General features: G+C 41.3%; 2 protein-coding genes across 2 annotated transcripts; one reads left to right on the top strand and one right to left on the bottom strand.

Moving 5' to 3' along the window:
* Nucleotides 1–33,516: 33,516 nt before the first annotated feature.
* APIP (APAF1 interacting protein) lies at nucleotides 33,517–56,498 on the bottom strand. The gene is made up of 7 exons (XM_033149854.1): nucleotides 56,432–56,498; nucleotides 47,784–47,884; nucleotides 44,469–44,517; nucleotides 41,145–41,262; nucleotides 37,969–38,104; nucleotides 34,428–34,595; nucleotides 33,517–33,919 (listed from the first exon to the last, which is right to left on the bottom strand). The coding sequence occupies exons 1-7, from the start codon at nucleotides 56,495–56,497 to the stop codon at nucleotides 33,820–33,822; spliced, it is 738 nt and encodes a 245-aa protein (XP_033005745.1). The 5' UTR covers nucleotide 56,498; the 3' UTR covers nucleotides 33,517–33,819.
* A 1,516-nt stretch (nucleotides 56,499–58,014) lies between these two features.
* PDHX (pyruvate dehydrogenase complex component X) lies at nucleotides 58,015–102,538 on the top strand. The gene is made up of 11 exons (XM_033149844.1): nucleotides 58,015–58,175; nucleotides 63,780–63,863; nucleotides 68,685–68,785; nucleotides 71,240–71,430; nucleotides 72,814–72,912; nucleotides 82,693–82,864; nucleotides 83,942–84,089; nucleotides 92,628–92,686; nucleotides 94,961–95,119; nucleotides 98,211–98,275; nucleotides 101,574–102,538. Exons 1-11 carry the CDS (start codon nucleotides 58,034–58,036, stop codon nucleotides 101,836–101,838), a joined length of 1,485 nt encoding a protein of 494 aa, XP_033005735.1. The 5' UTR covers nucleotides 58,015–58,033; the 3' UTR covers nucleotides 101,839–102,538.
* Nucleotides 102,539–144,179: the final 41,641 nt, after the last annotated feature.

Genomic DNA, 144,179 nt, shown 5'->3' with positions numbered 1-144,179 from the left:
CCTGACATAATGCAAAATTAACTTTCCCCCATAGTGGTGATCAGCATTTCTGACTAGTGGACCAAGAATTTAGCTGAGAGGAAAAGTACAATTGCTAGGTGTATTTATTGGGAAAGGAAGACATATTGTACCCTATATTTCTGTTCTGAATTGTCTTTATCAGGTTGAAATCTGAAGGGTCTGATATATTTGCAAGAGCCCTGTGTGCATTGTTATGCTGCTTGGTTTTGATAAAATGTAGTATTGTAGTTTGTGTTCTTTAGCTACGTCAAACCTTGCTTCACAGCTAATACATGGCATTGGTCCATACCACAAGTTGTGCAACTTTCTCCAGCAAAAATATTGCTGCTTTTTGAGGATTAAGATCATTATTTCAATATGAGCTTTGTGAAAAAGAGAAGGGCAGAGGTAAAAGGAGTTTCTCTCTCACACACTGCAGATTCAGAATCACAATGAGCACAATAATATAGAAGAAAAGATCCTCCATAGATCCAAAACTTTTTCTTTCTCTTGCTGCTTTGCTTAACCCTTTTTCCTTCATTCTTTCCTTCCCTTCTATACTGGATGCAAAAACGTAAAGGAAAAGGAAAGAGAAGCAAAATTATTATCCAATGCAGCTATTTTCAGTCTACTTTAAAACAACGTCATTTCAAAACCTTGAGGTTTTGGCAGTTCAGATCAACTCTAACCCCTACAATTAGAAATATTAAATGACTGAAAACATAGGAATATTTTCCAGCTCTTGATAAAAAAAAAGAATCAAGTTTCTTGGCATCCCTGTATAGAGTCAGTTTCACCAGATTTCTTGCCCTGGCAACAAGAATGTGTAAATCTGGCCTGCTGCACATCCCAAAACTGATTTGGTCATATCCAGCCTATTAGTAACTGCTGGGACAGGCATAGTCCTAGAAACATCTGTATTGCCATCTGTATTGCCAAGTAAAAAAATAACAATCCATTTAGAATCTGTGTGGATGGAGCAGCATGAGAGATGAATGGGTCCACCAGCCAATGGCTTAGCATAGGGTTCCCACAACAACTGAACAGTGTATTGTGTTTGAGAACCAAATAAATGCACTTAGATCTAACATGCCTACTGAGAGGGATATTCAGAGCTGCTCTTTTATCATGTAAGCATATTGGTTAAGACTGCATGGCTTTAATATTCAGATGACTGCAGTAGCTACTGGGGGACAGTATGGAGTTGTCTCTTGCCCTTACTGCTGAAATTATCAATTAAATTTGCTATCCCACCCATGCCTACCTGGAAGCTTGGTCCATTGCAATCAGTGGGACTAACTGCTGAGTAAATATGCATAGGCACAGGCTGTAAATCTCGATTCATAAAAAAAGATTTTACTTTTGAATCATTGTTTATTCTATAAAAGTTTGTTTGCTTCAGAATGAAACCAAACCCCGGGCATATTGACTTAATATGAAAGTTGCAAAGTTTGCATTTGGTGTTTGGGTTTATACAATTCCTGACTCAAATGATCATTATTTGTACAAAGTGTGGCCTATTTTTATGTTACAGAAACTTTGTAAAATAAAATATTTGCGCCCCTTAAAAAAAAATCCACATGAAAATTAGCAACTACCAACTAATAAGTAAAAGGTGTGTTATTTTGGGGGGAGGGTGAACAACAGAACTGAATAAAAAAATTCCTTGCAGTAGCACCTTAGAGACCAACTAAGTTTGTTCAGAACTGAAGTACACCTTCATTCTTTCCCATATTGTGGGGAGTGTGTGCAAAATAAAGAGGTGACTGTCACTACCAATTACAAGCTCAAAAGCAGAATTTTCATCTCGTCTCACATGGCACACTACTTCTCAGGGGAGGCAGTTCACATCTTCAGATAAGACGAGTGATACGCATGCATGTGTGAACCAGTCTTTAGCAACTCTAGTTCTGAAAGTTAATTTGACATCCTAGCAGTCGTTCCTAGGGTATCCTCAGGCAGATTGGGTTTATTCCATTTTCCCATCATAAAGCTCAATGGGACAAAAGGGGCTATTGTCAAAGTGCTGGTTTGGGAACATCTGACAAGCCTAACAACGTGTTTATTTTAGCAGTATGAATAGGGTTGGCTGTCATAGCAAAAATAAAAGAAGTTATCACTCTGCCACGGGGGGGGGGGGAATGACAGAGAAATTGTTCTCTTGGTAACAAACAAGTACCTTCACAGGAGCTGAGGGCTTGAGTCTTCCCTGCCCCATATGGCAAAGCGTGGGACACCCTTTCTGTACAGTTAAACTTGCAAATATGTATTTGCTTTCCGTCTCTGAACTCTGTTCTATGGTTTTTATGATGTTCATTGTAGCTCACACTGGTAATACAACTGAATTATTTTGGCCTATTGTTAGTCAACTCCCTGGTCAATTTCTTTCCTTGATGTTTCTATCCAGATATTATAAGTGTAAAAATGACAGAAGTTTAAAACACCTTTAATAATAATAATAGATATCTTCACATATTGAATGAATGGATGAATGAATGAAGCATATTTATTTATTTATTTATTTATTTATTTATTTATTTATTTATTATTTCTTAGCTAACTTTCATCATAACAATCCTCAGGAGTCAAAGGTCAGGGCAAAGATGTCCATCTTCAGCATATGATGAAAGTGCACCTCTGTGGGGAGAAAATTCCACAGCTTAGGGCTTGTCGAAGAGAGAGACAGACAGACAGACAGACAGACAGACAGACTGAGTGTAGCACCACTGAGGCTGAGAGTTGCCAAGAAAACATATCCTTCATATTCCTTTGTAACAACCCAGCAGCTGCATTTCAAGCTACAGTGCAACATTAGTTCAGACAAATTCATCCTACTCCAAGTTCTATGAGGCTCTGTGCCTGCACTTGTATTCACTCAGCCCATTCACTTCACTTGCTATTCAAAGTAATGTGAGTTCTGGCAGGGTCTACCTTGCTATGCTTTTCATCATGTACCTCGTGTGCACCAACACTGGGTGTTGTCTCCAAAACAAATAACAGTGCTTCTTTTCTTTTCCTGGCATATTTGAGAAGATCTTTGTTTCCCCTTTAATCCTTTGAGCTAGAATTAACTCATCCTGCATATTTGCAAAGTTTTCCCAGCAAAACGTAATTTGCTTGTCATTCTTGTTTGGTTGCTATTCTGTTTCTGCACAAGAGGTTATTAAAATCAGTTTTTAGGACCAGGTGCAAACATCTGAGCAGGTCTTCTTTTTGTACCCAGAGAAGATGTCCTGCTCCTGTATTTTAAATATTTGGTGAGATTATTTGTTAAAATGTATGTCATTCAATTGTACTAATAGTGAAAGGTCGATTCATAGAATCGTAAAATTTTAGAGTTGGGATGGACCTTGAGGGTTATTTGTCCAACCTCCTGCATTGCAGGAATCTCAACTAAAGCATCCATGACAGAAGGCCATCCAACCTCTGCTTAAAGACCTCCAATGAATGAGAGTCCACTACCTCCTGAAAGACTCCGTTCCACTATTGAACAGCTCTTACTGTCAGAAAGTTCTTCCTGATCTTTAGTTGGACTCTCCTTCTTGTAACTTGAATCCACAGGTTTGGGTCCTAGCCTCCAGATAAGGACAATTCATTTTCTTTTCTTATTAATTAAAAATACAAAATAAAGAAAATCAGTATGCAATAAACAGAAAAGGTTATCCATCCCTTCCAATATAGAGTCTTCAACAATCACACTTGATCACAAACATTCTATGTGGAAAATACTCAGGCTATTTGTACATCCATTTAAATTCCTATACATTAGCCCCAGAAATAAAACTATTGTTATGCCTGCAAAAAGCCAATGGTCCCAATTTATGTGGGACCATTGGCTTTTTGCAGGCATAACAATATGTAAACCAAGCATGTTTACATGTATGTATCCTAAAATATGGGGCATCATGAGCCCCCAAAAGTGCTGTGTGTACAATTTCCCAGATCAACCCAAATGACAAAGCCCTTTTCAAAAAGCTGAAATCTCACCAATCAGCTGCTCAAGAAAGGGAGTTGCATGTGGGCTTCCCAGAGGCATCTGGTTGGTCACTGTGGGATGCAGGACCAGATAGGTGTTTTGTTCAACCCAGCAGGCGCTTCTTAAACTCCATGTACCATCTGTTGGACTGGCTCCAATATAATTTAGCCTACCTTCCATGTATCAGCTTCAGCATTCTTAACATTGTCTAAGTTTTACATTTTTCTGTGTGTGCAAGTGGGAGCAATTTATTCGTCTATTACTTTGCCATGACCATATTTTATATATATAAATAAAATAAAATAAAATAAAATAAAATAGAACACCCTTGTTACCCAAGGCTACGGAAATTAGTTTTACATGGAATGCTACTTTCCTATGGAACTGTGGGCTGCTCTGTATGTAACAATTTCCTCTAAAGGTATTGATGTTCATGTAGGAAAACATATGTGGATTGTAATGTATCAAGTGTGCTGTGAGTGATTTTACTGCTACAATATTTGCTGTGGTTAAACCCATGCACCATACATATCAATGCACACAGGCAGACATAACTCAATGTAAAAATAGTGGGGGGAAATGAAATGTGCTTATTAAAAATACTATAATGAAGGAAGTGGTGGTTAGTGGTGATGGGTTAGAGTCACAAATGCTAGCATAATTACCTGCTAACAGACAAAAAAATGAAAAAGGAATTGAAAAAGCAGAACTTGAGTTTTCTGTTTGACAAAATACATCTTTCCTTGATGAACAGCTATGTCTGGAAATCCCTTTGTGGTTTGGAGCCACAAAATCAGATTACGTTTCAAGGTGCAACTCACTTTCCATGTGTATTTTAAGCTGATCTTGGATAAGTCAGTGTCAGGAAATGATTCTATGCTATATCATTCAACCAAGAAGATAAAACCAGCACACTTTCATTGACAGAGTAATCAATCACTCTGCTTTACAGTGCAGTCCTACACATGTTTTTCAGAAGGATACTCCATTAAGTTCAGTGCCCACTTCTCTGGGAGTAAGCCCTAGTAAATTTTTTAGAAGACAAATACAAGATTGTGCTGTTAGTTGGCTATTTGGTGGAAGCCAATTTTAATTAATAAATAGAAGTTTTCATTGGTGGTGGATTTGATTGTCAAGAAGACACTTGAGATTATTTACTTTCTGGTGTGTAGTTTTAATCCTTTTACTGTATATCAACAGCTGTCCATGGAGGCACAGGTCAATTCTGTGTCCAGGGCAGCTGTCTACCAGCTGCATCTGGTACTCAGGCTGAGACCCTATTTGCCTGTGGACTGTCTCGCCAGAGTGGTGCATGCTCTGGTTATCTCTTGCTTGGACTACTGCAATGCACTGTATATGGGGCTACCTTTGAAGGTGACCCGGAAACTACAAATAATCCAGAATGCGGCAGCTAGACTAGTGACTGGGAGTGGCCGCCGAGACCACATAACACCAGTCTTGAAAGACCTACATTGGCTCCCAGTACATTTCCGAGCACAATTCAAGGTGTTGGTGCTGACCTTTAAAGCCCTAAACGGCCTCGGTCCAGTATACCTGAAGGGGCGTCTCCACCCCCATCATTCTACCTGGACACTGAGGTCCAGCAGCGAGGGCCTTCTGGAGGTTCCCTCACTGCAAGAAGCCAAGTTACAGGGAACCAGGCAGAGGGCCTTCTTGGTAGTGGCACCCACCCTGTGGAATGCCTTCACACCAGATGTCAAAGAGAACAACAACTATCAGACTTTTAGAAGACATCTGAAGGCAGCTCTGTTGGAAGCCGCCCAGAGTGGCTGGGAAACCCAGCCAGATGGGCAGGCTATAAATAATAAATTATTATTATTATTATTATTATTATTATTATTATTATTATTCTCAAATACAATTGCTGAAAAAATGTAAACTATCTCAGCTTTCCATATTACTATTGAAATTTCAATAATATAGTCATGAACTGAACAGATGAATTGTTTAATCAATTTATAATGCTTAAATTAACATGTTTATTACCAAAACCTCAATATAACTGCATTTTTTTTAATGGGAGGAAGTGTGAAATTAACTAGTAATTTCTTAGCTACCATTGACTGGAATAAGAAAAGGGCAAGTGGAGCCATTTTTACAAACTTGAAGAGCAACAGTAGCTTCACTTTGCTTGGGCCATTTAGCACAATGGTTCATCCGGCTCTGAGGGATTCTGAGACTTGGAGGACTTCAGATTCCTAGCGTGACTCATATTGATGCAACTGCTTGGGCAAAAGGTTGCTTTTTTCCTGGACATTCCAACCTGTTTAGTGTAATATGTCACTCACCAATATTGCCGTCACCAAGAAGCAACGCCCCTCTGTTCTGTAACAACAAACAACAACATACTGCTGATAACTCAACACGCCTGTTTGCATGCCCAAATACTGACTTGCAAGCAAGATTTGGTGGTTTGTTGGCACATATCGTTGGGATGAGTTGGTGTGTGTTTGTTTGTGACTTCAGCAAAATGTTGCAATGGAGTAGTCCTGTTCAGAATTCTCCCACCCCCCCTAATCCTAATCACTTTTGTTTTTATTATTTGCCCTCAAGTCAGCATTTCATGACAAGTGAGCATGTTCAGTCATCACTGTGCATTTCCCCTAAATATCATTTGTAGTTCAGATAAACTTAGGCAATGAGTGCATGGTGGTGGCTGCAGTTTGGGTCAGGAAGATGTATGGGTGATTCTTCGGCCCATACCATTTTTCATATGTGAAATATACTCGAACAATATGAAAACCACCATGTCTTAGAATGGAAAAATTACATATAGTGTAAGCAACCACAGCAATTATAAGATGGGCATTGCAGCTCTTCTAAATATCAGTCCCTAAAGGATTCCGTTGTTTCCATTTGTTTGTACTCACACAGGGAAACTCTGTTTAATTGCCATGCTTATTAATTGTTTATTTTAGTCTATGTAGTTTAGTTAAGGATGTTTTGGTGCCCTAGTGGAATTGTTATTGTGGATTCTAATTATGTGTTGTAAACTGCTTAGAAGCCATTTTGGCATGACAGTGACATGTACATTGATATAATTAATAAATAGTTAGCAAAGAGAGCCAGTGTAATGTAGTGGTTAGGATGTCGGGGTAGAACCTGTGCGACCAGGGTCTATATCTCCACTCGGCCATGAAGCTTGCTGGGCGAACTTGGACAAGTCATAGTCTCTCAGTCTAACCTGTAATAAATGTAGAATAAATGTAAGAAATGCAATAAATAAATAAATAAATACTTGGGAGCCCCTCTAGTCCATGTACTGTAGCACTGAGTCAGCCAGATCAATGTTCTGACTCTGTAGAAGGCTGTTTACTATTGGTATCTGAGATGAGCAGCATGCTGGTGAGGCAATGGAGTATGCAAGACAGGTTCACAAGTGAATGGAATGAGGTTAGCAGGCACAAAGGACAAGTGGGAAGAGCTAGGTGAGAAAGCAAGCAAAAGAGATGTCTACTCAGGCACTCCATGATGCTGTGCCATCAAGATAAACACAGTGGTGAGGATGCAAAGGGTAACAACCACCAAAAGACACAGCCCAAAACAAGCACTGTGGGTGATGGGAGAAATAAATTAAAGTTTTGGGCTTTCAGGCGCGTTATCATTTCTCTCTCCAAGACAGGATCATACTAAATGGGTGGAGGATTTTCATATAATTGTCAATTAACACCTGTCAGGCAATTATATCTCCCTTCCTAATCTTTTGCTTGTTTGTCAGCATGTCTGACCTATTTAGTTCAAGGAGCAGCTGTTGCAACAAAATGAGATAGATAGGAGAACAGCTTGACCCACAGAATGATGAAAAAATATATCTATACAGCCACAGTTTCAGTTATCAAAAACAGAAAGACCACGTAGCCATGGTTCTTGTTATTACGGAATCAGAAATGAAGTTTAGAAACAGTCATTATAAACTAATCAATTCTTATCCAAAGAAAGCTCAATAGCTTTCGTGTCTAGATTTTTGAAATATGGCAACCCTATTTAAAAGCCTGCCCATGGGAGATTGGCCTCAGAGGCTGATATTGGGTCCACCACTGAGATCTGAGATCTATTAGATTATGGAAATCACAAGTGGGTAGAGCGCTGTTGTACTCAGCTCCTGCTTCTGGCTTCCTGTGCATATCTTGTTGGTCACTCTAAGAACAGGCATATGTTCTGGGCTGTCATTTTGTTTCTTTGAGCCATCCCAGATACTCTTTAAACAGGTGGCTGTCCTTGAGACTTCCATGAAGGGCTAGAGTTAAATAAGAGGAGGCTCCCAGCACATACTGTTTTAGACAGATACATACATAGCTGGCTCAGGAAAAAGGATAGGAAAAGGAACAGAAGAAGTATGACTGATTCCTAAGAGATTCAAGTAAATTGGGTACAGATGGAGGAAGCGAATCACATCACACGTACTTTTTGATATCACAATGGTCTTCTGAGTATTTGCAGGTTCTAAAAGGCACAGGGCACCTTTATGTATACAGGTGGTTCCTTGTGTCAAACTATCTCCCTCCAGTTCAAGGATGGCAATGGAAACAGTGACTTGGGATTCAAGCTAGCAGCGCTTGTCTCCACAGTCCATCATATATGTTATGCTAACCCTAACATGTCATACCCGAATAGTTCTGTTGTCTTTCTGATATGACTTCCTTTTTCATTGTTTGCCATTTTTCTGGATTTAAATTGCTTTTAGGTGTTGTATTTTACCATGTCACGCTGCTTTAAGACTTTTCATTGTATCAAGTGAGTGACTAATAAATGTCGAAGTAAATGTTAATATTACTAATAATATCAACAGCTATTAACCATGATGACTGTGGAAAAACTTCATCTTCAGAGGCAATGCTACTGAATATCAGCTGCATCAGTGATGCTTTCATGCCTTTCTTGTGACGTTGGAAGCATCTGGTTAAACATTGCAAGAATCAGGATGCTGAATGTTTGTTCTTATATAGGAAGCATATTTATATCCATGCAGGGCAACTAACCAAAATCACCTACTTGAAGGCCAAATGTCCAAAACTTTCATAAACTAATTGGGGAAAAATATATTTCCCTTTAAATTGAAAAATAAATTTTCATACTGTTTGGTTGTTAGATCCTAAATAATTTGAGAAATAAATACCTTTCAGAGCTCAGGTAGTTTGGCAACATTCAATAGGAGTGTAAGCTAACACATACAAGTGTAATGAGATATAAAACAGTGTTTTCTGGATTTTACCAGCTATATCTGCTAATCCCTAGCCAAAATAATATACCATTCAGCACAATCAGGTGCATCTTGACTTATTTAATTAGACGTTACTCAATCACTTAGACTTACAGTGTGTGAGACTGAAGTCTTATTGTATCATTTGAATTGCATAGCTTCAAAAATCAGATATTTTTGTACTGTACAGTGCTTTTTATTTAAATAGAAAAGCAGCTTTAAATTCAATCTGAGTCTTAAATTACTATGATTCAGGATTCAGGTAGGTTGCCGTGTTGGTCTGACACAGTCAAAATAAATAAAAAATTGTCCAGTAGCACCTTAGAAACCAACTAAGTTTGTTCTGGTTATACCGGTAAGCTTTCATGTGAATTCTGAAGAATTGTGCATGCACAAGAAAGCTTATAACCAGAACAAACTTAGTTGGTCTCTAAGGTGCTACTGGACAATTTTTAATTGTATTTATTTATTACGAGTCAGTTACAGTGGCATGTGATTAAATGTAACCCTACAGGTAGTGTAGTAACAGTGTGAAATTGGGGAAAGAGACAGGATGTTGGTCTTTCTATCAACAGATGGGGGATATTTCCACTCAGAGCCTCCCTGATTTGCACTTCCTAAAACAATACACAAACCCAAATGCTGCTATTCTTCAAAATTCACACTTTTCTGTTTTTTTTTACAATATAGTTCTTCAATCAAAAACTGTGCAGAAGCATTTAGATTAGGGGGAATTGTGCATAAAAATACATTTTGAGTTAAAACAGCATACAATATGCTTTTTTGGCAACAATTGATTACAGAAATATATATATATATATATATATATATATATATATATATATATATATATAAGGCAAAATTGCACACAAAAATATTTCACAAGAAATGTGCATTCAAATGCTGATGATTTTTTGAGAATTTTTTTTAAGGTTCACACAATGTAATGAACTGGATTTAGGACTGGCAAAAATGGAAAACAAGGAGAAACCAAAGCCAACAGATTCATACATCTCTGTTTTCTATGGATTTATTCACATGTGCACATTGAAAGAGCCTTTATGTCGCTTTTGGTTTTACAGGTGTTATAGCATGGCTTGCAAATATACTGTTCTTTTCACAAATGGAGAACAGGATATGAATGTACAGCTTGGGATGCAAACAGGGTGGCTGTTCCTTTGGCCTTCATTTTGTCCTAAAGCAAGGATGGCTCTACAGATGTTATTGGCCTGCAGCTTCCGTCATCCCTGACCATTGGCCAAGCTGACTGGGGTTGATAGGAGATGGAGTGCAGCAACATCTGGAGACTCACAGGTTCCTGGCCCTTGCAAAATGCTCTCCAGAGCTTCCTCCCCCACCCCATCATTTTTTAATGTATTGAAGATCCAAATATATAATAGCCCCCGCAGATTAAAAAGTTGTGTGAGCTGGCTGGGACTGATAGGAACTAGAACAACATTCGTCACAAAATCTGGAGCGTCACGGAATCCCCATCCCTACTCTAAAGCTTTGCCCACAGGAACCTCCAAGCAGACGCATAATAATAATAATAATAATAATAATAATAATAATAATAATTTACTATTTATACCCCGCCCATCTGGCTGGTTTTCCCCACCCACTCTGGGCGGCTTCCAACAAAATATAAAAAATACAATAAAACATCAGACATTAAAAACTTCCCTAAACAGGGCTCCCTTCAGATGTCTTCTCAAAGTCAGGTAGTTGTTTATTTCCTTGACATCTGATGAGAGGGCGTTCCACAGGGCGGGCACCACCACCGAGAAGGCCCTCTGCCTGGGTAGTTGCACTGGATGCGGAAGTTTCCAGTGTGTTTACATGTGTGCTCCCTAGCCTAGATCTTGCAATTCTTTTATCTGTACCAGAGTTTGTAGCTCCCTACTGAATACTGGACTTACCACCAATTTGTTTGCACTGGGTGCAAAACCTTGGGGGCAATGCAACTATTATGTAGAATGGAAGGCAAGAAGCAGGGGGTGCCAAATTTAGGCGCTGCACAGGGTGCCACTGAAATTTGAGACCCCAAGGATTTCTGGGAAATAATTTTCTAGTGTTCTTACATACATTTTGCAATTTATAAGGGACTGTCAGGCTATCATTTCATGTGCTGCCGTGCAGTTTGGCCCTCAGCTGCTATATACTAGTATTCTAAGTAGTTCCTAATACATGTTTGCCAGCCGCTTCCAGGATTGTGCATGCATGCATGATGAACCTCTTGGTTTAATGAGTCCTAACAATCAAGCAATTAGAAATTAATGAGCTCTGATACTAAGAGTTACGCTTTAGAAAGGTACTGTTTAGCCACAACTCAAAGGTCAGTTCCGAGTCATAATTAAGGTCAGACTGACTTCCTGCTGTTTATTTAGCATTGTATGACTAGCCTTTTTGCGCAGTCACTAGATAAAAGCAAGGCTGGTTTGGTATTGCATTGGCAGCATCTCATTAATATATATGTGAGCACTTGTTCACTCGTGAGCAAAAATTAAAGTATCCTGAAACTGTGCAGTGCTGTATTAATCAGAAGCCCCGTTTAGCCCCATAGGATCTGGTCCCAAGTAATCACTTACTGTACAGGATTGCATCCCTAATGACATACTTTATGCACACATTGTGTTTAACTCATAGAAAAAGCTAACATACAGGTGAAACTCGAAAAAATTGGAATATCATGGAAAAGTCCATTTATGTAAGCAATTGTTTTCATTAGCTACTGGAGTTTAATATATGAGATAGACTCATGACATGCAAAGCGAGATATGTCAAGCCTTTCTTTGTTATAATTGTGATGATTATGGTGCACAGCTGATGAAAACCCCAAAGTTGAAATTGTTAATTTGGGGCTCTCGTCAGCTGTACGCCATAATCATCACAATTATAACAAAGAAAGGCTTGACATATCTCACTTTGCATGTCATGAGTCTATCTCATATATTAGTTTCACCTTTTAAGTTGAATTACTGAAAGAAATGAACCTTTCCACGATATTCTAATTTTTCGAGTTTCACCTGTAGCTTCATTATATAGAGACTGTATAATGGGTTGTTCCATGTTGGCAGGTAGATTAACTTGAAGGTAGACAAGGGTAAGTCAGAGGCTCCGGCACCCGGAGCGGCACACATGCCGCCTGCAGGGGCGAGCGTCCCAGGGGGGCGGGGGCGATGTCACCCCCCTCAGGAATGACACCCGGGGCAGACCGCACCTACCACACCCACTTTCTCCGCCAATGGGGTAAGTTCCCCCCCCCACGCAGGACTGAGGCCTGCCACAACACGCATCAGCTGATGTCACCCAGTAATGCTGATTGACAGGTGGAAAAGGTTTGCAGGGCAAATTGGGGCCACCTAGCAGATGAAAACTGGCCCCCATACCAGAGGTTCCCACATAACCTAGTTTCTAGGACTTTTTCAGTCCCGCCTGGCAATCCTGGGAAGGACTGTCCGGATTCACAGCATGTTCTCTGCTCCTCCTCCTCCTCCTTTCTCATGGCCAAACCATTTCATCAGGCTAGCATTCCATTTCAAATGAAATCAGTTCTTTTCTTTCTGTTAGAGACCAAGCTGGAAAAGCTGTGGCGGTGGCTATAACGCTGATCGGTTGCAGCAAATGCACATGTCACCTGTCACAGACCTTAATCAAATCAAATCAAAATTACAAACAAGCAATGCATTTTTAACAAAACTAAGATCAGTGGCCTATTCATATTTTAAAATGTACCTCAAATAACAACTGAGCCAATTAATTCAGATTGCAGAAAGATTTTCCCCTTTGCACATTTTGATGGGTGTAATTATGTAAATTTATTCTCAACATTCAGTTATATTTCCTGGATCACAACCTCTGTGAGGCAAGAAGAATTTCAATATAGAAGATACTATTTCTTCATATGTCAGCAGACAGGCGACTAAAAGTGTTGTCCTGTCATATGTGCAGATTAACCAGCCCTTCGGTATCAAGATCTCTTTCTTTTCTTTTTTTAAGGTTCTGTAGCAATTTAAGCTGGTTCTCAATCCTGATTCCCAGGTATTGAAATTTCATCATTCATAAATGGAATATTTACACACAGGAAAAATAGGGAACATGCGTTGACCTCCCCCAGCTGTATAAAACTACATGATCTTTGCTGAATTTCTCTAATCAATTCTATTCCTTCCCCCACCCCTCTAACTCAATTTTTCATTATGTCAGAGGTTAGAAAAAACCCAGTGGATCTACACTGATTTGATTCCCCAGTCTCTTTCAGCAGCACAATTGAATCCCTAGGTAGCTGAAGCTGAACATCATTCAGCTAGAGAAAGGGTTCATCTGTACAAATGGGCAATGAAATCTACTACTGGGAAATCTGTTGACTCACCGTGGAAACAGCATGGCAATATAAATTCCTGGCCTGCTGCAGGTTTCTAGCCTGTGGAGACAGGCGCATGCAAGTCAGAAAAAAAATTGCCAATTTATGACTGATGTGACAATTTTTGTGAGGTGATTTTTGTTGCTTTTTAACATGGGGGAGCATTCAGTCATATAACTTCTGACTCAATACTATTGATGTATTCCCTGGTGGTCTGCATAGGTTAAAACCATGTCTTTCACAAACCATGTCAATCATGTCCTATAATGGAACGTTGATTCGAACAACGTGCCTAAGCCATGTGGGATATAATATCAGTCTTCTTTCATTTATCCTTTTTTTTTAAGCCAACCTGTGACATATTATGTCAACCTGGGGCATGGTCAGATATGGAAGCGTGATTCAGCCACTGCTTCTGCAGCATCCCCTTTCCTCAGCCTTACTGACCCCTTTGACAAAACCAGGCTTCATAAAAGAAAACATTGTATGGGGTGATGAGAACAGTGTGTCTCTTAGGAGCTGTGTGCAACTTGTCAACTGGTTGTACCAGTTTTGAGCCGAGTACATTCTGTTAGGAGCATAACAAGAGACAGGCAATGCTCCACCATCTCGTCATAATAAATGACACTTTGAGTTAATTATTACTTTGTAATTCTTTATTTAAACTTTGTACCAAAATTCATTTGCAATATAGCCTTTCATGCACAACATGAAAGGAATTATTGTGTGCGGTCTGGGTGTGGCAGGATCCCAGGTCAAGTACGGAATAATTTTGTTTACATGCTTGAGTGGTGCAGTGCATAGTGTACACGTTGCACAGATAGCCACTTGATTTATAAGACTAATTATTTACATTGGGTTGCTTGCACAAAGAAACTTTTAATATACCTGGATTCCCTAGGCCAACTCTGTTCTCAAGGGATTGTTCTGCCCTGTGCTTAAGTAATTGCAGTTAAGATACCAGATAGGGCCTTCTGGTCAGAAAGCTGTGGTCAAAAGATTTGCACTGGTATCTCTGCTAAACTGCTGGAGTAAACTTTCGGTACTGCACAGAGACTTTAAGTCAGTGCTAAGAAATACCCTCCAGTGTGCATGCACACGAAAGCTCATAACAAGAACAAACTTAGTTGGTCTCTAAGGTGCTACTGGAAGGATTTTTTATTTTTTATTTTTATTTTGTTTTGACTATGGCAGACCAACACGGCTACCTACCTGTAACTGGAATACCTTCATAAGGTTCCAGGTTGAGTCTTAAACATCCAATTGCACCTCCAACAAAAGGGGTGGGTCTTAAGACAAATACAGTCTAAAATTGCCTGAATGTAGCCTACTACTGGTGGTCAGATGTCTTTAGGAAGCCTAGGCCCAACCATAATCTGTTATTTTTCCTCAGCGTCTGGTAGTCAGAATATGGAAGTTTGGTTTAGTTATCCTGGCTAATAGCTGTAGACAGACACATATTTTCATGAATTTTTTTTCCATGACCTTCTAAAGCTATCTAAACCAGTACATAAAGTGGCAGTGAATTCATAAGATTCTTTTCATTATGGTTTACATTTACATCATTGTTTACAATTGGCACAAAAATGCCTCAAAGCTACCTATCAACCATTGTAAAAGAAGATACATACAAGAAAATAAAATGTTTCTTAAGGAGTCCATTCAGCAAGAAGAATAAAATGGATGAATCCTACTCCATCCCATTAATTTATGAATTATACAGTTCTGTGAGTAGTGTATTTTCATTTGTCTATCCTAAATCTTCTGCCCATCAAAATAATTGAGAGCCCTCCCTCCTGGTTTTAGCATTATGAAGGTACAATTCTGACAGGGTTGTGAGCAAAGTGTCCTCTCGTGGTCCCCATCCTCTGTCAGTGGGCCCTGATGAACTCCAAGCGGTGCCAGATTGTTAGGTGTAGCTGTCATTGTAATTTTGCCCTCAGTGCCTCAGATGTAGCACCATTCAAAAGCAGCGGTAGCCAACATGGTTCCCCCGGATACTGTCAAATTCCAAGCCCCATCAACCCCAGACAAAATGGCCACTGGCCAGGACTTGTAGTTGAACTTTCAAGTTGAACAATATCCGGCTGCTCTTGCTCTAGGGCATTGTGGGAAATTGAAATGGCAGATAGAATAGGACTGTTTTCCTCCATTTTGTTTTGTTTTGCATGCCTCCAAGGCAGTCCCAGCTAGGATGCTGGGTTCTGGCTGCAACCCAGTAATGTCAAGTACTGAAGCTGGTCCTGATTTATCTATCATTGATCTATGTATCGATCTATTGATCTATCTATATCTCCATCTGTCTATCTATTTCTATTCTAATGTGTATATTTGGAAATATCTGTTCTCTATGCATTTGTTCACCACTTAAAATATCATAACCAAATTTTGCATATGGTTCCTGAAATCCAGGAGCAGATTTTCATCTATGTTTAGATAAAATTTGACACCACTGTGACTCAAGATGATGGACTGCACCTTTGAAAGCTGCATTGATCTCAATCAAATTTTGGGTAATAGGTTCTGAGATCAAGGAGAAGGTTTTCATCTGTGTTTAGATACAAATGGACACTATTTTGAATCAAGATGGCAGACTGAACCTTTCAAAACCTCACTGATTTTGTTGGTTTCTTCGAATTCCCAAGCTACACTGAGTAGTAGGCCTATTAGTAATTTTATAAATCTCTGTCAGTACTCTCTCCCTGCCCCCACTCCCAAAAAAATCAATGTCAGGCATGTTTTAGACACCTTCTGAAAATTACAAACATATAATTTAATTACGTATGCATGTTTTTAAATTCTGTTCTATCTGTAGTTTTTTATTAATTAAGCAGTCCATAGCTTTTGTTAAACAAATAAAAAACAAAACAGCTGCTTAAATATATGATTGCCAGCCTGCCAAAGGTACAAGGTTCATTAGTTGGTTGCTTTCATGTTAATGTACAAACCGTGAATGGTTTTCTGGAATGTTCATTGTTTTTAAAATGTATTATCTTCAAAGTATACTCACCCCTTATTTTGAAAATAGCAACAAACTCAGTGTCAGCATAGAAGAGTCAGTGAGCAGGCTCTCCATCATAATTCTCTCATTCAGCTGCAAGCTGCTGAGCTGATCAGGATCAGTGGTGAAAAACAAGAACTGAGTGCCTTGTGGTCAACAAGAAGGTACAAAGGTTTACTCTGACCCTGCATAGTGGTCCTCATACACTATTTTTTTATCCTACTGATTGTACAGAAAATTACTTCTAAATGCCTCAGGCAGCCCTATTTAATATCTGTTCTAGCAGCTTGTAGATAAATGGACACCAACTCATTTGAACTGGTATCTTTGAGATGGAAAGTACTACAGGAAGAAAGGGGTAAAAAGAAGGTATTATAGATATCCTTCCCAAAGAACTACAGTGGTATCTTGGGTTAAGAACTTAATTTGTTCCAGAGGTACGTTCGTAACCTGAAACTGTTCTTAACCTGAGGTACCACTTTAGCTAATAGGGCCTCCCGCTGCTGCCGTGCCGCTACCGCACAATTTCTGTTCTTATCCTGAAGCAAAGTTCTTAACCCGAGGTACTCTTTCTGGGTTAGCGGAGTCTGTAACCTAAAGCATCTGTAACCTGAACTGTCTGTAACCTGAGGCACCACTGTATTATAGAGGAAAACGCTTTGTGGTTTTGCCTATATCTCTCATAGCTTCCTTTAGAATCCATTTCTTATATAATCCTAGTAATTTAAACACACTTCTATGACCTTTATCAGACCAATGTAAGAGAAATAAAGGTGTGCATTGACAGGCACTGTGTGTTATCTCCCAGACCTAAAATGCTTGATCCATATACATTTATGTAGGGAATTTCATATTTTCTGTTAAATTTGTCAAGTACACTGAAAAAGTACCAGTATGTGAAACCTCTAAGCTATTCAGTGGCTCTTCTGTGAATGCAAATTACCACTAGCTGCTGCAGTCAGAAAGTCATGAAGAAATTCTGTAAAAAGGACTTTATAATCTTAAAGTGGAGTAGATGTATGTACTTCTGTAACCCAATAAAACTTTATTAAAAACATATTTTTTGAAAAAAGAAGAAGAAATACACATGAAGATGGCCATAGTCTTCTCAGGAAATACATTTTCTTACTTCTTTTTCATAATAGTACAGTGGTACCTCAGTTTTCGAACGTACAGTGGTACCTCGAGTTACAAACACCTCAGGTCACAAACGCTTCAGGTTACAAACTCCACTGTAATCCATTCCGGAAGACCGTTCGACTTCCAAGACGTTCAAAAACCGAGGTGCAATGGGCTGGCTGCAAGTTCAATTGAGAAAATTGGAAAACATGCAGCAGAAGCCGTTTGCCTTCCAAGGTGTTTTCGGTGTTTGAAAACCGAAACGTTTGGCTTCTGAGACACTTGAAAACTGAGGTACTACTGTACCCAGCAGAATGCATCAGAAGGTCAGGTCCCATTGAAAGTCTTTTTCTCTCCCTCCTTTATCAAAGCTGCCCACCTCTTTTGGCCAGCTCATCCATAGGTTGTCTTGTAAGTCTAAGATTCTAAAGGACCCAATTTACACCAGCAAGTGACCCTTATTTTCTCTGTATCTTATGTATTTGTGTACTTTACAAGACCCACACAACTCATGGACCACTAAGACAGACACTGTGTTTTAGACATGTTTTGTGCCCCATCAGGTTTCTCATTGCTTTTGTAATCTTAAAATGTAAAGGGACCCCTGACCATTAGGTCCAGTCGCGGACGACTCTGGGGTTGCGGCGCTCATCTCGCTTTACTGGCCAAGGGAGCCAGCATTTGTTTGCAGACAGCTTCCGGGTCATGTGGCCAGCATGAGTAAGCCGCTTCTGGTGAACCAGAGCAGCACACAGAAACACCGTTTACCTTCCCGCCGGAGCAGTACCTATTTATCTACTTGCACTTTGATGTGCTTTCAAACTGCTAGGTTGGCAGGAGCAGTGACTGAGCAACGGGAGCTCAACCCGCAGCAGGGATTCAAACCACCAACCTTCTGATCGGCAAGCCCTAGACTTATACCACAGCACCAGCCATGTAATCTTTGTAATCTAAGCAAGCAACTAAAACAGGAGAACCCCTGATGAATCACCAAATACTGTTAATAAACTCCAATTCAGTGCAGACCTGCTTTAGGCAAATTCTTCATAGCAAACTTTGAACATTCTTGTTCCTTTCACTATATCAAACCCTCCACATGTCCCTATTTTCCAGGGACATCCCTAATTTAGAGAAGCCGTCCTGGTTTCTGTGTTGGGTTTTCTTAATATTGATGTGGTCAATGGTGCTACTCAGAGGTCTGTGTTTGTAATTATAACATGCATGGCAGCACATCTGTGAGCTCTTGACAATTCAACACACCTGTAGTATCTTAACAATTTAACTAATTAGCGGGGGGGGGGTGAGTTTACCTGCTGCACCGAATGCAGCGATGTGATAGGGTAATTGATTATTTTGAAAACTGTATTTACCGGTAAGTTGACCAAATGCTTTGTATGGTACTGGCTGGTGTAGAGTGGTGAGTTGCAGCTGTTTGGTTATTATTTAAAAATAAAGATAAGCAAAGATATTGCAGGCAAGTTTTTATTCCATCACCCCAGTCGCTGCGCAAACTTGGTTAGTGAAGAAAGTCCAACATTCTGATTTAATTCCGGAATGTCCCACTTTTCATTAGGATGTCCCTATTTTCACTGGGTAAATGTTCGAGGGTATGGAGTTATCCAACCCCCGAGCCGTCTGATGGCAATCCTGTATAGGAAAGTTTTGAAAAAATATTTAATGTTTTATTATAGGTTTTTTTTTATATATGTTGGAAGCTGTCCATAGTGACTGGGGCAACCCAGTAAGACGTGTGGGGTATAAATAGTAAAGTTATCATTATGGAATGGGACATCCCTATTTTCATCAGAGAAATGTTGGAGGGTATACTATATTTTTTCCTCTTTGAAGCATGGCCTGAAACTGCACATAATCAGTGCTGACTTTTTTATTTAGATAGGTTGCTTCTGTAATGTAACTCTCAAAGTGTTGGATAGGGCACTTCTGTTTATTCGCTTAAATTGCTCTGATGTGTTTATCTGAATATCTGTCTAAAATTCCCAAGCAGTACAATGCTATGCTCCTTTCCTTAGAAGCAAGCCCCACTATATCCAATGAGACTGAGTCCTAGATAAGCATGCATCCAATTGCAGCCCTAAACTTATCAGGTATGCTGCTTATTAGCTTGTTATCCCTTTGCTTCTACCTGTGCATGAGGACAAGTGCATGCTTGTATGCATCATATATCCTTGCCTAACACTTTCGATTTTTCACTGCACCTTTGAATTGGGCAGCAATTTATGAGTCCATTCCATCAAATGCATTGTCAATGGCAAAAGCATTTGGGACATAGCCTAAGGAGTTCTGTATGACTGGAACCTTTCTGGAGGCTGTGATCTGTTGTTCAGCATCAGCTACATATTCAGGGTGTTATCCAGTGTTAGTGTTATGCAGGATAGAATAACCAATGAAATCCCAAAAGCAGTTTAAAACAACAACATCACATTCACAGCTACTGTTGAATAGATTAAAATGAATACAATAAAACTGTCTGCTTTCCAAACATCTTCTTTTAAAGGTTATTGGGTATTGTTTTTTCGTAGCTTCTGGAAGGCTGTGAAAGAACAGGTGTGGGTGCCTCCTTTAGAAGGGATTTTTGGACCATTAGTGTAGCCACAGAACAAACCTTCTTCCTGGTGACAACCAAGCATATTTCAGAGGACAGAGAGGAGAAGCTTTGAAGATGATCTCAGTCAGGGGGTGACTTCGGTAATCTTCCGTAATATGGCGCCCTGTGCAAGGCCAAAATTTGGTGCCCTCCCAATGGATCTTTTCAGTTATGAATCTTCTCAGTTTTGCGTGCCTTCGTCTTTGTACCCTGGGTGGGGGAAGCGCCCACACTGCCCTAAATCCGGAACTGATCTCAGTACATGGGCAGGTTTGGGGGAAGAAGGTAGTCCTCTAGATAACCTGGTCCAGAACAATTTGGGGCTTTGAAGATAATCACAACCAAATGGGAAGTTAGTGCAGCTGCTCCCTATATGCGGACTCTGTTAACATTCTGGCTGCTGCAGCTTTGGTATCAATGGTAGCTTCTGAGTATTCTTCAAAGGCAGTTCTATATAGAGCACGTGGCAATAATCCAGTTATGATGTAACTAAAGAATCCATCATCATGTCCAGATCTGCATTCTCTGGGAATGGGTGTAGCTGGAGAACCACTCTCAGCTGGGCATAGAAACTGCTGGTCACAACGGCCATCTAGGCATCTAGGATCAAGGCTGGGTCCAGGAAACGATTAAGTCTCTCTTAGGTACAAGAGAGATGTGGTGTTAATTGCATGAATGCAAACTAATGTGCACATTTTTTAAAAAAAATGTAAACAGCAGCTGAAGGGGTGGAAGTTAGTATTTGTCTGGGAGCACATGAGATAAGGAGGAGAAGTTTAACTCTTTACCCCTCACCATCGTCCCAATGAAAACTGATCCTCTGAAGCTGCTGCTTGCATCAGAACAGCTTCCCTCCCTGGTGGGTGGGTAGATGTATCACGACCACAGCAAGGGGAGAAGGGTTAAACTTTCCTTCCCCACCAATTTCAGCTCTGATGCTGCTTAGGGCCCCAGAGGCCATTTATATCACTGTATTTCTTTCGTTAATTTCCTGTACTGCTTTACTTTTCTTTAGGGGTAGGGGGAGATCTCTAAGCAGTGTACAACCTATCTTAAAACAAATAAAGCTTGAAAATGAAAATGAAATACAGAAGACAACAAAGACCCACGATTTTAAAATGCATGTTTTTTATATATATATAAAGTGTGTTAATTGCATTCACTGAGGCTGAGTCTACACAATCCATTTAAAGCACACCCATCCCCCAAAAGGGAAAAAATAATCCTGGGAACTAGAGTTTGTTAAGGGTGCTAGGAACTGTAAATGTGAGGGATGAATCACAGTTCCTAGTATTCTTGTAGTGGAGGGATATGCCTTATGTGTGCTTTAAACGGATGGTGTGTATGCAGACTCAGTCTAAGTTACATCTAGTTTAGCTCTCATGGTGGCTCTGTGCTAACTTGGAGGAATTATTGATCATTTGCTCATTAGAAAAGCAGCAACTGAACTGCTTTGCTGTGCGATTCCTCTGCTAGTTAGCAGCTTTCTTGGGCTTTCCAGAAGAAAGGATGCATTTGCTAATGGACAGCTCCTACACACTTGACATGCTCCAAAGTCATGTGTAGATTCTTTGTTCCCCATTGGCCTTTTTTGGTACCAGTAATTTATTTTCCATGCCAATTATTCTCTTTTGCTGAGACAGCTAAGTGGAGCGTCTGTCTGCTTGAATGTTTGCAATCCTCCTGATATATACCGTGTCAGATACAGCACTAGCGTTATGTAACACTGTGACTAGTGCAGCACACAGCACACCCACACTTTTAAAATACCACAAGGTGAATCTTAATTGCATATACATTGAGAAATAATACAAAGTGTTGCTTTCTGGTCTTTGACCATAATAAAGATTGATTGACTGAATGATGATTGTTTTTAAGCAGTCATATTCCACACATTCATGAGAAATTTGTGTAGCAATATTTTGTTGTGTCTCATAACCGTTTGAAACATTGGATTGACACATGTGCTTTAAAAAAAAAAGAATGCACCTTGAAGACATTTACTTATTTAGAGGATTTCTTACCTGTCCTTTTCCGTAAAAATAAATAAATGGGGTTTGCGTGCACACACGTTCCAATGCTCTGACCCATTGGCGTGTTCAGGTAAATGCCTGAGCACATCTTTGATGTTACATTCATCAAGTGATGAACATGTGTTGCTTTTTTATTATTCATTGTTTTCATGCACAAGTATAGCAATAACAGTAAACAGAAACGAAAATCTAAAAGTCTGGAAATGAAATACATACAATCTATAGCCACAAAACCATTATGGGGGTGATTCAAATAATATGTTTTCTCTCACGTATACTGTACATCTTATCTAGATCTTACATTGTAGTTCATATTGTCCATATCTGAATAAATCACCCAGCCACAACATTTTCACCACTTCTGGTAGTGTTTCGTATTCTCCAGTGCCCATTGTATATTGAATAAAGTCCCACCACACAGCACTAAAATGCTGTGGCTGTGCATTTGTAACAAATGTGTGGAGAAAGTATTTTTTCTGATATTGCGATATACCATATGTTTCCATACCAAGTCTTCAAAGACACTATCCAGGTTTTTAGGTGATAAATGTGTGTGGCTGAATTAGTACTTAGAAGATGCCTAATATGGACACAACCTGGTTGGTGCAGCCCAAAATGCTCCTTATAGCCATAAAGGCATAGTTAATTTACAGTCAAATCCAGCTGAATAAAATAGAGCTCACGACAAAAGCAAAATGAGGTCTGGCTTTCGGTGTGAGGAAAGAGAAGCACCCCCTACTAGAAACATTAACAAAATATGTGATGAAATGAATACACCCTTTGCCATAATTAGCATTTTAGCACTGTGGCTTGCTGGTCATTGCCACGGCACTTACTATATCAATACTATGTAGTAGAAGAGCATCCTTATAGACATGTTTCTGCAGCAACTTTTGTTATTCCAGAAAGGGATTATAAATGCAAATTTTAGGGTGTGTGACTGGGATGAAAAAAATGAGGGACCTGCCAAAGTAAACGACTGAGGAATTCATCTATCAGCATCCTCAGAAAATGATGTAGACCACTTCTAAGTATAGCGAAAGGGGTGCAGGGAGTGGACAATGTTTTCTCAATTAGCTGTGCACCTCTTACCCTAGGATAATTTGGGTAGGCTTGAATGGAGTTGGTCTTAGGGACAGTGTTAAAAAGGTGCTCCTTGCTCCACAATTTCATCAGATCCAGGATTTCTGGGCCTGGCAGTTCTCATCATGGTTTTGGAGGAAATCAGTGTTGAACTTAGTCTGGGGGGTCTGGGTTAAAATTTATGTCCTTCGATTTACAAATTGGGTGAGATTGGGCCAGTCCCTGTATTTCACAGGGCAGTCCCCTCACAGTGCGGATAAAGGAGGGAGCCATGCAGATTCCCCTGACCTCCACAGTAAGAATGGTCTTACTCAGCTCCAACAGAACTCTTTTTCAGCAGCACACAAACATACACACAAAATTCCCATAGCTGTTTCAAATAAGCACCCCATGTTTGGTTCCCCCATAATTCACATGTGTGAAGTAAGATAAGTGAGTATGCTCATTTAATTACAGATTCTCTTTTCTGCTTTGTGTTTCACTTGACAACATATGGAAGTCTCAAGATCAACCTCTGTGAAATGCCCCATGCCTCTCTGCAAGCACTAGCCATCTGTGTGCCAGTAGATAGCATCTGCTTGACACCCTGGGGTTCACACTGGACCCAGTAGAAACCATCTTCTGCCATGATCAATGCTGAATAGCTGCTTCTTGGACCTTCTATGTCTTCAGACACCAGGAACGTAGCAAGCTGCCTTATAGCAAGTCAGACTGCTGGTTCATCTAGCCAAGTATTGCCATCTTTGTTTGCAGTGGTTCTCCAGAATTTCAGCCTTTCACTCACCTACTACCCCATCCTTTTAATTGAAGAAAAACAGTGTTTTTTTTCCTAATGGGTAGATTATGGGTAATGGATAGATTATGAAGTGGAAGCCATCATGACAACCCTCCATAGCCATGCCTCCAAGGAGAGTACAAACATGCAGGCAGCTGTCTTAATTGATTATATCCTTAAACTCAGTGGCCCTTGCTGCTTTCTATAGGTTCAAGTTGCGAAACAAAATCAGCATTAATGAAAGATCTAGAAAGCTGAAGCACAACCCCTTAGGCTTTAATTAGAAATGCAAACAATTTTGCAAAGACGTGTTATCATTTAAGTTGCTTTTTGTTTTAAACAAGAAAAAGAATTATTGGTGTTTTAGTGGTGGTTTGTATTTGTTTTTCATTATGTTTTGATTGTTGTGTTTGTGTTGTTGTATGTGTTTTGTTGTTCTTTTGCAAAAAACCAATAAAATTCTTATATAAAAAAAAATAAGTTGCTTGCGTGAAATAGGAGTCTGCTTGATTATTGTCTTCATTCTCCGAATTTGTCACAAACCAACTTGAAAGCCTCATTATCCCCTCATTCACATGTTGGGGGCAGGGAGAATCCATCAGTCATTGCTCTTGTCCTAAAAAAAAAAGAAGAAAAAAAGTCCTGGAGCTGCGCTCCCCTCACCTGTACCATGGGAGAAGCCAAGGATTTTTACCATGACACCTTCCTCATGCAAAGCTTGTAGACCAGATGTGGAGAATCTCTGGACTTCCAGCTGTTGCTGAGTTATAGCACCATCAGCCCAAGCATGAGCAACAACTAGGGATGATGGGACATGTAGTGTAGCAACAGCTGGAAGGCCAAATTTTCCCCATACCTTTTGTAGACAATCAAGAAGCTACATTTTTTGTCCTCGTCCTCTGATGTTCACCAACAAAACCAAAATGCTCAGCCCCGAGGTGGTTCTCGGCAGGAACCATCCTCTATATCTGCTCTCGCAGCAAAAGTGGTGGTCTCAGCTTTCATGGATAATTCTTAGTCATAAACTCTTATTTTTGCCAGTGATATTTCTTGGTTTCAGAAGTTATGTTGATTCAAAATGGTCACTGCCACAGCCAGTGCTTCAGTTTTTTTAAAAGCAAGGCTTCATGTGCATTTAAGTGAAGTCATTAATTACTAATGTATTTCTCCCCCCCCCCCTTTGAGTCGCTCTTTATTATACTCCTACGTCGGCACTCCTCTATTTACAGACAAACTAAGCAAAGCACACCTAGGCATGTTGTGAAATTTTATTGTTTCATTTTTTGGCTAGAACTTTTGTAGGTGTAGACAGGCATTTTTATTTTTGTAGCATGAGAGGCATATCCAAAGTCATTGTAACCTGACGGCTGATCCACATAATAGCGCTTTGACCCCAGGAAATATTACAGCACAAATTATGGCATTTGAGATAAGTAACACCCCAAAGGGATTGGAATTTTACTGAATGGCTTAAAATACACCCATTGTGGAGGCAAATTTATAGTAATCCTTTGGTATTTCTTTGTGGATAGTGACTTATCTAGGAGGAGCGTGACCCGGTTGCTGCAGCACAGTCTTAAATTACTCAGGATTTTGAGGTACTGACTAATAAAAAGCTTTCACTCATATAAATTACATTTGGGGCTTGGCAACCAAACCTCCAGGTTTTCCCTAGCTCTTCCCAGATCTTGATTATGCAAATCTTTTACAGGAAACTAGTCATAGTTATGACAGTGTTCATGCAAACTACCAGATTTCTCTCTCAGTATAAAATCTTAAAAAGTTCATTTCTCTGCCCAGCAACTAATTTTAATGAAGATAGAGGAAGAGGGTCTGTGTTTGTGTCAGACCAGACTCTGCCCCCATTTTCTCAAAGTAAGTTCTTAGCTCCCACTCTGTTGATGCCTCCCTTTTGCCTTAGCTGAATTTGACCCTCAGAGATTTACATGTTGATCCCAATTCGAACATCTAGGCTTCGGCTCCATGTTCCATATTTCCATAATTCATGATTATGCAAATCTTTTGCAGGAATCTATAGTCAATCCTTGTGAATGTGTCCGTGCACAAAGTACATGGTGCGCCACCGTTGCATAAGGTACTGAAGGTATGGATCAACAATATATTTTTCTAGAGCAATTTATTTTTATCATGCTCTTCCGGCCAAAGTAACCGAGGTTGAAATCCTATATGCCAGGGGGTGGGAACTTTTTCAGCCTGTGGGCCACATCCCTCACCGGGGAGTTTTTTTTGGGTAGTGGTGGGCATGCCCTGTGATGGGTATGGCCAGAGGCAAAGGTGGGCAGATCAACAGAGGCAACAAGTTTGGTGTAGCCCTGAGCCAAGGAGGTAAGTAACTATACAACCTTTAGAAGACATAGGAAAGGGTTTTTGTTGTTGTTGTTAAATGTTTTATTGTATTTTTATGTGTGTATGATGAAAGCTGCCCAGAGTGGTTGGGGCAACCCAGTCAGATGGGCAGGGTATAAATAATAAAATTGTTGTTGTTGTTGTTGTTGAATAGGACATCCCTACTTTCATCAGAGAAATGTTGGAGGGTATGTAGGCTCCATGCCAGCCTCACAAAGGCCAAAGATTTCTCCTCACACACTCCAGCCCATCTCTGTATCACCCATCCAGGCAAGCAAGAAGCACTGTCACAGTTCAACCATACAATCCAGACAGACAGAAGCATTTGAACTGGACACAGAGTAGGCTTGGTGAGGGGTGTGCCATAGAGAAAGTGGATGCACCCGGAAATGGGGCATGGCCCAGTGAGAGTGTCAAGGGCCAGAGGCCTGGTGGGCCATGTTCAGCCCTGTGCCTCAGGTTCCCCACCCCTGCTATATACAGTTACCTGAGATTGAGTCCCCTTTAACCTCAGTGCATTGCATTCAATGTTGCATGCACAGAAGGCAAATTTGGGTAAAGGATCTTTCCCTCCCACCCTCCGTTCATCTTTCAAATGTATTTCAAAAAGGTTGGGGGAGTGTCTTCCAAATGGTGTAGGTAGTGTCATCTGGGAGGTCAAGGTTCCTCCAATCAGTTTCAGGCGAATTTTCTACTACAGTACTGGTCAAATGATTTGCAGTCCCCCATTACCATATAGAATTTTTTTTTGGGGGGGGGGGATATAGGGATGAAAAGGCCAAGGGACAGATTAGTTGCGCAAGCTGCCTTCTACTTGTGCAGTGTTGGATGCAGCCCAAAGGTACTAACAGGTAACTTGTGTAATGGAATGCAAGGGTTTGCTAACACCTGCAACTGCAACGTAATGGTGCCTTCTTTCTTCTCCTTCCCTACTATCATAGTATCACCCTCAGAGGATCCTGCGCTGGAAAACTACTCATGTAAATCTGAGGATCTCAAGGACAATACTGGCACAGTTGTGTGCATGCCATTCTTACTGTAGCTGATCTGCTGCCTATAAGAAAGTTAATTGAAAATGTTGATACTATAGACTAGTGCTTAAATACTCCCTGGTTTATTTTTTTGGTGTGATGACTTAATAAATTCAATGAACATAGTGTGTATTCTTGTTTCTGGTGGCCACTTATACAGGAGAAAACAAGTAAATGTTTTTCAAACTGCAAAACTGGTGTGTGTGTGTGTGTGTGTGTGTGTGTGTGTGTGAGAGAGAGAGAGAGAGAGAGGGAGAGATAATTCATTAATTTGAAAGGTGTCATTCTGAAGAAGATAGGAAAGGAAGAGTTTGTTACTTAAGAACTTGTATAAGACACTAACAGTGCAGTTCTGTGCAAGTCTACTCTCTTTATGTACAATGAGATTTACTCCCAGATGTGTACAGAAGGGCGACTAACCTGTGACCTATGGGCATTGGGGCCATATCTTCCTCCTCCTAAGGTTTATAGCAGCTCTCCCGTAAATCCCCCCCAAAATATGTGCAGCATTTTAAATTAGTCACTGTGCTGACATGATGCCAAATGATATTTGTGTCTCCCCCAAAAGTGTAAAATGGCTACTAAGAAAAAATGATTCTGAGTTTAAGAATGGATAATGAATACTAAAAATGATTTAAAATATTAAAATGATTTAAAATATATGAAATACATAAAGCTGATGAGAAGGCCTTTTGGAAAGTGATCTTGAGAATTGCCCTTGTCACCATGCCTGCCTTTACACTTTGTGCCAGTCCCACTTTGACATACAGCTCCTGGAGTCCTGAGCATGGATCAATGCCCAAAAAAGTTTTGCCAATCCCGATGTAAAGGATTGCAACTTAATTCTGCTGTTCTTCAAATACTTGAGACTGTGTGGGGATGCTTTCCCCAATACCACTGGGTGCATGGAGAATTAACTCTGTAAAACTTACTAAACTTGTGTTATTGGTATTCACATTGTGTTGTTTCCCATGAACATTGCAGGGTGGGGATATTTGCCCAGAATCTTGACTATAGTTTGGAGAGTGTGGATCAATGATATCTTTGTGCTGGCTTGTGAGAACACTTGAGACAGTGAGCTACTGAGGACTGCATCTTTGGGCAAAAGAGTAGCATCTTATTTCTTCTACGTGACTTCCTACACTTCCCCCCCTTCAAAGTAAGGGTTGCGTAACTAAGGCCTTTATGCAGACATTCCTTTTCAAATTGGATGTTAACCTGAGACAGCGCGTAAGCTATTATTGGAGGCCTGTCTGAAGATGCAGGTTTTATTTGTTTGTTTAAAGACAGATTAACTGCCTTTCAGGTCACACTGCCCTCAGAAGGCAGCATACAAAATTATGTAGCAAAATTAACACTATATAAAAGCATCAAATTAAAATCATATTAAATCTTGAAAATGAACTGTAGCTCATTTAGGGCGTATTCATGTAATTTGAATGTGTCAAATTTTATTTGTCTAAAAATCATTGTTCCCAAGCTGAATTGTTGATCTCACAATTACACCGAAATTATACTAGTCTTGCATCTTGTTAACATCTGTGAAAATAACATTAAAATGCATTATATTAGGGGGAAATGCTTTGCAAAAAAAAAATGTGCATATGAGTCACGATTGCAAACAAACAGGATGTTAGAAGAAATTTGTGCTAATATGGTGGGTTTTCATGAGATGCTTTAAAAAATAAAGTGCAAACTGATGTGGAAACTGAATTTAGGATTGGGGAAAAGAGGAACTGAAGTTAAAAGATTCACCCATCCCTAGCTGGCTCCTTTTGGTATTGTTCTGGCAGTTCTCAGCCAAAGGGAAACACACTCAGAGGCTTCTGCTACCAGCTGGAGGACCACGCACTACTAAGAGGTTGCACTCCCTACCTCCCAGGAAGGAAACCACAGTTAGAAGAAAAACAGCATGGCCCCATCAGAAAAGGAATAGCTGCGGGAATCTTGGGATTGCAAGAAGCTGCTTTAAAGTGAGTCAGGCCGTTGATCAGTCTAGCTGAGTATTGCCTATATTCCCAGAGTTTTAGACAAGGGGACATTCCCATTCTTACCTGGAGATGATGGGGATTGAATTTAGGGACCTTCTGCGTGCAAAGCAGATGCTCCCCCACTGAGCTACAGTTGTCCCCTTCCTGCCAGAAAGAACATTGGAATCTATATACTAGCTGGAACTGCAAAGCTGAAGCAAAGCACTCTCTGGCTTCTGCTCCTGGCCAGAGGGCAAGGCTACGTATGTGTACTTAAAGGCAGTTAGTCCCATCTGTCCAGATCAGATTATGTCATTGAGATTATGTCACTTCAAGAATTAGTATGTGTCTTTGATTCCTTTCCTTTCCTTTCCTTTCCTTTCCCCATTCCTTTTCCTTATATTGTGTTTATTAGACTGAGTATTCCAGCATATTAGAATTTAGAAATTTTTCTAAATTTCTGTAGAGAGCTTAGAAAAAGAACAGGTGCTTAGTAATTAATAATGGTAATTTCTGCATATTTACATAAGGCGTAACTGCTGCTGTGAGATGGAGATCCAATCATATGGAAGTAGTTTCTCACGGGGAGCCAGGCCACAGTGGTAATGTATGAATTGGGCATTAGCCACACCTGGAGTGCTTATTTTGGCAGAATATGCAGGCATTCCAATGCGCTAGCTCAGCACCTTTCAGCAGTTCAGATGATACATTTTCGAGGGCACTCTTAGACCGACATCCTAAATCAACGTGGGTATCTGGGCATAAGATCTTTGAGTTATGTTTACTTTAATCATAAGCCTGCCTCTTCACTTTATAAAGAATATGGCAGATTTATAATTCACAATGTACCACCCTGATTTTTTAAAGGGCCACTAATTCAAGAGTTACACTACCCTTTGTGGTTACCGTTCTTGTTGAGCAGGTTTCTGAAGATTATAAGCTTTACCATTGTGTTGCTCTAATGCCCGAGACATCTGCTTCTAAGGAGGCATCAGAGCTGCGGAACAACAATGCAATTGTGCTGGCGAAGTCTCTCCGTTTTTGAAGATTGTTCCTTAAAAAGTGATGGTGAATGACAGACAGGCAATCAGGGTGGTGGTGGGAGGGGGGAGCCCTTTCTCATTATAGTCTTTCTGCAGAAGATTTGAGACTAGAGCACATGAAATATTTTATCCAGTTACTTAAAAGATTTTTTTTAAATCTTTTTCCGTTTTACATCGAAATCCAATACCCCATTTATCTAGTTTCTTGGTTTTGATTTGAAGAAACCCCAAACAGCAGAAAAGGTAACACAATATATAGGATTGAAGATTAAGAATTTTATCAGCATTCACACATACACACACCCCTTACTACGGTTCACAAGTTAACTTTAACATAGTGTAACAAGGGTGGAGCTGCGTAGGATTCAAACTCCCTTTGGCCCCAGCCCGCGTGCCCAGTTATCAGGAATGAGGGGAGTTATAGTCCAGCAACAGTTGGAGGGTCACTGGTTCCCTATCTCTGCAGTAAAATTGCTACCTGTTGACCCTTTTCTTGTCAATGGAACATACAATGGTACATTGGTTTAAGAACAGTCCGGTTTAAGAACGATTCGGTTTACAAGCTCTGCAAAACCAGAAATAGTGTCCCGGTTTGAGAACTTTACCTTGGTCTAAGAACAGAATTCGAATGGTGGAAGGGCATTGGCAGCGGGAGGCCTCATTAGGGAAAGTGTGTTTCGGTTTAAGAACGGTTTCGGTTTAAGAACAGACTTCCGAAGCGGATTAAGTTCTTAAACCGAGGAGTGCACAGGCTAGGTCTGAAGTGTCTCTATGAGCCTAAAGCCATGAAAGGTAGAGAGCCAACAACTAGCCCAATAGTTTAGCAACACTGACATTGAAACAGTTGTCCAAACAGGGTGCAGCTAGACAACCCTCTTGCAAAATCTGACAGGCAAAGACAATGTCTTGAGTGTATCATCCACATACAAAACCATCCTCTGGGGGAAAGGCAGAAGGTACTGGATTCAATCCTAGGCATTTCCACGTAGGACTGGGAGAAACTCTTGTAAGAAACCCTAGAAACCTGCTGCCAGTCAGTGTAAACAGTACTGAGTCAGAAGAGGCAATGATACCAAAGTATAATGTGAAACTTCTGCTCCCTTGACGTTTCACCAAACCTAGAAAATTTTCTAGAAGTGCTTCAAGATCTTACTGACTGGTTGTCTGGGACCGTGCTGAGGAGGACAGTGTAGATTTGGAACAGTGGTTTGCAGAGGGGCATAGTTCAGAAGGCGGAAACTGGGAAATACTGGATGGGGAACAACTAGAAGAAGAAACCCTGGAAGAGAGAGGGTTAACAGATTCACAGTCATTGGACAGCATTCCTTCACTGCCCTTCCCAAGGTCGATAAGAGCTCAGAAAGCCTCAGAACAGAAAGTGCAGAGGGTACAAGCCCAGATTACAAGATGTAGGAGTGATGTAGATTAATAGGGACGGATGGGGTGTGAGCCTTAATTGGGAGCACCACCATTTCTAGGGAGACATTTTCTTCTGTCTCTCACTGTGATTACTACCTTTAGCTGATGGAAGTGTGGAAAGATTCTCTTCCTTGTATCTCCATCCTGCATGAAATCTTCAGGTGTTACCTGTTTAATAGAAGCTATGTGATACCAATATGTGCCTAATTAAAAAAGGGTGTAGTGCAGGCATAGGCAAACTCGGCCCTCCAGATGTTTTGGGACTACAATTCCCATCATCCCTGACCACTGGTCCTGTAAGCTAGGGATGATGGGAGTTGTAGTCCCAAAACATATGGAGCGCCAAGTTTGCCTATGCCTGGTGTAGTGCCTTATTTACCACCTCAATCCCAGTGTTTGATTCATATTTAAGGGCAGCTCTGTAGAGACGAGGAATCCCCTGGCCTTTTTGGCTCTTTTTAAGAAACCATACAGGAGCAGCATAGGTTCTAGTCACACAGAAACTGCTCGTATAAACCACCCGCTTGTAGAATTCAAAGCTTTTGTAATCAAGTCTCATTAGTAAAATTACATACGGTGTAAGCCATACTGAAAGAAACTTGGCACAAAGTCTACCTTATGAATATTACAGAATTTAATTTTCCTTGAAAACAGTATTGTTTCTAAAGAGGATTAAATAATTTGGCAATATTATCCAAGATAGTTATGTAACTGAAATAGCAAAGAAATGATATGTGCTGTTTTATCCGCAACAATATCCTTACTGGAAGAATAAGAAATAAAGACTAAACTTTTTAGAAAGGAATGCAAATGTTTTATTGAGTATTTACAAACAAATTGTAAACAAATCAAGACATTGGTAGGATTATTGTAAAAACCTGCAGTTTTAAAAATGTTTATGAGATAGATATGAGAATAGATTAATAAAATAATAAGTTAATTTGGAGTATGCAGGAAATGATGAAAATAAATGCAAAGAACTGCAGAAAGAGGGGGAAGAGAGTAGACATTTGAAATGTTAGAACGATTGTTGAATAATTGTACATTTCCACATAAAATGGAAATTATAAATAAAATTATATAAAAAGAAAGTCACCATGTACTTTCACATATCTGATTCTCATTTCTACTTCAAATATTATCATTTTTCATACATACATTTTCTCCTTTGCTTAACTTACAAAGAAGGCATCCATTAAAACTAACCAAGAGAAAATCTATTGTAACCTAGGGGTTGCTGAGGAAAAGAGGATAGTGCAAAAGATAATTACTACCACACTTTTCAAAGAGAAAAGGCTAATGTCTTATTTTAGCGTACTATTATATGTGGCACTCTTTCAACACTCTCTAGTTTTTCCAGAGATAGACTCTTTGTTGATTTAGTTTAAAGCTGTTTTAAAGAACTTTTCCATTTGGTGCCATGCTAAGCTTTCAAAATGCGACATATCTTTTATTTATGCAAACCTTACAATAATTTGAAAAGTTGTAAGACCTTTGCATTTTGATCATGCTATATTATAGAATATGAGCCACAAGGAAAATCCTAAAGAAACATGCCAGTTGTACTGTGAAAGTAAAGGGAAAGGGGAGTCCCAGATCCATTAATATGCACAACTGGGAATCCAGACTGCCTTGGGCATCCTTCAGGATTTTAACAAACAGCATAAAACAGTCTGTATTTAGCAACAATATTTCACTAAAACTAATAAGCACATATTGTGCAAAATGTTAAAAGTTGCTTGGGCACGAACCCTAAAACCTATTGATATTTCATTGAAATATTAGTGTCATTTTGGTAAGAGGTGTCGAGGTATTAAACGATCCCATTTTCTTCCTTTGGAATTGCAGTAGGATCAAGTCCATGTTGCTTCATTTGTACTGCAATATCAAAAAGGTAGTCATAACATTCACACCTAAAAGACAAAACAAAAGAAGTTGGCATCTTGCTATGTGATTTAGCACCAATTGTAGCAATATGAATTTTGTGTGGTTTTTTCTTACACATTATATTGGTAATGTCTTTCCTCACATTAGAAATGCAATCATAAATAGCCACAAGACCCGAATAAGTTTTTTTAAAATTATGCTTAGCTCCCAAGTCTGTGCTAAGACCTGCAAAACACGTGAAGGCTTTTGAAAAAATTTTCCAAAGGGAATTTTACTCCCAGGAATCTTCACTTTTGGTAATCTGAGTGTATGAGGGCTGTTCTCACTATCTACATATATTAAAGGAAAGACACAAGTGAAGCAGAAGTGGCGATAGCTTCACCTGAAAGCAACATGCATTCTCTAGTAGACTTGGGAATGTAAGATACAGTGGTATGTGCTTGCAACAGCAGAGGGCTACCATTGTGCTTCTTCATAGTTCTGCTCACATAGTTGCACTTGGCTATGAGTGATTGCCAAAGAAGAAGAACTCACATTGTCTTGGCTTTTTCCCAAGTTTCTCCCCAAACATAGACTCCATGACGTCTGACCAGCACAGCACAGGAGTCTGGGTAGTCATCCATTGCCTGAGCCATTCTTTCCTTCAGGTCCTTCTCTTCAGGTGTGTTCTCGACAATAGGAACCACTAAGGTATCATCATACCTGAAAAGATGATGGAATTGGGACACATGTTCCTTTTCAGGTTAGTATTGTGCTTCTGCTACCTGGAAAGGCTGGTCCAAAGCAATCTGGTTGGCATCAGTCTGTCTCAGGGGACAATGGAGGAGTATGTCCCACTTTTCTGCCACAAAGCTGCCCAGGTGGCTATCAATGAATTAAAATCAGTAATGGCATCCTGTATACCCAGGGAAGAGCAATCCTTTCTACCCAGCTCTCCTGGTTAAGCTGGTCTCCTGCTGGCCATCAGTGGTACATTACCCCTTCCATCAGTTGAAGGTGCAGGAAGACAGGAGGACCACTGCCGGGATGCCTAGCAGCAGCTTAGCTCCCAAGTTGCCAGTGGAAAGCCCCAATGCAGGGTGTTCTGGAGGTGGGGATTGACTGAGTTGGTCCCAGGTCTGCTGGATCCCAAGCCAGTGTCTGCCATGCAACAGCATTGAGCCTGAGCTGGGTCATCCCTCCACCTTCTGTTCCACTAGCAGTGTGCAGCAAAGCTCTGGATGCTTGGTGGCCCTGCCACTTTGTAAAGGCTCCCCAGTGTGTGTGTGTGTGTGTGTGTGTGTGTGTGTTGGATTGCAGCCTAAATCACGTAACACAATGACGACACCAGCATCATGTTACCGTGGTATTAGGAAGAGTTTGATCTAAAGCATAGAAGTGAATGAAAGAGGAACTAAATCATCAAAGAGATAGTGAACATCACAGCTTGTTTGTACTAAGGACTTTTTGAAACAAACATCTGTTTGAAAACATCTCCCTACCTATGTTTCCATTTGTTCATCATGGCATTGGCACTCAGAAATGGTGGTGTTTGGGGGCACAGCATCAATGGGCATGACCAACCACATGACTTAAGGCAGCAAACGTGCACCACACGCCTACCTGGGAACAAGTCCCACTGACGCTTATTTCTGAGCAGAAATGCATAGGATTGCATTGCAAGTGTCAACAATTTCAAAGACGTTGAAACTCTTCTTAACTTTGGCTAGACTCTATCAATTGTTCTGTATTTTGCATTTATTTGTCTTAAGCATTTACCAGCAGCAACAGAACTTCACTCTGGTGTGACAAACAGCACAACATTAATCTCTTGTTATTAATCACCAGCATATGGTAGGTGATGCTACACTGTTGGAACAGGTTATTACTGCAACGGAAATAACATCCATAAATTGAAAAAAAAAAAAAAAGCCTGCTTTTGCCACTGGTCATCCTAAAACACTAGAGAAGTCAATTCCAGAAGTTAATTGTGTAAAGATCACACCACTTATCATTTTCGTTGTGTGCTCCTGAGTTCTTTCATTTTGAAAGGAGTGAGGAGAGAAAAATATCACGTGAATACCTAGAATTGATGTTTTGTTCCCTAGCGTAATTGTTTGCTTATAAGTCTTAGCAGATCATTCGTATTGTTCTATAATATTCTGAGAATCTCAACTGTGAGCAAGATGGAGCCTGTCCCTCCCTGGAATTTGCTCTATGAATACTAAAGTGGGATTAAGATAACCTGACATTGTTTAAACCAAGTTAATTAAAACTGGCAGGGTACTAGCTATACACTGTTGGAACCATGACAGAAATAATAAATTAAACATGGCACAATTTATATGCTTGAACTTTGTTGTTCTAAAATAAGATATGACTCTAAGTATATCTCGCTCCTATATGTAAAGATGATTGGGCATCTCTCACTCACAGAAGTATCATGGTTGTTAGGATACTTCCACGTGATCTAGAAAGGTTAAATACAGTACATGTAAGTTCAATCCATCTTGATTACCAGAAAAACTCTGGAAAGGAAGTATTTGTACGTGTCCTCCATAAAATTGGGGGGGGGGGGCGTTAGAAATGAAAACCAGAGCAGCATAGTAGGCCCCTCTGCACTATACATTTAAAGCAGTATCAAACTACTTTAAACCGTTTGGGCTTCCCCTAAAGAATCTTGGGAACTGTAGTCTGCAATATGGCGAGAGTTGTTAGGAGGCCTCCATTCCCCTCACAGAGCTCCAATTCCCAGAGAAGTTTAACAATCAATCTCTTTTCCCAGGGGACTCTGGGAACTGTATCATTTTCAGGGGAACTGCAGTTCCCAAAATTACTTGGGTGAAGCCATGACTGTTTAAAGTGGTATAATACTGCTTGAAATGTATAGTGCCGATGGGGCCTTACAGTTCAACCGTAACCACATCCTCTCAGAAGCAATTCCTATTGAATTCAATGGGGCTTACTCCCAGGCAAGTACGATTAGGACTGCAGGCATACTTATTAATCAGAAAGTCCCAGTTTGAAACTTGCATATACCATGTACGCGCAAGATGGCCTTAAAGCAAGCCACTCTCATGCTACTCCCCCCCCCCCCCACATCTGCAATATGGGAGTAATAATGCTGACTTCCCTTACAATGTTGTTGTAAGGGGTACAACTAAATAATTATAGTTACTGTGTCAAAATGATCAAGCTACTGAACTGAGATGCTTCATAAACTAGCTACAAAGCTCGAATTTGGTATACAAAATGACACAAGAAACCCGAGTTACTAGGAAAACATAGCAGATAATTGTACACTAATGTGTAAGAAATGTGCTAAGTGGTTGAAAATGCAACAACGATACGAATTTGGATTTGAAACAACAATATCTACCACCCCACTTTACCCAATTCTTCCAAGGATATCTGTAACAGTAACTTGGGATCTCACAGATTCTGTGGAATTATTAGATAGATCTACATCAGGGGTCGGCAAAGTTTTTGTGGCTGGGGCCGGTTCACGGTCCCGCAGACACCACGGTGGGCCGGAGTGTGTGCGTGTGCACGCATGTGCAAATGCTATTTCCGGCTCCTTCCAGCACGGAGGAGGCGTGTGCAGCTTCCCATTGGCCGCAGGAGCTTCCTGCAGCCAATGGGAAGCCGGCCAGCATCACGAAAGGCGGTCCCCGCTCTGCTCCGCACAGTTTAGCGCGGTGCACAGGAGCCTACTGAGCGGGTGGCGGGGGTCCATGGGCTGGTTAAATGACCCCCATGGGCCGCTTGTGGCCCATGGGCCTTAGGTTGCCGACCCCTGATTTACATCTACTAACATAGGTTTGTAAAGGCAGGAGAGGTAGTGTGTCTTGTACAACACAAGCCAATTTATGCCAGCTCAGTTCATATGTCCCACTGAGTTCAACAGAATTTGTGCCCAGCATAACCATCTATAGGACTGCAGACATATTTTCTGGAAAATTACCAGTAGAAATTCTTTTTTTAAGTGAAGTATTTGCACATAAAAACAGATTCTCTGAAATATGAACAAGAGAGATTGTTCTGAAATCAGGGTAAACTATGACACGAGCCTGAAAACTTATCAATGGTAAATTACCTGAAATAGCCTCCTGCTGTGCATTTCTTGATCCCTTTTATCATCTCCTGATGAGTAATTTTAAACTCTCTTCCAGGATAGAGAAGTGTGGCCATTACAGCTGCTTTGGAGTGAGTATGGATTACTGCTCCTGCACCTATGAAAGCGAAAACTTCTATGTTTTATTTTTAATGAAAAACATGACTCATACATCACTCGTCAATCGCAGCTCCTTTTTTTCTTGATATGTTCCTGGAATATAAACTTACGACCTACGCTAAATATTTTTGCTAATACGGACAAGGTAAATTAAAAGACAAAACAACTCACTTCTTTAAATCAACAGAAAGCATGGCAGACTGCACTCTGTAATCCACAGAGAAAACGTATGGGTTGCTTCAGTTTCACTAGCTCAATGCAGCCAGCTTCTTATGCACCACAAAACAATGAAGGAGACATTTGTACATTTTCCTATAAGCTTTCTTTATAGTATTTTATCAGAGATCAGCAAAACTTTTTTTTTAACCCTCGTTTGTAGCCGAGAGTTCAAGAGAATGCTCCATATATTCCAAACACTGGCAATGAATATTAGGAAAAATGGAAGTGTGTGTGTCAAAATGAGAATAGTGGCAAATATTCAGCAGGGTCCACACCAGCAGAGTCAGTGTGGTGCTCCTGCCAATGTGTCCACACTGCTTGAAGCTTATCATCACCCAGTTCTGCCCCTCTCCCCTCCAGGTAAGTTGCAGTGATGCCGGAAGGGTGGGTTCACCCCACCACAATCTTTCTTAATAAAATTACCGGTATGTCTACATCTATACCAATTTCCAATTGTTGTTGTTGTTTAGTCGTGTCCGACTCTTCGTGACCCCATGGACCAGAGCACAACAGGCACTCCTGTCTTCCACTTCCTCCCGCAGTTTGGTCAGACTCATGTTGGTAGCTTCGAGAACACTGTCCAACCATCTCATCCTCTGTCGTCCCCTTCTCCCTGTGCCCCCAATCTTTCCCAACATCAGGGTCTTTTCCAGGGAGTCTTCTCTTCTCCTGAGGGGGCCAAAGTACTGGAGCCTCAACTTCAGGATCTGTCTTTCCAGTGAGCACTCAGGGCTGACTTCCTTAAGAATGGTTTGATCTTCTTGCAGTCCATGGGACTCTCAAGAGTCTCCTCCAGCACTCCATGGACAAAAACCAATTTCCAGTACTAATTACTAGTACTAGCATGCAGCTACCAGCTAAGTAGCACAGGTGGGAAACAGAGGCAATATTCACAATTTCTAATAATTTCTATTCCTTGGGGAACAAACTTAAAAGGAAGCAAATAATAATCTAGAAAATTATCTCTCTCTACTTGGACTTCAGCCACACTCTCCACCTGAGGGTGTATTAATTACATTCAACACACATCCCCAGAAGGCATACATTCTCAGAATGAAAATTCAACACCCCCCCCGTCAAGACTGAAATACCCCAAACTACTTCTTCTCTTTTTGATTTGATTTAATAAAGAACCAGTTCTTTGAGTTTAACCTTTGAACTAGTCCTCCACCGATTCCAAAGGTGCCAAGTAACAATTTGAACAGATTCTGATTTACTGGATCTCGTTAATCATGCTAGACATATTTTCAGGATTATATAGTCGTACCTTGGTTTTCGAACAGCTTAGTTCCCGAACTTTTTGGCTCTTGAACATTGCAAACCCGGAAGTGACTGTTTTGGTTTGCGAACTATTTTTGGAAGCCGAACATCCGATGGCCGTTCCGTGGCTTCTGATTGGCTGCAGGAGCCAACATTTTGGAAGTCAAACGGTCTTCCGGAACAGATTCCGTTCGACTTCCAAGGTATGACTGTAGTCTAGTGCTAAGGATAAGGGCCAGAGTCCACAGTCAAACATTTGTCTTATTATGAACTGCATTCATTCCTGCCAAGAGCACCCAGACCCCTGTCCACAGACGCAGTATAAAACTTTTCTCCAAAACCTTCCTGCTTCCTTGTCTCCTCCTTCCCCAGCCTAAGTGGCAGACAGGTTCACTGATTTTGAACATTCTGCTACTCCTTTCCAAGTGCTCCTCCTCCTCATCGCTTTTAATGTCTTGCCACTGCTAATATGGCAGCAGCACGCCACATTCTGAAGAAGGGAAGGGGTATTTTCTCAGAGCAAGGCACTGCGGGACAGGTGGCCTGGGAGAATGCCTGAGCTGCCACTGTTCTGGGGTGGCTGGGCATTATTTAAGAGAGGATGTCTACTAACCCCCCCAAAAACACTGGAAAAGCATTATCTGAAGCCACCTCTTCCAGGATGCCTCTCCGTCTTCCTCAGAATGAGGCAGAGAGGAAGGGAGGATAACTTGCCACCACATGAGCAGCAGCAAAACATTGAAAGTAAGGGGAAAGGCCAGGGGGCACTCATTCACTGCCCCACCGCTAGCTGAGGCAACTGGCCAGCTCTGATTCTGCCACTTATTATTTCCCCCTCAGAAGAATAGTAAGTCAGTCATACTCTGTGCATATACAGAGAGGCTGAATTATGAAACAGTAGTAGTAGTAGTAGTAGTAGTAGTAATAATAATAATAATAATAATAATAAATTATTTATACCCCACCCATCTGGCTGGGTTTCCCCACCACTCTGGGTGGCTCCCAACAGAATGAAAAGCACAATAAAACATCAGAAATTAAAAACTTCCCTACACAGGGCTGCCTTCAGATGTCTTCTAAAAGTCAGATAGTTGTTTATTTCCTTGACATCTGATGGGATGGCGTTTCACAGGGCAGGCGCCACTGCCGAGAAGGCCCTCTGCCTGGTTCCCTGTCACCTTGCTTCTCGCAGGAGGGAACCGCCAAAAGGGCCATATAAAAAATGTAGTAATTGTTACCAAAAAAAGAAAGAAAGAAAAAGACTCCATTGTTTGGATTTGCCAAATGAAGCTTCTGTGAATCATTCCTTTTCAAAAAGCCATCAAGAGAACTTTTTGTTGTAAGGAGGCATATAAATACTGTAAATGAAATCAATCAATCCATCGGTAAAAGAAAGATGTTTCAGCTGTTAAAGCAATTATTGCGAGAATTGCATTGTAATGTAGTAAAGGCATCTTCCAATTGAGATGCAGTTTCAATTAAGAAATCTCCATTTTATAAGCAGAATACACTCGTGGTTACAAAGTGCTGACTTTTCCATAACGCTGCTTGCTGCCTACCTCTCATGGTGTAAGCATTCATGAAGAGAGGTGTGCATTGACTCTTCTTTAACTTCTTGTGTGGTGGGGGGCCACTGATGTCCCGTTCTTCAATGTCACACACGAACATATCTTCAGGCTATAATGAAAGCATTTGGAGACAGAGTTGGAGCATTTATGCACACTTACATTTCGACAAACTAAATTATAAAGGGTTCAAAGATCAGAGAAAGATCTGCTTAAAGTGCACTGTGAGCTGAAAAACCACTTCACCCTTTTTTTTGTCTCTGCTTCAGTATTTAATAACTGTTTTCTGTTATGGTTTTGCTTAATGCTTGGTTTTGCATTTTAATAAAACAAGAAAGAAAAAAAACCCACTGGAGAAACTAGTTCTTGATAAAATACATTCAATATGATTAGATTCTGAGGGGGTGCAGAAATGTGAATGTGCAGTGCGTTGTTAAGGCATGGTGGAAGTGACCGGTTCCCTGTCCAGGATCAAACTCGGGGGGAGCCAGTTTATCCACCATGAAGCAAAAGCTGGTTGATCCTTGTGTTCTTGGAATCCTCCCCCCCCCCAATAACCCTGGAGCAGTTTCACAGATGTTTATAAAGCATCTTCCATTGCAAAAATAAAGTGAAAGTGCCCTTATAAAGTTTTGTGCTGCCTAAAGACAACCCAGAGAAAAATATTGGGGGGCGGGGAGAGAGAGAGAGAAAGAAAGACAGATGACTGAGATCAGCACTTGACTAGCTGATAAATACCGTATTTTTCCAAGTTCCGACTGTGAAAAGTTAAATTTTTGGGACCCTACAAAAATTGCCTTTTAGGATATCGCTGCTGAAACAGACATATGGTAAAACGGAACCAAAAAAATGTTTTCTTGCTGATTTGCGATCTTGAGACTGTTGTGCAATTAATTCTAGTGCCATATTTGCCCCATATTTTACAGGGCAATATTGATTTTTTTTAAATTTGTATTTACGGTGCTACGAACAGGTGTTTTTTAACCCACTTGCGGGTTCTCTCTAGTACCTGTAGGATTTTCTTCTACATTGGCCATTTACGGGTGTGAGAGCGCCTGCGGAATTTTAAGGGAGCGGCTTATATTCAGGTATTGTCTTTTTTTTCTTCTCCCCCCCCCCCCAATTTTAAAGGTGCGGCTTATTTCCGGGTGCGGCTTATATTTGGGCCAATACGGTATATTCTTTGAATGCATTGTGAAGCCAGTCTTGCTCCACAGAAGGAAGTTATATTTGTGCATCCCCTAACACAGAATGACTGGCAAGGCAGGAATGGCAGCACATGCCTGTCCTCCTGTCCTGACCAGTGCCACTGCTGTCCACTGGGGGGCAGTGGGGGCAGGCAGTGGAGAAGATGCTTCTGTGAAGCTACATGACCAGAACCAAGGCACCATTTCCATCAGTGTGTCCGCACAGCACTTCTCTCTCTGCCACATCACCTCTCCCCTTCTTAGCAAACTGCAGTGGTGCTGGTGCCAGGTCAGGCGCAGGATGTGGACTTTCCTGAGAACAACATTTTGTAGCTGTTCACTTTCTGGTGAACTACAGTAATTTATGATAGCTTTAAGAAAACTGTATGACCAGTACTATACAGATATATAGAAATGCACACCCTTATATATCACTGATTCTATTTTATTTTTAACATTTTGTGTTGCTCGACTTTAAGAAGTAAACTCCCCTAGGAAGTGCACTTTGTTTGTAATTACCACAATCTTAGCATGCTCGTTGGTTTTCGAAACTCTCTCTTTCAAAGGATTAGAGACAAACAAATGAAAGCTGAGACCGAGAGCCTCTGGAATCCATCTTTTGATTCTGGCACACGTACAAACAATCACAGAAAAGACGCAGAGCCCTGGTCAAATATTTACAGAGCAATCCTATATGCACATTTGTTCAGAAATGAATTCCATTGCATTCAATGGGCTTGCACCCCGGTGAGTATAAGATTACAGCCTTCATCTGAAAATATACCTTAATATTTATTTCAATAATCTTGCAGCAGAAACAGCCTATGGTTTATCTGCACTCCTACATCCATTTACCTGGGAGGGAGCTCCACTGAACTCACTAGGGCCAACCTTTGAGTCAATAAGTATAGAATTGCACTTAAGTTTTATTTTACCGATACAATCTTGGGGCACCTAAAAGAATTCAATCTAGTAACTTTTTTAAAAAAATAAGTATGAAATAATTGTGAGGTTTAGTAAGTTTCCTGTTTATATTTGGACAATTTTTCTACTGTACTTTATTGGAAGGAGAAAAATAATCATTTCCTTAATATCAATTGAAACAATTCACTTACCGGTAACTAAAAGAATAACATTATAGCATATGTATCCATGTTTGTTAACTGATGTAGTTAAACAATTAAAAAAAACAAAAACCTTAGACTGAGTTTTAGCACACATGAAAAACTTAAAACAAATCCTTATTTGTTGATGAATAGCCATTGGATCTTAATGTAACTTAAACAGAAAACTATCTTTAGAAAGATTTTCCCGCCAAAAGCATTTTATTTTAAAAATCCGATTTAAATTTAAAAAATCTGATTTAAATTAAAAAAAAACTGATTTATTTATTTTTATATTTTAAAACCACTGCTTTTTATCCACCCTGCATGCATGTCTTGGTTATGTGGCTTCAATAAGTTTCTCTCCGATACAGAGAAACTGCCATATTGGCTGTCCAATAGGAATGGCAACCCTTCCATACAGGCAGATGGGCTTCCCAGAGTGAGAATATCCAAGCAAAGTATCGCCTCTCTCCTGCAGACAAGGTACACTGCAATCTATCTGGCCCATTCATCCAGGCTGCCTACTAAGTTTTTTCTGTAGCCAAGGATACCTTAATGCCACAGTTCAAGGCCGTTCCAAAATTAGCCAGTTTAGGCCATAGGTAATTAGAAAATGAAGCTTTTGAGCTTTCTTCCTACTAATAAATGTGTATTTAAATATGTCTGCGGCTGCAATCCTATACATATTTACCAGGTACAGGTGGGTAGCCGTGCTGGTCTGCCATAGTCGAAACAAAATAGAAAATTCTTTCCAGTAGCACCTTAGAGACCAACTGAGTTTTTTCTTGGTATGAGCTTTCGTGTGCATGCACACTTCTTCAGATACCTGAAGAAGTGTGCATGCACACGAAAGCTCATACCAAGAAAAAACTCAGTTGGTCTCTAAGGTGCTACTGGAAAGAATTTTCTATATTTACCAGGGTGTAACTCAGCCAGACTTCCTTCTGAGTAAGCATGGACGGGATAAGTCTTCAGCTTAGTTTTCAAGGAAGATTATCAGAGGTAAAAATGCTAGCTGTACCTACCTGAATTCTTTCTTTTTGGACACCAGAGGGAGCGATATATATCTCTTTGCTAGAGGGGGGAATCAGAGATGTTTAGCTGTAGGCACAAAGTAGCATGAAGCATACGGCTTCATTTATCAACAACAGAACATACAGCAATTCCACCCATCACAACATGATCTGGACCTGACAGCAGTGCTTAAGCTACTGACACAGGCTTAGCTAGCCCTAGAACACCCGACATTATTATAGCTTAATGGTGTTATTGCTTGCCGTTGCCCTGAAAGCTCTTCATAGCTGTGATTATGCAGTGCACGTTATGAGACAAAGAAATCCCTTTTGATTTGCAGGGGAATAAACATCTATACTGCTGTAGGAATGCCACAGTGTCAAGTTAACCGAGGCTGCAATTCTAAGGAAGCTGACCGAAGGAGAAGAAAATCCTTCTGAAGCCAAGGGGACTTGATACACAAATAAAGGGGTTTAGGACTAAAGGGTGAAACATAAGCTGTATGTTTTTTTCTTTCTTACTAGTTGTTCATATTTTACTGTGTTTAGTGTACGCCACTATTTAGGGAGGAGGAGCGGGAATGTAAATGATTACACACACGCACACACACTATTGCACAAATCTGTTTGTGGGCAAAAGAGAAAGTGAGGCAATGTCTGCACGAAGAACCGTTGCTTTTAATAATATTGGAGTAATACGGAGCTCTGGAGCTCTTACTTGGAATGGTGCAGAGCAGAGACACCTAGTGGTTAACTGGCCAGGTTATGCACAGCTGATATTTGAAGACATAGGTACCATTATTCATTGAATGTTAAAGGGAGGTGAGTGGGTGCACATTTATGAAGAAGATTCCATTTGATCACTCAACTGGCAAGGATTTGCAGTCAAACTAAAAAGCACGCTACAGTCGCACCTCTTGTTACAAATGCTTCAGGATGCGTACAACATGGTTACGAATGAGCCAAACCCGAAAATAATGAAACGCGTTACTTCCTGGTTCGGCGGTTCCCGCATGCGCAGACGTGTCAAACGACGTCATGCGCATGCGCAGAAGCGCCAAATCACATCACGCACATGCGCAGATGCGGCGCTTCAGGTTACACACGTCACGGGTTACAAACGGGGCTCCGGAACGGATCCCGTTCATAACCAGAGGTACCACTGTATATATCGGTTGCGAATACGAAGAATCAACATGGTATCTTGCATAGAATTGTCAGTAATGAAAACACAGTGCTTTTTGAAATATACAGTGGTACCTCGCGTTACATACGCTTCAGGTTACAAACGCTTCAGGCTACATACTCCGCTAACCCAGAAGTAATGCTTCAGGTTGAGAACTTTGTTTCAGGATAAGAACAGAAATCATGCTCTGGTGGCGCAGCAGCAGCGGGAGGTCCCATTAGCTAAAGTGGTGCTTCAGGTTAAGAACAGTTTCAGGTTAAGAACTTACCTCCAGAACGAATTAAGTACTTAACCAGAGGCACCACTGTATACTGTGAATATGTAGAAGAAGAAGAAGAGTTTGGATTTGATATCCCGCTTTTCACTACCCGAAGGAGTCTCAAAGGGGCTAACATTCTCCTTTCCCTTCCTCCCCCACAACAAACACTCTGGGAGGTGAGTGGGGCTGAGAGACTTCAAAGAAGTGTGACTAACCCAAGGTCACCCAGCAGCTGCATGTGGAGGAGTGGAGATATGAACCAGGTTCACCAGATTACAAGTCTACCGCTCTTAACCACTACACTACACTGGCTCTCAGAGACTTACTTTTGTGACACAGGAGCCATTTTCAGTTTAGATGAAAGATGGAGGCTGCAGTTGTTACCCCCTGGTCAGAAGTGCTGTTGGGAGTTACGATTAGGTGGCAGTATCCCTCTACGTGGGGAATTTCAGTGTAGCCACAGTATGGCCCCCAAAATGGGGTGTGGAGTTGAGCAGGACAGCTGTGCATATGGCAAGCAAAAAAAACCAAACACATATACACAAACAGCACTTTCTCTACCTTTTGCCATGGTGGACAGGAATGAGCCGGGCTTCAGGTGAGACAAAGGATATACCACTCTGCACCTCCCTGGACCTTCTTGGGATTGGCCTGCAGGCCAACCTCTTCCCTAAGGCTTTTACACATTTGCAATAAAACTAAGCAAGGATAATTTAAAATGTCAGCATCTGAAACTGGACATTGCACTGTGTTTATGGGAATGTGATCCTGGCCTGAAGAATAATTTAGCCTTTATTAAATGGTGAAGTTATATTTTATTATTTTGTAAAAAAAAAAAAAAAAAAACATCAATAGGATTTATTTCTGCGTCATGTGTTTTCATTCTGAGAGATGTTCCTTTAGGGTTTTCACTACAACAGGCCTTCTGCTTCCTCTGTCTCTAGCCCAGATATAAATATAAGTAGTGCTCTCCCATTTATTCCTCCAAAATAATTTCTATAACCCAAGCCACTGACTTCAGTCTTCCTGCCGTCCAATTCTAGCCTGTTTCCTAAACCCTCTCTTGCTCTTTAGGGGTACTGGAATCTCACGTCTGTTGCCATTGCTACTTCCACTTTTGTTTATCATCTAGCTTCACCTTCTTCTCCAAGCATGCAGTGCTTGTCCAATATTGGCTATACAAGAAGAGGGAAAAGGCAATTATCATTGGAAAACTCTTTTTTGGAACAGCTCAAGATCCACCTGCTTGAATCCACATGTGACCCCCAAGGCTAGAAATTGGCAGCCCATGTGGCAAAACCCTTCCCAGTGTACCTAATTTGTCTTTATCCAGACAAAACATATATCTTTATGGCAACAGAGTGAAAGTTTTTCCCTTTTCCCACCACTAAGTGGAGCTAGGCATCCACAAATGCAAATATCCAGAGCAACTCGGAAATAAGGCAAACATTTCATGTACATGTTTCTTTAGAAAATCTATTTAGAGTACTGCACCTGCACTAAATCGTTCACTTTATGTTCTGCTGTCAGCTGGAGGAAATTATTTATATACTGCTCAGAGAGTCCGAGGACTTACTTGCTTAAGATATACAAGAACGACAAGATTCTTAAGCTAATGTATTGCACGTAAGTAGCCTTCTTTGACAATGGTATCAAGCCACTCTAACGAAGTTCCAATTGTCTACTTCTTTTCAACATCTATTATGTTTTATCTTTCATTTTCCCTCCACTTATGCTGATCTGTGCCTAAGTCATAGGTGTCAACTTTCCCATTTTTTGTGGGAAATTCCCTTATTCCAGCGTCACTTCCCACTGCAAAAAAGGAAGGTTGACAGCTATGGCCTAAATGGGTATTAGTTTAAAACAACAACAACACACTCACCCATGCTTTATGCTGATTCCACCACCAGTCCCTGTAACCCATCCTAAGTGATAAAACTGGCGACAGAGCTCTGGGATCAAATTCCTTGGATGCACATTCTCCTACGGGGGAAACAAAAAGGAAATGCACATTTTGAAATGGTTTATCTGCTTTTGTAAATGAAGGCTGCAATATTTATCCGATTCATTGATTAAAATGTGATTCCAGCTGATCAGGAAATTCCACACACACCCCTTGAAGTTGTTTTAAATAGAAATACTTAGAAATATTGTTATTTTGAACAGATTTCTGCCCTTCTCTCTCAGCCAAGAGGGATTGCTTCTTCCTGCTGTAACACACAAATCTCTAAAAACAAAGAGTATGCTTTTTCTTCAGCATTATGGTTTGTTTAGATGCAAGTTTGATTAATCAAAACTGGCACAATAAATTCACTGAGATTTGTTTAAGTGGGTGGCAGCTGTTATATGAAGCCCATATAGCAAGGGTGACTAAATTATTTGTCCCACATTTAAGATTTTGCTAAGCTAGAACTCCCATCAGCTCCAGCAAGCATCCCAGGGATGATGGGAGTTGTAGCTCAGCAGCATCTGGAGGGTAAAAGGTTCCCCCATATGTGCTCTATCCTTTTGGTCAGTGGTAGACAACATGGCGACCTCCAGATGTTGAACTACAATTCCCATCAGCGCAAGGCAGCATTGTCAATAGTCAAGGAAGACCAGACTTGGGAGTTTAGCAATTTCTGGAGGACCACAGATGAGCTATCTCTGCAACCAAGTAAGCCTGCAACTTAGGTGCACATAGGTTGCTGGCTTACTGTATATCATTTTACTTTGTGCAGAAGTGTCACCTAGCCTTCCACACTATCCATATAAACTGTGCACTAGGATCATGAATGAATCAGGCCACACCTAAACCATAAGCATTGTGGCACAAGCACCCAGGAGTCCATTGTGATTTCTGTGCAAAATAGGGACCTGTGTGATCTGGGATAGTCCTGCCCCATGATTCTAGGAGGGACCAGGCCCCAGCTGGTTTTTCTTTTCTTTTCTAAATAGCACAATTCTCACCGTTTGCGGCTATGGAGGGTGGGGTACATGCTTTTAGATGCTTGGCTGTGGTTGACCAACAGACTTTTTTAGGTCCAGTCCAATGCAGAATCTGCCCAGCAGTGAAAAGGGTTGCACAAAAAGCATTTGCTGTTGTGCACATGGTGAAGAACACTGTTCTTTCTGGTTCCCTTGCACAGCACTGCATGACACCTTTAGATGCCATGGGTACCCATGGGTTCAAAACCCTTCTCTGCAAGCAAAAACAGGTTTCCTGTACCTGTGGTATACTGTGCACAAGGCTATCACAGTAGCTATCCATTGACTTTAATGCACAGCTTTAAAACATCTGCTTCTAATATAGCTTCCGAAATTGCACAGTCGGCTGTGCTTCTTTTTTAAATATTTCACTCAAACTGAGACTCTATATATTTTCTTAAAGGATGATCAACTACAAGATTCCCTAAATATTTACATTTAAATTGAAGGGAAAAATAAATTAGATTTCTGAAACTCGTTCAGCTTGATAAACGGTCATCAGTAACAGACATTGAAAGATAACTTTCAAATGGAGTTTCATGAAATTACTAGTAACAACTGCAATTTGTCATTCTTCATTTACCACATTTTAGCAGATGCCAAGCAAACACTCCAGGGCACCTTCACAGTTGATGCAATCCGGAGTATATGTCCTGAATGCAATGCAGCCATGCAGGTTTACACCAGTTAATGTTGCAAATCATTACTAATCTCAAATCTGCTATGAAATCAAAGTCCTTTGAAACCTTTCATATTATTATTATATGTTAGTCTTATACACACTATTTGCTGCAAAGAAAAATGATACACATTTGCATAAGCTGGATGTAAGTTTCATCTCAGTAGAACATCTTCTAGTACGAGCTTCAACTTATGGTACGTATCAACGTAATGTCAAACATTTGCAAAAGGATTCACCAAGGATTTACGGAATTACTGTTAAGCCAACATGACTGAAGTATATTGATGGCAAGGTGGGGGAGATTGCCACTTTTCTCTAACATTTCAAATGAAGTTGAATGATTTATCTGACATGAACTTGAAATTGTTGTTTTTAAAATACAGATAAATCTGGTATGTATTCCAGAATATGCAGTAGGTTGTTAGTGAAGGCAGGTCATGTTTATCATCAGCCAGGATGACTGTGTGAATAGCAGTTTTAGGCCCCCTCCCCACTGTGCACCCACAACTGCCTTCATTCACACACCTGTGTCTTTTCCATTTCACCATCTGTTGCCTCCAACTCAACCATTTCACCCTCCTGTTCTGGCAATCCTATATTCATATTGTTCTCCAAAATCTCTGTGTCCTCTTTAATTCCACTTCCCATTTCATCCTTCTCTGGTCTACTTTCATTCACCATTTTATCTACCCTAGCTCTTTTAACTGCTCATGAAACAATTGCTAAAGGATGCCAACAGTCAATGGAATGTCCAACAACGTACTTGCCATACTGAATGTTCTTGTTAACAATTCAGTCTCCATTTTAAGATCTTCAATCTCCCATCTCCACTTTAAGATCTTCATAGCGTTATCTCTTATCAGAACACATTCCTTTCCCACAAAGCCAATATGAAGTAGCAAAATTACTTTTGATTTCAAGGCAACACTTTCACTGGGAAAATGGAGAATTAAAAATTCTTAGCACTCAGAACTCCCAAACAATTAGAACATTTTTTTCCTGCTTTCAGCCCTTTAATGATCAACTCTTCTTAAAGCCAGAAAGTAGATCACACACCAAATGTAAATTTCAACCAGCAGACAGAAACATCTTTCTCAGTTGTAAATTTTAACAGTCTCAGAGATATTTAGAAAAAGGCAGACTTGCAGCCCTTATGGCGTTCAGGGCTCGAGTGGCTTTTGGGCAACATATTGATTCCTCCATTCTAAATTGCCCACCCCCACCCAGATTCCCAGGTGCTGACAGCTTCTTGGTCTCCCAGTGTATAAAAAGGCTTTTTCAGAGCATCAGAGGTTATTAACCTGTTCACTCTTATCTCCAGAGTGAATTTTGATGGCCAAGATTTATGTCCTGGCTATCATCAGTCACCATGTAATTACCGGTATCTCTGTTGGCAACTTGCCAACAGAAGACGTTCAGTCTGCCATGTTCATCCCCTGGAAATCCTTCATTTCTCATAACACTAGAACCCAGAGCCATCCAATTAAGCTGAATGGTAGAATATTCAGGAGAGACAAAAGAAATTACTTATTCATATATTTGCTCCCACAAGAGGTATTGATGGCTACTAACTTGGGTGGTTTTAAAAAAAAGAATAACATCACTATTAAAGGCTACTAGTCATGATGACAATGTTCTATCTTAACTTGGAGGCAGTATGCCTCTGCATACCAGTTGCTGGGGAAAACCATTGGAAAGAGCCCTGTTGCACTCAGGTTCTGTTTGTGGACTTTCCATAGGTATTTGGCAACTGCAAGAACAGGATGCTGGACTAGATGGGTCTTTGATTTCCAACTTAATAATAGGGAAGTGGGTTCAAAAATAGAAGGGGAAGAAATGGAGGCAGTGAGAGATTTTACTTTCTTGGGCTCCATGATCAGTGCAGATGGTGACAGCAGTCACGAAATTAAAAGACGCCTGCTTCTTGGGAGGAAAGCAATGAGAAACCTAGACAGCATCTTAAAAAGCAAATACATCACCTTGCTGACAAAGGTCCATATAGTTAAAGCTATGGTTTTCCCAGTAGTAATGTACGGAAGTGAGAGCTGGACCATAAAGAAGGCTGATCGCCGAAGAATTGATGCTTTTGAATTATGGTGCTGGAGGAGACTCTTGAGAGTCACATGGACAGCAAAAAGATCAAACATATCCACCCTTAAAGAAATCAGCCTTGAGTGCTCACTGGAAGGGCAGATCCTGAAGTTGAGGCTCCAATACTTTGGCCACCTCATGAGAAGAGAAGACTCCCTGGAAAAGACCCTGATGTTGGGAAAGATGGAGGACACAAAGAGAAGGGGACGACAGAGGATGAGATGGTTGGACGACAGAGGATGAGATGGTTGAAGCGACTGGCATGAGTTTGGCCAAACTGTGGGAGGCAGTAGAGGATAGGGGTGCCTGGCGTGCTCTGGTCCATGGGGTCACGAAGAGTTGGACACGACTGAATGACTGAACAACAGAGTTCAATACTGACTGGCATAAACCAGCTGAATGCCATGTTTCTGAAAATATGCTCTCATGTGGAAGGAGTGTAGCCAGGGCCGTCTTAAGTAAACCCGGCGCCCTGGCGCGAAGATCTCTCCGGCGCCCCTTGCACTCCACCGGGCAGGGCCAGGCGCAGCAGGCAGCCGGAGGGCTTGGCGTGCGGGGACACCGAACTCACGCTCCGCTGGGCAGGGCCAGGCGCGGCGGACAGCCGGAGGGTGCGGAGGGGTAGGTGCGGACGCTGCTAGCTGTGCTCTGCCTCCGCCTGCTTGGCTGAAGCGGCGGCGCGGCGCTGCTGTCCAGGGAGCCTGGCTGTAGCGCCGCTGGGAGGCTTGCCGACAGCCTCTCCGCATCCGCAGCCCGAGAAGAGGCGGGCGACAGCGCCGCCGCCACTTCAAGTCCCTGGTCTGGGGGTTGGGGGGTGGAACGGGGCGAGGGGGAGCCCCCTAAATCGCCGCTGCTGATCGCCTCCTCCTGCCTTCCCATGCCCTCCTCCAGTCCTGTGCAGTGGCAGGCTGGAGAAGTGCTCCGGCGTCCCAATTGCGGAGCCGAGAGGAGGGGCAGCCGCCGGAGATCGTGCCCGCCTCCTGGGCGGGGCGCACACACCAGCCAGGGAGGGAAGGAGGGAGGCAGGGCTGATTGCTGCGCGCCCAGCTTGCCGCCGCCGATCGCCTCCTCCTGACTTTCCCCTGGCAGGGGGCAGGCTGCCACCCCTACTGAGCCGGTGACGTGGCCCTGGACCTCTTGCCTGGCGCCCTCCAGAACGTGGTGCCCTGGTGCACCGCGCCACCAGCCTTTATGGCTAAGACGGCCCTGAGTGTAGCTCAGTGCTTTAAACATGAGAAACATCACCTATGGAAGTGAACACTGCACAATCTGAAGCAGTTCTTGAACCAACAAATATTATGGAATGTGTCAGCTGAAAAGTTGGCCAGTAATTTTCTTTGTCCATGAGACACCCGCCCCATTTCAATTCTACCACAATTCCCAAACGAGCAAATTTCCATTTAATATAATAGTGTGAAGAACGGTCATATTCCTTTTCTAAAAATAGCAACCATAAAACCTTTAATTAGTCAGATTTGTACAAAATGTATCAAAATAATTCACATGATATATAATTTTGTTGTTTTATTTTTGGAATGAGATAAATTACATCTTAATTATAGAGAAGAACTTATAAACTAATATAGTCAGAGCTTCTGCAATTTTCAAAATTCCAAAATAGAATTTGAGCTCTTCTCATTTCAGTTCTTTTATTACAAGAATTAGAAGCATTAATAAACTGAGGAAGCAACAATAGATGAGGCAGCTGTGCTGATAACCTTAGTAATTTACCGTGTAAGTGCACAAAATGATACATATGTAAGAAGTAGTGTCAGACAACTCTCCCCCACAACATGATTTGCAATAATCCTTTAAAACTAGATTAATTAAACAGCTAGTTTTCCAGGGGAATTGACAGTGGCATCATCATGTTTGAAGGGCCCTGGTGATTCCTGGCACCCTCCAGTTATGCTTCCCCTCTGCTGAAACCACAGTGTCTCCCCACTGCCACTGCTCCCCTGCTTGCCTGGATACTTGCTGGCTCGCTCTTTAGCCATCTATTATCTCTTCTAAGGGTAGGATATAGACAGCAACAGACTGGATAGCCCACGGCTGATTTGGAACTGGAGACCAAAGGAAGTGGAGCAGCAAGTAGGCTTCCAACTTCCTGTCATTACCATTTGCAAAATGGGTAGCAGGTAGCCTTAATCAGAAGAACGAAGGAGACTTTCTGCCCTTTGGGGTCTAAGTATAAAAGTTGGGGTGGGCACTAATGCTATCCGCATGGGGGCTACCCATAAGGTAGCAGGAATCAGAGAATCGGAATAAATGTTGAGTCTCCCAAGGATTGATATTGGGACCTGTTCTTCTTAACTTGTTCATAAACATTTTAAAATTAGGAGTGAGCAGTGAGATTGCCAGGTTTGCTGATGAGACTAAACTGTTCAGGACCATTAAAGCAAAAAGAGATTGTGAAGAGCTCCAAAAGGTCCATCTTGCAGCCATTTGGCGGCAGGTATATTGGGGTGTTCTTTGGTGGTTGGGCTCCTAGGCAGAGCTGCACTGAAATGACAGATCTCACACACTCTCTCTTGTTGATTTCACCAAACCAATGGGCTCTTCCACTGATTATGAAAGTGGTACAACTTTTATTTCTTTACACATTGAAATTGCTCATGTTGTTGCTGGCTAGGCAGAAACGCTCACATGTTGTCAAAGTTCTGAACACCTTGGATCTTAAATATAAAGCTAGAAGATTATTGCAGCTCAGTTCTATGCTGACCAGCTCAACTCTCTCGAATAGTACGCAAAACGCTATTCAAATTAAAAATGAACAAGAAAGTTAGTAAGTATTGACAAATAAAAGTATTAAAGCTCATAAAGCTGTACACGTACAATTTGTAATACAGCTAGAGACATATGTGTAAATATACTTATCAAAATATACTCACTAAATTAACTGAATTTAAGCCTAATTTCCAGTGGCTACCCAAATATTGTAATCCAAAGGCCACTCCGCCTCAGAATAAGAAGCAATGTGGCGTTGTGGGTTAAACCAGAGCCTAGGGCTTGCTGATCAGAAGGTCGGCGGTTCAAATCCCCACAACGGGGTGAGCTCCCGTTGCTCGGTCCCAGCTCCTGCCCACCTAGCATTTCGAAAGCACAGCAAAAGTGCAAGTAGATAAATAGGTACCGCTCCAGCGTGAAGGTAAACGGTGTTTCCGTGCGCTGCTTTGGTTCGCCAGAAGCGGCTTTGTCATGCTGGCCACATGACCCAGAAGCTGTATACCAGCTCCCTCGGCCAGTAACGCGAGATGAGTGCCACAACCCCAGAGTCAGACACGACTGGACCTAATGGTCAGGGGTCCCTTTACCTTTACCTTAAACAATAACTGTATGCTGATTAGTAGGCACTTCAAAAATAAATATTAATATAGGTATTGTATTCATCTTTGACGTAGGCACATTTGCCAAGTAAACTCCACCCAATTTTAAAATGTGTTATAAATGTGCATATGGAAAACAAGATCTTAAAATAACTTTAATAATTAAGCAGTGTTTTAAGAAGTACTCCCCAACAGAGCAAGATTGGTGACTTGCCACAGGCCACCTAGTAAGTTTCATAGCCCAGAAGAAATTAGATCCTGCATAAGAGTTGACTCCAGAAGGTGACAATGTCACTTTTATTTACCCCCATAGGGACTAAAGATTGAGAAGATACTCCCTGTCCTGTCTGTGCCAGCATTCTCATTTTGCACAGAATCCAGGATGCAGAATTAGGAATTCTTGTTTTCATGCTCTATTTCTCTGGGTCAGGCATAGGCAAACTCAGCCCTCCAGATGTTTTGGGACTACAACTCCCATCATCCCTAGCTCACAGGACCAGTGGTCAGGGATGGTGGGCGTTGTAGTCCCAAAACATCTGGAGGGCTGAGTCTGCCCATGCCTGTTCTGGGTTATTGGTCTTCATCTGGTGCAGCCTTTCTCAACCTTGGTTCCCCAGATGTTTTTGGCCTACAACTCCCATCATCCCTGACCACTAGTCCTGCTACCTTGGGATCATGGGAGTTGTAGGCCAAAAACATCTGGAGACCCAATGTTGAGAAAGGCTGATCTGGCGGCTGGGACCCACTACCAAGTCACAGCCTGATCAAAGGTGGGGGCAGGTTCAACAGCAGCATCACTACTACAGTATACAAATATATAGGAAAAGAGAGAGGATGGGGGAGGCTTCACATACATGGTTTGGATGAAAGCTGTGTCTAAGTCTGAAAAAGTAGGAATCTGCAGCTCTAGGTGAAAGGGGGTATTGGTGGTGCTTTATCAGTGCTGGCATACATTAAAAAAACACAACCCAGTCTGATTCCCATCACTGGTAAAAACTGAAGGCACAGTTGGATCCTACAGTTCCTTGCATTTCCTGGTTATCAGCTACTCCTGATTTGCCCCAGCCTCTTTAAACAGCTATAATAGCCAGACTTGGTGAAGCCTCCCTCTCCATTTTCTCCTTTCCTTGCTTATATGGCTTGTGTCGATAATGCACGGTACTATTAATAATAACAGCAATCGTTGCATCAAGCTTCCCAGCCTGCAAATGAAAACTTTTCATCTGCTGAATTTTAGGTTTTCCCCAAAACAGCGTCCTCTTGTTTTACAAACGAAAGTTCCCCTTCTACAGAGGAAAGCGAGCGTGGGGACCATGGTAGCTTAGCTTTGCTGCAGCGGGCGATCTTCCCCGCCCTACCTGGGACCCCCGGCGACTTAACCCCTCCCACCACGAGCCTCCTCTCTTCTGCGTGAGGGGAGAACGAAAGAGAGAGAGGCTGGAGCTGCTCGGCTCTGCTCTTTACCTCGGCTTTCTCCAGGCCCTTCCTACAAGGACAGCCACAGTCGCCTCGCTGCTGCTTCTCAGCCATCTCGCTGTACGTGAGGAAGAGAGAAGGCCCCGCGCAGGGAGGAGCTTGGCTGAGCCGCCGGCAAAAGGAGCGGCTGCCATCCAAGCCGGCGGCAGGGAGTTCTTATGTCCTGCAGCCTTATCACCTCAACCCCGACGATCCACAACAACAAAAACGCGATGCATTAAGTGGAATGCATACATTTACTCAAACGTGAAACCGACCAAGTTCAACGGAGCTTACTCCCAAGAAAAGGGTCGCAGCAAATAAGGCTCCAAATTTAGCAGGCGGGGGATGCGTGTCTCCGCGCCTAATCTGCCGCTTAGTAGGGAGTGATTATGTCTTTTTCTTTCTTTCTTTTCACATTTTTGTTATGAATTCGCCGCCCACGAAGCTAGATATGACTGGGGAGCAGCTGGAGAATCTTTTAAGTCCACAGCAGGGACGGGGAACCTGGGAGCAGGTGTTGTTAGACTCCAACTCCCAGCATCCCCAGCCAGCGCTGCCAATGGTCTTGCACGATGGGAGTTGGAGTCCATCAGCGCCCGAAGGCTCCCGCTTTTGACTATCCCTCATTTTGCAGGCACAAGTACCAGTCCATCACTACCCTCTAATAGCCACCCGTCCGGATAAGAAATAAATCTGAATCTGCCTTGAGTTCAATTTATTTATTTAAACAAGATACACAAATACTGTACGGCGCCCCCCATCTCCTAAGGCGTTTGCTGCCTCCTTTCTCTTGCCTTCGTGCCCATCCCTAATGTATGTTATGATTAAGTCAGAGAGAGTAACTGAACGGACAACTCATGTCTCCGTTTCCTTTGTCTCCCCGGGTCTATTTTATTGCCTAGGCCTAGGGACTGATCAAGTCACCTGTTCTTTGTAAGATGGCACTATATAAGTAATAAATATTTGATGGGCACAGAGATGAAGCCTCTTTGGGCGAGAGGCTGAGGAGGAGTGAGTGGGTGTCAGATGATGGGGTGAACCAGGGAGACCATTTGCTTATTTCCAACCAGCCGATTTCGAAACGTGCTTTTGCATTTAGACTACGGCTGCTTGCCACATTTATTTCAACGCCTGAAAAAGAAAAGAAAAATCGACCTAGCGCGGAAACGCGATCTCCAGAAAGCGTCGCTTTTTTATTCGCCTGCCTGATTTCCGGCTGCTAAATGGGAACCTCTCCCAATGAATAACAACGGGCGGCAAACTTCCTTCAGAGAGAGAAAAACCTCAGCAGCCTCCTTCCCATAGCTGTCAACTCCCCACCCCCTTTTTAAGGGAAATTCCCTTATTCCGAATAGGATTCCTCGCAAGAAAAGGGAAAAGTTGACAGCTATGCAGTCCCTCCCCTTCGACCGTAGCGGATCAACACGGCCGCCTCGTGCATCCACCCGCTCGCGGAGAGCCTCGACTCCGGAGAAGGGATTCCTCGCGTGCGCATTTTTGTTCAGGCGCTTAAAGGGCAGCGCGCCGTAGTGGGAGTATTTTCTTTTCAGGCAGCGGCATGGACAGCCCCGGTGGGAGAGCGGGAGGGGGCGGTGAGAAGAGGGCAAGATGGCCGCCTCCTTGCGGCTGAGCTGCAGCGGCCGTGGAGCAGCGAAGCTGCTGCTCGGCAGGCATGTAGCGCTGGGGGCTCCGGCTTGCCGGCCTCCCACGGTTGCCTGGAGGTTCCTGCACCTCACCCGGGAGCGGCTGGGTGAGTGCTGGGTTTAATTACAGACAGAAGCCCCGCATTGGTCACCTGCCTCTTAAGGGTCGGGGTTATTTGGCTGCCTGTGGGACGAGGTCGCAGGGACGTTGGTTTTTGGGGGCGCTGGTGGGAGAAGGAGGCTTGCTTGTTTGGGTGGTCGGAAGGTCGCAGGTGCGTGCCCTTGCTCTGGGATGAAGTTTAGGATTCATCCCGGCATGCCTAGCGGACTTCCACCAACGTAGGTCTGTCTTTCGATGTACCTGCAGCTGCTTCTATTATGTCACAGTTCGTTTCTATGCTGCCTTTGGGCCGAAAAGGGGTTTTCAAATCCTAAATTCAAACGGTATGATTGAGTGGGTTTTCATGTGTCACTCGCTTAAAAAGAGATTTAAAGGTTAAAAAAAACCCTAAGCAGACATCTTTTTTGTGCCTAAAAGCAAAAAGCCCAGCCCTCCAAAAATGAGGAAAGGGGGTAGGAGTAACTCCAATACGGTGCAGGTAGCCAATATATTGTTCACTATATACTACCCACCAGCCCTACTCAGCATGGTCAGTAGCCAGAGATGATGGGATTTGTAGTCTAAAATATTTTAAAGGGACTAGGTTTTGGAGAAGAAGGAACAGCTGGAAAGATTTTGTCCTTGATGTGTAACAGTCTCTTCAGCAAGGTCTCTGAAGCCGTTCCTCTTAGTACCTTAACTTTTAGTGGTAAAAATCAGCAGTCTGAGAAGATACCACAATACAGTGGTACCTCTGGTTGCGAACGGGATCTGTTCCGGAGGCCTGTTCGCAACGTGAAAAGCCTGCAACCTGAAGCGCCATATCTGCGCATACGTGCACGAAGCACGATTTAGCGCTACTGCGCATGCGCAAGTGGTGAAACCTGGAAGTAACCCTTTCCGGTACTTCCGGGTCACCGCGGGACGCAACCTGCAAAAACACAACCTGAAGCAAACGTTACATGTGGTATGACTGTATTTGTTGTTCAGTTGTTCAGTCGTGTCCGACTCTTCGTGACCCCACGGAGCAGAGCACGCCAGGCACGCCTATCCTTCACTGCCTCTCGCAGTTTGGCCAAACTCATGTTAGTAGCTTCAAGAACACCGTCCAACCATCTCATCCTCTGTCGTCCCCAACATCAGGGTCTTTTCTAGGAAGTCTTCTCATGAGGTGGCCAAAGTACTGGAGCCTCAACTTCAGGATCTGTACTTCTAGTGAGCACTCAGGGCTGATTTCTTTATGAATGGATAGGTTTGATCTTCTTGCAGTCCATGGGACTCTCAAGAGTCTCCTCCAGCACCATAATTCAAAAGCATCAATTCTTCGGCGATCAGCCTTCTTTATGGCCCAGCTCTCACTTCCATACATTACTACTGGGAAAACCATAGCTTTAACTATACGGACCTTTGTATATGACTTTGGTATGACTGTATACACTTCTAGAATCAGATAATTGGAAGGGATGCCGACGGTCATCTAGTCTAACTCCCTGCAATGCAGGGATCTCAACTAAAATATCCATGGCAGATGGCCATCCAACCACTGCTTTAAAACCTCCACAATCTCCCAAGGGCATCCGTTCCACTGTCGGGCAGCTCTTACTTGGCATTCACTCAGGTGTTCTTGTAAAATGAAACATTCATGAATTATTTTTTAAAAGACAGAAAAATGGGAACTTTTAACACATTGAAATGAAAGTTACAGAATCTTAGAAAAGTATGTCAATTCCAGGCAATATGTTGAAAACAAAGAAATGGTTTAGATATTGGTTCTGATTATAAATATTGCAGCATTCATGCACTCTGTCTCAATAAATGTCTGTCAAAGAGGACCCTTAAAATCCCTGTATTGTAGATTACTATCTAGGATATTCATGTTCTTCATTTCAGAAGGACTCCCTTAGACAGAAGACAAGGGGTAGATGGTCTCTTAGAAGTAAGTCCAACTATGGTAGCTGGTGCTTACCCCCAGGTAGGTTTGCATAGGACTACCTGTATAGTCTTCAGCCCTCATCATGTGTTTCTTGCATGAAGAGGTTGTGGGACCACACATTTTAGTCCCGCCCAAAGCTTGTGTATTATGGGATTGCTTCTAAAGCAGTGAGTTTCTTTCTGTTTGTTTATCTAACTATTTGTTACCTGTCCTTCATAGTTACAAACAATTCCAGAACGAGATACATAGCAATTTTAAAACACAACACCTCAAATTACAAAATAAATATATTTGTAGACTCCCTGCACAATTTAGAGTACTGGAAGGTTGGGATTCTCAATCACAGGGGAAACCTACAGTAATAGAAGAAGTAACACCACCATTGGGCCAGGGCTAAGTGTGCAACCCTGCAGCGCCTTTGATGTATGCTACCTCTTTGTGCGAGTGATGCTTAAAGAGGGCTTTAATGAACTCACGATTTATGTAAAAACTAAACTGAGGGCTTTACACTCTGAGCCAATATGTCACACAAACTCTGAAGCTTGTTAGGCAGCATCATACCTGACCCTACATTACTTCTACTGTGACTTTTCTGTACTGCCTAAAAGCTCTGCCTTATCTACTGATGGTGAATATTTGCAGCTTAGTAGCATTGACCCAGTTGAATGTTTGCAGCTTAGTAGCATTGCTCCAGTCTGCTCCTATAGGTGGGCTTGCATTGTCAATACTCTCTTATGACACTGGCCCAGAGAATGTCTGAAGGTACGGTGGTGGTGATGGTAATGGAGTCTGCCCTTGAGCTGTGCCTAGTTTGGAGAACCGTATGTAAGTTGTTGTGGAGTTCCTTGGAAGAAGAGTAGGACATGAGCAACACCAGTGGTAGTAGTAGTTACTGTTTCCTGTCCAGAATATTGCTTTGATGGTGCAGGAAGCCACATAGTTGAGCTGGAAGACCCTTTGAAATCCACTGTTAGCCAAATTGCTACATTCCTTCAAAAAGGCAATTACTTTTACAATTGGGAGCAAAGCACACCACTCCACAAGTGATAATCTACACATTAACAGCTACAGGTAGGTAGCTGTGTTGGTCTGCCATAGTCAAAACAAAATATGAAAGCTCATACCAAGAACAAACTTAGTTGGTCTCTAAGGTGCTACTGGAAGGAATTTTTTTATTTTTTGTTTTGTTTTGACTAAACATTAACGTTAACTCATCTTGCCTCTAACCTTTCTGTATTGTTGCCTGTGAAATATTTCTCACCAGCCACATTAATTTTAACCTGCAGGTGGCAGAAGTACATATTCTGGAACATAACCGTACAGTTATCTTAGATGAATATTTGCATAGGAAGGCAGCTTTCTAGCTGATAGATGCATAACTGAAGCAGGAAGAAGGATAAGGGATAGATCCCTACAATGAAAAATGATCTGACGTCTTGTCCTGCCATTGATATGTTGATGAATATTGTAGAAATAGATAAAGTGAGATAATGCATGTTCCTGAGCTCTCTAGAGAAATGGGACCATAGAAGTATGATTACTAAATATATTGTACATTGTGCATGACTTTTAGTTTGCATTCATGAACTGTATTATGTGTCCAGAGATACTGGAGTACTATATCCTGGGTTCTAGCTAAGTCATTAAACTTAGCTTTACCACAGGAGTAGGAACCTCCAGCCCACAGACATAGTACAACCCACCAGTTGGGAAGAGCCCCCTGTCACTCACAGCTCTTTCTTCACTCTCTGTCCTCTTCTCTAGCTGCTTTACCATCCCATGGTAGGGCTTGCTCTGAATGAATGAATGAATAAATAAATAAATAAATAAATAGTAATGCTAACAACAAAGAAGGAGAGATTTGTTGAGCTGCTTGGTTAGCCACATTCAAATTATTTTCAGTTGTGTGCATTTTGCTTCACTATTATAGCTGATCGTTAAACTGTTGTGTTCCATGGCTCATGTATTTTTTTTAATTTGTATACCACTTTTCCACAAAATTGAGTCCAAATTGGCTCATATCATATCAACAAAGCAATAATTATTAACAATTCCAAAATACATAGAGGGATAGTTAGAAATAATCATAATATCAATCAATAAATACAGAACAATCCATACAACAATGTAGAAAACAATACATATAACCTAACCTAATTTAACAGCTTAAAACTAAAGAGCGAGAACAATGCCTAACACAGAAATAAAAAAGCGAGCATTCACAATATTATATTTGTGGAGTTCTTTGGTGTTCTCTTTAAATTCACTAGCATGCATGTACAAAATCCCATCTGTTACAATAATAGGAAAATATGTACTTTATCTGGTAGGTAAAACTGTCAGCAGCTGCCTTGGTAATAGAGGTCTGTGATCACACATTTGATACCTGATGTCTTTATTATTATTATTATTATTATTTAAAAATGAGACCACATTTCACACTATACAGTAGTCTGATTTTGCAACAGTTTATTTAGTCACCTTCTTGCTTAATGAATAATGATCCAGTTTTAGAATTTCTCCAATAATGATGTTGTAACTCTGAGGCAGGTCACTGTGGTTTCTTTCCTTTCACAAATGGGTATAATTTGAGTTTTTCCACGCGTTGCTCAAGTCCAGTCTGAAATCAATATGAACCTTACCCAAGATTATACCAGTGCCTCAAAAAACCTTATGGAATGCATAGTTCTTTGTGATTACATACTGATGACTTTGACAGGCTAGATTAAATTAGAAAGTCATATCTAAAACCTGTTGAAATGAAGTTAAGGTTGATTCTAGTCAGGATTTGAGCAATACATGAGATAGTTCTTATAATAATCCAAAAAAGTATGTAATCACAAAATTCAGTTTCTTGGTAATATTGTTTGGCATTATGCTTTGTATATATGCCTTTCATTCCCATGACAGATCTACAGTAGAGAAGCTTGGGAAAGTTGATACTGTGCAAGCAAGCATAATTTAATACTATGCTTGGGCATCCTATGTGCAATGGTGAATGATGTGTTTTGATGGAAATTTTATTTTTAAAACTTAATAAAACATTTATTTTTTTAAAAAATACTATGCTTGGGCATGTGTTTTTTTTACACTGCATCAAGTTTATCTCTTTGGTTGTCCCTGTAGGAGTTGTTAAGTTAAGGATATACTGAGATCCAGTTATTTAGACTAAAACTGGTGTGGGTAAATTTGTATGTAGACTGAAGTGAGGTCAGTTTATGACACAACCATGAGGAGATCTTTCACCTTGATCCACTTTTACTTAAAATCCCACCACTCAACTCTCTGTGGCAGTGTTGTAGTACAAATTACAAAAGAAGTGTGCATGCACACGAAAGCTCATACCAAGAACAAACTTAGTTGGTCTCTAAGGTGCTACTGGAAGGAACTTTTTATTTTGTTTTTACAAATTACAAGTTGTGCTTGTGGCAAACTCTTTAAGCAACAACTTCACCATTGGCATAACTCAGCTCACATTCTGGCTACACAAATTACAGTGCAGCTTCCAGACCCCTCCTGTATGGCTGCTTTGTAGTAATTCTGATGGAGTTCAGTGGGATTTACAATGGGGTAAGTGTGCATAGGGTTACATAGGATTTATTACACCTGTTACGCTGATAAAATGAAATCATATCCTTATCGAGAGACTTGATAATCCTTTTTTTCTTTCTTTCCAAGGTACCCCTGCAGTTAAAATCCTCATGCCTGCGCTATCACCTACAATGGAAGAAGGAAACATAGTGAAATGGCTGAAAAAGGAAGGTGAATCTGAGTTAACTTAAATGCCGTTTTGGAGCATTGAGAACTGTGTCTTTTTTCCTCTTCAGCCTACTCACTTGCCACATCTTCATTCCATCAAAAATAATTACCATGGTATAATCACTGCAGTACATTATATTTGCACTTTGATATCCTGCTTCTCCTCTCAGAAGCTTATGGTAGCATATGTGGTTATCTCCTCCTCCCCCTGCCCCACAACTGTATCCTGGTGTGAGCTTTGTGGCCAAGTGGAGATTTGAGCCTAGGTCTTCTCGGTCCTAGTTCACACTAACCACTACGCTACAGTGACTCTGCACTACTTCTAAACCATTATTTATTTATTAATGTATTTGTATACCGCTAAATCACAAAACATCAGAGTAGTTTGTATCATTTATTTATTTAATTTGTATACTGCCTTTCATTGATAGATCTCAGGGCAGTTTACTACATAAAAATACAATGTGTGTGTGTGTGTGTGTGTGTGTGTGTATACAAGATTTATCAGCTCTCTGGAATGTTTCCAGCAACCTGTCCAGTGACTGCTGCAGTTGCGATATGAATTAAGATAAAAATTGTGCAAAAGATTCAGTTTCGTGCTTCTGATGTTTACTAAGGCAAAAATGTATGCATCGGTTGATACAACTTTAAAACATGTTGATTTGTAGTTAACAGAGCTTACTTCACCTGTAATCCATAAGCCGCATAAAGCCTGATGCCACCAAATTTGCTGCACATTTTGCACTTCTTTCCCTTCAGGCATATTCTGGCCTCAGGCTCTGGACTTCAGCAGCGCGTATTTGTTTCACTTGTTCAAAGGCATTTGCAATTTGCAAGGTGGACTGACTGAATCTTGGTCTCCAGCCCACGTGCAGGGCAGATGACAGAAGCTTGAGATGCTACCCTCCCTGCAAATCGAATACTTAACCCAATAGGGGGAGAGGTTGTAGTCCAGCCAGCTTTGCTAGGTTGGGTTTTTTTTTTAACGTGCAGGGCATTTTCTAGATTGAGAATCATTTAAAAATGTGTTTCACCCACCATGTGTATTATGGGTTGGTTTAGTCCATTCCACCACAGGACTTTACAACTTCAGTCCTTCATGGTGTGCTCCATATGTAGATCAGGTCTCAGTTGGTAGGAAGAGGCACCTCTTAAATTGCAGGAAACAATAAAATCTGACTTGGCTTTTGAGAGTTCTGTAGCATGAATTATTTGCACTGCTACTAGTTATAAAATATTTCAGGCATATGCTATTAATAAATCAGCCTATCTGTAGTCTTAATGAGTTTTTGAAACATTCTATCAGTTTGCAGGTGCCATCTCTAAACTAGGAAAGGCTTTTTTATTTTTAAGACTAACTTCTTTAAAAAATGATATTTTGGGTCATTCATTGCCACTGCTCTTCTAGATTCTTGTCACTTAAAATAGCTGCTCATTTGGAAGGTTTTAAATCAGTACGGTTTAATCACATATTTTAAAGAGGATTTGAGTGGGTGGGGGGGACCCAAATATAGTCTGAAAAATTGCATTAATCTGTTTGTTTAAAAATAACAGTAGCAAGCTACCTTTGTTGCTATCTTAAGTAAAGCAGCGCAGGAGTTTGAATCTCCCATAGCATTAAAAATGACTCATTTTTGGCCCCAGTTTCTGTTCTGGACATGGGGTTTTCTTATTCGTCTCTCTAAAATTAAGCACTCTCACATGCAGATCCTTGCTATCCATCTAAATAGTTCCACATCTTTTACCTATGTATACCATGTCCATATGTCAAAAGGACATTCCAAATCAATAACATTCATTCACGAGGCTAATGTATTAAAATACTGGCAAAATCTCTGACATAAGGCATATTGAGAATTCTTACTAATTCTTCAGGATTTAACAGGTAAACCCATGGAAAGCAAATAATGGGAGGAAAGATCCAATAATTTCTATTCAAGTGTTTTATTGGACAGATAATTGGACCATTATTCCTTTTCTTGAAGTGAAATGTTTGAAGAGACCAAATACAGTTTTGAAAGAAGTTTGCATTTGGCAGCTGCTTACTGTTACCAAAGGCACCTGAGTTATAAACATCACACTCTTTCAATATTCTCTCTTTTGTTTTTCATGAATGTAATGGAGGAAGGAAAAGACAAAGACGTGTGTGTCATTTCATTGACACAGCTATTACACATTGCCACCGTAATTGCTCAATGTTTTAAGTGTTTCATAAAGAAAGCAAAGACAAGTCCAATTTAGGGCTTAGGCAAGTCACTCCATTTCCTTTAGGCAAGACTGTTAAAAGCCTTTTTTCATATTTTGATGAAAACTGTACTGCATGCAAAGTTGGTACATAAGCAAGCCTTTGTTACTTCATTGCTCTAAAGAGAAGGTGTGTGTTGGATGACTTTGACCCCAGATCCATTCAGAAGCCTCTCCAGCTTCCCACTGTAATCCAGCTTTAATGGCAGCCATCCAGCAGGTGTTTCAGTAGACAAAGGCGTCTGAGTTCACAGGTCTGCTATCACAAGGCAGCAGACCGTGATCTTCTAGAATTGAGAAGAAAATACTGGCTTGAAACGATACCATTTCATTTAAAAAATGAAAATGCATTTCTAAAAGGACTGTTTCATGTTGAAAGAAAATGAGCTTGCAGAGTTGCTTCCCAATTTTCTTCTCTTTTTGGTAGGGTGGAGAAGGCAGAGGAGCATTGCTTATCTGCAAATGATAGTATGAATTAAAATATCATTTGTTTGAAATCTCTGCTTAGAAGCTCAAAACAATTTATCATTTAAAGTATATATTGCTTATCAAGACTGGACTAGATTATTCTTTATCTACAATTTTTGTTGCTGATTCAGATGGTGCCATTGATTTTTTTTTTAAATAAAAAACCCCCCTCTCTGGATTGACCTTGCTTGGGAGCAACCCTTGTGACTGATTCTGAAACAGCCATTGGTTCATATCCCTTACAGCTTTTTAATGTTTTTATTTAGATTTTCCAGTGCTGCCTTTCCCTCATTGCCACCCTAATCCCTCCCCCAATTGCCCCAGTTCACACTGTCCTTGCTTTAACAGCTGTTACTGTCCAGCTTGCTGCCATCCATTTCCCATATAGGTTTGCTTCCCCCAACTTGACACTCTTTTTCCCTGGAGGTAGCAAAATGGTAGAGCTGGTAAAGACTAAAGGTGTAGTTAGTGGCAGAGATAATACAGTCATACCTTGTTTCTCGAACGGAAATCGTTCCGGAAGTCCATTCGACTTCCAAAACATTAGAAAACCAAGGCATGGCTTCTGATTGACTGTAGGAGCTCCCTGCACTCAAGCGGAAGCCACATCGGATGTTCGGCTTCGGAAAAATGTTTGAAACCCGGAACACTTACTTCCGGGTTTTCGGCATTTGGAAGCAAAAACGTACGAGTACCAAGGTGTTCGAGAACCAAGGTACTTGGCTTCTTGCTATTTAGTGCACCTACAGGACTTAGGCTATAGCCTCTACCCCATCCCAATACAGTGGTACCTCTGGTTACGTACTTAATTCATTCTGGAGGTCCGTTCTTAACCTGAAACTTTTTTTAACCTGAAGCACCACTTTAGCTAATGGGACCTCCTGCCGCTGCGCCGCCAGAGCACAATTTCTGTTCTTATCCTGAAACAAAGTTCTTAACCTGAAGCGTTATTTCTGGGTTAGCGGAGTATGTAACCTGAAGCGTATGTAACCCGAGGTACCACTGTTTGCCAGATTATATGATAATGGGATTTAGGGTGGTTTTGACTAAAAATTGGTTATAAGGTTCCAGGGTGGATTTGATTTAAATCAAACTGATTCAAATCACGATTTAAATCACTAGTCAGTAAGGCTTGATTTAAATCACAGTTTTCTACATAAAGACTAATTCTTGCTGGTATAACTTTAATATGCAAGTAGATGAAGATTTTTAGAATAACAACTTTTCATATTAGTTTTTTTTATCCTCAGTTTAATAGGTTAATCATTCATATTTGGACAACTTTTCTGTTGTACTTAGGAAGGAGAAAAATAATCATTACCTTAATAATAACAATTTAAATAGATTTATTAGATCCATTCCACTCCCAACAATCAGAAAAATATTGCTTCTATTCTATTCACTGAACTTCTTGAAACTTAACACTGAAGGGGTTGATTCTGTATTCACAGGTTTGTAGAACAATAGGATTAAGGTCTTTTTCTCAACTCTGTCCATGTTATAACATTTTTGCTGTGAAGAAGAGGCATGTGATCTCTGCTGAGTCAAATTCAGTTTTGAGAACTACAAAAGTAAAACAAGCATCTGTGATAATATCTTGTAGGCAGAGAAACTGCCCAATAATCATACAAAAACCTCTGGAAGAGCATAAATGACATTGTGAATGGATTAATGGAATTTATTTACCAAAAAAATTAAACATATACAGCCTTATTCTACATAATTAAAAAACTAATCTTTATTTCATGCTTGAATAACCTTTGGATGGTAATATATTTTCCCCAAAAAGCATTTTATTTTAAAAAATCTGATTTAAATCGAAAAAATCTGATTTTTTTTATTTTAAAAAAATCATTGATTTTTATCCACCCTGTAAGGTTCTGCAAATGCCTTTATTCTTCACTTTATATTACTGAGATTCTTTGAACTGTAGAATCATTTCTTAATGCTATTGTAAGTTGCTAAGTGTACTCCCTCTCTTTCCCAATATCAGTTTTCACTATTGTGTCTTGACTTTCTTTCTAAACATGTTATACTATATGGTTTTAAAACTGTTTTTTTCTCAGTGCTCTGAAATGAATTGATTTAAAATGTTGATTTTGATTTTTACAGGAGAAACAGTGACTGTTGGAGATGCATTGTGTGAGATTGAAACAGATAAAGCAGTGGTCACCATGGAGTCAAGTGATGATGGCATATTGGCTAAAATAATGGTAGGGAGAACTTTTTTATTCTATATTACGGCCTTTGGTAGATGAGCTCAGCAATCAGTAGACTCTTTGCTAAGACTTTTCTTTATTTCAGGGATGTGGAATTGGATCTTTCTGGCAGACAAGATCCTCCCTTCTCCTCCCCACCATATCACTGGCTAACTTTGATATGTGGGCGGAGCCGCTCACTTGTCAATCACCTGACATCGTTATGGTGTCAAGCAACAACGTGAAAGGGGCTGACCTTTAAGTCTGTTTGCAGGAGGTTTAGTTCATTTGCAAGTGGTTTGTAAAGGCAATGTTTCTTAGGGTCCATCAGCTGACTGGCTCTGAGAGACATTAGTGTAAGCAAGCATAAAATGATGCATGTTGGCGCAGAAAAATCTCAATTTCACATATACGCTCATGGAGTCCAAACTGGCAGTGACTAACTGGAAATGAGACCTTGGATTCCAGTAGATAGCTTAATGAATATGTTGATCCAGTGTGCCAGCAGTTGGGAAATCGACAAATTCCACACCAGCGATCGTTAGGAAAGGAATTGAAAATAAAACAGTCAGTATCGCAATGCCATTATACAAATTGTGGTGCAACCACATTTGGAATATTGTGTACAATGCTGTTCGTTTCCCCTCTAAAAGGATTTTGGAAAAGCTTCAGAAATGGCTGTTGTCTGCCTCCGCTGTTGGAGGCAGTATGCTTCTGAATATAAGCTGCTGGGAACCACAAGAGGGGAGAGTGCTCTTGTGCTTGGATCCTACTTGTTGGTTTCCCATGAGCATCTGTGTGACCACTGCTGAGCTAGATGGGCTGTTTGCCTGATCCATCAGGCTCCTTTTATACTCTTATGGTTGAAATGGTTTTACAAATCAGTTGAGTCCACAATGTGTGTGCTCACATGCATGTACATGAAATATGCTTATGAGGGTAACTTATTTGTATCCAAATGTGCTTGTTAGGCCTGTTGGCATCAGAATGTGATTGATTTGCTAGACTCTCAAGCATCTGTTTTTTAAATGCTTTGATTTTTGTAATGCTTTTTGACAGAATAATTTTATTTTAACAGAAGCTGCTCTGTGTCTGGTAGTAATACTTTTTTCACACCACATCATTGCAGCTGGTAATGAGGAGGAGACATTTTTGTATTGTCAGTATGATGGGTTGTTATAATGTGTTACAGATTGAAAGAGTTGAGAAATGTGTTCTTTGAAACGCAGGGTATTTCTTGTTTTCCATTCTTCTTTCCCGCTATTAGTAAATACATTGGGGGAGAAAAAGGGATGTAGCAGAGTGGAGAACAGACTTAACCAAGCAAAGTCATATGCAGAAGCCCTTCTGTCAGCATATCTTACACTGAGGCTGCTTTTAAAACACTATTATAAAGTCTACTAATGTTGCACATTAAAATCTCATTAAGGCAGTGTCATGATATGCAGTCCCTTGTGTAAATTCATATCACATCACTGGCCCTGATACTGAACTTGTAGTGAGCTGAAATAGTGTGCTTAAGCGTGTTTAGCAAATGAGTTTCAAAGAAAGCCCAATGTGTGAAAAGGATATGAAATAGCAACCAGGCTAGTTAAGAAAGAAACCAAGCAAGAAAATGCTTGCTTGAAGCATGATATAAGATGTGCTCTTTTAGTTGCTTCTTATGCAAACAGTACAGTGTTTGTTTGTTTGTGATAACCAAATATGTGGACTTCTTTTCACAAAAAACCCTGTGCAGCCCATATCACCTGGTTAGAAATCAAATACTATTAAATGGGAAAACATGGAACATCCTGGCATCTGTTCCCTCCCCTTTTCCATTTCCTCCTTTTCTTTTTGTGGCTTAATTAATACAGCTTATAATTACAGTCATTCTGAACACTAAGAATTCTGAGCATTCACCCATATGAATTGCCACCATCATTTTGAAATGGTATAGCCCAGACAGGTTTGTCACCTTATCTGTTTCTGGGGACAATAAGTGTCAGTAAGCATATTCTGGGGCCATTTACCTCAGTACAGCATGTTTCTGACCGTGCAATCCTATCGGGAATAAGTCTCACTGTAATCAGTAGGAGACTTGGGATACGTTTGATTGGAAACATATGCTTGGAATTGCAGTGTGAAATAGTTTGCTTTGTGTCTATGCTACAGCTTCTGCAACTAACTTCAGGAGCATGGTGTAGTTATACTAACTACAATATGAGACTCTGTTGCAGCGTCTGGGTTGGCTGCTAAATAATACTCTGGTTCTTTCATGGACTTGTATTTAACATTTAGAGTTAAACTTTCTGCTAGATATCCTGCAGGACTAGGCAGTCCTAGCCCCTCAGAAGAAGTGGTTAGGCTAGTGAAGCTACTGAGTGGTTGCAGGGGAGCATATTTCTCTTTACATTAGGTACACGTGTGTGTGTGTGTATATTGACATCAACCTGACCCACCCCCCCACCCCCCATTATCCATTTTCAGAAGGAAGAAGGAAGCAAAAATGTGCGTTTGGGTCAACTAATCGCCTTGCTAGTAGACGAAGGACAAGACTGGAAGCAAGTTGAAATACCAAGTGAAACGAGCGTTGCTGTGCCAGCAGCAACAGCGGCCCCACCTCCCACTCCTTCTGTAACATTGGCCCATAAAGTGGAACACCACCCTGGGAAGCTACAGTGAGTTTCTGCACACTTTTTGAGCCAAGGCTTTCACCTTTTGATCATACCCCACAGAAAGTTAGCGTTTGATGACAACCAAATCCAGTGCCCTTAATACTGCTGCAAAGCTGTGGCAAAAAGAGTAATGAAGCCTGTAGATTTGCATGCTATACAAAAGAGAAAATCTGTCCTGCTTTTGGATGAAGATGCGGGAATCTTTAACCAACAAACCTGGGTTAAAGCATGGTGGTAAGAGACCAGTTTGAATGCCCCTGTGAACTTTCAGTGATAGCAGTGGTATTAGTAGTACTGGCTGCAGTAAAGTAATATAAAAAGCAATGGGAACCATGTCAGTCCATAAGAATAAAAAAATCTCTCCGAAAGCCAGAGTTAGGCAATATCTTTATTAGGCCCAAACAAAATGTCACAAAATAGTGACACGCTTTCATCAGGCAAGATATTACACAAGGCAGAGGAGATGAGGAAAACAGTGCTGCGATTGTAGACCTTCCAATACTTGTGTCATAACATTGGAAGACTTTACATTCTGAAGTGAAGGATGTCTGTTATGAGCAATGCTGAAATAAAGCATTGAAATAAGTGACCCAATTATATTGTAATTGAGCTTGTAACATTCTGCATGATGGGGGGACCCTTTAATGTCAAGGAGGTCCTTGAGGTAAAGGGCCCCATGTCTTTTTGAAATTACTTGGAGATGAAAAGATTTAACTTTTGTAGGGCTGTATATTGAGTCAGACCGTTGGTCCATTTAGCCGAGTATTGTCTGGTCTGACTGGCAGTGATGCTCTAGGAAAGAATGTTCCCCGTGATTATTTTTTCTTCCATTAAACACATTTCAGAATCTCAGCTATATGTTTGTGATGGGAGATATGATACCTACCAACTTACTTGTCACGTGTAGAATATTTTGGTCATTTTTTGTTGGTATAATCTTCAATTGTGTATGTGAAAATAATCAACTTCTAAGCATTCAAAATTATGCATAGCTAGAGCTGTACAACTTGATACTTTCCTAGCAATAAGAGAAAGAGCCATTAGTCTGGAAATGGGGTTCATAGATACATAATCATCCAGGTATTGGTGGATTTCTAAAGTTCATTTATATGTAAGCAACAGGATGATCAAATGTGCTTCTTTTTAGGTGCTAAATTCTTAAATATGTTGTTTAATATTCTGTCTCTTTACTTCTACAAACTTCAGGGTTACCACAAGTCTGCCGATACTGTGTGTGGCCTGTTGTCATTTTGACTACAAAAGTGAGAGCATACAAAGGCTTGGTTCAGAATTAGAATATAGGGTGATGGTGTATAAATTCCTTTACCGAAATTGACCGGTTTTTAAATTTGTGCCTTTTTAATGCAGTTTTTGCTTTGTCTGTAGGTTTCGGTTAAGTCCTGCTGCTCGCAACATTCTGGAGACACATGGACTTGATGCAAGCGGTTGCACACCTTCAGGTCCTCGAAGCATCTTCACTAAAGAGTACGGCATCTGTTCACCCCTTTCTTCCTTTATTTCTATATTTCTTCCTCAATTTTTTTTTAAGGAAGTATCAGTGCTGGGTAGATGTTGAGACTGATTTGATGCCCAATGAAACAGGTATTGGAAGCTATCTTAGGAAGATTTTCTAATCATTATTAGATTATGGCATATTTGAACTCTGAAATATATTGGTATATATGTGTAGTCGGAGAAAGTACGGATGAAAGAGAAAAGCAAGACTGCAGCAAAACTTGATATAGGAGGAAGTGAGAAGGCAAGGGCTGGAGTTGCTAGGTCTAGAGTCTTGACAGGAAAAGAATAACCTCTAACTCAGTTGGCATGAATGGGAAAGCACTTGTGGGTAGTGGAGCTCAATTTCCGAGATTTGATGGCTCATAACACCTGATTGGCTCTCTAAACACTCATGCACATTGGCTACATTCAAATGAAGGAAAGCTACTGCATATCAATCTAAGCAAGTTGTGCTTCCTTTTTCTGGTTATTTGGCTATAACTTTTGATACAATACAGATAATTGAACAAACTTTGTTGCATTACTGGTACATTCTTCATTAAATTATCTTCCCATTGATGTATAATTTTATGACATTACTAAAAAAAAATAGTGGTGTTATGAGCCATCAAACTTCAGAAATACACTTTTCCCAAAAGGTTTCACACAATTTTGGCCACTAGTGTATGCATCACACATTCCACAGCCACAAAAGATTCTGATGTCCCGATTAAGCAGTTTCTGATATTGAAACTGTGTGATCAATAGATTAGTAGCAGATGAATTATAGTGCTTTGGTTTTGGTTTTGAATTTACAGTACTGAGATTTTTCAAGTAGACCGAAATTACATAACTTGGTTGAACCATAGTGAACAGTTTCTCAAAGGCCTTCTTGTCCAACCCATGGCTGATATAGATATCTTTTGCTATAGAATCCCTGATGGGCAGCCATCGAACCTCTTCTTGAAGGCTGCTTCCCCCTTTCCTTAGAATAAATTGTCTGCCTATACTGTTGCAGCCCTATACCAAGTCAAGACCTAGATTTAAATGGTTTAGTAAATTATATATTAAAACGAACAACAATGAGAAGCAGCACAGCTTGTGCTTCGTTCACATTGTGACCTGATTTAGACAGAACAGTGAGCTGTGTGGATGTTATATCATTTGTAATAGCAGCTCATTATCAGGAAGCTTAGTCATTATGTAAGTGTAACTGTAAATTATGGTATGTAAGTAGTTCGTGGCAGGTGGGAACCCTCTAGGTCACAAAGATATCTAATTAACTTTTCCCGGTAGCCATGGAGATGTACCACAGATTTTGCTAGAGGAGTAGATGGAATGTTTGCAGCTAGAGAAATGCCTTTAAAACACACACATGCCAACACCTACCTTTATTATTTCTTTTAACAGAATAAATTGTCTTGGAATAGCCCATTTAAAAGAGAAGTTTGCTGCTTAAATCATCACTGTAAAATTACTAAATTGTGATAAAAAAAGAGAGACACATTCACTCATAGTTGTTTTTTAAAACCAACTGTATGGATATATTTTTTATGTGTGGATAAACAGATTTGGATGAATGTTGGTTAGGAAAATATATGTCATGCAGCTAAGGCTTGCATCCAGAGTAGTGCAAAGTCTCATGCCCCATAAGTTCAAGGATTTATGCTTGGGCAACGGAACTTCGCTGTGTGTGTGCCCTGCACCCTTCCCAAATCCTAGCAGATGTAGACAGTGCACAAAGGGAGGGGAGAGGGGAAAGTTATATTGCTCAAGCATAAATCGTTGTGCTAATGGAACAAGGGCATTGGATATTGCCCTTAGAACTGAATTACCTATAAATGGTCTAGGGTTCCTTTCCATGGAGATACATTGAAATGCAACCTATGCTATTTCTGTATCTCAGTACTGTACATTGTTCTTTGCTGATTCAGAGTAGATGTTTCTCAAGGCTGGCACTACTAATAGGTATAGTGAGGCAGCTATCTCGGGCAACACATTTCAGGTGTCATGAAAGGGCAACAAGTTGTTAATTTTTTATTATTCTATTTTTAATGCCAGGATGGGAGAAAAGGTGTTCATGAAATTTGCTAGCTCAGATGCCAAAATAACCTGGCTGCCCCGGGTTCTTGACTTGAAGACAGGTGGGAAATGTCGTTGGCTACTTCGCCTCAGGCTACAAAATGTCTTGGGCCAGCCCTGATACTTCTGGTGTGAAACTATCACAGAGCAGGGGCTCTCAGACATTTTTTGAATGAAATTATTACGGCTTTGTCTGGCTGGTCAGGCTTACTAGTTGAAGGCAGCAGGGCAAGTGTCTGTTTGCAGTATAACTTGTTTATTTATTATTCTGTTGATCTCTTGAAGGCAAGAAATTTAAAAGATTGAAATATATATCCAGTGCCATCCAGTTTCAGTATTAAGTGCAACTCATCACACATAATGTGATGGGCTTTATCATTGTCCTGGAAAGTACTGCAATGCTTTGAGATATATATTCACATTGGCACTTACCATAAACCTTGATTAATCATTGCTGCCATAAAATATTGTTCTTGTTCCTCTTTCAGGTTTCCCTATTAGCATGTTGTTACCCAATTAACTTTTATGATTATTGGACAGTCAAGTGTTTTATGTAGTATACAAAGCTGTGTGATTGCATAAGCTGTCTGCAATTATTTTGATAATGGTGGTTACTATCAGTATAGCATGTGGGCATTACTGACAAGCAAAAGACTCAAATTCTGTAGATGATACATTCAGCAATTAGTTTTTGCCTTGGCTGCTCTTTTCAAAACTCAGAGGAATGGCAGTACATATATCCTGTGTATTTGAGCCGTTTCCTGGGGAGTATCTGGGAATTAAGCATACAATTCTTCCATGGATACCCTGTTCAAAACCCCTGAACAATCAAAGACTTGTTGTTCCCCATATATGTTTTCATTTAAGTGGACTTGGAATACCCTGAAGCGTTTTAGCTGGATTATTATGTCCATAGTTTCTTCTGCTTAATTTGACAGCGTTACTTTATTCAGAAATTTTGGCACTTTTCATTCTACTGTATTTAATTAGCTATCCAGTTTTTACATAATTAAAAAAACACAACTATGTTAAAGGGAAAAAATATGGACTAGGATCTTAGAAAGCTACTATAGGTGTAGCCAAGGTCTTGAGCTTGGCTAGTTAGTTTCCTTTTTACACTTTTAATAGCCTCCCCCTGCCAGCTGTATCTCACATTCAAAGTTTCCTAGGTTTTGAGTTACGGCAAAGGGATCTGCGGCTTGAAAGACACAAGCCAAAAGTCCCTTGTGTGTGTGGAATTAGTTGCACAGTTCTTTGGAGTCTGGCCATAGTCTTAATATGAATGCAGGTGATATTTGTGGATATTTGAATATTAAAAATAAGGGATGGGTGTTTCTATATAATATGTGTGTACCGTGCTGTTTGGAAACCTGCCAAATCTGGAAGGGCTGTTCATTCTTCCAACTTTGCTTTCACATCTCCTTTGAGTTGTATTGCAAGGAATAGGTAAACATGGATCTCTTGTATGTGAGAGAACGATTAAAAAAAACTTTTTTGGGTGGGTTAGGCAATCCTTATGCTTTCGGTAAACCCTTTTCAGTAGGAAAAATAAATAAATCCTAAAATAAGTGAACTAAGACTATGGGCAAAGTTGCCTACTTGGAAGTAAATGCACGAATCAGCAGTTCTGTGCATAGCAGTAATATTCAGTGTGCACATGACAACTGTCTGCTGCCTGAATGTTATTTACAGATTGCAGTTCACGGTCTTTATGCCGGTACTTGGATTGCTGAATGTTATTGGCCGCAGCTTCCAAGGAGGCTGAATGTTCCATGGCAGCTGTAGTTAGTCAGTAAAATGAGTACTTGTGTGGAAGCCAGAGGGGAAACTAGTGAATTGTGTAAAGATGGACCTGCCACGTGGGAGATATCACCTCAGCAGGTTTCTGTCTTGAAGGGGTCTTAACTACGGCTTGGGAAATCTATCCAGCTTTTATTTATTATTGAATTTGTATAATGTGCTTCCTCCCAAAGGGGCCCAGGGTGGCAGACATCAAAACATTAAAAAATACAATGTTAAATAAAAAATTTTAAAAAAACATATTTTAAACATTTAAAAACAATTTAGAATATTTCAAAGCCATCGCATCCCCTCACAGTTACTAATTGCCAGTAGCTTATCAGCCACCAAATACCTGGGTAAACAGATATCTTTAAATTTTCTCCTGAAAGTCAATAATGAGGGAGGGAGACACACCTCACCAGATAGGGCACTCCACGAATGGGGAACTACCAGCAAGAAGGCCCTGCTATAGGTCATTGCCAACAACACCACCAATAGGGTGTCCCCTACCGATTGTGGGGCCCAAGGTGGTTGATATGGGGGAGATGCTTAGGTGCTTGAGTCCCCAAACAATTAACACTTGGTACACTAGCTAACATTTTGAATTGGGCTCGGTAGCTCACTGGCAGCCGGTGCAGAAATTTCAGGACCGGTGCTATCCTGGCATCCAAATTGAAACCTGCTTATGTAGCTTTCAGAAGAAATTCAGAGTCCAGTTGAAGCTGTGGCCCTATAAGCAGTGCTTTTCTTCTAGAAAATAAGGTGCCAGAATTGCTTGCCCCTTGAGTACCCCTAGAAAAAAGCACTACCTACAAGGAACTCTCTTAGTTGTCCTGTTAACACTATTCTGCTAATCTTACTGACAGTATTTGGCTCAAAAATTCCCAGTCAGGTTCTTTTCAGAACTGCAGGTGGCAGTAAGACACAATTTTTATAGGCCATGACATCTTAACCAGTGAAAGTAGCTAAATCCCTTGCATTCTATCTTGCAAATTAATTGTGGAAATGGATCTGGATTCCATATAAAGGATTCATTGGTCAATTACCACAAAATCTTTACTAGCATGAACCTGTATTTGGTTTTAATAATACCGGCTTTTACCTTTATTTGGAAATATATCCATTGTCTGTTTGTTCTAACCTCTATAAAGTTTAGTGGAAGCAGTTTCTGTCCTGTTAAAACATACCTTTGCTCTTTTTGTATCACAAACCAAGAAACCCTGGAAATACCTTTATTTGGAAATATATCCATTGTCTGTTTGTTCTAACCTCTATAAAGTTTAGTGGAAGCAGTTTCTGTCTTGTTAAAACATACCTTTGCTCTTTTTGTATCACAAACCAAGAAACCCTGGAAACCAGCTTAGACACAAAATTGGAATATGAATTGTATTTTTCAATACCCCAAGTATAACCATATTTCCTCCAGTGATGAGGATCTATCTACAACTTACTATAGCAGTTTTTTTAAAAGATCAAATAACTATACTTTGAGAACATCTGATAAAAGGCAAAGTGACACTTGTTTGTGTAAATTAAACAGTAGTGAAAAGGAAGCTCACACACCAGGTCAGATATTTATGGCTGAAGTTCATACTTCATTGAAATCAGTGGCAAAACCCCTATTGATTTTAATGAGCCAGATCGTCTCCCATAATTATTAACTAAAGCGCTGTATGTCACAAATAAATTAATTCATAACTAGCAGCAGTATATTATCTATGCAAGTCGCAGGGGAAGCAATTAAATTTTATGGGGGGACTGTGGCGTCTAATAGAAGGTGTATGTATGATATATATGTAATTTTCAGTACATTTAAGCATCTTTCTGGCTGACAAATGGCCTGTCCTGTTGAACCCTGCAATTATTTATTACTGTTACTAAGATTTTCTATAGTGCTTTGAATATGTTAATTATTACAAAGTCACTGAAGCTGGTAATGGTATGAAAGAGTTGATAATGGTATTTTATTGTATGAGAATGAGGGTGAAAACTTCTTTCAACCACAACTTTCAAATCTCTGTGAATTAGGAAAAATCTATTTAATAATGCAGCTAGCGGTATAAATTTCCTAATAGCTATTTTAAGCTGTCCAGTCTTTCTGCACAAGCTAGTTATGGCTTTTTAAATTAAGAAATTGAAGACTGTAAAATTTTATGGCTTTATTGTATCAGTCTTTAAAAATAGTCAATGTTCCATTATATGAACACTGTAATATAATTCCCCAGGCTTCTTTTTGTTCTTTACCTACCAAAATGCATCTATGTAACTTGAAACAAGGTTATTTTTTCCACTGACAGGTTTCACACATACAGTTGTATGCTGGCTTTGATGACCAATGATGCCTTGTAGTGCAAAATAAGAAAATAGTACAGTTGCCTTAAGAACGTGAATGAATCACAGAAAATCCTAACTAGTCTATTACTATTTGCAGTCAGTAGCACCTCAATTCTGTTGTTTGCTTCTAGTATCTGATATTACCTCTGAACATTGAGGTTTCATTTAATCCCCTTGCTGATAGCATCTGTTAGATACATTGACCCACTTCACATGTCACAGGAAACCGTAGTTAATAGTTTGCCATGAATGTGCCTTTGAGGGCTGGTGTGTGGAGGAAACAAACTTCAATTCTAGCTTTAATGTTACTCCCAAACCAGGGATCATGGCTTTTATTTTCCCCCTAAGAAACCATGATATGTAGCCTAGGCTTACTGAGTGTAACCATTTGGTGCCTGTATATAATACTAAGCCTGGAATCATGGTTTGTTCTTCCATATGCTAGCACAGCAGTTGCAAACATTTTATGGTGGTTTACTGTGACGTGCAAAAAAGCCAATCTTTAAGAGTCATCTAAGCTAGCAGTCATCAACCCAGCCTGAGGCAGTGAATTCCTTCTAGGTATTCTTTTTAAATCACAAATTAAAGAGAAAAGGTGAATAAAACAAAAAGACTGATACTTTTGTTATTATCTTGCTAGTAAAGTTAACTTCCTCTAAATTATGGTTAAGAATTCAGGAACCAGCCTCAGGAATGTGAGTTCACTCTCCCTCTCTCTGAAGCAAGTTCTTTCCCTTCTGCTGTAACCACATTTAAAGGAAATGTCAACGTATAAAAAGGTTTTGGACCCGATTTGGTCAGCCACCATTATTGTAGATATTTCCTTAGCTATAGCGAGAATTCACCCTGAGGATGTGGGGAAAGGGACTGCATATCCCTCAGGATGGCTCCCTATTTTTTGGTGAGGAAACCAGCACATATTGCCTAAGTGCCCTGGAAAAAAAATGGGGCATCCTGTTTCTTCGGGTGAGATCACGGTGGTCATTTTGGATGCTGCACTCTCGCTCCATGCTCTTGTCCCAGAAAAAGTGCTTCTTCCATGTTGAGAGTGCAGCATGGGTCACATGACTCGCCCAGAAGTGGACCAACGTTCAACTTATTCTGGATCCAATCCATATTTTTAGAAGCCTTAAATACGCCAGTAATTTTCTAAATTGTCTTGTGTCTTGCAAAGTACAGTGGATATTTGAGCTGCATATTACCAGTTTGAGAAATGGCTGAGAGGAAGAATAAAGTTTAGTTGGTACTGTTCCATTTAATGTATTAGGCTGACAGTAATAACTGTAGCTGTATGTGCAGCCATAATTGTAAGGGGGGGGGGGTGCTGTATGGACTGACTAGAAATCTCTCATAATACATGAGAAGTACAGAAGTGCTGAGCGCAAGGTAGATCAACATTTAGTTACTCATCTCTGAATGATTTGCAGTAGATTTGTGGGAAATGATTTTTTTGTGTTAAAGGATTCAAATTTCAAATTGTTACAGTAAACCAATTGTTGGTCTGAGCCATGTAAAAAGAACCCTATTCCTCAATTCTGCCTTCCTGAGCCACTGTTTTGGACCAGGCACCAATTGAACCTGTGTGTTTCAGTAAATAAAAAGATCTCACCAGTCTACAGTCTGCCCACCTCATATTAGAGGATGCTTGTGGAAGTGGCACCATTTGAAAGATCTGTTTGGTACACTGAATTAATAAATTCTGTTATAAATCAAATGTTGTTGTTGTTCAGTCGTTTAGTCGTGTCCGACTCTTCGTGACCCCATGGACCAGAGCACGCCAGGCACCCCTATCCTCCACTGCCTCCCACAGTTTGGCCAAACTCATACCAGTCGCTTCGAGAACACTGTCCAACCATCTCATCCTCTGTCGTCCCCTTCTCCTGGTGCCCTCCATATTTCCCAACATCAGGGTCTTTTCCAGGGAGTCTTCTCTTCTCATGAGGTGGCCAAAGTACTGGAGCCTCAACTTCAGGATCTGCCCTTCCAGTGAGCACTCAGGGCTGATTTCTTTAAGGATGGATAAGTTTGATCTTTTTGCAGTCCATGGGACTCTCAAGAGTCTCCTCCAGCACCATAATTCAAAAGCATCAATTCTTCGGCGATCAGCCTTCTTTATGGTCCAGCTCTCACTTCCATACATCACTACTGGGAAAACCATAGCTTTAACTATACGGACCTTTGTCGGCAAGGTGATGTCTCTGCTTTGTAAGATGCTGTCTAGGTTTGTCATTGCTTTCCTCCCAAGAAGCAGGCGTCTTTTAATTTCGTGACTGCTGTCACCATCTGCAGTGATCATGGAGCCCAAGAAAGTGAAATCTCTCACTGCCTCCATTTCTTCCCCTTCTATTTGCCAGGAGGCGATGGGACCAGTGGCCATGATCTTAGTTTTTTTTTTTTTTTGATGTTGAGCTTCAGACCATATAAGTAAATCAAATTACTTATATTTGAATATTTAACTTATTGGGATACTTGTTTAAATTCTTCACACCTGAAGACTTTATAAATAACTGGAGTAAGATTTTTAAAAATCAAAATGGGATTCTGTTTCTTTAAACATGAAAATGACATTAGTACATTGGCTGGAAGCATATATATCCCTGGAGAATTTGTTCTTTGCTGATGGAACTTCATCTGTACCTTGTACTGAGCATTTCATGTACCAAACTTGTGGGAAGATTACGTTCTGTATATATTGCATCATAATCCCTGGACAGAATAATAGCAGTGTCTAGAAAAGGTGTTGGCAGGACAGGGAGACTTTGCGTGCACAGGAAATCAAAATGAAAAATGTGTTTGTTTCCTATTTCATAAATTCTAATCTTGGATTAAGCACTTTGCACACAGGCTTCTAGGGTTTTTTTAATTTAGTTTTAGACTTGTGATATAAAAAAGCAGGTCAGCTGCCAGCTACATTTTAAAGATGTTGTTGCAGTACTAACTTACATTTGTCACGTTTTCAGCTTTTGTGTTGCCAACCCCTCACTCCCAATCCAATTTACACATTTGATTCCAAAGGTGATGAAGTTTTCATGGATTAACTTCCCATCCCACTATGGGATGTGGTTTGTCCGAAATATATATCTCGAGGGCAAAAAGAAAATTGAAAGGTAGCCTTGGCGGAAGAAAGATGATAAAAGCTCTCCCCACTCCCCACACCACAACTTGGCATATTAGTGAACCACTGTTCCCATAATTGTTGAGGATTACTTGGAGCAGGAAGTGGCTCTGGTTTGAAGTAGAAGAAGAAAAAAATAACTTTACAAATATTTCAAACAAAAAAAATTAAAACAAAAAACAAACAACAGGAGCTGATTCTGACAGATGTGCACTGCAAGGCAAGAATATCCTTAATCACTTGTGAACTGGAAATAAAAGAATGCTCCATATTGTTTTGTAAGGGGCAAAAGAAAAAAAAACAAAACAAAACAAATATTTCAAACAGTTGTTGGGGTTCACAGCAAACCTCATTAGCATTAGAGATTTAGTTTTTAATTCGGGGGTGTGGGTTGTTTTGCGTTTCTGCTTTTACTGTATTCTAAAGTGTGTTTGTATTTGTCATTTAAACAACAGGGATGCCCTCAAGCTTTTAGAGCAGAAGCAGAAAGGGAAACCTGTAGCAGCAAAGCCAGTGGTTTCTTCACTCCCTGCACAACAACCTGGAGTGCCTTCAGCAACAACACCTCTTCCTGCTTCTCGTCCTCTAGCGCCACCTGTTTCTGTGCCAGGTCGACCTGCTTCCGTGGTAATAACTATGGCGGAATTGCCTTTCCCCCTTGAATTTTCAGACGGGTCAAAACAAAACAGGGTAATGTGGGTTAAAATAAGAGGAAGCTTTGTTACTAGAGGGATCTTCATATTCATATTACAGTACTGTATCGTTCAAATAGCTGGTCAGGGGATTAGATACTGGGCTATCTCTGTCATAGACACATACAGATTGGACTCGAGAGATGCCAAGGAAGAAGCAAGGAGCGAATTCTAGAATCTGTCACATCCCAGTTGAAAGAAGACAGAACATTTTGCATATATCCATCACAGGGACATGGATAAGCATGGGCAATTGTCCCCAAGTCAACAGGGGTCACATAGCACTGTTGAAATTACATTTGTTAAGCTTATAAGGTGGGCAGGGTCCCTCACCCCACCCTCATTTTAAAAAGAGTTGCAGTTCTTAGGATCTACTTAGATTGAGTTTTCTGCATTGCATTGGGTTGGACTAGGTGACCCTCAGGGTCCCTTCCAACTCTACAATTCTGTGGTCCTGCTGCATTTTTTTCCTTCCTTCCCCTCCTTTTCTCGGGTTGGTGGGAATTTAAAAAGAGCCTCACGGCTCTCAGCCACACCTAGTGCTTTTCTTTTTCTGCAGTTAATAAAGGCATCCTTGGCTCCCCATCGCTTCCCTATCATGGACACTCCAGAAAACACAAAGGGCTATTTGGGAAGCCAAAGGTGCTCCTTTTTAATTGCACAAAAATAAAAGAGAAAGTTGTGGGAGATACACAAACTTGTTGAGGCTTTTCCCCTCATTTTTGTAGGGGACAAATGAACTGGCCAGAAGCACACCTTCAAGTAAAATACATCTAGCACTTGTGTCAACAGTATAAAAATAAAAAGTGTGTATTGAGTTCAAAAAGATGAGAGGTCATTTGAAAAGTTTCCTTATGGCAGAGATGGTTCTGGGTGGATCGCATCATTCGAGCTTTCACCATCAATATCGTTTTGAAATTCAAACTTTGTTATTTATTGCTATTAGCATATTTCATTGAACTTGTCTTCCTTTAATGTAGTATGTGCAATGTTTTGTTTTGTTTTATTACAGGGCACATTCACTGAAGTCCCTGCTAGCAATATTAGAAGAGTTATTGCTCAGAGGCTAACAGAATCTAAAACCACCATACCTCATGCATATGCAACTGCTGATTGTGACCTTGGTGCTGTTATGAAACTAAGGCAAGAGCTGGCAAAAGGTGAACTATTACTATTTATAAATTTTTGTTTCATATAATATGCTGCGTTTGCTGATCTATCCTGATCTACTATTTGGTCAGCAATTCTGCATACCGGTACTCTGTCATGGATGGTTAGTATTTATATATTCAGCGACCCAGCTAAGCATTGCTGGTAATAAATTAAACTATCCTGCACGTGAAGGAATGAAACTGTTCACTCCTTCGTGTTTTGTTTGCCTCTTATAAAATTGTTACTTTTTGCTGAGGTTTTCCTGCACAGGAAATTTAATTAGGGTTGTTACTGTGTTGTGTTATGTATTGCTGCTTTCCATTTTACCATTCTTTGGGGTTATACAGTAATTAGAAGTGGGTAAGAAGTGTTTTAAGTAAATAAACAAGCCTAGCAATGAAGGGGAAACACTCTTTTTAATTAGCTTTGGAGTCAAGCAAGAAAATAAGGTAGTTGACTTGTTGCGTCAGAGCCATGACAGTTGAAGAGAGGGAGAAGAAAGGGCTGTGGAAAAAGCACAGTTTGGCATTGCAGCAGAGAGGCCAGAAAGGGACCTATAAGCTGAACTGAGAGGTGCAAATGTTGACTTATTGACTTGGTTCGGGAAATGGTCTAACCAGGTACATATCTCTATTGATTTGCTCTTATGAGTAATTACTCTGTAAACCTAGGGTTCCCCCCCCTAAAATAAACAAAAACTGTTAACTTGTTGTCTCACTAAAACCTTAAATAAAAGCATGACATGTTTTTTGGGGGAAATGTTCTGAGGCCTTGTTTATTCACCCCACACCTAAATGCCACACCACTCTCCTCAGTACAGGGAGTAGGTTGGGCCGGTTAAAAGTCCAAGAGATTAAAGGGCTGCTGAGTGGATGCAGCCAGAAGAAAAAAGATATATCCGCTTGGGGGCAGTGATGAAGCTAACAAGAAAGAATGGTTGGTTTGGCAGGTTTGCTTGCCTCCTTCCATTCTCACGGCCCAGGCTGTAGCCTGTGCCATCACACTGCAAATCACCGAATTGATTTCAGCAATTTTGCTTTCCCCATATTTCCATTTAAACTGCCTTGATTTCTTAATTCTGTTTCGGCTGTAACGATTTTCCATTGAAATTGAGAGTGCTGCCTCTCTATTACTTAATGCTTTAAACACAGAGAATGAAATTGCTTCCCTGATTGGGGGTATAATTTAAAATGCCCTGTTTAAAAAGGTATCAGCGCTTCAGAAATGCTGGTTCACTTTTTATACATAAATTAAAACATTTACAAAATGAGTACATGCTGTGAAACAGGGATGAGGAAATTGCTGCCCTGTGGGCTGAATAGGGCTCACAATGCTCTGGTCCACAAACTCGCTCACCCATAACCCACGCACCTCTCCAGTGCAAGGCTTTTTTGAAACCTAATTGCTATGCTAGAGGGGAGAGAGTAGAATGAGAGACTGAGAGTGTGAGCTGTGACTGTTTGGAGCAGCCCATCCACTATCAGCTCCAGCCATGCCCTCTTTGACCATGCCTACTTTGGATTTCGCCCTGCCCACCACTGGCCATGAGACAATGTGTTTCTTATAAAAGGTGAAAAGCCAGATTATCCGGGGGGGGGGGTGTATTAAAAAAATTTCTCTAAGGATTCAGATAGACTAAAACACCTCTTGTTAGACAAATATGCACATGTGAACAACTGTCTGAAGCTGAATGGGTCTCATTCGATAAAGTGTAACAGACGATGAGTACAACTGCTGAAGATGGCATGTGGGTGAGAGAGAGATCAAGACAGAAAAATATCATTGAACTAAGCAATCTTCATGCCCACTTAATAGGAGTCCAGATTGGGAAGAATATGTAAAATCTGAGGGAGATAAAGGATTAGTTTCTTGAGGAAGATCTGCAAATTTTTCCCAAGGTTAGTTCCCATGAAGATGCTGTGTCTTAGGGGCATGGCTTGATCAATTTCACCAGTCCTCCTTATCAAGTGGAGGAGCCAGGCTCTGGTAAGTGAGATGCACCTGAGATTTCCTCCAGATCTGGAGCTACAGTGCAGATGGTGCTATTTTTCTAGAAAAAGAGGTCACCATGAATGCCTCCCCTTGTTCTTTTATAATGGCAATGGCTGGGGGAAAAGCCCTGGATAAACCCGCTCTTGCTCCACACACAAAGCTTGGCAGGAGCCTGCACAAGCATAGCAAGGCTCTGCCCCTCAGTTCAGAACAGGAGGCAAGACATGGGGGTTACCTCAGCTTGGATCAGCTGGCAGGTTTAGAAACAGAGCCAGCCTCTTCCTCTCCGTTCAGCTGAACAGTTGTGAGTTGTGGTTTGTTTCTCCCCCCACTCCTTCCCAGCTGCAAAAATTAGAGTGAATTTGATCTGTTAAGGTGTGTGGGGGGCATTCTTTTTAACAATTTTGCATATTTTAAAAATTATTTTACATGAAGGAGACTTCATTATGTTCAGCGATTAATATGTTAAATGATGGTATTGATATAAATAACACAGCAAGACATTTTCCCTTGATCTCATGCTGCATTTCAGAGACCTAGCATGAAACTTGAGAGGAAAGAGGCTCTCCCCTATCCCTTCACCCCTCTGCCAGCAGAGTCCCTCTGTGGAGGGTTTTCATTGAGCTGACTCTTGGGACTGACTGATGACTTCCCTAAAGCTTCTTAGATCTCCCCAGGCTCAACTGGTTATGCTCTGCAAGTACCTCTGAGCCTGGGAGGCGGGACATCCTAAAAAGTGATTTTCTTTGCCTGCCATCTCCAAGGAGAAGTCTAGCACAGAAACAATGAATTTTGTGTAGGTGGAGAGAGAGGCAACTGCCCTCCATTGGTCCTTCCCTGGGGGACATGCCCCCTTCAGGCAGGGAACAGAATAGTTGGGGAGGGGAAGCAGACAAGAGGAACCCTGGTGGCTGAGGAGGAGGGTTGAGATCAGGAAAATCCAAAAAAGATTTTATTCTCCAGAGTCTACAGATTCTGCATTAGGCTGCAGAAAGGCAGCAAATGTTTGCTAGGCATTCAGTCTCCCTTAGAAAAGGAAACTGATAATTTAGATCAATGCTGCTGACACTATTGTACAAAAGACTTTAAACCAGAAATGCTAAATAGTACACATGATAGCAAAGGCTATATCGGTGTCTAATAATTAGCTGAGTTTCATAAATGTAGACAGCTTGGGTGGTGAGTGAGAAGACAGCCTACCGGTAGTAGACAGTGTAGCAAAAGGAAACTTCCAAAGTGAGCCTAGCACAAAGGAGATAAAAGGTATTCAGAAGCTGTCTGATGTCTTTCAGATAATGAATATCTCTTCAGCAGCGAGTATACTTGAGGAAAAATTATTTCCTTGGCACTCCTAATTCAAAATTATGTGTTCAAGATGTGCAGTGCCTCTGATAACAGCCCATTTGTGCTCCAAAACCTGGTGCATTTTAATGGAACAAAATTTGTCTTTGCACCACATTACAGTCTTCTGAACCTTAGCTGTAGTTTGGTAATCTTCTCTTTCTTGTGTCTAGCATTTAGCACTGATCATTCTTAAATTGGTTTTGATGACCAACAGGGTCACCTGGATGTCATGCCACAGGCAAAGGATTTTGATTTAATGGAAGCTTTGCTTCTGCAAAGAGTTAAACTGCTTTGATACGGCCATATTCCCAACTGCAACAAGAATCCACAAGTTCCACTGTAAGCTTCCTCACATGAATGGCTTTGCCTTTTGGCTGAAGCATTTCAAGGTTACCTTTTTAATTAGCAGCCTTGGACGATGTGAAGGCCAAAAGTCTTCCATTAGAATTCTAAACAGGTACGGTTTATTCATATGGTGATTCTGGTTTTCCAATATAAAACTAACTCTATTGAAGTTTGTGTTTTGTTTTTGAGCTCCCATAATTAGACGCTTGACAGCTTTACAGTTGGGGGAAGGGAAAATGAGATTTCCAGCATTCAGGTCTCCAGCAAGAGATTTCTGTGGCTTAAATAAGAACATTGCATGGTATTTATATTATTTTTTCTTGCTGTTAGTGTACTTTGTTAGGACAAATAGGAAAAATGATTATGCAGCTTGAGACTGGCATGGGGTCAGTGGAAAAACGAAGGTCAATATGAATTGGTGTTAACATTCTTCTATGGTTCTGCAAATTCCCCCCCCCCCCAAAAAAAATATATCTATATATATATAAATGTAAAAGGTGGATGTTTGTGACCGATCAATAATCTCCGTAACCGCTTGACCGATTCCATTCAAATTTGGACACAATGTTCCATGGCCATATGGGAGTGTTTGTACGTGCTTACATTGTACAGATGGCACACTTTTCAAAGGTAGAAACATGATTTTGTGCAAAAAATATATATAACGCCCTCCAGTGGATGTTAAACAGTACAGCACACCACACCCGTCTCCACCCCCTGCTCCTCCTCTTCTGACGTCACTACCACTATCCAATGGAGAGGCATGCCGAACAGAAACGCCATTTTTGCCATTTGCTGCGCCGCCTCGACCGGGTGGAGAGGGAGGTTGCCCGGAAACGCCACTTCCGACATTTGCAACGTCACCTCGACCGGCTCAAGAGCCAGGCCGGCCGCAAACGCCGATTTGCACATTTGTGACGCCGCCTCCACCAGCTAGAGAGCCAGGCCGGCCGGAAACAGCACTACCTCGACTGGCTGGAGAGCCAGGCCGGCCGTAAACGCTGATGTTGCCCTGTCCACGTTTGTGGCACCACCTCCACCAGCTAAAGAGCCAGGCCTGCCCAAAACACCACTTTTGCCAACTTCTGGGATCCGCCTCCAAACCCAAGCCAAGACGAAAACATCCTTACCACAACTTCTATTGGACAAAAAACTTCCAGGGTAAGATGCAAGATGTCACACACATCTTCCACAACTTCCCACCATACATACGTCCCCACTACCCCCCCCCCCCCCCACGAAGACAAAAATGAGCGGGAAAACAGAAAAGACCGAACCTGAACTTAAATGCAAAAACGTGTGGAAAGGCATACAACTTCTGTTTTATACTGTACTGTATCTTCCTTTCCCATTTCACTAAATCAGCCACAGCAACGCATGGCCGGGTCAGCTAGTGTATGTATAGTGTGTGTGTGTGTGGGGGGGTAAGTTCATAGTAATTTTGTCTGGTTTGAACCTTCCTCAGCTATATTTTGGTAGAACAACTGTTCTACCAGGCAGAGGGCCTTCTCAGTAGTGACACCCGCCCTGTGGAACACCCTCCCATCAGAGGTCAGAGAGATAAACAACTACCTGACATTTAGAAAATACCTGAAGGCAGCCCTGTTTAGGGAAGTTTTTAATCTGTGATATTCTAATGTATTTTAATATTTGTTGGAAGCCGCTGAGAGTGGCCGGGGAGACCCAGCCAGATGGGCGGGGTACAAATTAATAATAATAATTACTACCAACCCTTTACTGTTGTTTGTTTAAAGGCTATCTTTCTATTTATTTTCTACACTGCTCTCAGAAAAATGTATTTTTTGCTCCGCATTATTGATTTAAACAAACTGCTCCCCTCAAAACAAAGAAGGCCAGATACATTTTGAAACATGTTTTAACAATCTAACCCTGTGCACATCTGCTCAGGAGTAGCTTGTTTTGAGTTCAATAGGACTTAACTCCAAGTAAGGTTAATGTGTAGGATTGCAACCTAAGACATAATAAAATTCACTGTAACCTAATGAAGGATTTTCCACCACAGTTCTATTGACTGCTTATATATATTGTAACAGTGTTGTGGTGCTAACTGCAGTCTGTGTTCTTTTATATATATGTATATATCTTTGGAATTGTTAATATTAATCCTGATTTTGTGCAGATCTAATAGACTTCAGGTACCCATTTTTATTAAACCTTCTCAACAGACCTAATTAGAACCAGAACCAATGAAGGAACTGCCCTGTGGTATCCAAACCAGGAAGGACAGGGGCAGGTTATCGGGGACAATTTGTTTCTTTTTACATTTTTCAAATAAGTTAGAATTTTCAACTATGCAACAGAGTTCCTACCTGCTTTACTGCTATTGTTAAAGCAATTTCATGATTTGCAAGTGCATTCATCTCAGTCCCCAAGGGACATAACACAATGACATGTTTTGCTTTTACAGTTGAACAGATGTGCAAGATAATTCTTTTGAATATTCCATTCCATTTCATGCATCGTAGAATATCAAACTGAACAATGAGAATTCTATTTACTGTGTTTTTCTCATTTGGTTGTATTTTTAGACATACAGTAGATCTTTGCATCACAGTAAACCAGTGTGTAATACTTACACATTGCTGTCATTCACTGGTCTGGGTGTATGTGTGAAAAAATTATGGATAATATTTTGTGCTGGTGTTGTTACCACAAATATTTGACTTCAGGGTGGTAAATCTGCGCATGACATTATTTCTGTGCATGACATTATTCCTTCAATTAAATATAATTATTAACCTGTTTCGTTCTTTTATGCCTTTCCAAAAAATAGTTGCGCGTCAACTGTGTTTTGGTTGGTTGGTAGGTATATGAAATCATTTATGTGCTATGAGCTGTATTCAGCTAAATTGTTGCACTAGCAAATGCCAGCAAAAGGATTCCTGCTAGTACAACAGGACTGGCCTCAGTCTCCTCCCCCTGTATGCATTCTACGCCATGCTCAAATCTTCTCCATGCTCAAACCCCAGAACAGATTTAAGGGACACACGGTGGGTGGGGGGAGAGAAAGAAGGAGAAGGTTCCACCACACAAGAAAAATCCTTGCCCTTAATGGAACCTTAGCCTTAGCTCTATATTATATATACAACCCTCTGTTGTGTAGAACCCTTACCACTTTCATCCAGAATGTTGTTATACATTAAGAGCTATATTTTTTGACTAAAATATATAATGAATATATCACTTTGGGTTCCATCCAATGCTGTGGCATCCCATTTGCACAACAGACTTCCACTTGGGCAACTGAACTTCCTCCTCCTACTTTCTTCTCCCTTGTAGCCCTTCACCCTCCCTCAACATCTGCTCTGGAGACATATTTGGGGGGCACATGAGGAAATGAAGAGTAGTCCCATTGTGTAAATAGAGCTCCACATACACAGTGTTGGGTACAGCCCTTAATATTTAAGAATGCTTTCCAAAACTACCTGCATTGATGAAGTAACCTTTAAGCCTTTAGCTTACTGGTTTAATATCATGTTTATTTTTAACTTGATTCAGTAAGTGATCCTGAAAGCTCGATATAACAGCAGCATTTATTCTGAATGACTGGCATCTTTCCCCCATTTTTGAGTTCAGCACTACTCTTCTTGTATTCCAAGTTACGTGGTCAATGAACATTTCATTTCAGTGAGTCAGTTGGAAACCTTGCCCGCTCAACTTTGATGTACAGCTCTAGTTACCATCTTTTTGATTGTATAATCCAGTGCACCGAATACGGGCTCCTTCACATATACCCAGCTACATGGAAACACCTTTTCCATGATATTGCCTGCCGCCACTGGAGACCATGTTTGAATGCCAAAACAACATGGGCAGGACCTAACCTCTGGGTCTTTTGCACCTAATGCTGCCCCGACAGAATACTGATTGAGTGCAAGATACACATTCAATTAACCCAACTTTTGTGGCTGCAGCAGTATTCTTGCAAGCTTCCCTGTGTGAAAAGAAGAGCTGTACTCTTTGTGTGAAAAGATAATAACATCACCTATCTTGACACCGACTTTGGCATTGTGAGCAGTTTGAGATTTTAATGCTAATACTGTCAATAGATATGCTCCCAAGTAAAGATGCTGCATAGCTCAGGGATGAGGATGAAGATGATAGTAGAATGGAGATGAGGAAATTCCAGCTGTACTTTCTGCAAAGGCATCTTGGCCATCATTGCAAAATCTCCACACATTTTGTCTTGAATAAGCCTTCCCCTCCCCCCTTTCTCCTTCATAGGTGGATCAGAGTAGAGGTGTTTTGGTGACTGGTGGTTTTTCATCTCCTGTCTTGTTCTCCATTATTCCTTTGTATTTACATCTCCTCTTAAAAAGACATCCAGGTTTCTGGGTTGGTCTTGTTTGTTCTTTGCTGTTATCTGCAAAAGAATGGGAGAAAATAAATGGTGGCACAGGGATCAATAGACTGTGAAATGTCCGGGGACCCTGTGTGATCGCCACAGTCTTGTTTGTTCTTTGCTGTTATCTGCAAAAGAATGGGAGAAAATGAAACATTATTATTGTGAAATGCATTTTTTTTAAAAAAAGACTTTCCATTCTGGTAGACTCTAGAGGATGCAAGTATTCTGCTTTATATGTTTTCAGTTAACAGCTTATCATTTCTAAATCACTGTTTTCTTATAGCAACAGCAGAAATATGTTTTGAGTTTCAGATTTATGGTACTATAAAAAGACTCCTACTATGAAGATAAGTAATTAAAACTTCTTTTGACTACATGATTTTCTAAGAGGTCTTTCTTCTCTTCTACTAACGACTAGTATATTAATTGTACAAATTGGGGCAGGTGGACTGTTTATCTTGAAACTATATATCTTAATTTCTTGCTCTCTTTTATACAGATGATATTAAAGTGTCAGTGAATGACTTTATTATCAAAGCAACAGCAGTTACCCTGAAAGTAAGTAACCATTCTTTAACGATACTTGTAGATTTTCTGTGTTCAATAATGGTAAGTGCTGTGTTGAGTTAGGCTTCACTGACATGGTGCCATGGAAGTCAGCTCAAAATCAGTTTCCCCTTTCTCTGTTCTTCTGAAATATCTGCTAGCCTCAGAAGTAGTTTCTTAGTCACCATTTAGATAGACATTCTCTTAAAGGTGAGATTACAGCTTCTGTGTTGTTGCCATACCAGAGACCAGCATTCCTCAAACTGGTATCTTTCATATGTTTTAGACTACAGCTCCTATCCGTCCCAGCCAATTTGGCTAGTGGCCTTGCTTCCAGGTGGGAGAAGGCTGATTTAAATTATTCTACACACATGGACTATTGCTGTTTCAAGGTTATCCAGTCTTCAGATTAAAATCATCTTTAAACCTTTGATACCAATTAGACTACTGGGAACAGACTAGTGGAATTTAAGCACATCTTGCCTTGAATATGGTTTGGTATGCCAACTAGTACAGGTTCCTGCCCTACCATTAATAACAAAATGGGACAGATTCCCACTCCCCATTCAGGTCTTCTTCTGATTGGATTAACCCTCATTATCTTAGCCCACATCCAATTCATTACTGTGTCTGATTGTGAATGAATAAATGCACTCCATCCCCTGCCACTGCCCAAAAAAGTACCATATGTTTGAACATGGGTTTATGTTTACATAGCAGCATAAAAAGCATTTTTTTCCTGACTGCCCTGTTTTCCAGTTCTAGCACTATGCAAAGCAAATCCTGTGTGGGCTGCTATCTTGGATAGGATTTAGAGTGTCATCTTCAATTAAAATTATGTTCCTCATATGTGGGCATCTTCTTCCTTAAGAGGAAGCTAAAATATTTCCCCATTATTCTGGGATTTCCAGTTCACTTGATCTGTATCGGCTCATTGAATTCGTAAGAAAGATGTGCTAGTTTTATTTGGCCTTCATGCAGAAAGCATTATTAGTGAAGGCATCTTTGTTGAATATTTGTGAGTATCTTTTCCAACTCACAAGGTGTCCAGCACTCTCCTCTGTGTGCTCCACTCTGCGCAGCGTTGTCAAGCCTTTTGTGGAGACAATCACTGATGCAATAAACTTACTTCACATCCACAATTCAGGCAGTTAAGTTTTAGTGCTGGTTTACAGCTTAATAGTTCAGTACATCAGTAAGGGAGCAGGTGACGCTGCAGTCTAAACCACTGAGCCTCTTAGGCTTGACAATTGGAAGGTCGGCGGTTTGAATCCCCGCGAAGGTTAGGGACTCTACCAAGCAAGTTTCCATATGTGTGGTCACTTGTAACTGAAAAGGGAAACTTGCAAATGGCAGCTACTGGGGATACATATAAACATGCCATGAGCCAGGAATGATCAGGATTCAGGCTTGGGGAATCTACCTTGTGTTTTACTAGAAGCCCCAGATCCTTCATCCAGAGCCTAGAATTGAAGTATTCTGAGCTCAGGAATTTGAATATCAGAAGTGAACGGAGCTCACAGTCCTTCCACGTACATAAAATCCACTGCTGGTGGGGAAAATATTTTTGATTTGCTATTGTTAAACAATTAGGAAGTAGAAATCCTTTCCAATCTACTGCAAAGCACCCAGAGATCCCAATCTACTTTCTGAATGGCACTGCTTTAGGCACACATGTCTTGCTGATTCCATTTGTGTGATCAGCATTGGGAAAAAACCTCAATCTAATTTCAAAATGTGAAATTTAATTCTGATATTAACAAGTTTCAAATTAGTCAAATTTTGTTTTACTGTTAGAGCAGATGCTGCTAACATGGATATGTTGACGTGCGTTTTCTCCTTTCTTTACTTGTATGAATCAAGTGGCAATACAAAATCCATATGTGCTTCCTTATGATTGGGGCAGCAGTCACAATTCTTGTTTCCAAGGCATCTGCAAGTTGAGGGTTGATATCCGATGGGATTGGAGTCTGTTAATAATTCACTAGCAGTTCAGAAACCATGTATTTCTTGGCTGCCTGCAGCTGTACAATTTCCAGTATACCGTACATTCATGCCTTGTGACAAAGTAGGTATACATGGATGCTAGCTAATAAGATAGGTCTATTTTTAGACTCACATGGCAGATCTTTTGTTATTATTAACCTTGTCTTGCTTAAGGCAAACCTTTCCACATATGTGAATTCCCCCATCACCACACATTCTAAAGGGTTTTCCTTTTCCTTGGTAATTGGTTATGCCATTATTCTTTTAACAGCTGCGCCTCCCTCTGTTTCCTTCTTCCAGCAAATGCCAGATGTGAATGTGACCTGGGATGGAGAGGGCCCCCGGCAGCAGCAATCTATAGACATTTCTATCGCTGTGGCAACAGACCGAGGTCTCATTACACCAATCATAAAAGATGCTGCAGCCAAGGGAGTTCAGGAAATTGCAGCTTCTGCAAAGGTAGGTATTCCACATTCATGGTGGTAATCTTTCGGAGCATAATGGCATTTAGATGTGCAACCAAAGGCATGGTGTACCTTGGGGGGGACACACACACACACACGTTGTCCCTTTTAGAAATGCTTTCAAACTGCTTTAAAGCCGCTTCTCTGTTGGATATGAGACATCTGTGATGATGTCCTATTCCACAGGAATTACTGTGTTTTGGTTTTGGTAGGCATTCAGGGATTTTAAGTGAAATTAAAATCAACAAATACATTTTGTTTCTGGCCTACATTTATTTAAAGTTCCCCAGAGGGAGGCTAATTTTGAGTTCTGTTGTGGAAGTTGGGGGCTGCACATGCTGTTCCTTTCTTCTTACGGTAGGCCACCATTATTAATCCCATTCTGCATACAGGAGCCTGATGCTTTGAGATTGAGTCTCACCCAGGCCATCCTAGTGAGTTCATCAGAATAGTGAAATTTGTATCAGACTCTTTATTATTTGCCTTTCAGTGTTTTAGCCACTGTGCTGCACCAGCTTCACAAAAGCTGGCAGTATGGAAAATGGAGGATTTCTTAAGATTAGTTAGAATCGCCATGGAGGCCATTAAATCCCTAGCTAGTGCACTAGAGTCCACCTCAGTATGGATGTTGAAATCAGCCAGAACTATTGATCTGGGCTCCTCCAACACCATTCCGCAAATAAGTTTTCATTACCCTTTGAGAGAGGGGTTTAGATGTATGTGTATTTTAGAAAAAAAACGAATAGGCAAAGTATCCTTGATCCTTGCCCACATGTAGGCCTGTCCTCAGCTCTTTGTTTTGAAGTATTATAAATCACAACAATTGAATGATTTGGAAGATTTTATTTTGCCAGTAATCACCATGGGGTTGTAAGCAATAATTCAAACTTCACTTAGAAAGAAGAGTGTGCTTTTCTTTATCTTCCTGCTTGCCAGTTGTAGTAACTGTTACAGTAATTCTGAAAGGATGATCAGTGAAGGCAATTTCATCAGAGATGCATTTAAATTTCAATGGAAACATATTTTTTATCTCCAGCAATAAGCAACTAGGCAGTGCAGTATAGGCCAAGTATAGTCATCCATATCTCAGTTCAGTAACCAAGACTGCAATCCTAACCCCACTTATCTGGAAGCCCAATAGAATTTAAGAAGTGAAAGAACAGAGCCAGAGAAACCTATCTGTAGTGTTCCTTTTGTTTTTGTTACAGGTGGGTAGCCGTGTTGGTCGGCCATAGTCGAAACAAAATAGAAAATTCTTTCCAGTAGCACCTTAGAGACCAACTGAGTTTGGTCTTGGCTCATACCAAGAACAAACTCAGTTGGTCTCTAAGGTGCTACTGGAAAGAATTTTCTATTTTGTTTTTGTGTTTTTGCTTAAAGGAATGTAGACCATTTCATTTTGTTGATCTTTACTCCTTAGCTTGCTGTCACAGGGTTGTGCTATTTTACTTTGTTTTTTCTTTGATAAATGTTTGATAGTGTTGGACTCATCTGTAAAACTTTATGCATGTCATCTTAATTCACAAAGAATATTCTAGTTCCATAGCCAGTGTCTACAAAGAGCCACTGGAGCATAATCTTAAATGAAACTATTGCAGATTTCTTCTCATGTGTTTATGTAAAACCTAACAATTTGTCTATCATAACTCTAATGTGCAGCAGGAAGTAGGCATCTATAGTAAGAGGTATTAATCTCCAAGTATCTACTAGGCCAATATATTTCCATAAAGATAATGGATGGATTTCGGAAATCTGAGACTTCCATCTATAACAATAAGCTTTGCTATTAATATCTTTAGCAGAATTCCAATCCCATTTTAAGACTACAGGGACATCCTTTACTGCCAGATATTTTCAAATAAAAGGTGCATTACCAGCACTGTAGTTATAAACACTTGTCAAGATTAATATTTTTGCTTTGAACATAAGCATGTATTATCCCTCTCAGTATTGTCATGACCTGAATATATTGAAGGGCTAGGTCTGGTCAATAGAACTGTCCCCTAATGCACTAGGATACTTATAACAGATGTGACATTGCTTTGGCATAGCAGAGCACAGTATTGGACTGTAAGGATTTACATATATCACTGTGAATTGAGTTTACGGTGTTATCTTTATCACAGCTCAGATGAATATTCATCAATTTTAGTTTTCTATAATTTCTTCCTGTCTCTCTGGCAACGTCTTGGATACTTTTTTTTCATTCTGCTTTAGTAAACTGAGATAGATTATGTAAGTGGTCTAAATGATCTTTGAATCTCTGTGTGCATTGATGTTTTATATTGAAATTGCCGTGGCCATGGTGGCTAGACAGTAAAAACAAATATTTCTCATAATTGTGGGAAATTCTCAGTGGCACATGTCTCTCAAATAATTTGTTGCACCATTACTTTTTAACTGCCATAAATCTGAAAAATTGAAATTTCCGTTCCAATTGTATGTTGTCTGTATCTTGTTTCTAAAAAAAGTAAATGCACTTTCAGACAGTGATGTCATGTGTAGATATCTCATGCATCCAAATATGCCATATGAAATCATAGGAAATGGTAATTTTTCATGAGTCTTGTTGCCTCCTAGAAGGAATGATTTGACACTTTGTTAGCTCCACCCATCAGCTGTGAATCATATAACAGGGCTTACATTTTTCTCTCATTTTTGGTTGGAAAACAGTTTGGTGACATTTCCTATCAGCGATAGAATTAATGGCTACTTACAATGAGATCAGACTATTTCATTTATAGGTTGTAGGCAAGGCAGTGCTGACAGTTGAATAACTAAAACAAGCTACACATAACAGAAAATGTCTGAGACTATTATAAAGCTAATTGAGGGATCACGACAGGCATTTCTCTGCTACCCCCAAATGTATATTCCTACTTTGGAGGCCTGTTCCCAGAAGATACAAATTTAAGAGATTTGCTAACACAAATTACAGCATCTGCTTGAATTTATTGATATTAATTAAACTGAACTATTTATTCAAGCAAAATACATTTAAGAGCATATTTATTTTACAAATACAATTAACTTTGCTAAAAGTTATTCTTAAATTACTAACATATGTTTGGATTTGATTTCCATAGGCTCTAGCAAAGAAAGCAAGAGATGGAAAATTGCTGCCAGAAGAATACCAAGGAGGATCTTTTAGGTATTTCAAATGTATTTTAATTGCTAAAAAAATTAGTAGTGTGAAATGAAGTTGTACTCTTGAATACTTGTGTTCCAGAATATTGTTAGTCTGTAAGTGAAGCGCTAAACTTGGTTTATCTAAGCTTTTTGCAATCTTAGACTGTGTCCAGATGTACCTACAAATAGTACATCTGACGTACTGCGTGAGCTTAGCTTCCACCCAGCTTAACTCCTCTCATAACATTCATATTTGTTCAGAATGCAATGCTGATTTCCATTTCACCCTCACTCCATGCTGCGGGAAGCACGACTGGCAGCAGCTCTTTCGAGTTTCACACAGGCTTACCTGGAGATGCTGAGGTTCAAAACTGGGACTTCCTGAATTCAAAGCAGATGTTCAGCCACTGAGCTACGTCCCTTCCCTTTAGCAGCATAGAGTATACAGAGAGAGCAGTGCAATTCCTCTGAATCAAAAATATTAAGTACAATCCAGTTTCTGGTCATGTGGCTATTAGTTGGACAGTATTGCACTATAAATCTGTTGTCTTTCCTTGACTCTGGATAATTGTTCCTATGGATATCTTCAAAATTCATACATAACATGTCAAAGGAGTAGTCTCTATAGAATTGTTTCTTGAATGCAAACCTCTAGCTTTATTATGAACAACTGGTGACTCCCAATAACGTTTAGGATGCACTAGTAATAAAGGTACCAGCTAATATACCTTGTTTAATTGGGATATGGTTCTGTAAAACACAGTGCCTTTTTATCATGAGGGGTTTTCCAATTAGAAAATTCCTCTCTGGACGTAATCAGGTATTTCAGTAAAACTGTTTAAAGGCTAATGCGGACATAGCAGACCAAGAATATAGACCAGGCATGGCCAAACTTGGCCCTCCAGATGTTTTGAGACTACAACTCCCATCATCCCTGACCACTGGTCCTGTTAGCTAGGGATGATTGGAGTTGTAGTCCCGAAACAGCTGGAGGGCCAGGTTTGGCCATGCCTGATATAGACCTTTGTTTGCAGGAAAAGCTTCCATGATGAGAGATGTTTCACATAAATTTAAGAATTTCATCATACCTAAATGAGTGTCCTAGAGTTGGCCAGGAGGAATGTCCGTTGTTAGCTTATTCCCATATTGAATAGTGCAATAGAGTGAGTTTAATATTTAATTAACAAAAAAAAATGTTGGGTGGGGGTTGGTTTAGCATGCTATGTAAAGGGTTTCAGAATACCAGCAAATTACAGCTGTTAAGGCCACAGCCATAACTGATGCATTATTGAGGCAATATTGACACGCCATGGTATCCTATGCTGTGATTAATTTCACCTTGGATGCTTGACGTTACCCCAGCTTCCTATCTCTTGGCTTCACTTTGAATTCTGCAAGGCTGAGACCTATTCTGTAACAGTCTTGCCTAGCAACAGCAAAGTTCTGTATTTCCAGAGGCTAAGATTGGCCAGAATGAAGTTGTGTTTATGATGCTGAGTAAAGATTATAACCTAAAAGGACCCTTCGGTTTAGATGGGCCTTCAGGGGTAAATGCTGATTTCCTGTTGGCTTCCAGTTCCCTTTCTTGTTTTCTGTGATCTTTGTGAGAAACCCTAGACGGTAGGAATATTGGGTGCCTGGAAACCTCGTTTTATTATACTTTACAGGACCATCCCATGTTCTACAAAATTGTGAAAGGAAATGGCAGAATGGCAGTGACAGCGTTTCCCCCCCCCCGCCCCCCGCCCCCGAATTGTCATGTTCAATTTATGGCAGGGAAGGGTCTTCTTATTTAGCAGGCAGAAGTTGTTGTTAAATCAGATCTACTGAATACCTGCATATGCAGTCAGGAAAACTTTTTCTCACTTTACCAGATGTTCCTAGCATTATTTCTACTGCTATTTCTACTCTTGGATTCATTCTGACATTACCTTAGCTGAATAGACTGGATAAATCACACTGTAGCCAATGTGTTTTTAAGAATCTATTGCTATGTTTCTCATAATGCTAGTAATCCAAAGGAGGTAGTTACATCCTAGAGTCTTAAATATTACAAATTTACAGTAGTTAATAGTGACAAACGGGTTCAAAGTCTGGTTGGAAATTCGTTGGTTGTATTATTTTCTGCAACCATGCCTATTCCAGAATCTATATAAGAGACTCTATGCCGTCTCTCTAAAGTTTTCCTCCAAAAGTCCACTATCACGACTCCATGGCCTGTTTTACAGCTAACAGTGTAATCCTACACATTTCTGCTCCAAAGTATGCCCCACCGAGTTAGCTGAATTTTAACCAGCCCCAGCACACCACTACCATCTCAGCCAGTGGTGACAAATGACAGTGAGTGAGAGGTGTCTGTTGGCAAATGATGAGATGGGAAAAGCCTGAGGGGGTGTGACTCTCTGTATATAGGTTGCAGACAACAACAACAACAAAACGAAAAACTGTCATTTAAATTCAACTTGGTATTGATCCAGGGTAGATTCCAGTGTATAGTTAGCAAAGTAACAACTTAAACCTGTTTCAGGATTCCCAAAAAATAGACCAGAGGCAATTGTATTTCATCCTGCAGAGCTTTACTGCTGCTGAATGCAACTGAGCATAATGGTCACAAATCCAATACATTCAGGATTGGCAATGTCCCTAAGAAACCCAGTTGCAGCAAACTTAAACTTACAATAACTTATAATTAGTCTACAACTTTAACACTAAGCATACTATGTACAGAACACCACACCAGAAGGAAAAGAGATAGAAAGAGAAAGTGAAATTCAGGCTCCTTCTGGCCTTACTTTTATAGTCAGCATGACCTTGACTGAAGAGATAAGACAACCAGTTTCAGCCAGCTCTACCCAGCTTCTCTGAAGGTATAACCCAAACATCATGAACCTTCTTTCACACAGAGAAGCTTCCAGAACCCTCTTGAATTAAGTCGAATAGGAAAGATCTCTACTTGTCAGATCAATACTTTCCGCACTAAGGAATGCAGACTGACAAAAACAACCCCAACTAGACTCCTTTTAGTTCGTCACATACTCACAAAATCAAACTGATACTGATACTAAAGTGATATGAATATAGGGAAATGGTGTCTTTCTTTGTGTGTGGTTTTTATTCATCCTTATTCTTTATTCTAAACCTTTGATTTTAATACATTAAGTTAAATTTCTAACTCCATATGTTTATGGTAGTACATATACTTTTTTCTGTGTCTAAATTAATCCTTAGTAATTTCCTAAATATGTTTTCAAAGTGCCTTGTTCATACTTATCCTTCCCCCCCAATATTTGTTTGTCTGTCTTCTTCCCTTCCACCAATAGCATTTCAAATCTAGGCATGTTTGGCATCAGTAGCTTCATTGCTGTCATAAACCCCCCACAAGCCTGTATCTTAGCTGTGGGACGAACTCGGACTGAACTCGCAGTTGCAGTGGATGACGAAGGGAATGAGAAGCTTCAGCAGCATCAGTTGATGACAGTAACGCTATCAAGTGATGGCCGAATAGTAGATGATGAACTAGCTTCAAAATTTCTGGAGAGACTTAAAAGCAATTTGGAGAATCCAGTTCGCCTTGCATTGAGCTAAAATGGTCAAGATTTGGTCCTCTTCTTGGCAATATAGGGGACTGAACTGCAAAAGGAGATGAAAGAAAACCAGGTACAAAAGATAGGAAGATAAATGCTTGGTGAAACATGGACAATTAAACAGCTTATTTATTTGAACTGACTTGAAACACTTTCAAAGATTTCCAGATCTTGCTTTTTATATGCTAAATACTGTTATTGAACATGCTGAATTTATCAAACTGTTTAAGCAATTGCACAACAGGGTGGCTATATCAGATGTGGATATCTTCAATATGCCTGAATGCATAGATCTGGGTGTAAAGTAGTAAAAGAGAACAAAACCATCTTTTCTTTCATTTTTTTCCAGACTGAAAAAAGTTGAAAGCATTTTCAAATACCATTTTCAGTCTAGCAAATCGTCTGTGTCAATTATGCAGCTGTTTAATAGAGAGAGAGTGTGTTCACATTAAAACTAGGATTCATTCATGTGAACCTGGAATTTTTGTTGGGAATCCTTTGTATTGGTTCTCTGCTTACTGTATATGTAATGGTTGTACTGGTATGATAGTTTTGAGAAGTTAAGAGTAATAGTGAGTCAAGTCTAAAGTATAAAACAGATATAAATGAGGGAAATGTGTATAAATATTTATAACAATGTAATGCCTAGTGCTGACTTCAGAAGAACAAATTGCATTAAAAACACAACAGATATTAAGTGCTCCTTTTCCTGTTGAGTTCTCTGTGTTGTCTACCTGTAGTTTCTTGATCATCTTTATAATTCTAGTCACTGACTAAAATCCTGCCCACCAGCATATTTTTTTCTAGAAAAAAGGTGCCGGAATTATCAAGCTGCAAGCCCACCAGTAGCACCTCCCAGTCTGAGAACCATTGTTTCGAATCATAGGCCACATCATTTCCCTTCTCTCTAGCAATCTGTTTATGGAAATTTAGCAAACTTAAGAGTCTTCTGACATAACCATGAAGACTCTATGCCTATTTATGGAGTAGATAATGCTTTCTGTCAGTGAAGCAGGTAGAATTCGATACCAGCCTTTATCTTCACATTAAATAGTATGTAACAGTGCGAATTTGGCCACCTCATGAGAAGAGAAGACTCCCTAGAAAAGACCCTGATGTTGGGCACAAGGAGAAGGGGACGACAGAGGATGAGATGGTTGGACAGTGTTCTCGAAGCGACTAGCATGAGTTTGGCCAAACTGTGGGAGGCAGTGAAAGATTGGCGTGCCTGGCGTGCTCTGGTCTATGGGGTCACGAAGAGTCGGACACGACTGAACAACAACAACTGTGCGAATTACAGCTTCTTGCTGGCCTTTAGCTCAAAATTAACTTAAACAGGATGGGTTTGTCCATATGATTGAAGCACCATTATCATGCCTCTCAGGCCTGTTCTGATTTACAACCCTATTGTACACGTGGCCATCGCAGCAATACAGGGTGTTAGGCCATTCAAGCACAGCATTAGATATGTTGAAGTTCAAAATGACACATCCTCACATCCTAAACTATTAATTGAAACTACATTCACTTGGAATCAAGAAGGCATCTTCTAAATGCAAGTGCTCAGTCCTGCATTGCAAATTAGGGACTTAGAACAAACACACTTAAAATTGTTACTTTTACAAAACAAAGATATACATAATATGCTGACCGGCATTCTTGGGTTGAATATCTGTTTACTTAATGTTCTTGGTGATTTGAGCTATGTGCTGTTTTTGCATCAGATATATGTTATGTGTAATTAAATTGGCCACTGCATCAAGTTTAATGGTTCTGATAAATGGCATCATACTGTATAACTTGGTATAAGTGCATATGTTTCATTGTTACCCATGGCATTGAACAAATGAGAATTCCGGTCCAGCTTTTCTATGTGCTTCAGACTAGTGGCAATTCCACCCCCCACCAAGAAAATGTTTGAAAGGGAGTTCCTTTTGATCAGGACTTTGATCTAATTGTGCCTCCAAGCTGGCCAAACAAAATAAGATTCCTTGGGTCCTTAGAGATTTCTTGCTCTGAGGAAACTGGAACTCTTCTAGCTTCAATAGATGAGCTGAATTAAGAAGATCTCCAAGTCTGACTGGAGAAATTTTGAAAGAGTTCCACCAGCTCAGAATGAAAAGATGAACTATTCTGAAAAATACAGGCATTGCCTTGCTGTAGGACAAAGCTTTCTCCCAAAAACACAACTCATAGATGAAGGTCCCTAAAACTGTTGGCCCACAGACTTTTGCAGGGCTACCTTTTCCATGCCACCAAGCAGGAATTAATGGACTGCAGTAAGAATCTACTGGCTCCATTTGGCTTGAATTCAGAACAAATATTTCCTCACTTAAAATATTAAGGTATGAGACACTACATATATGTTTTTATGATTAAAGTTGCATCCAACTTCATATCATAAATAAAATGAGTTCTAAACCAATGTCTGCTTCATTGGTTCTTTGCAAAAAAAAAAAAAATCCAGTGGTGCTACTATTGACAGAAGCAACAACAAAACTGGTGGTGGAGAAAAGCAGAGTTTGGTTTTTTTGCATGGAACACTGAAACATATTTCAACAAAGTGTTTGATGGTAGGAGAATACTTTCAAGGAAGAATAACATACTTCCTAGGTAAAGCTCCCCAGTTTGGCTTCTGTTGCCTTTTTTTTTTTAACCCAGCACACCATCTAAAATTAATTTCTAACCCTGTTAATATGACTGCCTAGTTTTCCTTTGTTCCTGTTCTCCACCTACCAAGGAACCTGTGTGTTTTGCCTAAGGATGGAGAAAGAACTGAGTAACAGCTGATGGTTTTATTTCTAGAGGTGAAGAATCTGCCATTACGTGTTCCTTTTTCCCAGAAAACCTTCCTGATATCTGCATAGCACAGCCACATTAGAAGGTCTGCTACCTCTTCCCACAGTCTACCTTAAGACTCTTACCAGAGGCAAACACAGCTGACTTCAACACCAGACAAGATGTGTGCGTTTTTTACTTCCCACCATTGCTTTTTCTTTACCACCTTGCCTGATGAACAGTTCTGGAGAACTCAAAAGCTTGCACACTCTTACAAGACATTTTGGTTGGCCTAATAAAAACAATAGCTGAAAGTGGATTTCAGGGTCCTTGGTTTTTTATGTGGGAACTCTAAACAAATGCTTTCATGTTTGAAATTTATATTGTGCTTGGCTTTGTTTTAAGAAACATAATGCACCCTTCCTAACCTAATTAGTCCCTCATTATGTTTCCATCGTCTGTCCTTTTTATTTATACAATCACATAAATTTGTTGGACGTGGAATCAACTGAAGTGCATGTTTCAAGAGTAACACAGGGCTAGGAAGTGGATGCTCTTTTTTCATTATCGCATAACAGGCTTAATTCTTGCATCTCTTACTCTTCAGAAGCATGATGGAGAAAGGACAATTGGCTGTTGGGAGTAATGGATAAATGGTGTCAGTAAGTGGGCTCCTAGAGCAGGCATAGGCAAACTCGGCCCTCCAGATGTTTTGAGACTACAATTCCCATCATCCCTGACCACTGGTCCTGTTAGCTAGGGATGATGGGAGTTGTAGTCCCAAAACATCTGGAGGGCTGAGTTTGCCTATGCCTGTCCTAGAGTTTCTAGCTTCCATCTTCATATCTGCTGAAGATTTGAGTGGTGAAAAATTGTGGAGAAGTCAAAAGTTTGCTCATGACTTTGTGACAAGTTGGTTGGTCCCATCAAAGATAATACTTTTTTGTTGTTTTGTGGAATCCCTACAACACATAAAATGTGCAAACAGAGCTAGCTATTTTTGTCTAATTTTCTGCGAAAGTGTACCTTGATCGTCCCTCCTTTCATGTTGTTTCATTAAAGGCAAGACATATTTTTAAACAAACAAACAATACTTTTAAAGAAGAGAAGTTTTTACTCACAATGTCATTAGAAGCTTGTGACTTGTATCGTTGTGCTTCAGTTAGTTGTGCATGAGGGAAGGAAGGTGGAAAATAGTGTGCGCAGGAAATTAGGATACTACGCAGTACCCAGAGTACAGCTGGACGTCATATCAAGTGAGTACTCTCATGCTTGCCCACAGTGCCTGGCTTTCAATACATCTCTGGCTGTAGATCTTACAAACATGCCTTTGTTGTTGTTGTTGTTCAGTCTTGGCCGACTCTTCGTGACCCCATGGACCAGAGCACGCCAGGCACCCCTATCTTCCACTGCCTCCCGCAGTTTGGCCAAACTCATGCCAGTCGCTTTGACAACACTGCCTTACCTGAAGCTAATCCATCTAAATTGTCACATTTTGAAATGTTTTAAGCTGCAAAATAAAAATGCTCTACATTCAGAAAATTATCACAGTGGGGTGTGGATTGAGATAGAACCTTTCTTCCTGCTGTGTTAACATTTTTTTTTATTCCTCGCACAAGTAAACATAGAAAACCTATCTCACAAGTGAAGCAGTGCAGTCCATTCTCCCACCTCATTCTGTTGATTGTGTAGACCAGCCCTGAGTTGCAATCAAATATAGGCATTACTGTGTTAATCAGAGGATGTGCCGTCACAATGACTACAGTTCTTGAAGAAAGCTGATTAAGCAATGAATCTCACCAGGTAGCTTTGGACAAGTTGCTGTAATGAGGTCATTGTAAGATAAATGTGAGCTGTGTAGATAAATGCAAATGTTTAGCACATAAAGATACCTTCCGGAAATGATGTTATCCATGATTCATGGGGGGGGGGGTAGATGCTGGGAGAAAAATAAACCAAAAAAGGTATTTTTTGTTGTAGCTTAAGTCTTTTTCTGAATTTCTGAATAGATTTCCACATTTTTGCTAATTAATACAAATTCCAGGATTGGGCATTCATCAACAAAAAGTGTGCTAATTTCATTTCCCATCATCCTGATTGATGTTCAGAGAAGGCACCAGTTCCAGCTAACAGGACAGTGCATTGCTACTTCCTCTGTAAAGAGCAGATCACTAGTCTTGAAGACAAATTCTATTTGAAATGTTCCATGTTGTTGATTGGCTTTTAACTAGCTAAATATGTATGCTACAAAACCACACTGCAGTTGCTACTTTGAAAGAATGTACCTTGTCGTACCTTGGTTTTCAAACAGAATGTGTTCCGGAAATCCGTTCGACTTCCGAAACGTTCAGAAACCAAGACGTGGCTTCCGATTGGCTCCTGATTGCGTAGGTGGAAACAATAGCGGAAGCCGCATCAGACGTTCAGCTTCCAAAAGAATGTTCAAAAACCGGGACGCTCACTTCCAAGTTTCGGTCGCTCGGAAGCCAAAATGTATGACTACCAAGGCATTTGACAACCAAAGTACGACTCTAAAAGGACAGGATCATTGGTGTAAGAAGATGTTGGTTATCACTCAGCTGTCACTCACTATTAGAAGGGCATCTAAAGGTAAAGGGACTCCTGACAGTTAAGTCCAGTCGTGAACCACTCTGGGGTTGTGGTGCCCTACCTTTGCCTTTATTCAGTTTTGCAAGAAAATGTACTATTAGAACACACTCATAACTTTATTAAAAAATAAATAAACAAGTTCAAGGTTCATTTGGCATTGTGGAAAATAACGACAAAAACTTCAGGCGATGGCTTAATTGAGCACACCTGTTCCAGTAATTTGTGATTCCTACTGTCGGAAGAAATGGAGAAGAAAGTACACTCTCAACCTTTAATCAAAGTGAGGGGCAGGGAAAGAGAACCAAGAACCAAAGCTCTTTAGGAGTCCTGAGTTCTAAAAGCCTGTACTGCTTTAGTAACAGTCCAGATCAGGGGTTGTGTCTATTATGAAGCTAATGAAGCTTAAGTTTCAGGGCCCCTAATCCCAGAGGGGTCCCAGAATTGACTTTAGTTCACATTGCTTGAAATTTTGGGATCTGTCTTGGACACCTGTGGGATCTATGTAAACCACTTAGAAGTCTACATCCAATAAAGCAGTTTGAAAGTTTTGTTAAATAAAATAAATAATAAATGTAGGTTTTATATATAGAACCAAGTGGCTATGAGGGATCAGGTGAACTTTGAGCAGACCTGAGCTGATTTAGGTCTGAGTTCAGCTAAATAAACTTTTGTCTATGACCAGCAAGTACCGTAAACTCTGGCTAAATCCCTTTAGCCCTTGGTGAGCATCCATGATGAATCCAAGTCTTTCTTCAAAAAATATTTCTTTTTTTCTGAAATTACTCTCAGCCTAAAATTGCCTGATTAAAAAAAAAAAAAAAGACTTGAGATCCAATGCTGACTTCCACTTGCAAGAATGCTTTTTGATTCAATATTGAGTCCAATATTGAGCAAGAAATTCACCTCATGGTGGCTCTTCAACCACAAATATAATTTTGTGAGATGGTTGTATGCTGAATCTAAGGGGGCACGAATTTCTGTGACTTACTCATAGCCTCTTGCATAGCTGACAAAACCTTTCAGCCTTGGTTCCCATCCCTCTGATGGATTGCAACCTGAATTCTGAGTCATCTTTCCCAAGTTTGTCTTCATTTCAAGTCTATAAAATTGACCGTGGCTAATCAGATTATTTTAATTGCGACAGAAAGGAAGGGCAGTCTCATTGCTGGTGAGCTAAATATATTAGTAACCACACCTGGGTGGGTGGGGCTAGAGTAAAAAGCTCTTATGAAAGGAGACTGCAGAGACACATGGTTAATAACTACCTATTGTGTGTTAGGCTTGAAGCGTCTTGCGGGTGGAGCTGAACAAATTTGCCCCTCCAGTCACACTCTTCAATGTAACGCTGAAATGAAGGCTCTTGATAAAGAGTGCCAGAAGAACAGAGACACCATCAAGAGTTAAGAGAGTGTAGCAGGTTTTTGAAATGAAAAGTCAGTTGAAATATCAAGTCACTGCATGTATTTGATCCTCTGCATGCTCTTTCAGTAAACTTTTATTGAAAGGCCATTACGTCCATTTTGCTTTTCCTTGTCCCTCTTACTTGGCTTATGGCTCGCAAACACATTGCACTTTTATCATTTAATCTTTGTTGGTTCTGCTTTATCACCCCCCGTTTCCTGTCCCAACTATTTTCCTTCTGAAAATATTGGTAATGTTTTTCAAGTTGCAGTACAATGTTTTGCCAATCTGCATAAATAGGGTGCAGGTCTGTATGAAGGCCTCACAATTGTCCTCAAACCGGTGTATATATTTGGTTGAATGATCTAGCATTCCTTTACCCAAAGACTCAAGGATACTAACAATGCATTAATGGAAGGAAATAGAATAATAGAAGGAAATGTGTTCTTGTAAACCACTTATAGGTTTTACAACAATCAAGCAGCATAGAAATAAAAAATGAGCATAGAGTATGGTGATGTGACACACTTGTGCATATCTGTACTTTTGCTTTTTCCCAGGAAGCTTTTGGAACAACCCTCTAGTACAGGGGCCAGCAAACTTTTTCAGCAGGGGGCTGGTCCACTGTCCCTCAGACCTTGTGGGGAAAAAATATGAATGAATTCCTATGCCCCACAAATAACCCAGAGATGCATTTTTAATAAAAGGACACATTCTACTCACGTAAAAACACCAGGCAGGCCCCACAAATAACCCAGAGATGCATTTTAAATAAAAGGACATATTCTACTCATGTAAAAACACGCTGATTCCCGGACTGTCCGCGGGCTGGATTTAGAAGGCGATTAGACCGCATCCGGCCCCTGGGCCTTAGTTTGGGGACCCCTGCTCTAGTACCAATACTTATTGTAACTAGGTTGAAGTAGGCATAATTGAAGTAACTGTGTATCTTTCCCATCTTCAGCCTAGATTCCATAGCCCTCCCCTTCCTCTATTGTTTCTCCATGTCCACTTTTAGATTGCAAGTCCAATGGTACAGAGACCTATTGAACCCCTGGAAAAATGTTGCGTGCATTTGGTGCTATAGAAATGAACAACTATAATAGTACGTATGATACATAATTACTGAACCCGTCACATTTTTTACAGCTGTGTTTTTGAATCATCCCATCCTTCTTTGTATCAAGCTTTTGTATGAGTTTCCCATTTGTTCTCCACTATCATGCTGTTTATTTTCATCTGCAGCTGCTCAACCTTTGTAATCTTGCATGTAAATCATCTTTAATTAGATTGTAGCATGTATCTGGGGTGTATCAGCAAACTTAACAATATAAATAGAATTATCACTGGCACCTTCTTGTCTAAAGGCTAGGTTCCTGTCTGGTGGAGAAGGGGGGGATTATTTTAGCTGTACAATATCACTTACTGAGTGGCACTAGACTGGTTTAGCTTCATCCTGCAGTTTGTGACTAATTTGTATTAAATTAATTTTTCAGTCCTAAAGCAAAATAAGTAGCTTACTTTTGTTGTGCTCCCATGGCATATCTTTGTAATTCATTAGCAAATACAGGAACACAGAATGGTTGCTCCTCTCTGTAACCAAATATATTACTAGGGCACAGAGTGTAAACATTTTTTTAAGGCTATGAATCCTTTGCACACTTACTTGAAAATAAGCTCTACTGAACCCAGAGGTACTTCTGAATCAACATAGGATTGTGCTGCGGGTTCAGTCACAAGGGGAACTTGGGAAGCGACCTTAAATCAAATTAGACCATTTGTCTACCTAGTTCACTACTGTCAATACCAACTAGCTGCTGCTTTCCATGGTTTTAGGGAGGAGTCTTTCACAGCCATACCTGAAGACACCATGGAACCTGGAACCTTTGCCTACAAAGCAATTCTCTTTACCCCTGAGCTATTGGGGGAAATCTAAACATGTGCTTAACCCTCCTAGTAAGATCTATGTTATGAATGAGTGGACCAAGCCTTTACTTTTCTAAGTTTCCAGAGTTAATCTGTTAATCATGGTTAACCAACATAATTAACCATGTTAATATGTTGCAGCAAAAAACAACAAAACGTCTTATGGCAACTTAAAGCTCAACAAATTTATTCTTTTATATAAATTTATATAAATTTGCATGCCATTTCCCCATATAAATATGCTCAAAGCAGCTCACAACGGAACAAAATTGCAAATCAACACAGCATTACAAATACCAAATCAAAACGCAACTGTGCAACAAATAACCCGACATGATTATATGAACACGATAACATTTTAAAGCCGTCATTTAAAAAAAAATCAGTTGTTACAACATAGCAATTAAAGACCTATGATAAACATTCCAGTGCAACTGCATGTTGTCACCAGTAATATCACCAACAACCAGTGCATGGCAGTACTGTATGAAATGTTGCAAAAACTAGCATGTAAGTGTACTAAGTATATTATGGCATGAATTTCTTGAACTTCAGTCTACTTCGTGCTTCTGGTGCCATGGACTAGAGTCCATGAAAGTTTAAGCCATAATAATTTTATTAGTCCATAAGGTGCTGTGGTGTTTGCTTGTTGGTTTGTTTGTTTGTTTACTTTTGTGTTGTTTTTAAGGAAAAGATGAGTTTGCTTCTTTGTCATTTTTCTGCTTGGTCTTTTTCTAGTCCATTTTCACCGCACTGTTTTTTGGTATTTGGTTACGCCTCCCTACTCAGTTTGTGAGTCAGCCTAAACAGTCTGACATGTGTGCAGATTTTCCACTCCACCATGCTTCCTGTTTCAGCAACACATTAAGCCCAATAGCAGACATAAAAGGGGAAGGAGATGATAAGGAGGAGGGTGGCACCGATTCTGTGTATCTTACACACACGGACACACCGTCAGAAGTCTGAAGCGTTGCCCACAAAGAAGCATTACAGAAATAAATGCTTCAGTCAAGTGCGAATGTTTGGTGCAGTTGACGTACAAAGGCAATAGTCATGGAGGTGACTATACACTCTGCACATCTCCCAGCTGCAAAATTCAAACCGGTTAAGGCTCCTGACACAGGCAGAAAAACACAAGGCAGCTTTGCAAGCCGAGAGCGGAACACCAGAAGTAAGCAATAAGAGTAGCTAAATTGCATTGCGCTTGTGGCAATGAAGCTTCTGACAGGGGTTATTAGCTTGAGCAGGTGACAACATTCCAGCTGTCCAGGCACTTAAAGCTGTTGGAATATTCAGAGGAGGAACAGGCTTAAAAGAAACCTCAAAGTGCTTCAAGCCAGGACGGCCTGTACACTCTGATGTGCGTGGGAAGACAGACGTTGTAGGGAATCTGGCCAAGAGACAAGTTGGCAGAAGTGGGTCACATGAAATGGTCTGAACATTCAGAGAGCTGAGGAAACCGTGGTGAGAGTAGAGGGAAAGCGTTACCCAGGGTCCTAGGAACAGGAGGGGTTGTTGTTGTTGGCAAGAAGGAAGTCAGCAGGGAAAGGGGTGCTCTTTTCAACCATTTTAGTGTTTTGCTGTGTTTGTGTCAGATTTTATATTTTGATGCATGCACCCTGCCCTGGGGTCACTTGCATGATGAAAGGAAGACTGGAAGGCTGCAGAATGCAGACCAGGGAGCCAAACAAAGCAGGTTACCAGGTCTTATGGTCTAGACCAACATTACTCAATCTGGTGCCTTCCTACTATCTCAGTTATAGCTCCCCTTATCCCTGAACATTCTACATGCTGGCTAAGGCTGATGGGAGGTGTAGTCAAAACATCTAGAGTCACCAGATTGGGAAAGGCTGGTCTAGAGCCTAAAAAAAATCTATTTCTTTGAGAGCTACAAATAAGACAAATTCTGCCGTTGCTGTCCTGTTGTGGCTAAACATGTGACGAGGGCCCAAAAGCAGAAGTACAGAGGAGTAGAAGCCGAATTCTACAAGCTTTATTTCAACTGATTGACAAAGCCCTTGGTTTCAGGCTTCTTAAATTTGCAGAAGGTAGTAGGCCACAAAAGTTCAATGTACAATAATAGTACGACATTACTATAGTGTATATTGCACTAACATTTATCTCTTAGATCATATTTTTTATTCCAGGTATGGTTTTTTCCCATTTTATCCTTGCAACAACCCTGTGGAGTAGGTTACTACAGCAAATACTGACTTGTTCATCCGACAGGTATTAACTTGGTTTTGATCTGACAGTCCTTTTCAGTGGAAAGCTCTTGCAGGAATTATGAGTAGCATGACAGAACACGAGAGGAGGGAATGCTACGTATGTGGGAGGGAGAAGGAAGGGAAATGTGGGAGATCAGAGGATAATGTGTCCCGTAATGGACACACACACCCAAACCAAAATCCTTTTTTGTATTTTTTAAAAAAAAGTTTATGTGTTATTTGCGCTACTTAATAGTGTCAAGAGAAACAGAGGTCCAGCTAGTCCACAGTATTGTAAGAGAGATTTGCAAAAACTCTTCATACACAAACGACTATGTAAAGAAATGTTGCGTTACCATTTTGTAGGGGAGGAGATGATAGCAGGTTTTGCAAGCGGTGAAGCCAATTCTTATTGTTTAAGTCTGTTCGGGCGACTGAGTATTTGACACTTGGAAGTTCAGGATTTTATATATACAGTTGTACTGTACCTTGGTTCTCAAGCGCCTTGGTACTTGAACAACTTGGAACTCTAAACACTGCAAACCCAGAAGTAAGTGTTCTGGTTTGCGAACTTTTTTCAGAAGCCGAACGTGCTCCGTTTTGGGTGTTATGCTTCCAATTTGAGTACCACGCTTCTGTTTTGAGTGTTACACTGAGATCTGTCTGTTTTTGCTATTTATTTTGTGGTTTTGTGGCTCTTTTTTGTTTTTGTGACTGCGTGGAACCCAGTTCAGCTACTGATTGATTGATTGATTGATTGATTAGTTGGTTGTGTGACTGCAGTAGATTGTTTATTGCTTTCATTTTATCGATCAGTGGGCTCGTTAGATAGTATAATTCATGTTAAATTGCTGTTTTAGGGGTTGTTTTTAAAAGTCTGGAATGGATTAATCCATTTTTCATTACTTTCTATGGGAAAGCGCACCTTGGTTTTGGAACGCTTTGGTTTTGGAACAGACTTCTGGAATGGATTCAGTTTGAGAACCAAGGTACCACTGTATATACACCCACAATTGATCAGCTTTGGTGGGGAGGTGAGAATTGAAGAGGGATGCTACTCCCCTTCTCCATCATAACTTCTTGTCGCATCACCCCTGGCATTGCCTATGGTAGGACCACCAGCAGAGCACAGTGCATGACTAGGTCCTGCTTCTGCAGACCACGCCATGTTTGTTTTGGCTTCCGTCTCTTAAAACCAGTTTCCTGGGTGCAGATAGTGAAGCAGGTCTCCTCCTCCCACCCCCACGCCCACTAATAATACTCTCACACAGCAGGCAGAGAACTTCCTGAACCTGCAAATATATATAGATAGTCATAATGCTTACTAAAGCTAGGCATGATCCAGCCAAAGTTAAGCACATCTAAGTCCCTTAATAAGCAAAGACATCACCTTGCCGACAAAGGTCCGTATAGTTAAAGCTATGGTTTTCCCAGTAGTAATGTACGGAAGTGAGAGCTAGACCATAAAGAAGGCTGATCACCAAAGAATTGATGCTTTTGAATTATGGTGCTGGAGGAGACTCTTGAGAGTCCCATGGACTGCAAGAAGATCAAACCTATCCATTCTTAAAGAAATCAGCCCTGAGTGCTCACTAGAAGGACAGATCCTGAAGTTGAGGCTCCAGTACTTTGGCCACCTCATGAGAAGAGAAGACTCCCTAGAAAAGACCCTGATGTTGGGAAAGATGGAGGGCACAAGGAGAAGGGGACGACAGAGGATGAGATGGTTGGACAGTGTTCTTGAAGCTACTAACATGAGTTTGGCCAAACTGCGAGAGGCAGTGAAGGATAGGCATGCCTGGCGTGCTCTGGTCCATGGGGTCACGAAGAGTCGGACACGACTGAACGACTGAACAACAACAACAACAAGCCCCTTTTGTTTTCTCGGTCAGTACTTTGGTTTGCCTGATTTAAGCCATCCATATGTATTGTATGAGAGCTCTTGTATGCAAGAGTGTTTTAGGATTTCTGTCACCTAGCTGACCTACCTGTGAAAGAGATTTCTTGCCTATTTTTTATTTCTGTAGTTAAAGCTCAAAGACAGATAAACAGCATGGAATTACATTTGAAAATATCCAAAAGGCACACTGACTGCATTCAACAGTAACATCCTGTAGGAAGATAGAGGCATTGCCTTTTTAATGCGAAACATACCTCTTGTATGTGCCTTAGTTAATCCATTCAAATTGTTTTGCTCCCGTTAATGAAAACCCTTGAGCCCAGTATGAGAAAGCAAAGGCTGTGGGCTGGGATTCATTCTTTGATTAGGTTGAAAATGGGTTTGAGGCAGCAAACCTGGTTTTCACAAAGTAGAAACACCAGGGAAGCAAGCTTCTTTTAATCTGCACTTTGCATTAAATTTGATTCCATTCCTGGTATTAGTCACTATGGTTCCAAAGGTTTTAAAAATGAGATTCAGAGATGGAGAAAATGCTGACTAGTAATTCTATACATAAGAGCTAGAAAGGTTCTCCCAAGTAGTTGCAGAAAAATATTATCAAATGCAATTTTAAGCCGGGAACTTCCAGTTGCTGGTACAACCCCTAGCTGAAATGCCAGGTTGCTGTAAGTGTGAGTCATCCAGGCAGATGGTTACAATAAGCACATGCTTGTCTTAACTAGAAAAAAAATGTGATTGTTAGATTAAGTGGACATGATACACTAAATTAGACTCAATGATGCACTTTTAAAAAAAAGTATTGGTTTCAGAATAAATACATAAAGCCAAATAGGCTATTAGGTCATCTTCATGCTATTTTTAGATTCATTTTAATATAAATTTCCTGTACAAGATGGCAATCTTAATGGACAATCTTGTGCGGTAGAACAGAAGAACTGCTTGCACTGAGTTGTTTAGAACTGTTTTCGTACTGTATACTTGTCTCTAAATCTTCTGTGGCTTGCTGCAAAAGCTGCCGTTGTCGAATGTGCTCACCTCGTGCATTACAGGAAGTAAACATGGGAAAGGGAGGGCCTAGAGCAGGGACAAACAATGCGACACCCTCCAGATGCTGTGAACTGCAGCTCCCATCAGCCCTGAGCATTAGCCATGCTCACTGGGGCTGATGGGAATTGTAGTCCAAAAATCTGGATGGCCGTGGATTGGAGAAAGCTGATATGTATGACCAAACAAGCAAATACAAACCAATTTGATTCCAAAGCTAGTCATCCCAAGATGAGTCCAACACAAGTGATTCCTGCTCCTGCAATGCAGGTGCCAAACCATCGCCGAATGTCCAATGATTCCACTTTTACATGCAGACTGCCATGGTTCTCCTGTCCATTTTATTCACTCCCAATAGCTCCATCAGTGCAGTGGCAGCAAAGGAAGGCGTCTCAGCAACTGCCTCTGCCACAGCATAGCAGTGCAATTGCTGCAATGTGTGTTGAGAAAACTGCCTACCAGCTAGTCATCTGCTGTGCCAGCTTATATTATTCTTAGCTCTACCATAAATCAGAAGGACATGCAGTGACAGATCTCATTAATAAAACAGAAAAATGTTAATAACAAACATGTTGTTTGTTGCCTTATTTCTAATAAACATTATCCTTTCCTCTGCACATTCCGAAAAAAGTGTTCAGCCTATCACACTGTTACTAATAAAAGCAGGCAGCATACCAGAGTTCCATACTGGAATCATTAGCTGTTCAAGTCTTTCCACAAAAGACCTATGAGGATTATAAACCTACCAAACTGCTGTAGGTCTAATCCTCACCCAGAAAGAAACAAATGTTTAGCAATAATAGCAAAACTGATCTCCATAACAAATAGCCCCACCCCAGATAGAAATGATTAAGAAAAATAAGATATGCTTGTACATGTTAAATGCTTTTTTTCCCCTTTTTGTAAGAGAACAGTACTGTACAGTGATGCCTTCAGCTCTGCAGCATACGGAAAAATTATCCAGGATGACAAGGCAAATTTCTGGGCTGGTGTTTTTTTGTTTTTTAATCAGCTGGTTAATGGGTGGAAGTATATTTTTGTTTTGTTGTTTGCATGCTGCCAATGTTTTCTATTGCTTATTATGGGGGGCTGGGTTTTTTAAAATGTTAATGTTTAATATGATTCTCCCCACCCCCTTTTTCTATGGTATAATGTATTTGTGTATGTTTTTCAGTGTAAGTAACTTGGAGACCTTCTAGGTGACAAGTGACTATTAAGCTTAATAAATAATATAAATCAAAGAAACAAATCCAGTTTTCATTAAAGGCTCTCCACATTTAACAGCCAGAAATCTGAATGCCTGTGAAATCACGACCAAAGCTGAATTGATTGGTTGTTGTTTTTGTTGTTGTTTTTTTGCTTACCCTACAATTGCTAAACCTGGGACACAGGTGGCGCTGTGGGTTAAACCACAGAGCCTAGGGCTTGCTGATTAGAAGGTTGGCGGTTCGAATCCCCGCAATGGGGTGAGCTCCTGTTGCTCGGTCCCAGCTCCTGCCCACCTGGTAGTTCGAAAGCACGTCAAAGTGCAAGTAGATAAATAGGTACTGCTCCGGCGGGAAGGTAAAGGGCGTTTCCGTGCACTGCTCTGGTTCTCCAGAAGCGGCTTTGTCATGCTGGCCACATGACCCGGAAGCTGTACGCCGGCTCCCTCGGCCAGTAACCTGAGATGAGCTCCGCAACCCCAGAGTCGTACACGACTGGACCTAATGGTCAGGGGTTCCTTTACCTTACAATTGCTAAAGTACAGGCCCTTTGTCAGGGGGTGGGGTGGGCGAATTTAACATTCCCAGTTTTCACACAGTGTGCCAACTATTCCCAGATACCTCTCTTGTATTTGGGATACACAGATGAGACCTGCACCATCTGGACTCATGGAAAAGTGACCCTTTTCTTCACAGTAGAGTTTCCACTGGGATTGGAATGATTTCTACTCCACTACTAACCTAACCCTGCACCATTCTGTTCAGCAAGTTAAGTTTCTGGACCCTCCCTCTCAATGCAAGTACACAAGGCGCATTAAAATGCCACTGCTATGCTTATCTGCATCCTTCCAGTGATCACCTCAAAGAGCACACCACAGAACTGTGAACTTAACTAATTTGACATAGGTCCGTGATGGTAGAGTTAGCATCATGTCATCATTTGAGATGTTGGCCTTGATCTCTATTGCTTCCCAATGTAAGCAAGCTTTGAGATCAAGGACCTCTGGAAACCTGTGTTAGTTGGTCTCTAAGGTGCTACTGGAAGGAATTTTTTATTTTTTATTTTTTATTTCTCTAAAGGTTAGAGTTCTCACAGTTACCTTAATTCTCCAACTCCAGTTGGTTTGCAACACAATGAGGGCTTTGGATCTCTTAGATGGGCTCTGTTGACTGCATCCTTGCTCAGCAGGGGTGGAGATAAATGATTTTTGTGCCAGGGCTGGCATCATTCATGTATCCAACCCAGAAAAACTTGTGCCTGGGATGTCTGCCAGGAGTTATTCAGCCTGACTTGATGGAAAACAACGAAGCCTTTAATACTAAACATTTAATAAAAAGAAGACCCTTTCAGCACTAAAGAAAACTGCATTTCCTCTTGCTCTCTTCCCTTTTGCTGTGTGTCATCCTCATCTAACTGTCATACGCCATTACACTACAGACTACCAAGAAGGCACTTAGATGTGGTCTACGCAGAAGGAAGTCACAAGGCAGCACAATCTCTATTTGGAATCTAGGCTTCAAGCTTTGTTCACGAGGTTATTAAATGAAGCCTGTTGCCTTGGTGTGTGGTGTACAAAGGCACATTTGCAAATATATGTTGAAACAGAAACGGCTATCGGGGAAATGTTTTTTTCAAAAATGTGTGTATTAGGCAAAAATGCATAGAAAAATGCGTATTTAAAATGCTGATGACTTTTCATGAGGGTCCCCCCCCCATTTTTATTCTTCCAAACTACTGTGGAATTATGAAGGCCTAAAGGAATTAGGAATTGAGAGAAACCAAAACTGACATATCCCTATATCTGAGAATCATGTAACAGAGCTGGTTTCAGAAGCATCTCAAGCTGCAGACCTGAGGGAACCATTCTTATAATGTTATACAACAGCAGAGCCACAGCTCAGTTTGGGCTCTACTCTATTTTGCATAATGATTAATCCAGCTGTGATGAAAATATCACAGGAACCTTCGTGCAGATTCCCAGTGTGACTAATATTGATGCAACCTCTGTGGTAAAAGCTGTTGCTCTTCCTTTTGTAAATTATTCCGATGTTTTCACTGCAGTAATAGCATTCTATTGCTATCACCAGAGCAGGGCAAGAGCACCCTGCCGAAGTCCTGTGGGAAGAGTGAGTCCTTAACATTTTCATGGCCCAACATTTTCATGGTTGCTGTGTTCTGAACCAGCTTCAGTTTCTGAAAACTCTTCAAACACAGTATGAAATGTGTGTTTGTGTGACATGCTGCCAGTTCCTCCGGGGACGGGGGGACAGGGGACATAGTCACCTTGTATCCTTCTTTGCTTACCCATGCTCTCTTTTTATAGCTCTCAGGACTTCCGAAAGAACTATGAGGCTCCTATCACTGTCTCCTTATTCCTGAAGCCAGGAACCTCATCTCTGTCTAGTCCGACATCTGGGCCTTTGACCAGAAGAGGCAGAACTTCACAGCCATATTTGCTCCCTTGCTGTGTTTTCATGTTGTTCCAAATGCTGGGGCAACAAGACTTTGCTTGCTGCAGGGTGGGACATGGGTCTTCTTCAACAACTATGTGGAGTGGCTCACGTCTCTTGGTTTGAGGAGCAGCAGTGAGTCCCTGACTGTATGTTACGGAAACCCAATGTTGAAGTTATCAGAGCATGGCCCAGTACTCAAGTCGTTATTCCTGAAGACAGTCTGAAACTGATGCAATAAGAAAGCTGGGACTTCTGACTTTTGGTCCAGGAAAATTCATGTGTATCAGCCCGATGAGTACAGAGAGCAAGTGGTCTAATTGGCACAATTTGAAGGTATGACTAAGGCAACAGAGGAGCTGAGTAGAGGAGGGTTTATGAAGCTTCTGTCTCCCCTTTTCCGGGCCTCTTTCCAACCAATGAGACCCTTGGTGTGTCAGTTATCTCTCTACCTTGTAGATGCCATCATTAAATGCCAGTAGTCATTTAATTACCAGTAAAACATTGAACATCCTGAATCCAATCTTGCATAAGGGAAATGATCTTGCTTGTTTAATGAGACCTGGCTCAAAGAACCACAAATTCCTACGATGTCCAGTCTTTGAAGACTGGATCACTTTGAAGTGGTAAGTAGGTGCATGATGATGATGATGATACCATTTTTATCTCAAGTATAATGAAAAGGCCTCCTAAAAGGTGTGTTACCAGTCAGAATCTGTCTGGATTGAACTGGCTTAGTCAGGAGAATTTGTTTGGGAATGGCTGCCCCAGCCAGAAAAATAGAGATTCTGGCTCTGGTAAAATGGGAATTAGAGTGATAGCATGTTGGAAAAGCAACAATCTTGCATAATGACTCATCAGGGTTTCTGATCTGTGTATTTGTCCCTGCCTTGTCCCCAGTTTAAACTTTTACATGTTCAGGTGGACACTTGAACACATCTTGTGTTCAAGTGATTTTCTCAAGAATACTTGTGTTCTAATGTGCCTGAGGGACTGCATAGATTAGTGCTGTGGTGAATTTTGTCCTCCCATTTCCCCCAAAGTTTTCTTCTCCTGTTTAAAAAAAAAACTGCTTTATTCTCAGGGACCTTTAGAATTTTTACAATTTTTCTGAGTGGGTGTGAGGTTTCAAGTTTCTCTTATTGTGAGGCAGCTGTGGGGGTGTCATGTGTGCCTTTCTTTCCAGGGAACAACTCTGAAGGCCCCTTGCTGCCCACACTTTCTGATCTGAAAAAGTCATATGAGAATAAAGTGCCTTGGGCTTTAACTGAAGCGTGGGCACCTAAGGAAGGTTGCAGAGTGCAGACTGCTGGCAAGATTATTTGTGGAATGAAAGAAGGGGCACTCTCAAACACCTTAGCCACCTGAAGAGTAAGGTAATCTCAACAGCAGCAAAAACCCTTCACCCCAGCTATGAGAATTTAACTGAAACTTTCTCTCCCTTTTGATAATGATTGAATGCGTTTCTTTTTTTCTAGGTACATGGTCAGAACATGGTCAGGAAAAAAAACACAGGAGAAATATTTAACGTAACACTAGTCAAGAATGTAAGAAGAGCCTGCGGGGTTGGGCCAAAGGCACATCTAGTCAAACATCCAGTGGTCTGGGGATCAGAAATCTAATTTGATACATAATTTGATTCCTTAAGTGGTAAATTTGAGCCATATAAAAATAGTAGTTTCACAACTGAGGATATTTCCATATATTCCTAATTGCGGGTACGCAGTCTTACATTCAAATCCCAAGGAGATATATGACAAGTGTGGAAACCCTCTCTCTCTCTCTTGAGTACAATTTCCTTTGCTTTGTAAGTTGAACAGGGCAAACTTTCTCCCATATCTTGATCAAAATGCACTAGAGCTACTAGGAGTAAACGTTTGCTTTGGGTGCTAGCCTATAGAATTCCAGCTAGCCATCCCTGTTAGGATATATCGCAGCCGTCCCCAACATGGTGCACTTCAGATGTTTTGGGCTGCAACTCTCATAAGCCTCAGCAAGCATGGCCAATGGCCAGGGGTGACAGGCATTTTAGAGTAAAACATTTGAAAAGCAACCAGTCGGGGAAGACTGGTATACAATATGCAAGTTCACTAATAATTTTAATAATCAGAAATTGTGAAAGAAGCTGTGTCATCATTGAGGTAGGTAATGAGTGGGCCTGGCAACCGAAGGGTCCCAACTCCCTGAGCTTTAAGAAAATTGTTAGCTTGCTACGGCACATTTATGCAGTTAATACCATTGCTTATAATTAATCTGGCAGACTTTTAAGCAGAGTCACTCCCCTGGCATTCAGATGGATTACGCTGCTGCTTTTGGCTCCACTCAAATATATGCAGTTGAATTTACTGTATACAAAGCTCAGGTTTCTAAGAGATGCATAATTTACGGTGAAGCCTGTTAAAAAATTAGTTTGCCCTAAAGGCAAAAAGAAGGAAGAGAAGCAAACTCCCCGCTCCCCTCAAATTCTAGGGCAATCCTTCAGAGACTTAAAATAAAAAAAATAAACTCAGCATTGCAACTTTATCAAGATTTGTGTTATTCTGGGACTGAGAAGCAACATACAGTCAAACCTCAGTTCCCAAACGCCTCCATTTTGGAACGTTTCGGCTCCCGAATGCCAAAAACACGGAAGTAAGTGTTCCAGTTTTCGAACTTTTTCAGAAGCCAAACATCCGACGTGGCTTCCTCTTGAGTGCAGGAAGCTCCTGCAGGCAATTGGAAGCAACACCTTGGTTGTTGAACATTTAGGAAGCTGAATGGGCTTCCGGAACAGATTACATTCAGCAACCGAAGTTTGACTGTACAGTATACTAAACGGTGTTTCCAGTTTTATAGTCGTCATTTCTTAGCTGCCGATAGTTCTATTTTTTCTAGAAAAAGAGGTGCTCATCATGAACACCTCCCTTGTTCTCTTAGAATGGCAATGGCTCCCACTTGAGAGGTGCTGGAACTGAGTTCTGGCTGAAAAAAAGCCCTGCCTGCTGCTAACAAATATAAATGTATTTATTTTGCCAAATTTATTGGAAATTTTGTGTGACCAGATACAAAGGACAGCATTCCCGTTCCTTCAATAATTATGCAGCAGCTCTCTCCACTGAGATTTCTTTTGCAACAGCTCTGGCACCTGGTTCTTTGTATCTGGTCACCCTACTGAACAGGAAGCAGATAGTCATGGGCAGTCTTGCAATGAAGAGATGTGGAAAGTAGAGTCCCCCAAGGAACAATATTAGCACATGTGTTTTTTGACTTGTTCATTGGTGATCTAGAGAAGAGTGAGCAATGATGTGGCCAGCCAAGTTTGCTGATGACACTAAATTGTTCAGTGTTATCAAAACAGAAGGAACTGCAAAACGATTTCTCCCCACTGGGTGGATGGGCAGTAAAATGGTAAATGTAATTCAGTGGAAGCAAGTGTAAAGTGATGCACATTGGGGTAAAAAAAAGTCTTAATTTCACTTATACATTCAATGGTGTGGCTGAGATTTTGTGGTTGTTGTGGATGGCTCAGCTGTACAGATTGTGAATTTGAATGTTAAGGATCATTATGAAAGGGATGGGACATAAAACAGCCAATGTTATAAAGCTGTTCCAAAGCAACAGTGTGATTGTATAGTTCTGGTTACCTCACCTCACCTCAGAAAGGAGATTGTAGAGGAGGTTCAGAAAAGGACAACCAAAATGATCAAGGGGTTGGGGCAACTGCCCCATGAGGAAAAGCTAAACAGGCTAAGCTTTTTAGCTTAGAAAAATGGTGAGTTGGAGAGGCCATGACAGAGACATATAAGATTATGCAGTGCAAATAAAGAAAATGTTTCTCTATCTCTCACAGCACTAGAACTCAGGAACGTACAACAATGCCGAATGTTGGAACATGAGAGATTCAGGACAGAGCAGAACTTTGCCACACGGTGCATAGTTGGGTTCATGAGATGGAGCGATGGCCACCAACTTGAAGGGGTAAAAGATAAGACAAATTTATGAAGGAGATGGCTTTCAAAGGCTACTAGCCATGATAACGATATTCTGTCTCAACATTAGGAGCCAATAGGAAGAGTGCTCAAGTCCTATCTGTGGGCTTCTCATAGACTGCTGGTTGGCCACTGTGAGAACAGGATGTTGGATTAGATGGGCCTTTAGCCAGATCCAGGAGGGCTCTTACGTGCTTAAAAGAGAGAAATTGAATCGACCATATCTGGTTCTTAGATTCTTCAGCATTGGATCCATTAGCTTCCTTCTTCCTTCTATAACAATGCTTTATTCATTCATTTCATAAAATTTATATACACATTGACTATACCCCCCCATAACGTAGGGAAGATAAAGTCAGAGAGATGCATGTGATTTAATCCATAAGAATTAAACGAATGAGGATATAATAGCCAAAAAAGAGAATAATAAGTATAAGGGGGAAATTGTTGCACCTCTGATATGCTCTTTTTTGATTCCTGGTCTACAGATTCTTTATGCCATTTTTATTGAACCCCAACAGATCTTCAGTTTGGTGATGGAAACCCCCTTCTACCCCCTTCTGTGCAGTGCCGATTTTTTACATTCTGTTCACGTGCATGGCTGCTTTTCATTTAGAAATGTTTCCGCAACTCGTCGTGGTCCATGGGGTCACGACGAGTTGGACACAGCTGAACGACTGAACAACAACCACAATTCAGGTGCCTGGGTAATTTATTAGTGGGCGGTCTAACAGCTGTGCTTTCTGCAAGATTGCTCTGTCTGGTAGTAGAGAGAAAGAGGTGGAAGCCCTCAGACTGTCTAACCCAGAGAATATGTTTCTTAAGAGAAACTCTAGGCTTTGATAGTGGCCCATGCTTGCTTTATTTGAAAACAACGGGAAATACCTTGCAGAAATAAAAGGTGCTGGTGGTACAAGAATACTATTTCTGCTCCAAACGTCTGAGGAACAGAGACTGCTCTGAACATGTGATTTCTGCTTCGACAGCGTGTGGGGCTGTGCACTGCATCTCTGCATGTTAACTTTTAACAAGAGCCATATTTTAAATTGGGCCAAGGTCGAAGGGTCAGCTAGAGCAACTGAGATTTCATGTGAAAGCAGGCCCGTTCAAAGGGCTCCTCAAAGAGCCAGTGTGGTGTAGTGGTTAAGAGTGGTAGACTCGTTATCTGGGGAACCGGGTTCGTGTCTCCACTCCTCCACATGCGGCTGCTGGGTGACCTTGGGATAGTCACACTTCTCTGAAGTCTCTCAGCCCCACTCACCTCACAGAGTGTTTGTTGTGGGGGAGGAAGGGAAAAGAGAATGTTAGCCGCTTTGAGACTCCTTCGGGTAGTGAAAAGCGGGATATCAAATCCAAACTCTTCTTCTTCTTCTTCTTTCCTGACACGAGAAAAGCTTTTGCACAGACCTATCTTATTCTGCACTTGAGCTAATCACTTGTACAAAACGAGTTCTTTACTCTCCTCCCCCCCAACATAATCAGCAGCACTTGAATTGGCTTGTAGACATCGTAGCAACGGGCTCCCATTTTGTATATCCCATTTTGTATATCTTCGTTCGTTTGTTGTTGTTTTTTATTGATACAGCAAAAAAGGAAAACACAAGACAAAAATACAAACAAAACAGTGACAAACACAATATTAATTACAAATCAATAAAGCAAAAAGCGGTCCTTGGACTATAGACCCAACCTCCCGTCCATTCCTTGTTTCAATTGTCTATTATTTGTTGCCAATACACATTTTTATCTTAAATTAACTAATTATTGATTTATCTTAGGTTTCATATCTTTCTTAAATCTACTACTAAAGTTATTCAAATGCTGCAAGAGAGTTTAAACTACTGTATTTTTTTTCCCAAATAAACTTTGAAGACTTCCCACTTTGAGATAAATTCCTGTTTTGGTTTGTTCTTTATTTTTTCTGATAAACTTATCTAACTCCGCATAATCTGTTAGCTTTTGAATCCATTCACGCTAGGGAAAATGAAGCTAGAATGAGTCCTTTGCCTGTGTCTCTGCCCATGTAAGAGAAAGCAGTTAATAAAGGTGGATTTGGGATTGGTTATACTTGAGGCAAGAGAGAAAGGCGCCGAACCGGGCTGAAATAAGCCCCCATGCCAGGAGTTTCTTGTTCCTGTTTTATGAGAAACAACACAGGCCAAATTAGTGTACTGGCACATTACCCAGTAGTTTTCTTGGGCCATCAGAGACCAAAGAGTTAATCCTATTTACAATAACAACTGCTGTGTGGACTTGGATAGCCTGCCTGGAGTTGGTCCAGCCAGCTAATTAAAGCCCAGGCTGGAGGAAAGATGGAGAACCTTAATTATTGCTCATAAAACCAGAAAGAAGGAAATCAGGGGAAGAAAATGCATTACCTAGGAGGTGGGCATCGCCTTGTCAAAGTGCACCGTTTAATCTGCTCTCATTTTCCTTTCCTTTTCTTGCTCTTGCTCTCCTCTGTCTTTGTCATGTACATTTCTCTTTAAGGTTCTCGTTTATTTCTCTCTCCCCCCTTTTTTCCTTATCATTTCTTTCATTCTTGGGCATTAATTTTTCTTCCTCTTTTATTTTAGGTATTTCTTGCATTATTGCTTTCGTTTTCTCTTTTCCCTTGAGTAAAACATTCTTTTGTTTCATTTATTGGTAACCAGCATGTAAGCTTCAGTTAAACCTCGCAAGCTTTCACCACTTGACGCCTCTAATTATGGCTTTCAGGGAGTTTTTTGTTTTTTTCATTTGATAATGGCATTTTCCTTCCTGGGCCTCCATGAGTGATTGGGCCAGTCAACATGGATATTTTTCTTATGTGCTATCCAAGAGAAACATCTGAACTAAATTTTCTTTCCAGGTTTGCAGAGTCCAAGCAGTAGCCAGAGGACTTCCCAAGCCTCCACAATATACAACAAAATTTGGCAACACATCCTGTCCCAGAGGTTCCAGCCAGAAAAACAGCAAGCACAATGAGCGCAGTAGCGGAATAGGAAGGGAAATATACACTGAGCCCAGTGGTGGGAGAAATAACTCCCACAATAATGACCTAATTCTTGTTATGCCTGATCTATAAAGCGGTTTAAGTCCCACTGTAAGGACTCTCAGTGGTTGCTCATGAGGAAGCAGGCTGACTCCGAACTTCTACAAACTAAGTTCTTTATTGTGCAGATATTTACAGTGGCGTTACAGTAAAAGCGTCCAGCTCATCCCTCTGCAGAGTCTGGGAATGTCCGCTTCCGGTTCTTGGTCCAGCATAAGAGGCGCGGGATCCTGAACCACCGCCTCCCCCTTCCATGTCCTTCCTCCCTGCGAAATCAGGGCGCGGGAAAAGGTCCCTGTTCCCCGCTTCCTGCTTGGCGCTGAGGCTCTCTGATCCTGTCACAGCCCCTGCCCCGACTTCCTGCTTCCATCTCCCCCTCCCCACTGGAGGAGTGATCGCTTCCTCCACTCGGGGAGCAGGACGACGAACTACGAACTGGAGAGGGTGGTTTCCTGTACTGCAAATGACCCGGGAACGCTACCTGCTGCGGTGAGGGGGGTTTCCTGACACCCGCCTTCTTTTGTGACTCAGGTTGCATACACAGCATACATTTATAGCACATGTAAAGTATGTTCCCCAAATTATCCTGGGAACTGTAGTTTGTTAAGGGTGCTGGGAATGGTTGCTCTGTGGTGGGTGAACAACAGTTCCCAAGATTCGGGGGGGGGGGATGATGTGCTTTAAATGTATGGTGTGTACGCTGCTTCAGAAGGGCCCAGCAGAAGGTTAACACAGTTTGGGATTAATACAGTTTTGCACGTTGTATATATGGAACAAGCTCTCAAAAGCACATCTTAAGGGTACCTCATGACTGGATTCAAATAAATAGTTGCACTAGTGGGAACCTGCACAAAGTCCCACTAGCGCCATGGGACTTGGCAAACCTTTTCCTCCCCACATGCCTCCTCAAATTGGCACAGCTGGGGCAAGGTGCTGGGAAAACCCTAAGAACAGTGCATGAGGGTAGAAGCGGGAAGATCATTCCATCCAGCAAGGAGAAATGCTTGTGCTGATGGAACAATCCTATCAGCATGACGTTGAATTCTACCCCATGTGTTTATTTAATGTAAACATTTATATCCCGCTTTTAGAAGAATTTCCTCCACAAAGAGGCTTGTGATCTCAATTAAAAGCCAACACCATCTGGAAATGAAAATACAAAACTACTAAATACAATAAACCAGAATAAAAAGTGGAGTACAGAAATAGACTATAAAGCATAATATACATAATAAAAAAAATGGATTAAGACATTAAAAACAACAACAATCTAGGGCAGTCCTGCCATGCAAACAGATCAGTGTATGGAGGACTTCTCTTCCAAGAAATGGAATGCATTCTTTGGATTGTAAGCCTTAACCGGAAGCCTTCAGTGGGCATTCTGCTGAGTATCTTCCTCTGGCTGTTGGCTGTTGCTTCAGGAGATATCTTATGAAATGGGTTTCCCCCCCCCCTAACTAGCAGGATCAAGTAGAAAGAAGGACATATGGAATGATTTAAAGGGGAGGGAAGGATAGAGAGAGAATGAAGTAGCATTAAGACAGACTTTTCATTGCTCATAAGCTACCCACGTATCTTTGGGGTTTTCCTTCTTTTTTAAACTCATGATCATTTTGCATGTTTCACTAGTTAGCTATTCCACCACGTTATGTGCTATTTGTCACCCTTAGATACTGTTGCTAGCTGTATTGTTTATTTTAAACAAACATTCTCTGAGTTCTGTGACTAGAAAAAGGAAGTGATACGTTATCTGGTTGACTTCTTTGGCTCATTGATACTTTTGGGCCACTGGAAAGCAGAACTTGGTTCTTTGAAACCATTGATGTGATGATTAATCAGCAGCTGTTCTTAGGACATCCTGTGACTTGATGTTTTAGCTAGGCTTGCCATACATCAGGAAAATTAAGCAGAGGCTTGACAGCCATCTGTCAGGAATGCTTTGATGGTGTTTCCTGCTTGGCAGGGGGTTGGACTGGATGGCCCTTGTGGTCTCTTCCAATTCTATGATTCTTTAAAAAAAAAAAAAGCTTAACAACCCTAGTTTTAGCAAAAATTAAAATGCTGCTAAAGATCTGGGGTAACAGAATTTTGGGGTGCAAGGGCACACATATCTACTAGAGTTAGCGAATGTTAGAAATAAATAAACAGTAGAATTTATTGAAGGGAAGATGCCAGGCCAGGGCCTCACCTGGGATGGAAGTTACTAAGAATAACAAAAGGTGCTAGAAGCAAGTCATTAACACATCAATGAAAAACATCAACAGGGCACGAGATTCTCTGCATGGACAGAGTGGGAGGTTGACAAGGATTTGGGGAAGGGGCATGATGTCACACAGAAAAAACTGTGTCCTTTTGAAATCTAGAGGTGGGGCGAGAAGGGAGAGAACTTGATAAGGTCCTGCAAAGGCCAGAACCATCTTGGTGCGCTGGCTGAAGGCAGGATGGGAAAGAAGCACAGAGAGGTCTGGGAATCCAAGGCTGGGCTGTTGTGAAAGTACTCCTCTTCCTGAGATGTGAATGCTGTGAAACTTCTCCCCATTGAAAGCTCCCGTGGAAATAAATCATATTTCAAGGACACTGCAAACTCTGCCGCACTCTGTTTTCTCAAAAAGGAACAAGGTCCCTGGTTGAGTGCCAAGACCCCTTGGGATCCTGTGCATCGCTTGGCAAAGACTGGGTGGCCAGTAACAAGACTTGAGGGCATGAAGCAATAATCGTGTTGTCAAAATGGGTGCCCTTTATGAGTACTGGGCTGTAGAATGCGTGACTGAAGGCTATTCCTTAACAAAAACAAAAGCCTCTCTACCACACAGAAGCCTAGGAAAAAGAATTCTTGCTTATTCTTCTTCAATGACTGCTAGCCATGATGGCTACGCTCTGCCTCCACAGTCAAGAGGCAGTAATGCTTCTGAATATCAGTTGGGATACCAGAGGAAGAATGCTGCTGTGCTTGGGTCCTGCCTGCAGGTTTATCACACTTGGTTGGCCGCCGTGAAAAGCGGATGATGGACTAAGATGGGCCACTGGCCTGATCCAGCAGGCTCTCCTTATGTTCTTCTTCCTGGTATGCTAGTGTATCTTCTTCTTTGGCGATCACTCATAGCCGAGTAAGGTTGTCTTCCATAAACACAGTTACAGGTGGGTAGCCGTGTTGGTCTGCCATAGTCGAAACAAAATAGAAAATTCTTTCCAGTAGCACCTTGGAGACCAACTGAGTTTGTTCTTGGTATGAGCTTTTGTGTGCATGCACACTTCTTCAGATACCTTCAGGTATCTGAATGCAAGTTCTGTATGCTCTCAGGAAAGGGCAGTAATAGTAATTTGAATGCTTATTTGTTTTAAATATTTCCACGGTGCCTCTCAAAGCAAAACCTTCCTAAGGCTGCTTACGTATGAGAATAAAATGAAACGACAATCTGAATTCTACAGATTTAAATAAAACATTTCCCACCCAAGTGCTACAGCCAAATAAAACCAAAGCAATTCAAAACCAGCAGTAATAAAACCATTAAATGCTTAAAATTACAGTACAGGTCAACGCAAAGCAAAAGCCAGGGACCTGTTTGTGTGTGTTTAAAAGAACTGATGGACTCCAAGCATATATACCCAGAGAGGGGATTCCTAGGATAGGGGCCACCACTGGGAAGACCTCATCTCTAAGCCTGTGTGGCATGATTTCTCCCATTAGCAACATTTCAGGCAGCCCCACCTTGGTTCCTGCCCTTCAAGGAATTGGAGATCCAGATAACAACTTAGCCCTGCATCAGCCACGTGTGAAAAGTGTAGGGATAGAGGGAAGAGTTCCTTGGCATCAGTTGATGCAGCTAAACAGGCTGAGGCTTCCCATCCAGCAATCCAGAACGGAATGTAAATAAGCCAAAGAATCGTCCTTTCGTTTGTTTTGCACCAGTGTTAATTTTGCATTTCTGATGTGCTTTAAAACAATTTCTTCCAGCAGAAAGCATGGAAAAAATGTTTTAACGCTTTTTGCTTTCTTTGCTGCAGGCTCGGAGGGACTTGTGGCTTTTAATTTGGTTTACCTTCATTTTCAGTTTTGTTCTCTGCAGGCGCCAGGCCTCCCTTTTCAGAAGGTCCTATGTAAACACAGCTTTGTATTTTTGGTCTCCTGAAATTAACTCATTGGAGACCAAAAAAAATCAAGCTTGTAATACTAGGTCATTCCAGAAACCAGCAAAGGAAGCTTCTCTCTGTATCTCTTAAAATCCTATATTCTGTGCTCTAGTAGCTCATGAGGTGGGAACAATTCTGAACAAAAACCTTTTCATTCATTTTTTTTAAAAGTTATAATTTCTTCAGATAACGTCTACAGCCTATGCTACTATACTGTCTATTTTAGTTACATATCCCCAAATATACTGTTGTGTCGTGGGTTCTGGTAGCAAGAAGTCCAGCTACACGTCTTAGTGAAAACAGCTCTTTATTGTAGGGATTAGACAAGACTGGGGAAAGGGGGTAGGGAAAGCTCTATTTATAGACACATTGGGACTGAGGGAAAAGATACATTTTAGCGGGAACCAATAATATTCAAACTTTCCGGCGGGACCCAATCAGGCTGTGGATTGTGATTGAACACTTCAAATTGACCAATAGCAATACTTTACCCTGCTGCCAGAATATCTTATTTAATACACAACACTCCCCCGCACCTAGTTGAGACTATACACGTAATCTTTCAAGTATTGCGGAGGTCTTCGAGTCCTACCGGATTGCCTAACCCTCGGTGTGTCACTCCTTGGACTATCCGTGGTCAGACTTCTCTCTCCAATAACCTCGGGTACCTCAGCTGGAGCTGCGTCACTAGCTGACTCTCTAGGCTGACTAGTTGTTTCTGGGCTAGGTTCATCAGTGGAGATCTCGGTTTCCTGACTCTCGGAGCCCTCCACCCCCTGTGGCCCGGAGTCATCCTGACTAGACTGCTGCGATTCACCGGACGCCGGCAGAGTTGTGCGCGGCTCCTCCCCCCTCGGGTTTACCCTGCTTGGGAACCGGCGCCTTAGCTGGTCAATGTGGCGGCGCATTACTCTGCCATCCTCTAACGTCACAAAATATGACACTGGCCCACTGGGTCGGGTGACCACCCCCGGCACCCATGCGGGTCCCCTTGCATAGTTCCGGACCCAAACCAAATCCTCTGTTGACAGGTATCGGGTCCTGTCACCCTCGGCAGCCGGTGGTTCTCTTGTATCGCGGCCCGGCACCTTGTCAGGGTGGACATAGTCTAGGATTGTGGCTAACCTCCTTCCCATTAATAATTCAGCTGGGGACTTGCCTGTGGATGCACACGGCGTTGTGTGCTGCAGGAACAACATCCTTGCAATGCGAGCAGACCAATCCCCTTCCAAGAGGCGCGCTATTGCACCCTTGGCTGTGCGCACCATCCGTTCGGCTTGTCCGTTCGAGGATGGATGAAAGGGAGCAGAAGTGACCCCTCTAATGAAATTATCGGCCAGGAATGCCCTGAACTCTTGGGACACAAAAGCCGCCCCGTTGTCTGATACTATGGTCTCGGGTAACCCATGCGTTGCAAACAAAATGCGAAGGGCCCTGATTACAGCAGCTGAGGACATGTTTGGAACAATTGAGACCTCCAGCCATTTCGAGTAGGCGTCTACTACAATTAAGAACACCTTTCCCTGAAACGGTCCTGCAAAATCTACATGGAGCCGGCTCCACGGGTTCTTAGCCCGCTCCCACCAATGCACTGGTGCCCTGGGCATTTCTGGGTGCACCTCCTGGCACGCTCGACAGGTGCGCACCCATTGTTCGATGTCCTTGTCCATGCCAGGCCACCACACATAGCACCTGGCTAAAGATTTCATCCGAACCATGCGCGGATGACCCATGTGTAATGTGTCCAACACCTCATTCTGTAAAGACCTTGGAATAACCACCCTATCGCCCCACAATATGCAACCCTTATGGAGGGACAGCTCATTTTGTCTTGCCATGAAAGGTCTAAATTTCTCTTCCTGAGTCCCACTTGGCCATCCCCTCCCCACCCACACAAGGACACGGGCGAGGACGGGGTCCCTTTTAGTTCTTGCGGCGATGTCGACGGCCGTCACGGGTGGTCCGGGAAGTGTCTCCATCATCATGACGTGCTCGGCCGGGGCTGGGTCGTCGTCGGCTGCTCCAGGTAGTGGTAGACGACTCAGCGCGTCCGCATGGCACAACAGCTTACCCTTCACATGACACAGTTCGTATTGAAATCCATTCAAAAAGATGGACCATCGGAGCATGCGTGGGGACAAGATTTGAGGCGTTTGTTTATGTGGGCTGAACAAACCCAGCAAAGGCTTGTGGTCCGTTTGAATTGTGAAAGGGCGGCCGTACACGTAGTCATGGAACTTCTTGATTCCTGTGACTATAGCCAGTGCCTCCTTATCAATCTGGGCATAGTTCCGCTCTGTGGGGCTCAAGGTTCTGGAATAGAATGAGATTGGACGCTCCGACCCATCCGCCTCCTGGTGACTCAAGACAGCCCCCACGCCATATTGTGAGGCATCACACGCCAGCACCAGTGGTTTAGCAGCATCATAGTGGGCAAGTGTACTTTCCTTTGACAACACGCCCCGCAGCGTTTCAAAAGCTCTCTGTTGCGGTTGCCCCCAACGCCATGCACACTTCTTTTGGAGTAGCCGATGCAGTGGTTCGGCTATCGATGCCTTGTGTGGCACAAAGGCGTGATAGAAATTGACGAGGCCCAAGAAGGACTGCAGCTCAGCCTTGTTACTAGGTGTCGGTGCTGCGGCGATAGCCTTAACCTTGTCTTCCATGGGGTGGATGCCAGCAGCATCAATCCTGTATCCTAAGAAGTTCACAGCTGCTACCCCAAAACTACATTTCTCTTTCTTTAGTTTCAACCCCGCATCCCGGAATTTGCATAGGACTGTCTGGATGCGTCCCAGTAGTTCTTGAGCATCCTTGCCCGCGATTAACACATCATCAAAATACGGCAGGACACCTGGCAGGCCCCGTAACAGGCGCTCCATAAGACTTTGAAATATGCCAGGTGCCACGCAGACTCCAAACTGCAGCCTATTCACCTTAAAGGCACCCTTGTGCGTCACAATTGTCTGGATTTCAGCGGACGCTGGAGTCACTGGGAGCTGCTGGTATGCCTGTGCCAAGTCAATCTTTGCAAACACCTTGCCCCCAGCCAGCTTCGCTAATAGTTGAGACACTACTGGAATTGGATACGAGTTGCCCCTGATGGCCTTATTAATCGTACATTTGTAATCCGCACAAATTCGTATTTCCCCATTAGCCTTCAGGGGTGTGACAATGGGTGTTTCCCATTTAGCAGAGTCCACTGGTGAAAGCACCCCTTGCTGTATTAGCTTCTCCAACTCAGCCTCTATTTTAGGCTGTAGCGCAAATGGAACCCGCCTGGGTTTGAGGCGCATTGGCGCAACCCCCGGGTCCAGTTCTAAGTCAATTGGAGGCCCCTTATAACATCCTAACTCTCCATTAAATAGCTCCCCAAATTCCGTGTACAGGGTGTTAAATGTCTCCGGAGCTATCTGGACCGTGTTGAGCCCTGAGATTCCCAACCCTAAGGCCGGGAACCAGTCCGTGCCCAGCAGGCTAGTGCGCTTCCCTTTTGCGATCACAAGCTTTAATACGGCCTCCCTCTCGCGGAACTGTACGTTCACTGCGCACATTCCCAAAATGTCTATGCGGCCAGCGGAATAGGATTGCAGAGTAGCCGGGAAGGGCTCCAATCTCGGAAGCTTACCTCTAGGAAATAACGATCTGGCCGTGTCCTCCGATACGATGGAGAATCCGGATCCGGAGTCCACCTCCATGTTACACGGCTTCCCTTCGATTAGGACCCGCACAGCTGGTTTCCCTTGGGCTGGAAATGGCACAGTTCTGCCCTCGATTTGCGTGAGGTAGTTGCAATCGTCGAGTTGGTGCGTCGCTGTGGGTGTCCTCTGACCTCTTGATTTCGCGGACCCCGACGTGCCACTCGACTTGCAGACCCTGGCTATGTGTCCCGTTTTCCCACAAGCATGACACGTAGCTTCTCGGAACCGGCACTTCCTTCTCTCATGTGATCCGCCGCAGCCAGGGCAGACCCCCTGCCGACCTTTATTTGCTGTGCTCTCCTGTCGCACCATCTCTATCCCCCGCACAGGGCTTTGGTTGGGGCTGACATGCTGGTCGTCCACGGTGTGGGTTGACGCTCCAGCTCTCTTTTCGGCTCGCTGGTCCGGGTCTTGCTCCTCTCTCTCAGCGCTTTCTGTCGCAATGGCCTCACGGAGCGCTGTCGACAGATCCATATCTTGTTTTGCCGCAATCCGCCTGCGGCCCTTGCTGCTGCGAAGGCCGCACACAAACCGATCCAGCAGGGCCTCCTCCAAGTTGGCGAATTTGCAGTGTCTCGCCAGCTTCCTCAGTTCGGTGAGGAAAACTGCTACCGTCTCTCCAGGTCGTTGTTGCCTCTTGTGGAATTCGATGCGCCATGTCATCTTCGACGCTGTCGGATTAAGGTGATTGGAGAGGTGTTCCGTAATGCTCGCGAACGATGCCTCCCGCAGTGTCGTGGGGGCCAGAATTGCCCGAGCCAACTCAAAGGTCTCTGCCCCGCAGCAACTCAGGAACAACGCCTTTTTCCTTTCCTCGTCAGTGACCCCTTTTGCTGCCACGCTGAATTCAAAACGCTCGAGGTAAGCATCCCAGGCCTCAGTTGCTCCGGGATGAAAAGGTTCCATGAACCGTGACGCAGCCATCTTAGTGGACTGATCTGTCCTGTCAGTCACAGGGAGTCTTGTCGCCAGAATCAGGTCGCTAGGGTCAGCAGCCCTCAGCCGGCCTAATTCAATCCCACCTTCGTCGCCAGTATGTTGTGTCGTGGGTTCTGGTAGCAAGAAGTCCAGCTACACGTCTTAGTGAAAACAGCTCTTTATTGTAGGGATTAGACAAGACTGGGGAAAGGGGGTAGGGAAAGCTCTATTTATAGACACATTGGGACTGAGGGAAAAGATACATTTTAGCGGGAACCAATAATATTCAAACTTTCCGGCGGGACCCAATCAGGCTGTGGATTGTGATTGAACACTTCAAATTGACCAATAGCAATACTTTACCCTGCTGCCAGAATATCTTATTTAATACACAACATATACATTTAAATTAATGTTTACACTGGAAATGTCCAATAGTTTCTGCAAAGTTTTTTGTTTTCTCAGTTTTGAAAGAAAATGGGGTTTAATGTCTAAAATCCTTGCTTAAATCTGAGTTTCTGAAAATCTGATTTGGATACTTGTGACTGGCTCAAACTGTGACAATTCTGAATAAATATACAGAGATTGTGTGCCTATCCCACCTTGAGATCCAGTGTACAAATTGCCTCTATTGTTTGGATAGATCAATGTATATAAAGCCTGAAGTTTCTTGGCCTGAATTATAAGACTTTGTGGGTTGATGATGACACTGTTCAGAGCAGTACACATAGGCATAGATGTCTTGCGGGCCCATAAGCAGGAAGAATTGATTTAGCCTGTATTCCCCACCACTTGGGAAAAATAGGAAGCAGCCTCCTAGTGGGGTAGCAGTAAAACTGCTAGCATATTTGCAAAGCTCAGTAGGGACCAATATGGTTTCAAACTGGATGGGGAACTCAGGTTGGGAGTCCTGCAATGCAGGGGGTTGGACTCGATGACACTAGATAGTCCCTTCCAATTCAATGATTCTACGGTTCTTATACCATTGGTCTATATAAACATCAGTATTGCCTCTGGAAGTCGTAGATCTTGAGATTGCTCTAATAAACAATTATCTACTGTACAAATAGCTGCTGATAATGTGCTAGCAAAACTATCAGCCTTTGTGGAAAGCAGTCTGGCCTGTCCTGGGTAGAAAATTAAGAATCTCAATTAAGAATGATATCAGGGGTATTTGCATTAATCTTGGCCAAGAGAGAGAGAGAGACTTTGTACAAAGCCAAACGTGAAAATGTTTTATCTGCTACACCTCAACCAACAATTACGCCATTTCTCTCTCATTGCAAATCGCTGACTACCAGACATTCATCAAAATTAATTCAAATCTAAAAGCAACAGTATAAAATGTCGCTCACAGAAGGGCCTCCTATAAATCAGTACATTCAGAAAGATAATTACATACATATGAAGTGTGAGCTGATAACATATATGGGGGAAAACCCTGGAAAGAGGCCCACTACCTCCTCATCAGGGGCAAACCTACAGAAGTTTACAGTAGGAAATCCAATATCATATTGCCTACATGTGGAATTCATTTGCCAGACCCAGCTGTGTGTGGAGACATTTAAGCTGATGTAATTCACCCAAAGAAAGAAATAAGGTTAGCAGTTCTCTGCCATGGGGAGAAGTAGCACTTCCCCCACAAATGAGGCAGGAATTACTCCAAAGGAGAATGGCACCACCTATGATAACGTACTAAGACAAGCTCCAGATGTCATGATGTAATCGCCTTCGTGGGTCAAGAATATTTTTGGTTTCCCCATATGCAGTTTCCGGAGGAAGCATTTTGGCATTGAGTCGATGTAGGCTCACAAGCCAATAGATCAAGATTTCCTTCCAGGTATGTATATTTAGAATCAAAAACTTTGTTCCTTCCTTCTTCTGGTGCAGAGGAAAAAAAGCCATTTACCATAAGCTACCAGACCTGCTGCAAAACTGGCTTTGATGCTAATTCTCTGTCCCAGATCAGTGACTGCTTGCCCACATGCAAAATAGGGCTTGCTGTAGTTTCCTGTGTCAGGTTTCATAAGCGACGAGAGTACATTCATGAAGTTTTATAAGATGCTTGCATATTACCTCGAGCAGACGGATTATACACATGCAAGACAATCAAACATAATGTCTGCACATGTAATTATTACTTCAGCATCCGTAATAACAGAGAAGTCTCTAAGTAGTCACAACAACACTTAACTGCATTTGAGTTATTCAGATCTCTCTTGCAGCAGGATTGGCCAGTCATTTCCAATTTTCCTAGCTGTAAATTGGGCGCAAGATCCATTAGATTTACAGTGGTGCCTCGCAAGACGAAATTAATTCGTTCCGCGAGTCGTTTCGTATTGTGAAAAATTCGTCTTGCGAAGCACAACCATAGGAATGCATAGGAATTTAATTCCCATAGGAATGCATTGAAATTTTCGTCTTGCGAAGCACGACCATAGAAAGATTCGTCTTGCGAGTCACCTAAAAATTGCAAAACCCTTTCGTCTAGCGAGTTTTTCGTTGTGCGAGGCATTCGTCTTGCGAGGTACCACTGAATTTAGATGTGCTGGCTACATTGTTCTGTCATGCACGATAGTCTATAGAAGGCCCCACTACACAAAGTTAGCTGTGATAGTTCTGATGAAGGAACATAAGGAGTCACACATTTAAGATTTCTTCACACAGTCAGTTACACTGCAATAACAACCACTTGCCTTGCTTTAAACCACCTTTTCTTATTTTACATGTACAGGAAGTTGCTATGGGCTAAAAGAATGGGAAAGGACTGCTGTAGTGTAAGATGGTTTCAATTCACCTTTACTGTAGTGCAAGTGATTGTGGAAATGCAACATAGTTATTTCTACATTTCTGCAATAGAGAGGACTCAGCTGCATTGGCAAAGAAAAAGCTCTTTATATGCGTTGTTCATGCATTCTAACGCTGCGACACCAGATGGCGCTGTGGAGTTCCGTTTTTTCCAACCCGATTTCTCATACAAACTTTACAACGCATTTAACTGGAACACTTCTTTGATGTGTCTGGATCCAGTCAGAGTTTCATGTAAATGCAACTAACCTGTGAATGACCTCTCCATAGTAAACACCTAGTGGCAGCCATTCCATCAGGCTACAGAGTAGAGAAACAGAAGGAAATCAGGGCTGTTCTCTCACCCCTGATAAGAGACCAGCTGCCATTTGCCCTCCCCTCAACTATCACCACCAGCAGGCATTCAGTCAGGCTTGCTGAGTTGTCTCCATTGCAGCTGGTCATTATAAGAACTGTGGCTTTTAAAAGTGGGTGCCTGAACTTGTTTTTTTCTCCTCCCTCCCCACCCCACTTTCCTTGTATGTCATGTCTTAGATTGTAACCCTGAAGACAAAACTATATTTCCACAGATCTTATGAGCTGGTTTGAGAGCCTTGTTGGCTAAAGTGCAGGGTAAAAATGTATTAATTAAAAATTACTAAGTACGGCTAGGGCAATCTGGGATTACTTGTTATGCTAGTCTAGCATGACATCCCTGAGCTATAAATCACATGTGTGTCTGTGTAGCCAACAGGGTATCACCAGCTTGTCACTGCTGAATTAAGGCTGCTGAGATAACTCATGCCCTTCTCTTCCTTTTCAGATTTTGAACCTGACTTGGGTTCTTATGAAACAAGATACACATGCACCATCATTCCTAACGATCCCAATGCCTCCCTTGATTCTCTCTCTCCTGCCAAAAACATCAATTTCTCTTGTCACTACAGTCATACCTTGTGTTGCGTCCACTTCATGTTGCGTCTTTTCACATTACGTCCTGCAGCAACCCAGAAGTACTGGAATGGATTACTTCCGGGTTTTGCTGCTCGTGCATGCGCAGAAGCGCCAAATTGTGATGCACACCTGCACAGACGCAGCACCTTGAGTTGTGGGCATTTCACGTTACGGACAGGCCTCCGGAACGGATCCCGTCCGTAACATGAGGTACCACGGTAGGCACCTCATTCCCCTCCTTAAATCCATACACTGACTTCCTGTCTGGTCCTTGGGCTTTACCTTCAAATTCCTCCATGCACTTGTCTCCCTGCCCACCTCCCACCCAGCTCCTTAAATCACTGCCAGTCACCTCTGCAGTTCCATCTCCACCACTTTCTACCACCTGAAGATGAATAAGCCTTTCTTTCTTGGCGCTCTGAATTCTGGGACCTGCCTTCTCAAACATCTTCTTGATGCCACATCTTTCAAATCCCTCCTTAAAACCCACCTTGCTGGCAGGTGGGTGGGGGATGAGTCTTCTTGCCTCCCCTTCCCCTCCTGTTCCCCCAAGTTGTTTCCAGACTGTTTACTGAGCATTCATCACTATTTGTTGCCACAAATTCCGCAAACTTTATGTCACCAGGAGTTCAGTGAGCAGTTATTCTGAGTTGTTTTCCAGGAGGTTACAATGCATTGCGTCAAGAAATGCTTATGCCACCGTCTCCAGTGCATTTTCCTGTCACTTTCCGTATTGCAAAAAGGTCAGTTTGTGGGCTGAGTGGAAAGCAGTTTATTGTGCAAGAACACAGATGCACTTTGATTGGTTCATCCGAGTCTGCTGCTATGCGATTGAATCCCATCTACAGATCACTGGCCGTGTGGAAGTGTCTCTCGGTTCTTTCAAAACAGCAGGTAAGATAGCTGAAGGGTAGAGAAGCAATCCTCTCAAGACAGCAGATGCCCAAGGATCCTTCACCTACAATGGTGGGTGGTGGTAGCCCATTTCAGGTAATATGCTGGAATGCTCCATCACAAACAACCTCCCTATGCACTAGTGTTTATGGTGTTTATAAACACCCTTTCTAGCTCCTCGAAAGATTCCATCAACGGTGTCTCTGAAAATTTTGACACATCACTTGGGAAGACAGGCAAACTAATGCCAGTGTACTGGAAGAAGCAAAGATCACCAGTGTTGAAGCAATGATTCCTCAACATCAACTTCATTGGACTGGTCATGTTGTGTGGATGCCTGATTATCGTCTTCCAAAGAAACTACTCTATTCCAAACTGAAAAATGGAAAGCATAATGCTGGTGGTCAACAAAAGAGGTTTAAAGACTCTCTCAGGGCAAATCTAAAAAAAACTGTAGTATCAACACCAGCAATTGGGAAACACTGGCCTGTGAGTACTCCAATTGGAGAACAGCTTTTACTAAAGGTGTCATGGACTTAGAAGACGCTTGAACTCAGGACAAAAAGGAGAAACGTGCTAAGAGGAGGGCATTCTTTTGTATATGGGAAGCAGATGTTTTCAAATTCAAAAAATATTTACTAAAACCCACAGAGAAACAATGGTGACTTATGAGAGGAACACAAACAGTAAAAATCAGGACATCGTTCATTATTTAAGTTGTTGATCTCAGCCAAAATTGCCCAGACTTCTTTTCTTTTCTTTTCTTTTTCGCACCTTAGCAAACCTCATCCCTCTCCCTCAAGCTTTACACCTGAAAGTGAAAGCATTATCTTCTGTTTCTGTCACATGGCCTGTTAGTCGAGGACCTTCCTGGCTCGTCTCTTAAAGAGACAGCGCACAACATCCCTCGTCCACTGAATAGTTGTTAATCTAAACTGGAGGACTCTGCACTCACTGGGGCCTTCCAAATAGGACCTGACTCCATACTAGCCTTGGCAGAGGAAGTCTGGAGCTTTTCTGCATGTTACATTTGGTTTTTTTAAAAAAAATTGGCACCAAATGTCCCAACTTCCCAAAACACCGATGCATTTCTGCAGTCAATCCATCAGCAATATTTTTAATGACCTTATGATTTATTTTGCTCTTTTTGAATTCAACAAACGACCTAAACAGATGTTATTTAGAAGATGCAAATAATAAATATATTATAATTAACTAATTAAATTTCTATACTGTGCTGATCACAGGGCAGTTTACAATATAAAAATACAATAACAAACACCATAAAAACAAATAAAAAAAATACTACCACCCACCCACAATTAAAAGGCCATAGATTGTTTAATTAGCCAAAGACCTGGGGTGTAAAGATTCCAAATTAGCCTTTATTTACAGTGTCAGGTCATTCTTTTAGTTTTGGTGTTTGTGTTCAGATACAGAGAGCAATAAATCTTTCTTATTTTTGTGGTTTGTGTGCTCTGGTTCCCACACAGCTGAAACAGCTGTATTGTCTCTATATCAATTCTACCAGTAATCATATTTATTTATAATAAATTAGAAGTTGCATAGCCCTGTCTGAAGTAAACTTTATTGCCGTTAGCTGAGCTGCTATGAAAACTTGCCTGTGAACTTCTCATGAAACCTCTTCAAGGAAAATACACCATCGGTTGCTGACAAACAGTGTAGCATCTGTGAGGGAAGTGAAAGTTCAGTTTGTCTGGGAAAGAGTTGTGTGGGCAGCGAAACGAAGTAAAGAGAGGCCACCGGAAAGACACTCAGGATGATGGCTGCATTCAGCCACAACATGACTCGTTGCTAGGGGAACTCATTGAGGTACGACTCTGAGCCGCGCAATCCCTCATCCTTCGAGCACAAGGAATGTGAAGCCTCAGTTCGTAGTTTGTACTGAAACAACAGTTTCCTGTTTTGTCAAAATACAGGAAATTGGTTTCTGCAAACCATCGTGTGATGATAAACCAAGATTTTAAAGACAACAGCTATTAATGGAAGGAGAAGGGAAGGGAAGAAGTCAGCATGCTGCCGGATGAAAAGAATACATTAGCCCCATGCAGGCATTCTAAAGGTACAGTGGTATCTCTGGTTATGAACTTAATTTGTTCTGGAGGTCCATTCTCAACTCGAAACTGTTCTTGAGGCGCGCTTTTGCTAATGAGGCCTCCCACTGTGCGTGTGTGCCTCTGGCATGCGATTTCCGCTCGCATACCGGGACAAAGTTTGCAACCAGGAGCACCTACTTCCGAGATATTACTGTAAAACGTAAAGGTAGAGGACCCCTGGATGGTTAAGTCCAGTCAAAGGCGACTATGAGCTCATCTTGCTTTCAGGCTGAGGGAGCTGGTGTTTGTCCGCAGACAGCTTTCCAGGTCATGTGGCCAGCATGACTAAACCACTTCTGGCGCACGGAACACCGTGACAGAAGCCAGAGTGCACAGAAACGTCATTTACCTTCCCGCCACAGTGGTACCTATTTATCTACTTGCACTGGTGTGCTTTCGAACTGCTAGGTTGCCAGGAGCTGGGACAGAGCAGCGGGAGCTCACCTTGTCATGGGGATTCAAACTGCTTGCCTTCTGATCGGCAAGCCCAAGAGGCTCAGTGGTTTAGACCACAGCTCCACCTGCGTCCAAATGGGTATTTGACAATAGACATGCTGTGGGTGGGGTGGGGCCTGTATTCTTTCACCTTGTTACCTTGCCATACCTCACTCTCACACATTGCATCTGCACAAAAGTCCACATGCATAGGCCCAGCATGCACAATGCTTCTAAACAGCAGTTGCTGGAAACCCCAGAAGGGGAGAGTGCTTTTGTGCAAATGCTATGCTCACTGGTTTCCCAGGGGCATCCGGTTTGGCCACTGTGAGAACAGGGTACCAGACTGGATAGGCCACTGGCCTAGTCCAGCAGGCCATTCTTATGCCCTTTCACCATATCTTTACTGCAGCTCTTTTGAACGTCTCTCCCCAGATTGGACTAGGATTCCTTAAGAGGGAAAATGGATGCTTAAGAGAGATGGATAATGGAAGATGAGGAAGTAAGTTCTACCAGCTCTACCGCTAGAGTGATGTGACAGTAGATACAGGGGCAGTGGGACAGCAGTTTCTCTGGCTGTTTGGCTTGATCATTCCCATATCCGAAGCTGATGCCCTGACAGCCACAATGCTTGCTTGTTGTTGTGCTGGCCATCCTGCCTAGTTGCTTTCTCTCAATGCATCACTGACAGTCCTATTGGGGAAATCCCTGACCAAGCACTTCCAGCATTCCCAGACTATCTTCCCGTCATTTCCCCATTGATGAAATCACTTTTTAAAGGTTCTGCGGTATGTAATTTTAATTCCCAGATAGGAAAATCACAGGTGCGAACTGTATTGAAAGCAGCACCGGCCCCACCCAATACCACCATGAAAACAAAGCACCGGCCCCACCCAATACCACCATGAAAACAAAGCACCAATAAAAAGGATGTTTGAATCTCCTTCCATTCGCTTAGTGCAGAACCTGTACCTGGAGGTAGCAGGGGAAGAAGGAAAATTGTGGGTTGTGGAAGAGGAGTATATGAAGTGCAACATTTCTGTGCTAGAAAAAAGAACAAACACTGGTCTCAGTGCATGGATAACCAGACAGTGCACTAAGTCCTGTATAAACTGGATCTAGTCACAAGTTCATTTGGTGTGCTGCCATGTACAAAGTCATAATGATGACATGTGAATAATGTTATAATTTGGGTGTCCTTGTTTTTCCATTTGATTCTTTTACATGGTTTTGTATGTTTCTGGTATTTTATGCTTTGCGATTTGCTTTTTTAATTGACTATAGATTGGTAATTCTTTATTGTAATTGATAAGTGTAAGTGTTTAATTATTATTTGCTGATGTTTAACTTTACTGTTTACTATAGGATTCTAATGGGTTATGGAATATTGCTTTATTTGATATAAGTTGTTTATTTTAAAGTCATTGTGACTTTTTATATAGGATCTGATTGTTACTATTAATGTTTGATGTTTTATTATTACCGGTATTTTCTATGCTGGGAATGCCAAAATGTCCACAACAAGATGGTCTGATTTGCTCTTGTGCTGCTAACAACTTGCAACAGGTGAAACAGCATTAACATCTGCAACTGTCTGCCCAGGCATACCTGCGAAGGTGACCAGAGGCTAAAAAGTTGGGAAATCTAATGTATATCAGGATGGTGTGTGCTTTAAGGAGCATCGAGTTTTGGGTTTGTTTGTTTGTTTGTTTTTTAGTTTCTCTGTGTACTTGGTATTTTGCCTCAAAACCACAATTGGTTTTGCTCAGAGTTGCAGGATGAAAATATTTTCAGTAAGATTCAATCTTCTTATCAGTGTTAGAAGTCTAAAATATTTTTAATCATTGAAATTAGTTGTGGTGGCCAACTCGTAGAATCATA

The sequence above is a fragment of the Lacerta agilis genome, chromosome 1 (assembly GCF_009819535.1).
Source record: "Lacerta agilis isolate rLacAgi1 chromosome 1, rLacAgi1.pri, whole genome shotgun sequence".
Lineage (NCBI taxonomy): Eukaryota > Metazoa > Chordata > Lepidosauria > Squamata > Lacertidae > Lacerta > Lacerta agilis.
This window is presented reverse-complemented; position numbering and strand designations above follow the sequence as displayed.

Bases quoted from the DNA above. Each gene is read 5' to 3' on its own strand.
- APIP (XM_033149854.1), bottom strand. From the start codon at position 56,497: ATGGCTGAGAAGCAGCAGCGAGGCGACTGTGGCTGTCCTTGTAGGAAG. The intron at 47,885-56,431 runs GTAAAGAGCAGA...TTTCCCCCGTAG, and splicing joins AGGGCCTGGAGAAAGCCGAG to GAGAATGTGCATCCAAGGAA. The intron at 38,105-41,144 runs GTAGGCAGCAAG...TCGCTTTCATAG, and splicing joins GAATGCTTACACCATGAGAG to GTGCAGGAGCAGTAATCCAT.
- PDHX (XM_033149844.1), top strand. From the start codon at position 58,034: ATGGCCGCCTCCTTGCGGCTGAGCTGCAGCGGCCGTGGAGCAGCGAAG. The intron at 63,864-68,684 runs GTGAATCTGAGT...TGATTTTTACAG, and splicing joins GAAATGGCTGAAAAAGGAAG to GAGAAACAGTGACTGTTGGA. The intron at 82,865-83,941 runs GTAATAACTATG...GTTTTATTACAG, and splicing joins CAGGTCGACCTGCTTCCGTG to GGCACATTCACTGAAGTCCC.